The following is a 141647-nucleotide window of genomic DNA, read 5'->3' on the forward strand; positions in this document are numbered from 1 at the left end:
TCCACCAGAGGTGAAAGAATGTCCCTTCAGCCTCCTTACATTTCCAACATTTATTATCAGACAAATGGTATATTTTAGCAAGCTTGACTGGGGTCATGTACCACCTGTATATCATTTTCATATTATTTTCTTTCAAGGCACTACATGCCGTGAATTTCATACCAGTGGTCCATAACCTTTCCCAGTCTTCAAACATAATGTTGTACCCAATGTCTTGAGCCCATTTTATCATGGCTGATTTAACAGTCTCATCCTGAGTGTTCCATTTAAGCAGCAAGTTATACATTCTCGAAAGTACCTTGGTCTTTGGTTCTAACAGTTCTGTCTCTAGTTTTGATTTTTCCACCTGGAATCCTGGTTTTTTATCCAACTTAAAAACCTCATGAATTTGAGCATAATGAAACCAGTCTTGCATCTTATACTTTAATTTTTCATAGCTCTGTAACCTCCAATTGTCTCCACTTTTTTCTATTATTTCCCAATATTTCGGCCAACCGGCCTCCATATTGGGTTTTTTTCGGGCCTTGGCCCTTGATAACCACCTCGGGGTCTTAGCTTCTAATAAGTCTTTGTATTTTGTCCAGACCATAAATATTGCTTTTCTGACAATATGGTTTTTGAACATTTTATGAGTCTTTACCTTGTCGTACCACAAATATGCATGCCATCCTAAAGAATTATTAAACCCTTCCAGATCCAGGACATCGGTGTTCTCTAAAAGTAACCAATCTTTCATCCAGCAGAAGGCTGCAGCTTCATAATATAACCTTAAGTCTGGCAGGGCAAACCCCCCTCTTTCTTTTGCATCAGTTAGTATTTTAAGTCTTATTCGGGGCTTTTTGCCCTGCCAAACAAACTTCGAAATGTCCTTCTGCCATTTTCCAAAACATTCCACTCTGTCCACAATCTGTAGGGTTTGAAACAGAAACAACATCTTTGGCAATACATTCATTTTTACCGCTGCAATTCTACCCAACAAGGAAAGTTTCAATCTTGACCAAATTTCTAGATCCTTTTTAATTTCCAACCAACATTTTTCATAATTGTCCTTAAATAAGTTCAAATTTTTGGAGGACAAATTGACCCCCAGGTATTTCACTTTTTTAGCCACAGTTAATTCTGTTTCCCTCTGAAACTCATCTGTTTCTAAAGGTGTCAATTTTTTACCCAAAACCTTGGTTTTTTGCTTGTTCAGCTTGAATCCCGCCACCCGACCAAACTCATGAATCAGCTCTAAAATTCTTTTTGTACTAGATTCTGGCTCCTGTAATGTTAAAACCAAATCAACTGCAAAAGCTTTCAATTTATATTGTTTCACTCCGACCTGTATCCCTTGTACCAACCGGTCCTCCCTAATCATGTTCAAAAGCACCTCCAGGACTGAGATAAATAAAAGAGGGGATAAAGGACACCCCTGTCGTGTTCCTTTTTCAATTTTAAACTCTTCTGTCACCACATTGTTCACTATCAATTTAGCTTTTTGTTCTGAATAGATTGCTTCTATGCCATTTTCGAACCCCCGTCACACTCCCATCCCTTCCAAATTTTTCTTCATAAACTTCCAAGAAATGTTGTCAAAGGCCTTCTCCGCATCAATGAAAATTAACACTGCTTTAGTATTAATGTTGGTTTGCAAAAGTTCCAAAATGTCAATAATGTTCCTAGTGTTGTCAAACAAATGTCTGCCTGGGAGAAAGCCTGCCTGGTCCTTATGAATTACTTCATTTAACACTTTTTTAAGCCTACTTGCCATAATGTCTGCAAATATTTTGTAATCCACATTAAGGAGTGAGATGGGACGGTAGTTCTTTAATTGAGTCTTTTCAGTCTCCAGTTTAGGAATCAATGTGATGAAAGCTTTCCACGTTTCTGGTGCCTTCCTCCCTTCCATGATCTGGTTACAAACCTCCATTAATGGTTGTATCAAGTAGTCTTTTAAAGTCTTATAGTACTTGGAGGTAAGTCCATCTGGGCCTGGAGATTTGCCAAGTTGCATATTCTGAATGGCACTCTGAATTTCCTGTTGTGTTATTCTATAGTTCAAGATTGTTTTCTTTTCTTGAGATAATTTTGGCAGTCCATTAACTTTTAAAAATTGGTCTATTTCAGTCACTTCCTGAGGCCCTTGCATGTAAAGTTTTTTGAAATATTTCTGGAAACACTTTCTTATTTCTTCCGGTTTCTGTATATTTTCCCCTTCAACCTCCAGATTGGTAATAAAGTTCAATTTTTGTCTCTTTTTCAACTGCCATGCTAGCAGTTTCCCACATTTATTCGCCGATTCAAATGATCTTTGTTTTCATTTGTTTATTTTTCCATTCCACTTCTTGATTTATTAATTTCGCATATTGTGCTTGATAAAACTTAATTTCTCTCAGAATCTCTTTGGATTTTTGTTTTAGTCTCAATTTTCTCTCTCCATCTCTTAACTTCTCTAATATCTTATCCTTTTTCCCATTCCAGAGTTTTTTCTTGATCGTGTTCTGTTGTAGCAGAAACCCTCTCATTACTGCTTTACTTGCGTCCCAGATTGTTCTCTTTTCCACCGAAGTGTTCAAATTTATTTCAAAATAGTCTTTTAAGGTTTTTTGGGCCTTTTTCACAATCTCCTGATCTCTTAATAGAGTGTCATTCATTCTCCATCTAAAGGAACCGGCTAGAGTAAGTCTCAATTCCACTTTCAGAGCGTTATGGTCGGAGCAAGTTTTTGGGCAGATTTCCACCTTTGTAGTCTTAGGTGCCAGCCCTCTAGATATCCAAATTTGGTCGATTCTTGTCCATGAAAAGTGAGCCTCAGAAAAGAATGTTCCTTCTTTACCTAAGGGGTTCTTTGTCCTCCAAATGTCAATCAAATCCATACTGTCAGTCAGTTCAAAAAAAGTTTTGGGTAGTCTGCCATCTTTGGTTAAATTTTGGTTTTGTGACTTGTCCATATAAGTAGAGACCACCCCATTCATATCTCCCATGATGATGATGTTGGTATAGTCCAGATAGTCCAGCAATATCTCATGCAGCTTCTTGTAGAATTCCGACTTCCCTTCATTTGGTTCATAAATTCCTACTATCAGAAATTTTTCTCCTTGTGTTTGTATCTCAATTGCCAAAATTCTTCCTTGCTCATCTTTAAACAAAAATTTCGGTGACAGGTTCTCCTTTGCGTAAATCACTACGCCTCTTTTCTTAACTTTATCTGATGAAATAAATTCTTGGCCTAGTCTTTTATTAATTAACACTTTCCTATGGAGCCTGGTCACATGGGTTTCCTGCAAGCAGATAATGTCCAATTTTTCTTTTTTCAATATGTGAAAGATCCTTCTTCTTTTTTCCGGGGAGTTCCCACCATGTATATTCCAACTAAAAAGCCGCAGAGACATCCTGGATCAATCTAAGAGTCCTATAGGGGTGTGTCTTCTTTTTCGTCCAGACCCGGAGGTGGAACAGGTGTTGATTCAGGCAGAGGTGGTGGCCAGGCTCCTGCTACTCCTTTCCGAAGGTCCTCTCCGTGGTCGTTCAAAAATTTTAGTTGGTCTTCTGCTGTTTTGATTTTAACTTTTTTCCCTTTGAAATTAAAAGATAATCCTTGGGGAAACTCCCACCTGTAGGGAATTGTGTTGTTTCTCAGTAGTCCTGCTAAGTCCTTATATATAGTTCTTAAGTCCAAAAGTTGTTTCGGGATATCTCTGTAGATTTCTGCTTTTTTGCCCTGAATCACCAATGCTTTTTTAAAATGTAGGCCTAATATTTTGTCGCTTTCTTGCCTGGATCTCAAAATGATCAGGCAATCTCTAGCTCTGTCCTTCCTCACCACTCTTCCCAATCTAAAAGCGGTGACAATTTTAAAGTCCTTATCTTCTTCTATGGCACAGAACTTTGATAATTCTGATGTTAAAAAACCAATCAAATCGTCTTGTTCAAGTTCTGGTATTGCTCGTAATCTAAGATTATTTTCCCGATTTTTCAATTCCACCATAGACAGATAGGCCTGCTGTTCACTAATTTGCCTGCACAATGGCCTTACTTCCCTTCTCACTTCCTCGGCCTTCTTGTTGGCTTCTTCTGCTTTTTGATTTGCCTCTACAGCCACTTTCCGATTTTCTATAGTTGTTGTTTGAAGGTTCCCAATTACTTGTGTATTTTGGGAGACCTGTTCAGTCAGCTTATTAATGGTAGTTGTGACTTGATCAAACTTTGTATTTAAAGCTGCCAGCTGTTCCAAAATTTGTTTAGAAACTGGGTCAATCCCCCCTGAAGCCATATATTTTAGGGCTGGCTCTTGGGCTGGCTGAACAACTTCTCCTTCTTTCAGTGTTAAAGTAGTAGGAACAGAAGATCTACGTGGCTGTACAGTCAATGTTGTTTGTAGCAGTTGTTGAGCAGATTGCTCTGCTTTCGTTTTGGCTGTCCTTGTTTTCCCTGTACCACTCATTCCACAGCTGTCTATGCATCAAGGTCAAATTGTAAGTCCCATGGGAAAAGTAATCCAGAATATAAACAACCACCCAAAAGATAGTCCAAATAATGTGCAGTTCCCAGAGATTTGTCAGTCCTAAATCCACTAGAGGGAGCTCCCCTGCAATTCAGTGGGAAAAGAGACTTTTTCCGCCATTAAACAGCAGCCCCAAAAGGAAAAAAATTAAAGAAGTACCTTCAATGTCCCTTTAGACTTACAGAGCTTTCCCAAAGTACAACAAAGTTTCAGTAGTGGTGCAAATAACAGTCTCTTATTTGTATCCAATAGCGCTCAACAGTAGCATATCCAAAATTAGTTACAGTTTCTGCAGCTTGACAGCTCTTATTGTCCTGGCAGACCAACGATTTGGTTATTTAGCTTTTGTAATCCACTTAATAAAGGAGAGGAAAAGTTTCAGTTCAAATCAGTTCACTCACCAGCAACTTGATCCTTTTCCCTTTCAAATGAACAAGTCCCGATTTGCACGATTATGACAGTTTCTTTTTAAAATCCTTTTCAAAGCGCTCCCCGCTTGCAAAGGTTTTTGCTTTGATCTTAGCAGAATCAGAAGGCGGACTTCCTGTTTTCACCTCCCGTTTTCAGCCGAATTTTTAAAGAAATTTTGTCTCAAATAAGTTCTTGTAGATCCTTACTCACGAGTGTAGAGTTTTGAAGCCTGATGTTCCAGGAAGAAAGGACAGCGCTCATCAGCAGCAGTCGCGTGACTTCGCTTCCGCAGAAAAAGCGATGAATCCACAGCACCGCTCCCCCTTCCACGTTCCGGAGCCCCTTACGAGGCTCCTTCACCGTTTCTAGGGTCGCTCCTGGTGCCCGCCGGATCCCACGGCCACGGGCTCACTCTGCCCGTGGTTTTTCTGAATGGGTCGTCGCTGTGCCGCAGCGCGCGACCCTTTTCCGCGGAGCCCCTCTTCAGAGACCGAAGAGGACCGCCATTGCCGTTTCGCGCCGCCTCCGGAAGTGACCTTTATTATTCATTTTGGTTTTGGAAATATTAAATCAAGAAATCAGATTGGATCAAGAAATAAATGGAATATCCCTAGGAGAGAAAATATACAAAATAAGGGCATTTGCAGATGATTTAGTTTTAATGGTGGAAAACCCAAAGGAAAGCCTAGCAAAGGCTCTAGAAACAATGGGAAACTTTGGAAGGGTAACAGGTTTTGCCTTGAATAAAGAAAAAACGAAATTAATGGTAAAAAACATGGGAGATCAAGAGAAAAAGGAACTGGTAGAAAAATTTGGATTACAAATTGTAAAAAAAGTGAAATATTTAGGTATACAAATAACAATGAAAAATATAAATTTGTTTGAAGATAATTATAAAAAAATTGGGATGAATATTTTACCAAAATTTCTGTTCCTTTTTCAAATGATTCCCATAATAGGTGTCAGGGAACTGCCATCGGAAGGACAGGTGGTGGAAGGGCTCACGGAGGTTGGGAGAGACTCAGCAGCTGAAGCAGGAACCAGCAGGGGGAGAGGTGGGTCTCTGAGGGAAAGTGAGCAGGAGCCACTTTAATGGGCCACTTTATAGCCTGCTCACATGCAGTCACGGCAGAAGAGACAGCTAAATTGTTTGTAGAACATGTTTTTAGGTTGCATGACGCCCCCTTGAGGGTGGTTTCAGACCGAGGGAAACAATTTACGTCCAGGTTCTGGAGGAAGCTCATGAGCTTACTGCATGTAGAAGTCAATTTTTTGACGGCCCGGCATCCTGAAACCAACGGGCAGGCGGAAAGAGCCAATGGGATCCTCCAGCAATACCTGAGGTGTTATGTCAATGACAGAGAGAATGATTGGGTGGAGAAGCTGGCGGAATTTGCCTACAACAATGCAGAGAACGTGTCCACAGGGATGAGCCCCTTTTTGGCTAATTACGGGTGTCATCCCAGGGCTTTCCCCGGGAGGGGAGGGGAGAGATGGAGCGTCCCGGCGGCCGAACAGTTTGTAGAGGAAATGGAAGCGATCCATCGGCAGCTCCAACTCAACCTAGAAAGGGCCAAGGAGGAGTATAAGAGGCAGGCAGACAAAAACCGAAGGGAAGGTGAAACCATTGGGGTGGGGGATCAGGTGTGGCTGTCAACCCAAGGGTTACCATTCAAGGGGGGTTGTAAGAAGTTAAGACCCAAGAGGTTGGGCCCATTTGAAGTCATGCAACAGGTCAACCCTGTGGCTTTCAGACTCCGGTTACCGAACCACATGAAACTGCACCCAGTTTTCCACAGGTCGTTACTGTCACCGTATAAAGGGGACCGAGAAGGGAGGTTCACACGGGGACCAGCAATGGAGGAAAGGGAACACAGCAGCCATGTGGCAGAGATCATCGACTGCAGGTGGAAGGGAGATCAAGTGGAGTATTTGGTAATGTGGGAAGGGGAACCGGAGTCAGAAAACACCTGGGTCATGGCAGAGGATGTCAATGACGAGGTCTTAATAGAAACTTTCCATCAAAGGTTCCCACGGAAACCTCAGCCTGTAGCGAGGTTCCGGAGGGAATACTTTGGCACCACCGACGAGGAGGAGGAGTTGGAGGGATTCACAGAATCGGAGTTGGAAGGAGGAATAGACTCCGAGGAGGAGGAGGGTTTAGAGACCCGGAACTGCAACCGATGGAGGGAAATGTTCGAGACGTTTGAAGATGAAGGGGATTCTTTTCGGGGTTTTACCTCCTCACCGCCCAAAGGAGAGGGAGCGGGTGGGGGTGAAGGGGGCCCTGGAGGGTAGGTGGATGTCACGGAACTGCCATTGGAAGGACAGGTGGTGGAAGGGCTCACGGAGGTTGGGAGAGACTCAGCAGCTGAAGCAGGAACCAGCAGGGGGAGAGGTGGGTCTCTGAGGGAAAGTGAGCAGGAGGGATGGCTCAGGGACACTTCCAGCGAGAACAGTGGGGAGGTTTCTGGACCTCCCATAGGGACACCCACTCCTCGCCGGAAACTGTCACGCCGTGAGTCCAGAAGACGTGTTTCCGTTAAGGAGCTTTTATGTTGGAAGCGATTCCGAAAGCAGCCACTGTCGGAATCTGCCAGTGACTGAAGGAGCCATGTTTGAGGCGCTCCGTCACAAACAGAGGTTTGTGGCTTTGAGCAAACTCTGAGGGACTACGATTTTACGCACAAGCAGCTCATCATCCCATCACAATAGGTAAAGATGATTGTTTTAAAAAATGGAAAACGGACCTAACAAAGTTTATATGGCAAGGCAAAAAGCCACGGATCAAACATAAATTATTAACCGACATAAAAGAGCGGGGAGGTTTTGGACTCCCAGACCTGAGATTATATTACGATGCAGCATGCTTTGCTTGAATTAAGGATTGGATCAAATTGGATAACAGTGACATTCTGGATTTGGAGGGATGGAACAACAGATATGGTTGGCATGCCTATCTAATTTATAACAAAGTGGCAGTTCATAAAGAATTTCTAAGCCACGTAATTAGAAATGCATTATACAAGGTCTGGGTGAGACATAGAAGGTTGTTAGAACCAAAAACCCCATTGTGGGTCTCACCGCTAGAAGTAATATCGGTTAAAAGGATAAATACTAAAGGAAGAATGGCAACATACCAGCAGCTCCTAAAGGAAGAACAGGGCCAATTAAAACTAAGATTATACGATGAGGTGACCCAATACTGTACCACATGGTTACAATATCACCAAATTGCACAAATATTCAACCAGGATATAGTAATAGGATTTGAAAAAGAAGAATCAAAATTACAAAAAGTATTACTACAAAACAAAAAAAATTATATCCAAAATGTATAATTTACTATTAGAATGGGAATTAAAGGATGAAGAAGTAAAAGAAGTCATGATTAAATGGGCATGTGATATAGGATATGTAATTCGGCTGGACCAATGGGAGAAATTATGGAAATATGATATTAAATTCATGGCATGTTATACAATAAGAGAAAATTTTATGAAAATGGTGTACCAATGGTATTTAACTCCAGTAAAATTGGCAAAAATTTACAAACTAAAATCGAATACCTGTTGGAGATGTAAAAAAGAAATAGGAACAATGTTTCACATGTGGTGGGAATGCCGACCTATTAAACAGTTCTGGAATGAAATCTATGAAGAACTCAAAAAGATGTTTAAAACATCTTTCAGTAAAAAACTGGAGGCATTCCTTTTAGGTTTAATTACAAATGATATCCCCGAAAATCAAAGGAAACTATTCCTTTATGCAACAACAGCTGCCAGGATGCTTATAGCTAAAAACTGGAAAGGCAGAAAAATTCCATCAGTGAAAGATTGGCAAATTAAATTATGTGAATACATAAATCTGGCAAGACTCACAGCTTACATAAGGGGACAATTGGACCAGAAATTATTAAAAGAATGGGGTTGTGCTAAAGAGTATATGAAAAAACATTGTTCTGGAGTTAGTATATTGGTATGTAATGAATGATGCTTTACAGGGTTAAAGAAAAAGAAAAATGGTGTAAAAAAATAAAAAGTACCAAGGTGGAAGTGATCTAATTAGACACAATAATACAGTAAGAGTAAATTTTCTGAGGTCTTAGAACAAAGGAAGGAAGTCAATTTGTGTTTATGTAATGATATGGTTTTTTTCTGTAGATGTGTGCTTTTTCGTTTTTGTTTAGTTTTGTTTTGTTCCCTTTGTTTGTTTGTTTTTTTCCCTTTCCCTTTTCTGTTTTTTTTTTTCCTATATGTTCCGGGGATTTTTGTTTGTATAGTATTATTTTGGATTTAATGTTTGTAATCTTTGTTATGATTCTGCATTGGAAAAAAAAGAGAGAGAATGCCTCCAAGTTCTGATGGATTTATTGCTTGTAAGTAAACGCTGTTAAAGAGAGAACAGATTGTGGACTCTTCCTTACTCTTTCTCACACGGAGGCAACACTGCGACTCTGCATACTGCTTAAGGTAGCTCCTGACTAAAGCCTGTGCTGAGAAACACAGCAGAAGTTTTGCACAGAGGGAGTGTACTGGACACGCAGTTATTCACAGGTTATGGGAAGCAACGTTTCTTTTGCCGGGTGTGAGAAGAGACCACAAGGAAACAGGCCAGCTTTGAACTCCTGCCTGAGAAGGGGGCAGTCCTGAGTTCGCTGGTGAAGCAGGAGCTTGCAGCAGACTGCATCTTCAGGGGACCGGCTGGCAGAAGCGTGAGTAAAGCTTATAAGCCCCTGGGGAAGATGGCGCAGGCTCAAGAGGCTTTTAACGTGCCCTTTAGGAAGCTAACTGGCCCCAACTGGGATGAGTGGTCCGTCAGAATGAAGTACTGGCTGCTGGGAGAACAACTGGGAGAACAACTCTGGTCTTGCATGCATCCCCCACTACCTCAAGCTGCTGAGAAAGCTAGTGAGGCTGTGCTGGTCCCAGAGGGGTTACTGTGTGCCATGGTCCGAGTCCAGTCCTGGGTCGAGGGTCTGGAGGCTGTCTGTCAAGGGTGAAGCGGGGTCCAAGGCAAGGAGCCGGGCATGGTCAGGAACTCTGGAAGAGCAGGTCAGAGTACTGGCAGCAACAGATTTCCAGCGATGTTGCTCCCACAACTTGGGACTGGGCTGACTGGCCTTTATCTCCTCTGGGGCCTAGGGCGGTCCCGGCCCACAGGTGACTCGCCTCTCCTGGCCTTAAGGCGAGCACTCCTCCTGAGAGAACTTAGTTCCCTCCGTCTCTCTGCCCTGAGCCTCTGCAGCTCAGGATAGGCTGGACGGTTACTGGACCCAGAGGCAACCTCACCTTCCCCTGACTGGGCTGGGAGAGGAGCACCTGCAGGCAATGGGTCCTCAATCACCTCCAGAGCCAGAGTGGATTCATCTGGTGTCTGCTTCTGAGGATCCGGCACAGGTGCAGGCGCCTCAGAATCGAGGCCCTGCCCCAGTTCAGCCGGCCCTGGAGACGGGGACTCCTGTGCAGGCTGGGATTCTTCAGGTTCAGCCTCTGAATCAGATTCCCAGGCCATCACAGAGGCAGACGTGGCTGCAGCTCTGGAAAAGGAGCAGTGGGTGCTGGGCATACTAAAAGCAAGCGTGGATGCGCAGCGACGATCCACCAAGAAAAACCACGGGCAGAGTGAGCCCGTGGCCGTGGGACTCGACGGGCACCTGAAGCGACCCCCAAAACGAAGAAGGGACCCCGTAAGGGGCTCCGGAATCGCGGAGGGGAAGCGGTGCTGAGAGTTCATCGCTCTTTCTGCGGGAGCGAAGCCGCGCGGCTGCTGCTGATGAGCCCTGACCTTTCTTCCTTAAATATTGGATTCTAAAGTATCTACTCGTGAGTAAGGATTACTCTATTCTGGATTACAAATTATTGAATTTGGCTGAAAGCGGGAGACGAAAAAGAGGAAGTCCGTCTTCCGGCAATGCTTAAGATCAAAGGCAAAGAAATTGACAAGCTGGAAGCAGCTGAAAAGGGACTGTAAACTAGGAAGTTTTGTGCGTTGGTGGAACTGAAAGGAAAGGCAAGTTTTCTTCTTTTTTATTACTGGGCTGAACTAAGTGGGGATCCCTCCTTTTTTTGTGGACTTTAAAAATTTTAAGAACCCAATCTTGGGCTGACAGAGAAGAAAAGAGCTCTTTGCGGATACAATATATAAAACTGAAATAGTTACATTAGGCTACTGGAGGATACACCTAAGTAACAGTAGCTTGCACCCTTTGTATGAGACTTTGTCACAATTTGGGAAGAGCTCTGCAAGTGGAAAAAGCTTTAAAGACTTTTGTTAATTTAATTAGTGGCTGGGACTTTAATGGTGGATTAACTTTTCTTCTTTCCTGTTGAATTGCAACAATACTCCCTCTAGTGGAACTTGGGACTTACAGGCTCCTGGGAACCAACTTTGTTTTGACTCTCTGCTGCTTTGCTATTTATATTGAGGAACTGTCTTTCCCATGGGACAATAGACAATCTGACCTTGACTCATAGCCAGGTGTGGAATGAGTGGCCCTCCGAAAACAAGATCTGCAAAAGCGAAAGCTGGGAAAGGTCAACTTGTGCAAACAACTTTGACTTCTCAGTCACGCAGATCATCAGTCCCAGCTGTATTAAAGGAAGCTGATCAGCCAACTACAGAGGATATGGCTGCAGGGGGAGCTGATACCCTTCTAAATGAAATGCTACAACAATTTGCAATTTTAAATAAGAAGGTAGATGATCAAACAGCAAAAATTGACTTAGCCACATCCTCTATTACCAAACTATCTGAACAAGTGGCACAACACTCACAAGCAATTGGGAATTTAAAAGACGCCACTTCAGAGAATCGGAAATTGGCTGAGGCTGCAAATTCAAAAGCAGACCAAGTAAACCAGAGAGTAGACGAACTAAAAGGAGAAGTAAGGCCACTACATAAGCACATCAGTGACCAGCAGGTCTACCTGGCTATGGTGGAATTGAGAAACCGGGAAAATAATTTAAGATTACGATCTATCCCAGAGATTGAGAAAGAAGATTTAATTGGATTTTTGACAGCAGAATTTTCCAAATTCTGGGGTATAAAAGAAGATAAAGATTTTAAAATAACAACTGCGTTTAGACTGGGAAGAGCAACAAGGAAGGACAGACCTAGAGACTGTTTGATCATTCTGAGGACCAAACAGGAGAGAGACAAAATACTTGACCTTCATTTTAATAAATCACTTGAGCTCCAGGACAGAAAAGCGGAAATTTACAAAGATATACCAAAACAACTTTTGGACCTCAGATCTAAATATACAGACCTAGCAAGACTCTTGAGAAGCAACGGGATACCCTACAGGTGGGAGTTTCCACAAGGTCTATCATTTAATTACAAAGGAAAGAAGGTTAGAATTAAAACAGAGGAGGACAACCAGAGGTTCCTGCACAACCACGGAGAGGACTTGCAGAAGGGAATAGCAGTCCCTTGGCCTCAGCCACAGCCTGGATTAGAACCATCACCTTCTACCCCGGATTTGGACAAAAAAGAGGACACCCCATAAAGAGTTACAACAGACTGATACAGGATGTCTCTGCAGCTGTATAGTTGGAACATTAATGGAGCAAATTCCCCGGAAAAACGAAAAAAGATCTTTCATATTTTGAAAAAAGAACATTTGGATATAATTTGTTTACAAGAAACACATGTGACTAGGCTCCACAGAAAGGTGTTAATCAACAAAAGACTAGGCCAAGAATTTATCTCATCAGATAGAGTTAAAAAGAGAGGCGTGGTGATCTATGCAAAGGAGAATCTGTCACCGAAATTTCTGTTTAAAGATGAACAAGGAAGAATTTTGGCAATTGAAATACAAACCCAAGGAGAAAAAGTTTTGATATTAGGAATTTATGCACCAAATGAGGGGAAATCAGAATTCTACAAGAAGCTACATGAGACATTACTGGACTATCTGGACTATTCCAACATCATTATGATGGGAGATATGAATGGGGTGGTATCTACTTACATGGATAAGTCACAGAATCAAAATTTAACCAAGGATGGCAGACTGCCAAAAACCTTCTTCGAACTAACTGACAATATGGACATGATTGATATATGGAGGACAAGAAACCCCTTAGGTAAAGAAGGAACTTTCTTCTCAGAGGCCCACCTGTCATCGACAAGAATCGACCAAATCTGGACAACTAGAGGGCTGGCACCTAAGACTATAAGAGTGGAAATCTGCCCTAAGACTTGCTCCGACCATAACGCCTTGAAAATGGAAGTAAGATTTACTCCAGCCGGTTCCTTTAGATGGAAAATGAATGACAACCTGTTAAGAGATCAAGAGATTGTAAAGAAGGCCCAAAAAGCTTTAAAGGACTACTTTGAAATCAACCTGAACACTTCGGTGGAAAAAAGAACAATCTGGGACGCAAGTAAAGCTGTAATGAGAGGGTTCCTGATACAACAGAATACGATCAAGAAAAAACTCTGGAATGGAAAAAAGGACAAGATATTAGACAAGATAAGAGATGGAGAGAAAAAGTTGAGATCTAATCCAAAATCAAAAGAGACTTTGAGAGAAATTAAATTCCACAAGTCACAATATATGAAATTGATAAACCAAGAAGTGGAATGGAAGATTAAACAAATGAAACAAAGATCCTTTGAATCGGCAAACAAATGTGGAAAACTGCTAGCATGGCAGTTGAAAAAAAGACAAAAATTGAATTATGTTACTAACCTAGAGGTTGAAGGGAAAAAGATTCAGAAACCAGGCGAAATTAGAAAGTGTTTCCAGAAATATTTTAAAAAATTATATACCCAAGGGCCTGAGGAAATGTCTGAGATGGATCAGTTTTTAAAAGACAATGGCCTACCAGAACTCTCTCAGGAAAAGAGATCAATCTTGGATTACAAAATAACACAACAGGAAATTGAGGATGCCATTCAGAACATGCAGTTGGGCAAATCTCCAGGGCCTGATGGACTTACCTCCAAGTATTATAGGACGCTAAAAGACTATTTGATACAACCATTAATGGAGGTTTGTAACCAGATTATGGGGGGAGGAAGGGCGCCAGAAACGTGGAAAGAAGCATTCATCACATTGATTCCTAAAGTGGAAACTGAAAAGACGCAACTTAAGAACTACCGTCCCATCTCACTCCTGAATGTGGATTACAAAATATTTGCAGACATTTTGGCAAGTAGATTTAAAAAGGTATTAAATGAAGTAATTCATAAGGACCAAGCTGGCTTTCTCCCGGGTAGGCACTTGTTTGACAATACTAGGAACATTATTGATATCCTGGAACTTTTGCAAACAAATATTAACACTAAAGCGGTGTTAATTTTTATTGATGCTGAGAAGGCCTTTGACAATATTTCTTGGAAGTTTATGAAGAAAAACTTGAAAGGGATGGGAGTGGGACGGGGGTTTGAAAATGGTATAGAAGCAATTTATTCAGAACAAAAAGCTAAGTTGATAGTGAACAATGTGGTGACAGAAGAGTTTTGTATTGAAAAAGGAACACGACAAGGGTGCCCCCTTTCCCCTTTATTATTTATCTCAGTCCTGGAGGTGTTGCTGAATATGATTAGGAAGGACCGGCAGGTACAAGGAATACGGGTCGGAGCGAAACAATATAAACTGAAGGCTTTTGCAGATGACTTGGTTTTAACATTACAGGAGCCAGAATCTAGTACAAAAAGAGTTTTAGAACTGATTCAAGAATTTGGTCGGGTGGCGGGATTCAAGTTGAATAAACAAAAAACCAAGGTATTGGGAAAGAACCTGACATCTTTAGAAACAGATGGGTTTCAGAGGGAAACAGAATTAAATGTGGTTAAAAAAGTGAAATACCTGGGGATTAACTTGTCTTCCAAAAATCTGAATTTATTTAAAGATAACTATGAAAAATGTTGGTCAGAAGTTAAAAAAGATCTAGAAATTTGGTCAAGACTAAAACTTTCCTTGTTAGGCCGAATTGCAGCTATAAAAATGAACGTTTTGCCAAAGATGTTGTTTTTGTTTCAAGCCTTGCAGATCGTGGACAGAGTGGAATGTTCTGGAAAGTGGCAGAAGGATATTTCAAAGTTTGTTTGGCAGGGCAAAAAACCCCGAATAAAGTTTAAAATACTAACTGATGCAAAAGAAAGAGGGGGGTTTGCCCTGCCGGACTTAAGGTTATATTATGAAGCTGCAGCCTTCTGCTGGATCAAAGATTGGATTTTGCTTGAGAACACTGATGTCCTAGATCTGGAAGGTTTTAATAATTCGCTAGGATGGCATGCGTTTTTGTGGTATGACAAGGTAAAGACTCACAAAATGTTTAAAAATCATATTGTCAGAAAAGCATTATTTATGGTCTGGACAAAGTACAAAGACTTACTCGAAAGTAAGACTCCGAGGTGGCTATCACCAGTGGAAGCCAAGGCTCGAAAAAAACCCAATATGGAGGTCAACTGGCCGAAATATTGGGAAATAATAGAAAACATTGGAGACAATTGGAGGTTGCAGAGCTATGAAAAATTAAAGGATAAGGTGCAAGATTGGTTTCACTATGCCCAAATTAATGAGGTTTTTAAGCTGGATAAAAAAACAAGGATTCCAGGTGGAAAAATCGAAACTTGAGACAGAATTGTTAGAACCAAAGACTAAGTTATTATCTAGAATGTATAACTTGCTGCTTAAATGGAACACTCAGGAGGAGACAGTCAAATCAGCCATGATAAAATGGGCTCAAGACATTGGGTACAATATTATGTTTGAAGACTGGGAAAGGTTATGGACCACCGGTATGAAATTTACGGCATGCAATGCCTTGAAAGAAAACATTATGAAAATGATATACAGGTGGTACATGACCCCAGTCAAGCTTGCTAAGATATACCATTTGTCAAATAACAAATGCTGGAAGTGCAAAGAGGCTGAAGGGACATTCTTTCACCTCTGGTGGACATGTCCAAGAGTGAAGGCCTTCTGGGAAATGATCTACAATGAGTTAAAAAAGGTGTTTAAGTACACCTTTCCTAAGAAACCGGAGGCCTTCCTCTTGGGCATTGTCGGCCAAAAGGTGTTAAAGGATAGAACGTTTTTTATGTATGCAACTACAGCAGCAAGGATTCTTATTGCTAAATATTGGAAGACTCAAGATTTGCCCACACTGGAAGAGTGGCAAACGCAATTGATGGCCTACATGGAATTGGCCGAGATGACTGCCAGAATCCGAGACTTGGGGGAAGAAACAATCGAGGAGGACTGGAAAAGATTTAAGGACTATTTGCAAAAATTCTATAGACTATATGAACTATAAAACTCGCATGATTTGGTATGGTTAGCTCCAGCAATGAGAGCGCATGATACATGAAATTAGGTAATATTAATGAAAGGATTAAAGGTTAAAATGATATTATATTGGCTTTTAAAGTAAAAGGATAACAAGTAATTTAAACTAAAAATGCAATGATTTGAAAGTATAAATGAAACATATGAAACAAGGTTATAATTTGCTGATAACTTTATTGTCAAGAATGCATTGTGGGGAGGATGTGGGGAAGTCCGATGGAATATTGAAATAAGCTTGGAAATGGTTTTTTCTCTTTTCTTTTTTCTTCTTTCCTTTCTTCTCTTCTTCCTTTTTCTCTTTTTTCTTTCTCTCTCGTTGTTCTTGTTTCTTTGTGTATGTGATTGGTTATCTGTATTTGGAAAAAATGCAATAAAAAATTATTTAAAAAAAATAAAAGCAAGCGTGGATGCTTGGCTTTTGCCTCATGTAGAGGGCATTAAGGAGTCCCGAGTCGCTTGGTAGGCGCTGGAGAAGGTGTTTGTAGCCACAGTGGGAGCCAAAGACCGAGAGGGGACTGTGAGCCCAGTGAGGGCTGAAGGCAACGTTCCTGGAAGCTCTTCCTATGCTTCAACACATCTGTGCGATGAACAGGGAGAGAGGCAGAGAGCTGGGAGGAAAGCAGTGGCAAGCTGTTCCTCAGGAAGCTGGGCACCCAGGAGTGGGGGTGCAGACAGAAGCTGTAAGAGCTCTGTGAAAGCCAAAGTCTCCAAGAGTTGTTTTCGCCGTGAGAGCTGTTCTGCAGGGGCTCAGGAATGCAAGGTCAGCCGGCAGAGAAAGCAAATAAGCGAAGGTTCTCAGACAGCGAAGCATGAGAACACTGGCAGAGGCCCTAGTGGGGGCGGAAGTGTTTCCATGGCAATGTTGGAATGTCAACAATCAGCCACTCTCTCTTTTATCGTGGACAATGGAGTGACTCACACTCTAGTGCCATCTGGTGGGCTTCTTTGAAATTGCAAGTCTGAAAAGTGGACGATATGTGTCATTGGCTGATGGATCGAAGAGACAGTTAACTGAGACTGGCATGTTGTATTGTTCTTTTCTAGATCATGAAGTCCAAGCTTTTGTGGTTCCTGAGATCGCCAACTGTCTTTTAAGTGTGTCCGCTCTTGTAGCTGATGGCTTCAGTGTAAAGTTTGCAAATAACGTGTTCTTTTTTCAGGGATGGGAAGAAGCTATACAGTACTGAGTGCAAAGATAGGCTGTTCATGATGGAGATGCCTATTGCTAATGTTGCTGTTGTGAACCCCCTGAAGAGGCACAAGTGCAATGCGCAAACGTGCCACCACACAATGGTTGTGTACATCTTTGGCACAGGAGATTTTCCCACACAGGGTGGTCCTACGTTAACAAGGCCCCAAAGAATACTGAGGGGTGTAAGTTTAAGGGATGTGACAAGTTCTTAGATTGCAGAGCCTGTAAACAATCTAAGGTAACCACATGCACATATCCTAGATCCACTAGAAAGACCAGCAGGCCCTTTGAGCTAGTCCATGCAGATTTGTGTGGCCCCATGCAGGTAGTGTCTTTGGGTGGATCCAAACACGTTCTGTTGCTGATCGATGATTTTTCGAAAAACTCATGGATTTTTACGATCTGACACAAGAGTGAGGCTGCTGCATTGATTAAAGATTGGATCACAGCAGTAGAGATAAGATTTTCCACGAGATTGGTGTCCTTTCAAAGTGATAGAGGCTCCTCTTATACATGGGTAGTGCTGAGGGGGGACGGGCGGTTGGTTGTAGCCACCAGGAGGAGATTTCCAGCAGTGATTTCTTTGCTGTGGAAAGGGCTGTTGTTGATTGGCTGCTGCTGTGGCAATCGGGCAGACGATAGGTGACTTGGCTGATGCGTGCAATTTGATTAATGGCTACCCCCCCAAAAAAAAAGCTCAACTCTGGGCAATCCCCTCCTAAAAAAGCTTAACAAGTCTTGGCAATCTCTCCCCATTTTCTAAATACACGGGGACATGTTATACACGGAAAAATGCGGTACCTTTTCCTCTCGTCCGCCTCATTTACTCCTCTCTCTTTCTCAAGAGCTCTCAGATGAAAACTTCGGGGAATTGTTGACAGGTAAGAAGATGCTGGGAGGAAGAACATTCAGAGAAACTTTGGAGATGATGGATGAGAGGGAAATTTTAGACACCATCCTCCAACACCCCCATCCACTTCACTTCTCCAGGTGTGTGTGATGCAGGTTGGTTGATTGAACTCATGAGCTTTCATGATTTCTATGGTGTAGACAGTGTATACAAAAGGATTTAGGCAGATTCCTGTTTTTCCCATGTTTATTGATGGCTATGTATTGCTTGTTTTTCTGATTTCTCAGGAAGACTTTGAGTGATGCCTGGAGCAGATCCATAAGAGAGGAAACGAAGACAAGATTTTGGGTGTTTTCCGGTACTTTGCATATATAAGTGTGATTGTATAGCCTTGTTTTGAATAAAGTCATTCAACTTGTGAATTGGTCTGTGTGTGTACTATAGACTTCGTAGATGGCACTGTGTAGCCACGGACAACTATGACATTTCTTATTAGTATCAAAGTTTTGCAGATACATTGGTACAAATAAAGAAATACACAATTTTTTGTCAGCATTGAAAAGTAAAGATACAGAAGGTAACAGATACAAAATACAGATACAGTAATACAGATACGTGAAATTTCAGTAAAAACTTAGTGACACAGTACAAGTGTATAGATGCAACAAATGTAATGTCAGCAGACGAACCTTGAGGGAATTTTTTGAGGGACTTTATAACTCACTTTATGATCGTTTATTATTCTTATAACAGAACCATAGAATAATCTACCAACTAAACCTGGGGTCGGCAAACTTTTCCGCCGGCGGGCCAGAACGCCCACATGAGCACGCACACTTGTGCACATGCGCCCGCCGCTCTTTCCCCGCTGGCTTTCGGAGCCACAGCGGGGGGGGGGGAGTTTGCAGCTTCCTATTGGCTGCAGGAGCTTCCTGCAGCCAATAGGAAGCTGTGGCTGCGTCCTGGAAGTCAGTCACCATGCGGAGGAACTGGAGCAGCATGGCGGTTTAGCTCCGTGTGGTGACTGACCGAGCGGGCGGCAATGGCTTCCTATCCTGCAGTCAATAGGAAGCCATTGCTGCCCGCTCAGTCAGTCCCCGTGCCGAGCTAAACCGGACCTACAACCAATTTTCAAACAGGCACGTGCCTACATACGCCGCCCTGACACCAAGGAAAGAGCAATTGGGATGGCTTGCTTCACGAAGGTGAGAGTCGGAAACGGGGAATGCATGCAGGCGCTCCTGCTTTGAAACAACTGCACCCAGGCAGGCAAGGAAAGCAGAGGGTGTAAGAAGGTCTCCTGCGCCACCATTGATGGCTGGCAGGCCTGCACTCTGCCTAGGGCAGCAATTTCTACAGGCCTTAGATAAGAACTGAGGGCAGTGTGCATTAACTAACTCCTTGCGCTTTGCTCCCCCTTTCTTCCCGCCTGGTGGGCCCTGCCCTCTGCCTGCCCCTCAGAGCCAGCATGGCACACAGGGCTGGGCTTTAGTGGCCGCAGCCTCTTCTCATCCTCACCTGCTTTCCAGCAGCCTCTACCACAGCCTTTCTCAACCTGTGGGTCCCCAGATGTCGCTGGACTACAACTCCCATCACCTCTAGCTAGCAAGGCCAGAGCTCAGGGATGATGGGAGTTGTAGTCCAACAAAATCTGGGGATCCACAGGTTGAGAACCGCTGCTCTACCAGCTGCCCAAGGGAGGAGGCCAGCAGCAGTGACCACGGAGATGCCATGGAGAGGCAACGAGAGGCCCCCTTACAGCCGCCACTGTCATTGGGGACAAGCACTCATCCTCCTCCCCAAGCTCGGTGGCGGTAGCTCTGGCAGGGAAAACAGGGACATTCCGGAATTAAATCAGAAGCTGGTTGGCTTTCATAATACCGGGGCTGTCCCTGGAAAATCAGGACAAACTTGGAGGGTATGGGGTAGTGAACTTTGATTTTCATGGCACTTTCTTTGGCCTTGCACCCCATCAAGTGTTTTCTTTCTCAGTTCCTTTTTCACCGGGAGATTGGCTGCCTCTGCAGCAGAGAGAACATTGTGGACACTCTCCAAGAGTGGCTGGTGGCACCCAACCCCCTGATGCAGATGGGCGGCCTGCGAGGACTAAGCCATATTCTACAGGAACCGCTGGCGGTAAGAAATTGGTGGCAAGGGGCACATTATGCAGCGGTGTACAAATTAACCTAACAACGCCTTGCCTTTCAATGAGCCAGTTGAAAGGAGATTCCCTTATTCTGCTGCAGCCTTATTCTCAGGTGCAGACCAGCATAGGCAGGAAGCTGCCTTAAAGAGAGTCAGGCCAATGGTCTGGCTATCTCAGGGTTGCCTACACTGGTCAGCAGCAGAAAGGCTAATCTGGCACCTTGGTTGCCTTTCTGTCCACTCCCATCCCCAGGTGTCAAGATACAACCAGAAACTGCCAGCCACCTTAAGGGATCTCACAGAGTTGCTGAGGAGCACCAGGCCCGAACATCGGGAGACAGCAGCCGTATTGATAGGTAATTGAAAACAAGGCTCTTAAGATGAAGGGGGGTTTTAGGGCAGAAGTGGGATTTCAGCTAAAAAAACCTGGAGGCTGAGAGGCAGGGATGCAACTCCTGACTCTGTCCAAAGAAGAGCGCTAAAGGGAGGCTGCACCCAGAAAGTAGCTTTACTCTGCCTCTCTCCATCAGGCTTGGGGGCGCCTGACAGACCCTAGAAAGGACTGCTGCTGCTGCCACTGTCACCCAGGACTGCGTGCCAGGAGCCTGAGGGCCCTGCCCTGCCTCTCTCCACCTGGCTTGGGGGGACCTCACAGGCCCTAGAAAGGACTGCTGCTGCTGCCACCCAGGACTGCCTGCCAGGAGCCTGAGGGTCCTGCTCTGCCCTGCCTCTCTCCACCTGGCTGGGGGACGTGGCGCTGACAGGCTTCACAAGGACTGCGGCTGCTACTCGGCAGAGAGGGCTCCTCTTTTTTAATAGTTTTAAATTATATTTTATCTGTGGCCTTTTAAATTGTGCTTTTTTGGTATGTTCTTTTGTTTGTGTGTTTCTTTCTCTGTTGGGGGTGGGTGGGTATTGGGTTGTGGATAGGTATAGTTTTGATCTTAAGGCGAGAGGGTCAGGGCTGCTTGGGAGTGGGCCCCAGCCAACAGAATGGCTGGGCATGTTCCACAGGGGGTGGGGTGACCTGGAACATCCGATCTCAGTTATCACGGGCAGCAGGAGGAGTTACGCTAAGTCCAGACCATATCATTACTGAGGAGGCAGGTTTAGTTGTTGTTTGAAGACTATCCCTGCCTCCGGGTCTGGTCTTGACCAGAAGGATACTGGAATCAGCAAGGGAGACCCACATGACTTTAAGGTGCTGCTGTGCAATCTCAGGAAGATCTTGTTTGGGTCCAGCCTGCTCACGAAGGAATCGGCCTCCTCAGCTGCTCCGTGTTGACAGTGGATGGGCTTGTACGTGTTGAACCTTGCCGGAAAAGGAGAAGGTAAAGTGAGGAGCAGGAAACGGCACTTTCTGCCACCCAGAACTGCCTGCCAGGAGCCTGAGGGCCCTCGTCTTGAAAAGGATGTTGGAAAAAGTTCAGAAAAGGGCAACCAAAATTATCAAGGGGGTGGAGTAAATCCCCTATGAAGGAAGGTGGCCAAGGCTAGGACTTTTTGGTTAGGAGAAAAGGCAAGTAAGAGGCAGCACGATAGAAGTTTATGAGGTTTGGCATGGCACAGAGGAAGTGAAGGGAGTATCTCATTGGGAGATGCAGGACAGGCAAAAGAAAGGTAAATCAGAGAACTCAAAGGATCCCAAACAAGCATGGCTCTGGAACGCAAAGGCCATCCTGACGCAGAGGACTTTAGGCTCCTAGCCCTGTCTGTCAAATTGTCCGTCTGGTAACTATAAAAATTGGCGATAAAAAAAATGCTGCACACGGCAGGGAAGGAAGGTGAGCGATGGAAGGGTGGAGGTGTCTCCAGGCCTGACTCCTGGCTTGTTATCTGCCGGCCGTGGGACCGGAGGCCTCCGTCAGGAATCCCGCTAGATGGGTTCAGGGACAGAAGGGGGTCTGCTTGGGATGGAGCAGATCCCTAATTCAATCCCTGGATGACCTGCTAAATTATTATTATTATTACCCTTTGCAAGGCTTTCTTGGCATAGAGCTGCAGAAGAGATATCACACCACAGCATGATAATATCCTAAACTCATGTTGCATGGTGTATCTGAGGGAAGAATCATGCTTCAGTGTCTGAGTGTGTGTGTTGGATGCAGAGTTCACTCCCTGGGGATCTCCAAGTGGGGCTGAGAACAGCTGCTGCCCTCCAAATCCTGGAGAGTCAGTGTCTAAATGCCTCTCTGGGAAAGTGGGAGTGATGCAGAACAGAGCAAAGGAATGGAAGGATTCGTTCAGAGGGGAGGGCATTTATGTCACATGCAAATCCCCACTGGTATCTTCAAGGAGGGCTGGGAGAGACCCCCCGCTATGCCACCTGAAGCTCTGGAGAGCAGCAGCCAGTCAGTGTAGAGGTTGTGTGGCATAGTGGTAAGAGCAGTGTTTCTCAAACATGGGTCCAGACAACAGCTGGGGACCCAAGTTTGAGACACACTGGATTAGAATGTCGGTCTGGGGCCTGGGACACCTGGGTTCAAATTCCCGTTTGGCCATGAAGCTCACTGGGTGACCCTGGGCCAATCACTCACTCTCAGCCTGACCTCCTTTGCAGGGCTTTTGTGAAGGCAGAATGGGCAGGAGCGGCAGACCCTAGAAAAAGGGACGGGCCATTTGTCGTTCTCTCACCTTAGCCTGGGGGCTGATGCCGTAGCTAGTGAAGGCATACTGCCAATGCGGCAGTCCCAGGTGGTGATTAGGCACCAGGTGAAAACGTTCCTCTTCAACCAAGCCTTTGGCTGATTGATCGCCAGTACCTTTCTAAATGTGCTGGGTGAGGGGGATGTTTGCTTTTCTTCTTGTTTTTATTATGCATATACAGATACAGTCATTTTATGTAGTGAACCGCCCTGAGATCTGTGGATGAAGAGCGGTATACAAATTTTAATAATAATATTAACAACAACAAAGCATAGCTTGCTCTTCAGGAAAACTTCATCACAGGCCATCATAGATGACAGCCTTTGTCCACCTGGTGCCCTCCAGATGTTCTGGACTACAAAGCTCATCACTCTCAGCCAGCACAACGGTCTGGTGCTAGGAACAGTAGTCCAAAACATCTCCCACAAAGACAAAAGCTAACTGGGGTTTGCAGATGGGGCTGATTTGTGCAGGCAGCTCTTGGGCTTCTGGTATCACACAACATACCCTGCTTGGTGTTCTTGTACACAAGGCAGACCTTCCCATTCCCTCCGCATGGGTCCAGCTCAAACACCAGGCTCCGCAAGTCCAAGTGAGGTTTCTCCAGCTGAGCCCCCTTACCTTTGGGGAGAAAGAAAAGGCTGAGCGAGGCAGGCAGGCATTCTCATCGGGTGCAGGGCAAGGAATACTCAAACCAGGCAGAGCTTGAGAAGCTGGGCGTCAGTGGGGCTTGTGTATAAGGTCACGGATACTTTTGGTGGGGTAGCAGGGGAGGTGGAGAGGAGAACCGAGGTCTCCCATGGACAAAGGGGTGAGGTGGGGCCGTACCTTCTTCATCATTGCTGTCCTCCAAGTCAGCCAGCGTGGGGGCATTGGGCAAGGCATAGATGGGTGATGCTCTGACTTGGTTTAAGTAGGAGATGCTGTTGATGGTCATGCAGCCAAGGGGCATCAGGTTGTCTGGAAGAAAGGCAGCCATTACTAGGTTGCTGGCATGGATGCCACAATTCTGTAGGTGCACAGAAGGCTCACAGAACATGGTCCCTTTGGCTCACAGAACATGGTCCCTTTGGCTCACAGAACATGGTGCCCTTTAAAGAATCTCAGCTTGCTTTTTACTCACATTCCTCATGAACTAAAATCCATTCACTTATCTTCTGCCAATACGTTTAAAATTAAACTTTTGAAATACATTTTAGCTTCTTGCGCCCACATACTCTCATCTACCAGGTTCAGATTAGAGATCTCACTTTTGGAGCCTTAAAGATGTTAGAATCATAGAACTGCAGAGATGGAAGGAATCCTAAGGGTCATCTAGCCCAGCCCCCTGAAATGCAGGAAAATGAAGGTGGCCCTTATAAGGATCAAACCTGCAACCCTGGCATTATCAGCACCATGCTCTAACCAACCATGGTAACTAGTGCAGGATGGCCGCCTTTTGTAGAACTGCGATACGAGGTCTCCAAGATCCAACTCACTTTGCCTCTGGGAGCCTGAAGGTCTGAGCCTCCATTTCTAGCTTGATACAGAAGTAGGACAATTTCCTGCTGTGAGTGGGACGCCTAATTCTGGTGCCAAGGATGGAAAGGACGCTAGGAGGGAGTGGCGAACAGGCTATGGGTCTGTTTTGCAGGGTCACGAGACATGGGGTCCCTTGGTGAAGGGGAGAGGCTATGGAGACAGACGATATCATAAACAGGACACGTCCCCCAAGACATACAGAAATCTCAAGGGCCCTGTCTTCCCCATGCATAAACAGGACACCTCAAGGGCCATGCAATATATGTCTCCCACCCACCACCAGCCCCGTCTTCCCCATGCCGCCAGCCACCAAAGTTTCCAAAACTTCCACCAAAGGGAACCACAAAGAAAAGCTGAAATCAGCTGCAGCAGCTCAGAGTTGACGGGGGAAGCCGGGAAGCCCCGAGTTCAAGTCTCCCTTCAGCGGGACTATTCGGGTTGCTACGCTGTGAGACTTCGAGGGAGCTATGGGGGAATTTAACATACTAGCATTTGTACTGGAACACGAAGCCGCCCTGTTCAGCCCTCTCTCTCTCCCTCCAGCGACGCTCCCCGGCCCCTCACAACAGCCCTGCAGAGTAGGGCGAGGGGCGAGAGAGAGCGAGGCTGGCAGGCCCAGGTCCCCCCGCCCTGGGAGTGGGGGCTTCCCCGTGACCCCCGGGCCTGGCTCCGCACTCGGCGGGGCTCGTTTCCTGAGGCAACGGAGGCGGCTCTCTGCACAGGCTCAGGAACCACGGCAGCCTTTGCCACCGTTCATCATCGGCCCGCCTTCAAATTAGCCCCCCCCCCCCGCGAGCCCCTCCTGAGGTAAAAAGACGGTCGTTACTCCAACGAGCAGCCACGTCCGCCGCCTTGAAGCAACCGCCAACCCCAACGTCTCTCCGCCCAGCCACGCCCCCGCGCCCGACTCTCGGCTCCCATTGGCTGACAGGGACCGGGGTTTGCCCAGATACGGAGTCGGAGGAGCCGGCCAATGGGGAGGACTCAGAACGGGCGGGGGGGGAGAAAGGGAGGAGGGGCCGACTCTCCCATTGCCTTCTGGGACTCGTAGTGCCTGCTCTCCATTCCTCCCCCCCCCTACAGAACGGCCATCGAAAGGAACTGAATGAAACGGAGGACTGCGATTCCCGAAAGCCACCGCGGCGGGGCTTCTGAGCTACGGATCGTGAGAGGAGTCAAAAAACGGCCACCTGCTGCTGTCCCTGCGCGTACAGGTGTGCAGGTGGTCAGGGGCTGATGCGGGAGGGAGGAGGAAGAGGATGGAGGAGAAGGCCCTGCGCAGCGGGAGCAGCTCCAGCAGCACCAAGCCCCACCTGGAGAAGCTCACCCTGGGGGTGACCCGCATCCTAGGTAAGGTGGAGGTGGCATGCCTGGTTGCCATGGAAACGGCCGAGGGATGGAGCCACAAAGAGTCTTCTTCCCTCTCTTGCTCATTGCATGGCGCTTCCTCCCCCCTCAGAACAGCCCTGTGAGGGAGGCCGGGCTGAGAGGGGGGACTGCCTGCCCAGCACCCCAAATTTCTAAATTCCTTTTTATCTCTTTCCAGGTTTCCTCATAATTACCTTTAAATATATTAACATTATTAGTTGTCAACCTATTCCCAAATATTTAACCTTTTTATGCATATTTATCTGTTTCATCTGTTCTAACTCCTTTTTATCCTGCTCCATAACAGTTTTCACTAACGGCTGGGTCTTGTTTTTATTCAGTTTAAAACCCGATACCTGTCCAAATTCCTGTTTTTCCCCTAATACTTTCGGTAATGATTTTTTACAATCTTCAACCATTATTGCAAGGTCGTCTGCAAATGCTTTCAATTTATATGCTTTATTTCCTACTTTTATTCCTCTTGTGGTTTCTTTTGCTCTTATATTCCTCATCGGGACCTCTAGCACTAAAATAAACAATAATGGTGACAAAGGGCAACCTTATCTTGTTCTTTTCAAGATCTTACATTTCTCAGTAATAACATAGTCCACAATTAATCTTGCTTGTTGTTCTGAATAGATAGCATTTATTCCTCTTCTAAATGTCTCCCCAAACTTCATCTTTCTAGTACAGTGGTGTCCCGCAAGACAAATGCCTCGCAAGACGGAAAACCCGCTAGACGAAAGGGTTTTCTGTTTTGGAGGTGCTTCGCAAAACGAATTTCCTATGGGCTTGCTTCGCAAGACGAAAATGTCTTGCAAGTTCCTGCAGGGTTTTTTTCCTCCCCCCCCCCTTTTTCCCAAGCCGCTAAGCCGCTTATCAGCTGATCCTAAGCCGCTTAACAGCTGATCCGCTAAGCCGCTTATCAGCTGATCCGCTAAGCCGCTTATCAGCTGATCCACTAAGCCGCTAATAGCACTAAGCCGCTAATGGGCTTGCTTCGCAAGACAAAAAAACCGCAAGACAAAGAGACTCGCGGAACGGATTCTTTTCGTCTTGCGAGGTACCACTGTATCTTATTCATAAATGCCTAAGAGATATTATCAAATGCCTTTCAGTGTCAATGAACATCAAGGACTCTTGTTTTTCATTTCTCACTTCCAGGTACTCTATAACATCAATTATATTCCTTATGTTGTCCTTCATCTGAAGTCCTGGAAGAAATCCTGCTTGATCATGATGTACTATTTCTAATAAATTCATTCTCTTTGCAAATATTTTGTAATCGTTGTTTAATAACAAGATCTGCCTGTAGTTCCTAATCAATAATAAATCTGCCTCTTGCTTTGGGATTAATGTAATAAAAGCCTCTTTTAATGTCTCTGGTACCTTACCTACGTTTGGAATTTCATTCATTACATTTTGCTATGGTTGCACCAGAGAATTCTGTGGGGGTATTTTTGTAATATTTTACTGTCAGGCTATCAGGTCCTGGTGATTTCCTTGCTTTTGCTTGATTACGTGATTGCGTCCAAAATCTCCGACCAGCTCCTCCTCCTATGTTCCTAACCATTCAGACAATGTGTTAATTAAATACTCTTTTACATTCTCCTCCTCTTGCTCTGGGACTCCTCTAAAAACTAAAATCATCTCCCACTGCTTCATTTCCTAAGCCGCTATTGCATCCCAGCTTGTTTCCTGAGTGGCACAGACAGGTATGGGGTTAAGATTAAAACTGGCCAGGAAAACGCAAGGTGTTTCAAAGAGGAACTGTTTCAATCAATCAGTCAATCAATCAATCAATCAATCAATCAAGAGGTCTTAGAGTCCTGAATATTCTGAACCTTAATTTGCAGCAGACTGACAATGCAAAGTCAAATTGACAGATATTACTGAAAATGACTGAAACATGTAGCTGTCTCAAGACTTCTGGAATGTGTCAGACCCCTTCCCAGCCCCCAGTGTTTTCCCTTCCCTTTTTTTTCTTGGAGGAATTTAGGTAAACTCTGTGTATGCAGGCATGTGTAAGGGATGCTACCCTTCTGAGTGTGATCAGCTCTCCATTGGATGGAGAGGACAGGGGAGAGAAAATCATCATATAAGAACAATGGCATTTGGAAAGGGAAAAGTTGAAGCGAAAAGGTTGATTCCTAGAGAGAAAGGCAGACCACACAGAAAGCAATGTCTAGAATCTTCATTAAGTTCTCTACAAGTGCTCTCAATTCAAATGGAAGCCCAGCTGCCTGGAAAGCTGCTCTTTGTGGCACCAGGAAAGCAAGAAGCACTGCTCCTGCTTGCCTGCCTTTTCTGAAGATCTTCTGGGCAGGCCAGTGATCGGTCTCACTGCCTTGCCGTGTTGTTTTTTAGCATGGACAGGAGATGTTGGCTGGGTACAATCTTTGGATTGATCCGACCGCCGCAGCGTCTAAAAAGCTCCTCGCTGGCCGCCACCGCAGCGTTTGACACAGCCACATCCAAGTCACGCTGAAGGTCCAGGAGAGCTGCAATGGAAGGAGGAACATGAGAACCACAGCAGAGTCCTCCTGGATCAGGCCAATGTCCTGCGTCCTGTTCTCACAATGGACAACCAGATGCGCCAACAGGAAACGCATATGTGGGACCCAAGCGCAAGAGCCCGGTTCCCTCCTGTGGTTTCCCGCAAATGGTGCCCAGAAGCATTTCTGCCTCCAACTGTGGAGGCAGAGCAGAGCCATTGTGGCTAGGAGCCATTGACAGCCTCTCCTCCAATCCTCTCTCAAAGCCATCCAAGTTGGTGGCCATCGCTCCTTCCTCTTGCAAGTTGCCCTAAGAACATGGTTATAAACTGCACATAGATATTTAAAGAGATAAATTCAAAGGAGGGGCAGGGATAGGTCTGTCAGAAGCAAATGCCCCTCATGATAAGGACAGAAGGAGCTGCCTGGATCAGAGTTAGGCCCATTGAGTTGCCGAGCTCAGTATTGTTTACGTGGAAGAGGTTTCCAGGACTGGCCGTTTTTTGATGTGGAGATGAGGAGAATTGACACACACAGACACACACACCCCTACCATTGGGTCTGCTGGCTTTGGCTGATGAGAGTTGTAGTCCCAACAACATATGGAGGGGGCTGATGTACAGGACAAGAGAATGGCAAAACAATGGGGTTGCAATGGCAAAGAAAAACAGCCGGGGAAGTGAGCTGGGCTCCCTGGGTAGCGCATGGCATTTTATGGGGTGAAATATGTTTAAAATATGTCTTTGGGTGTGAGGAATTAAAATCTGCGATTATTTTTGTGACTGAACAACATTTAGCATGGTAAGTCTATGTCTGATGAAGAAGCAGAAAAAACAGCTTTCGGAAAAACCAAAGAATTTTAACTTCTGAAGATGTTAATATTGAAATAAAAATAACTAAGTTCCTAGCAATCGTTTATAATGATTTCTATGCAATTTTACACTCATTTCACTGACCAAGCAAAAGCAAATCATATGCATTTCACCCAAACAACATCTGAATTCCCAAGTCACGTTACAACGTTTTAGCACCCCTCACTTTCTGAATTTGAAAGCTGAAAAATTCAGCACACCCTACTGTGACAATTCATTTTGTCTTGGATTTGCTAGGTAAATTAATGCCAGTTGTTAGAGAGAGAAAGAAACACTGTTTCTGTTCAAGTCCAAGTATACAGAAACAAAACTTTTGTTGTTAGGTCTAATCCAACTAGGGGACGCAGGTGGCGCTGTGGGTAAAAGCCTCAGCGCCTAGGGCTTGCCGATCGAAAGGTCGGCGGTTCGAATCCCTGCGGCGGGGTGCGCTCCCGTCGTTCGGTCCCAGCGCCTGCCAACCTAGCAGTTCGAAAGCACCTCCGGGTGCAAGTAGATAAATAGGGACCGCTTACCAGCGGGAAGGTAAACGGCGTTTCCGTGTGCGGCTCTGGCTCGCCAGAGCAGTGATGTCACGCTGGCCACATGACCCGGAAGTGTCTTCGGACAGCGCTGGCCCACGGCCTCTTGAGTGAGATGGGCGCACAACCCTAGAGTCTGGCAAGACTGGCCCGTACGGGCAGGGGTACCTTTACCTTTACCTTTACTAATCCAACTATATTATATTTTCCCAATGCAGTTTTTTGCCCAGCACAAACTCGTCAGATTTTCCGTCATGTCAGTGGCTAGAAGAACTTGGGAATCACAATCCAGAAGGGAAAAGAGACTGCAGGGGCTGATAGTAACTAAATTGAGATAATCGGGGATTAATGAGATTGGAAAAAGCAGTCCTGTGATGAAAATATCCCTGCAAGGAAAAGAGCCGGTTTGATCCTTACTCACCCAGATAAATGTCATCAATTTGTTTGGTGCTCACCAAGTCGGGTTTCATATACTGTGCATTGCACGCTAGACAGATCAATAGAAAACGGTCAGTTCCTACATTTGGTACTTTGTCCAGCTTAAAAACATTCGTCAGACCTGAGACACATAGGCTGTTGGTACTCTATAGAAGGAGCTAACAACTTCTGGATCACTTTAACAATTTGCTGGTTTAATCGTAGGAACCTAGGAAGCTGACTGAAGTTGGGTCAAAGCATTGGTCTGTCCAGATCAGGACTGTCTACACCGACTAACAGGGGCTCCTCAGGATTCTATACAGGGGAAACGGTGTGGCGTAGTGGGGGCTACTGGGGGGATTGCCCCAGGCACAAAAAGGTTGAGGGGCACGTCTCTGTTTTAATACAGGCAATCCTCATTTTGCGTGAGAGCTATGTTCCAGACCCCCACATGCATTGGTGGGGGCCACGTAAAGCATTCCACCCCACCCTTGTTTGCCCTGCCGTACCCCACCCCCATTCGACCCTTGCACTGCCCTTTCAGTGACATCTTAATGATGTTTTGGTGACGTTTTCAGGCCACTTCCAGTGTGCAGGGTGCACCAATTGCAACAAACCAGTCACTGCCTGTATTTAAAAGTGGTAACCCACCCTGGGACCTTGGGGCATGGGCTGGATAAACAACGGAGAAGCTCCTGACTTTCTGGGTGCAGCCTCCCTTTAGCGCTCTCCTTTGGACAGAGTTAGGCAGCGCATGACACCTGGACTTGCATCCCTGCCTCTCAGCCTCCAGGTTTCCCAGCTGAAATCCCACTTCTGGCTCATGCCCTGAAACCCCCTTTCCTCTTAAGAGCTTTGTTTTCAATTACCTATCAATATGGTCGCTGCCTCGCGATGCGCAGGGTTCCTGCTCTTTAGGTATTCCATCATCTGCGTGAGCATGTCCGGCAACCTCTGCCTGTATCTCCACAACTGGGGGGCGGGGGGGTGGACAGGAAGACAACCGAGGTGCCAGATTAGTCTTTTGTAAAACTCCAGCTTCTTAACGCATTTCTATCCCTCGTGGTGGCCAAACAATACTTGAAAAGTATGACCTCATTATTTCCGAATTGGCCACCCACAGTAATACTACTGCCTTTATATAAAGCCATTTCCGGCTTCGAGGAGATGGGGTTGCGGGCTTGCTCCACCCCACTCCCGCGCGGGGGGCTGGCTCTTCCCCCGCGCGAGAACAGGGAATCCCCGGGCGTGTCACTGAACCGGCCAGCCTATTGGCTGGCCGGGGAGGCATGACCTTGCCTATTTAAGGCCAGGCACGCCCGGGGATCGCCCTCTTCCCACCTGGACCCCAGAGAGGTTTTTTCTCCCATCCCACCCACCCGTAGGTTTAGCTAGTCTTGGCCTTGCTATGGACTTCGGTTGGTCGCCGCAAGGGGCCTGGTAGGAATTTTTCCAAGTTGGCCCACTTCGTGCCTTTTGGTTTTTTCGCCTACCTCGTAGCAAACGTCACAACTTCTCCGGTGTTGGCGGTTAGGCATTGGCAGGGGGAATTGATACGCAAATGAGAGGGGGGGAAGGAAGCGCCATCACCTTCCCCCAAATAAAAGGGGTAGTCCGGTAGAGGACTCCGGGGGGCGTTGCCTTGTCCGAAACCTACGGAGGTAAGGGCCGCCGGCACGCCCCCGAGCGGTGACACCCGTGGGATCCTAGTTGGCGTACTCCAACAGGACCCTCCACGGTTTGTGGACAACCCTCCCGGTCACCATGCCGGGTAGTCGATAGGAGCCAATGCCTAAAGCCAATACCTTTCAATTCTGTAATCAATAAAGTTGTGGCCTTTTTATGCCCATTAACCCAAAATACCGTGTCCCGTGTCTTCATTTCACAATGGGGGGGGGGGAGTATTGCCACGCAATGCAGAATCACACTTCATGCCCAAGTATTAAGAGCACAGAAAATTTTAGTTGGTTTAGTTGGCAGAACTACGGGGGCAGAGCAGAGCCACCCTCCATGAATTTGTCCAGTCTTATTTTAAAGCCATCCAAGCTAGTGGCCACCTGTGTGTCTTGTGGCAGTGAGTTCCATAGCATAGCTGTGGATGTGGCAGTGTTGCTGGGCCTCTGTTTGTGGCTGTGCTGCACATAGATAATAGTGACAAAATGTCTTAGAAGGCATCTGTGGTGGTGAAGGCAAGGTGGCTCCGGCTGGCTGATGCTGATGCCACAGATACAGACACAGGGAGATGAGAAGGCAGGTGCTGCAGCCACATACCCTCCAACACTTCTGTGATGAAAACAGGGACGCCCCATACCATAATGATAATTTTACTATTTATACCCCACCCATCTTAGTGGGTTGCCCCAGCCACTTTGGGCAGCATCCAACACACATAAAACCATAATAAAACATTAACAAAATGTTAAAAAACATGCCCATACAGGATTGCCTTCAGATGGCTCAGAGGTCGGATAACTCCATACCCCCCAACATTTCTCCAGTGAATATAGGGACATCCTAAGGAAAAGTGGGACATTCCAGGATCAAACCAGAAACGGATGGCTTCTCTAAAACAAGGACGTCCCTGGAAAATAGGGACACTTTGAGGGTCTGCAGCCACAGCTAATCCAGGGGGGTGCACATCAATACACCACAATGGCATAAAACTGGGGGGGGGGGTTAATTTAGCAGAGGGAGAGAGGGAGGAGCAGCTGTTGCACAGCATCTTTCTAAGAAAAATCAACACACACACACCCCATTTCTCAAGAGTCTATTTTGCAGAATTTCATCTGGATATTCTTCCACTTCCTCACCCAAGCTGTGATCTGGGGCATTGTGGTGGATACAAAATATGATAGTAGCCAGGCAGTAGACTAAAATAAGCCTGCAACTCCCACTGCCCACATCAAACACACACAGTTTGGGAGGAAAGTAAGTGAGTCCCAAACTTAAGAAATGGTGGGAAGATTTCTTCTCCTCTGAAGAAATCTGGTGAAAGAGTCTGGAGGGAACAGTTGACCATGTAAATTTTACTCACAATGTACTTGCAGATAACTGAGAATCTGTAGTAGAGTCTGTCTTGCTGCACAGACTCAAAGATGTCATTGGGCAGCTCCCCCAGTTTCAGGAAGGTGACAATTGTGTTAAGGACAATTCGACACTCCTAGAATTGAAAGGAGGGGTGACATTTTACTTCACATCAAGCCTTAGGCTTGCAACAGCTTTGAAAATATACATACCTGCATTGAGGCCGCAATGCAAATAAAATGCAGACAGTAGCCCAGGTAGGGTTAAAAACACAACTAGCCCACTGGGAATTAAACCCTGAGAGCTCACCTAGGTTTTTAACAAGCACCAATACGCCACTAATGTAGGGGCTCACTTGCGCTCAGAAGGGAAGTGATTCCATAGAGAGGAGCCACCCTGAACAAGGCCCTCCCTCTGGTTACTGGCTGCTACATGAACCTCCACCAGGCCGGCCTAGTCAGCTGATCACAGTGACAGCAGAGGTGTCAAGGCTTAGCTTCCAATCCCAGGAACGCAAGCCTGGGTGTTTCAGGTGGTGTCTAATGACCAGGTTTTGAGACCAACCCTGCAGGGCTTCCACTCCTTTAAGCTAACCAGCCTGGATCAGAAGACTTCCAGAACCGGCATCCTTGGAAGGCGGTGGCCTCTCCTTCACTGGAGGTTTTTAAGCAGAGGTTGGAGGACCATCGGTCAAGGATGCTTGAGCTGAGATTCCTGCACTGCAGGGCTTGGACTAGAGGACCTTGGGGTCCCTTCCAACTCTGATTCTGTGGTTCGATGACTCTGACGGTTCCAACCTTTTGCAGAGCAATCCCAACCACAGTATGGTATCTGCAGAACAAGTGACTTGAGCAAGGGAAAAGGGGTGAAAAAAGACCCCAAGATCTCTAACTTTTCTGACCTGGACAGAAAACTCCCTTTTTGACCTCAGGTGTGGTGGTGACTCAGACCCCAAGCACAATCGAGACCCACCCATTCAAGACCAGTCTACGCATTACTTGATCTGTGGGGCAGCATGGGATGATTCTCCAAGCCCTGCTGCAACACGCAGAGCAACGCTCCTCGTGTGGAAATTCCCAGGAAAGGGGAGAGTTCCTCAGCTGCTACAGATGCTTCGAGGACCACCCAGCATTGGTATCGTAAGGGGCTTCCACAGGCAGAGAAACATTGCTCTGCGTTCCAGCTGCGTGTGACAGTTGCCAGGGAGAAGGAGTTTGCCAAAGGGGCCAGGCGATGCCCAGACTGGCCCTTCCAGCCTCAACTCACCTCTCCGCTCACAGGGTCGGTCAGCTGGATTATCAGGGGGACGAGGCTCCTGATGACAATGTCCTCCACCTTGTTTCTGTGCTCTTCCTTCACGCCCCTCAACAGCGTCCCGAAAAGAGTGATGGAGCAAAGGCTGAGCTCATTGTCCTCCTGAGGAGAGAGAGGAGGAGAACACCAGTCAGTCCCAAGTGCTGTGCAGGGCAAACCCGTCTCACAGGTTTCAGGGAGTTTAGCTGAGCAAACGCTTCTCGTTCACTATGGGTCTGGTTGTTTGAGGGTGCTGGCTGGGCCCACGCAACAGGGGACCAACCCCGGGGGCCTTTGCCCACCACCGTTAAGGAGCTTAACGGACTGAGTTCATCCTGGTGCATCTAAAGTTCTGCCAACATCACCTGCTGGCAGACAGAGTCACCTGAAGAGCTGGTGAAGCAAGAAGTCTCGCAGATTAGGCCAGTGGGATCACTTGTGGGGGGCTGACAGAGGGGGGCTTGAGGTATAAATGCGGTGTGTGTTTGGCACATGACGTGTGTGCATGACATGCGCATGTTGCACAGTGCCAGCCCCCTCAATCGTGGGGACAAGCGGGCACAGCGGGTGTTCTGAATTTCACTGTGTTATTATCTTCTTTATTTTTCCCCATAAGTCTTTATTAAGGCTTTTCCATAATATAAGGAAAGAAACTGATCTAAATAAAAACAGAAAGACAAACAGAAATGCAGAGCCTTCTCTCAAGGGCAGCTCTTAACCCTTGTCTCACCAGGAAAGGGGTCAACCCTCCCAGCCTCTTCCCTTCCCTGTCTCTCACTCAGGGTCCTTCACCAACAAGCCATCACCTTCCTTGGAGCCCAACATGGGCGTAGCCAGGATTTATGTTGGTGAAGCAGTATTAATGTTGGGGGGGGGGTGGCAGAAGAACCAAGCTTGATTGAAGGGGGAGTTGCCCCCCTCCCCCGTTGACCATGCCCAAAGAGCCCAATAATCAATGGCCCTGAGCAGAGGAAAGGAAAAGAGAGAAGAAAGAAGATGGAAGGAAGGAAGGAAGGAAGGAAGGAAGGAAGGAAGGAAGGAAGGAAGGAAGGAAGGAAGGAAGATAAAAAGGAATTTCGATTTTGTGTTATCATCTTCCTTAGTGGATCGTGCAAACCTCTATTCTGAATACAGTCGTAACTTGGTTCTCAAATGCCTTGGTTCCCAAATGCCAAAAACTTGGAAGTATAATTGTCCAGTTTTTGAACGTTTTTCGGAAGCCGAACGTCCGATGCGGCTGTCGGCTATTTTTTTCAGGGCGCTTGCTCCAATCAGAAGCCGCGCCATGGTTTTCGAACATTTCAGAAGTAAAATGGACTTCCAGAATGGATTAAAGTTTGAGAACCAAGGTGCCACTGTATTTGGCGCTTTTGTTTCTACTATTTATTTTGCATTTTTGTTTTTGAGGCTTTTTTGGTTAGTTTTTGTGACTGTTTGGAACCCAGTTTAGCTACTGATAGATTGGTTGTGTGACTGTGGAAATGGATAAAAGTCCCCCATCCAAACAATGACTATCATCAGTGCAGGTAAGAAAAAAAATATTTAAATTTTAATCATCTACAATGCTGTCTTATTTATTTTATAATATGGTACATTGATTATTGCTTTCATTTTATGGATCAGTGGTCTCGTTAGAGAGTAAAATTCATGTTAACTTGCTGTTTTAGGGGTTGTTTTTCAAAGTTTGGAATGGATTAATCCATTTTGCATTACTTTCTCTGGGAAAGCGCACCTTGGTTTTGAAACGCTTTGCTTTTGGAACAGACTTCTGGAACAGATTAAGTTTGGGAACCAAGGTAACACTGTGATTCTCTTCATAGTGTAGGGGGCACTGGGGATGAGGCTATGGAACCAAAGGGGCAGCCCCCCCCAAATGTTTGGGAAGCACCAGGGCATGGATGAAGCCCATTTCGAGTAGGCTTGTTGACTTACATCATTGAAGTGTTTCAAGAGTTGAGGGTAAAGGCTGCAGCAGGCCAAGCTGTATTCCTCCTCCCCCTCCAAGTGGTGGGACATGAGTTGCAGGCACTTGATGGACTCTTTGGCAATACTCTTGTCCGGATTGTAAGCGCAGTTGATCAGGGGCGAAATGAAGATCTCCAAGAGCTCTTCCTGAAGGAAGCAAGGAAGCAGGTGAGGGAACACGGTCACGGCAGAGAAGTCAGCGCACGCAGACGCAGTTTGCACCCAAAAAGCCACAGCGTAAGCATTACACAAAAGTAAACAACCCAAGCGGGTGCTCTCTCCTGAGTCCTTGTGCAGGGTGGGGGCCTCCAATAGGGGAAGGGGCCAGAGCGGGAGCGTCTGCTTGGCATGCAGAAAGTCCTGGGTTCAAGTCCTGGCACCTCCACGCAGGGTTGGGAGGGACTCTAGAAACCTTGGGGAGCTGCTGCCGGTCCGTGTGGGCAACCCTGAGGTATCCAGACCATTGGCCTGACTCTCTTTAAGGCAGCTTCCTTCCTGTGCTGATCTGCACCTGAGAATAAGGCTGCAGCAGAACAAAGGAATCTCATTTTAACAGCCTCCTTGAAAGGCTGATATGGCGTTGTGGGGTTAATTTGTACGCCGCTTCCTAATGTGTCCCCCGCCACCAATCTCTTACCTCCAGCTGGTGCTGCATCATGTAGCCCAGTCCTCGGATGCTGAAGAGCTGCATGAGGGGGCTGGCTTGCCCCATCCACTCCTTCAGGACGTCCATAATGTCTTCCTTCACGAAAAACAAGCCTATCTGTGAGTGGAAAAGGAGCTGAAAAAGAAAACACTTGATGTGTGCAAGGCCAAAGAAAGTAGGCAGGGCAGGAGGAAATCTGTGCCGCGGAAACCGAAGTCCGGTACCCCATACCCTCCAAGTGTCCTGATTTTCCAGGGACAGCCCCAGAATTACGAAAGCCAACCAGCTTCTGATTTGATCCCGGAATGTCCCTGTTTTCCATGCCAGAGCTGCCAGGGGAGGAGGATGAGCCAGAGCTTGTCCCCAATGACAGTGGCGGCTGTAAGGGGGCCTCTCATTGCCCCTCCATGGCATCTCCATGGTCACTGCTGCTGGCCTCCTCCCTTGGGCAGCTGGTAGAGCAGCAGTTCTCAACCTGTGGCTCCCCAGATGTTGTTGGACTACAACTCCCATCATCCCTGAGCTGTGGCCTTGCTAGCTAGGGGTGATGGGAGTTGTAGTCCAGCGACATCTGGGGACCCACAGGTTGAGAAAGGCTTTTGTAGAGGCTACTGGAAAGCAGGTGAGGACGGGAAGAGGCTGCGGCCACTAAAGCCCAGCCCTGTGTGCCATGCTGGCTCTGAGGGGCAGGCAGGGGGCAGGGCCCCCCGGGCGGGAAGAAAGGGGGAGCAAAGCGCAAGGAGTTAGATAAGAGCTGAGGGCAGTGTGCATTAACTAAGGCCTGTAGAAATTGCTGCCTCAGGCAGAGGGCAGGCCTGCCAGCCATCAATGGTGGCTCCGGAGACCTCCTTACCCCCTCTGCTTTCCTGGCCTGCCTGGGAGCGGTTGTTGCGAAGCAGGAGTGCCTGCAGGCATTCCCCGTTTCCGACTCTCACCTCGGTGAAGAAGGCCATCCCGACCGTCCTCTCCTTTACGTCAGGGCGGCGCAAGTAGGCATTGGCCTGTTTGAAAGTCGTTTTGAGGTGCACTTTGGAGAAGGTGAACAAGGTCCTGAAACACAAAATCAGACGCAAAGGATGCACAAGCCTGAAGCTGGCAGGAAGAACCGCTAAGTATTCCTGAATAATAATAATAATAATAATAATAATAATAATAATAATAATAATAATAAATTCATTACTTGATCGGGTTGCCCCAGTCACTACCTTCTGCTCCTCTCCAGTTTCACCCAAGTCGTATCCCAAGTCCTATCTAGCTCTCTCTGTCAAGGAAGGATGCTTGAGAGTGCAGTGCAGTATCTTGCAGATAAATCTCCAAAGCCAGCAGAGTTTTCAGTGGGGAATGGGAAGGTTCATTACTCCATTACCCCATATGCACCCACTCGACCTCTTCGATTGGTGGAATTGGCACTTTCAGGCACCACGGAATGCCTGCTCTGCATTTAGTGTGTCAGCACCTAAACTTCGGAAATCCCTGCCTATTGATATCAAACAGGCGCCTTCACTGTACTCTTTTGGGCACTGCTAAGAACGTTCTTGTTTAGACAAGCCTACCCAGATGTTTAGAAAGCTGGTGCAAATGTTAATCCGGTTTTAGTCTATTGTTATTTTAACTTTTCAAAAGTCTCAAATTACTGTTGTCAGCTTTTCTAATCGATATTTTCTTATCTTTTCTTTTTAACTGCTTTGAAGTTTGTTTGTTTTATTACAATAAAACAGCATATACATTTTCTGAAATAAACAATGTTTATCCCCATTTCCCAGAAAGCAGGCCCTGGTGGGCTGCCTTTCGTGCCTCACCTGCCAGTCCTTTTCACCGTCTTACCTTGTCAGAAGACGAATGCCATCGAAAAAGCTTTCTGGGTTTGACAGCATGTCCCAGCACCTTTGCACCTCCAAAATGTTGTATTCTTTGACATAGCCGGCACATCCAATAAGGTTTTTCAGAGCTTGCACAGTGGTCCTGAATCGAGTGAAAGAATTAAGAATATTACGTTTATTTATCCATTAAAAAAAATTGTACACTGCCCTTCACCCATAGATCTCAGGTCAGTTCACAACACAAAAATACAAGATAAAAAGCACAAAATAAATAATAAAAACAAGAACAAACCAAACCAATAACTCCTTCTTCCTCTCACAAACACAGCTGAAAGGGTGTAGGGTGTTAATCCGCCAATGGCCTGACTGAAGAGGAACATTTTGGCCTGGCATCTAATGGTATATAATGAAGGCACCAGGCAAGCCTCCCTGGGGAGAGGATCCCACTAATGGGGGGCCACCACAGAAAAGGCCCCTTCTTGTCTTGCCACCCTCTGGACTTCTCGTGGAGGAGGCACAGGAAGAGGGGATCACAAGGTCTGGGTAGGTTCATCTGGGGAGTTTTAGGTCCTTGACATCTTGCAGTCTTGAGCTGCTTGGCCTGATGGATCCAGCCACAACCACCAGCCCCCGCAGCCTCTCACATGTTTCCAGCACAAGCTGCAACCTTTCGGCTGCGATGGAGACTTCAGGTTTCATGACACGTGAGTCCCGCCACGCCAAAATCAGCCCATCGTGTGGGAGAGTCTCCAACATCCTTTCCCATCCTAGTGTCCTTTGTACTACAACAACTCCCATCTTCACCAGAGTTGTGCTGGCTGGGGCTGGTGGGAGTTGTGGTCCAAAGCGACTGAAGAGCACAGGGGTTGGGGAAGGCTGGGTCTCTTAGCTATCCAAGCTAAGCAGAACCTCCATGTGATGGCCTGGGAATCCGATTCAGAGGGTGAACCGGAGGAATCCCAGCCTGCACAGGAGTCCCCGCCTCCAGGGCCGGCTGAACTGGGGCAGGGCCTTGATTCTGAAGCGCCTGCACCTGTGCCGGATCCTCAGGAGGAGGCACCAGGTGAATCCACTCTGACTCCAAAGGTGGTTGAGGACTCAGTGCCTACAGGTGAGTCTCCCCCTGGGCCCAGTAACCCTTCAGCCTCTCCTGAACTGCAGAGGCTCAGGGCAGAGAGGCGAAGGGAACTGGTTTCTCCCAGGAGGAGTGCTCGCCTTAAGGCCAGGAGAGGCGGGTCTCCTGGGGGCCGGGACCGCCCCTGGCCTCAGAGAAGATAAAGGCCAGTCAGCCCGGTCCCAGGTTGCGGGAGCAACGTTGTTGTGGAGTACCTGTTCCTGTCCAGACCCAGACCTGACCCTCCAGTGTTCCTGTCCCCGCCCGGCTTCCTGCTTCGGACCTTGCCCTGCTCCTTGTGAACTGTTTCCAGGCTAGTGACCCAGGACCGGACTTTGACTACGCCAACAGTAACCTTCCCCCCGGGACCAGCACACTCCATGTCCAAGTGAAGCCTATCTCTTGGGGGAGGGCTGAGCCATCACTGCTACGGTCAGGCTTGCAAGCGCCCAGAGAGAGAAGGGAGGGCCACCCCAAATGCACGGGCAGGTCCCTTACGCCAGCGGAGGGAGATGCGAAGGGGGCTCCGGCATGAGACTTGTCGCCCTCGAAACTCTTCTGCTCGACCCAAAAAGAAAATAGATCTGAGTGATAAGGGCAAGCAGCAGCTGGGGGAACTTGTTCTGCAGTACATCCGAAGCCTCAGGTAGCGACAGGATCAGACACAAAGCGTTGGTCGCCTGGAGGGACAAGGACAGGAGAACAGCATTCAGCAGAGGACATCGTCAGGTCCAGATCTCCCAACTCTCTATGCAGGACGCGACTCAGACCCCTGGTCCATTTCACTCAGTATTGTCCACACTGACTAGCAGTGGCTGTCCAGGGTTCCAGGCGAGGGACACCCCGACATGGAGATGCTGGGGCCCTTTTGCATACAAAGCAGGTGTTCTGCCCCTGAGCCAGGGCTGGGCTCCAGGAGACCCCCCCCCCCAGTGATGGACCACTAAGATGCCGCTGGGAAGAACCCCAGAGGCCAGTTATTAAGATGCAACCCTCCCCCCCCCAGCCAGAAGCCCCAGCCCCATCCAGCTCCCATTCAAGAACCACCCAGGAGAGAGAAACTGAGTGGTTTCGTACCGCTATTGGCATTTTAGAAGTGCTGCGTCGCCTGTACGTGACTTCTGTGTTGGGGTCTTCATCCTGTAGCCTTTTCAGGAGGGGTCTCAGCAGCTTGATGCTGGAGTACTGATCGGAGACCAAGGCCTTCCAGATCGCTGCAGCACTTCTGCAATTTGCCAAAAGAGAATTTTTCCTTTTTCCCTTTCTTAAAAAAAGTCAGGCCTTCTGTATTTCCTTTATATCGCACGTGCATTAGCAAAGAAAGAAACTACTATTCCCCTTTTTGATATGTAACTCGGGGCACAATTTTTTGCAAGTATGAAACGGAAATATAAATTAAGAAAGCCCACTTAAATTCAGCTCTCCCCATTTCCACTTTGCAGATTTTCATATCCAGTTTTGCCTCTTAAACACCTTTTGCAAATCAATCTCCTCTAATTTTATGTCTTTCTATATGTTATTTCCACCAGTTCATGCATTTGTGTGCCTACGTGTGTGTGTGTGTGTGTGTATGTGCGCTACTTGACTGGAGAACTGCATTGGAAAATTCAGAATAGTGCAAATTTTGAAATACGACAGTTCTCATTTTGGAAACTGCAAATGACGTAAGCTCTCACTTAAAAGTGACCCAAACAGAATTTGTTCCCTGTCCAGAAGGTGGTGGGGGGGGGAAACCTGGCATGCCTTCCACCTGAATCTTGAACAGAGGTTTGATCCACAGTGGGTACTGCTTTTCACAGCGTGGAAGAAAGCCGCATTCCTGCAGAGCAAGCAGTTTCCAGGGGACAAAAAGTTGGCAGCTCTACTTCAAAAACCTGGGAGATGCCCCAGAATTTGGAAATCTCCATCCGTGGCTGATGGGCTGTGGCCTGGCTTGGTGGATCGCAGGTTATGCAGGGCATCTGAGACACCCTGAGATTTGCAGGCAAAATGGATATATCCCCCCCATAACGCACTCATCTCTAAGAGGCCCTTACTCATCACATTCCACTGAGCAGTCCAACAGGCTATCTACGACCGGGTTCAGGCGCTTCGCAGCAAGGTTGACTACAGCTGCGAGTGTCTCATTCTTAGTGTGGGTGTCTGATATTCTGTGGAGATGGTTGTAGATCTCCTTCACAACTATGGGCAGCTGGAAGAAGATAAAAGAAGACCAGGATGAGAAAGTGTGGTGAACCTGAAAGAAAATGAGGGTTTTGGGGGGAATGATATATGACAAGATAAAAAAGATGCTCAAAGTGATTATTACCCCTCCCCCCCAGAAAAACAAACAAAACAAAACTGAGATTAAAAACATGGTGGTTGTTTTTTGGAAGCTGAACTGCAGCAGAATGGAAACAGAGGCGCAATCCACAAACATGGAAATCAATGCCTTCTTACACCTCTAGAAACAAGCTGATTCTACATCCAAAGAGAATGTTTAATTTAGAGGAAACCTGCTTCCCCCTGCCTCCATTTTGAGCCTTACATCTTCCATGTCCACCCCGCATTCCTCAAGGAAGGAACTCAGCAGCTTTCCTGAGGCCTGAGAGACGACTCTGTCTTCCACTGTCAGGTTGTCAATCGCCTTCAACACGACTTCGTTGATCTGGCTGGGCGTGAGGTGCTCCCCAAAAGCCTGGCACAAAGAAGAAAGACGAGGAAGTTTTCTTCTGCTCCGCATCTGACCACTTTTCGGTAGTCCAAGGGACAAACCACGTGAAAGACACATCCACTCTGCCTGAGATGATCCTCAGGGTCCCTTCCAACTCTCCAATCCTGATTCTATTTAAATGTTTATTTAAGTAACTGAAAGATTTCACAACAAACAAAACTAAGAGTCAGGTGACGCCTTCCTATTTTCGATCCCCATCTAAAACTGGTTATGACCTTGGAACATGAAGAGGTACAATCTAAAGTCAGACTAGAAAATAAGACAACTGTTCTTGCAGAAACAGAGAGGGCCAGTAATAGTGGATATCAGTTATATAATCAATCAATGCCAAACGAAGTCAGATTAGGTGGGAACCTGCAGGCTGTGTGTTTATTTCTTAATATACGTCAAAAACATCCACCACAATGTTAGCATAGTCCAGGCTTCCTCAACCTCAGCCCTCCAGATGTTTTGAGACTACAATTCCCAGCATCCCTGACCACTGGTCCTGCTAGCTAGGGATCATGGGAGTTGTAGGCCAAAAACATCTGGAGGGCCGAGGTTGAGGAAGCCTGGCATAGCCCATTAGCTTGGCAGCGCTTCATGAAATGGGCACCAAATGGGTCAACTTTTCATACTCTTTTTCTGCCCAAGGTGGCAATGCACGGTTCTCTCTCCTCCCCATTTCATCCTCATGAGGGAGTTTAGACCGAGAGACTGTGCACAGCTAGGGCTACTCCACAAATCAACTGCAGGATCCATTGGCCTGGCAGCTTGCAGCTTGTAATGCATACGGATCTCTATCCAGGGCTCACAGTTGTGGCAGTGCCTGAGTAGTTTGGGGTTGGGATCTATCTATCTATCTATCTATCTATCTATCTATCTATCTATCTATCGTTTTGTGTAATGTGACCTTTTAGAATGCAGTCATACCTCGGTTTACAACCGCGTCAGGTTGCGTTTTTTCAGGTTGCAGACCACCGAAACCCGGAAGTACCACTTTGTGCATGCGCAGAAGTGCTGAATCGCAACCCGCGCATGCACAAACACGGGTTGCAAATGCTGCGGGTTGCGAACGTGTATCCTGCACGGATCACGTTCGCAACCCAAGATTCCACTGTAAGTAGAATTTGGCATGCAGTTTAGACCAATGGGCGCTTGGCTTCAAAAAATTTATTCTAATACAATGCATTTCCATATGTTATTTACACTAATATATTCATTTTCTGGACACTTTTAGCTTGCACAATCCTTTTTGTAGACACTGTTTGGCCAGGAAATGGCACTGAAAAACTCAAGGATGTATGAATTTCAAAGGCAGCTTATGTTTTCGTTCTCATATTGTTTCAGGAAGCCTGGATTTGATAGCTTTGGCTTTAAATGTGAACTGCTCTGAATCTCTCCCTCATCTCCTAGAAGGCGTGGGCTGCCTGAGGAGGTTGGTGGGGCAGGGCCCCATTTGCCCAAATGGACAGACCTCTGCTAACTGAGAGCTGGCTGCAGTCTTAGCAAGAAACAGTCCAAAAAGCCACACCCACCTTGGCCACGTTGGAGATGTCGGTGTAAAAGATGGCGGGCCCAGGGATGAAGAAGTCTTCTCGGAACCATTTGACCACGTTGCCTTTCCTGTTCTTATGCCTCATCTCCACCTTCTTAGCTAAACGGGGTCAGGGATGGGGATATGCAGGCAAAAGAACACAGCATTAGTGTTCCTTGCACAAACCCCCCAGTTTCCCCACTGCGACCCACAAAAAGATTCTCAATTTCACCTCAAAAATTATAATTCAGAACTGGGAAAAATTCAGAAGGGGGCAACCAAAACTCCGGGACATCCAATGAAACTGAAGTTTCAGGATGGTCGCAGCATTTGGGGGATTTTCTGTTTAGTAAAATGGTGAGGAAGAGGAGACACACTGTATGGCAAGGGGAAAGTGGAGAGAGAGAAAGCTTTCTCTCTCTCCCTCCCTCCTAACACAAGAACTCCGGGACCTCCAATGAAACTGAAGTTTCAGGATGGTCCTTCTTCATGCAGTGCACAGCTCAACTTTGGGACTCCCAGCCACAGGAGGCACTGATGGCCACGGACCAAGATGGCTTTCAAATCCATGGAAGAGAAGGCTACCCATGGCTATTAGCCAGGATGGCTATGCTCGGCCTCCACGGTCAGAGGCAGCAAAGCACAGGAGAAGAAAGAGCTCTTGAGTTCAAATTCTGCTTACTGGTTTCCCAGAGGCAACTGGTCTACCCCTGGGGGAACAGGATGCTGGACTGGGGTGGGCCACTGGTCTGATCCAGGCGGCTTTTCTTGTCTTCTTCAGCAGTGAATCCCTCCCCTCAGACTGACCTCTCGTCTCTGGCCAATGGGGTGTTTGCGTCAGGCCAGTCCTGGCACGAATTCTGACCTCCTGAGCTCCCGTCAACCCCAGCAGCAGCCAGCATGGGCAACACTCAGGGATGATGGGAGTTGGAGCAGCTTCTGGAGGGCTGCAGATCTCCCACCCTGCGGCTTGCAAGAAACACGCCCTTTCCCAGCCTCGCCCTCACCCATTTTGGCTATCATGATGTAATGGAGATGGTACAAGGCCTCCGCTGACAGCAGACCAATCTCCTTCACGTTGTCTGCGAGGTGGAGGGACAACAGCGCCACCAGCTGTCCAAGAAGGGGGAAATCCTGGGATATCTAGGAGGTGGAGAGAGATGCACAGTCAGTCCTCGTCCCACAGAGCCCAGCAAGAGAAAACCGTCTGGCATGCTTTCAGGCGGCAAAGGTGGCAGAGGGGCGCAGGGCAAGAGACCTGGGCTTAGGTGGCCCACCCAAGGCTTGCCCCAGGGCCTTTTTTCTTTTTTTATAAAATTTTTATTGGTTTTACAAAAGTTTTTATAACAAACAAACATAAAGAAAACAGACAAACAAACAAATATAATTTCATAATGTCCTTTCATAAACTTCTTTCCTCGGACTTCCCCATACCTCCCCTTTCTGCATCCTCATGTCCAAATTTTTATAGCAACTTGTAAATGTTTTTTCCCGTCCTAATTCATCATAGTCCTTTCTTAGTCTAATCCCAGGGCCTTTTTTCCAGCCAGAACTCACTGGAACTCAGTTCTGGCACCTCTCAGGTGGGCGCTATTGTCATTATAAGAGAATGAGGGAGGTGAGTTCATGGTGAGTCCTGGCACCTCTTTTTCTAGGAAAATAGCACTGGCTGGCACCTTCCCCTGGGATGGCCATGCCACACCACTTTGGGGAGCAGGGGAAAGTCCATCTAGTTCACACCTGAACTTTCCAAAGCAATAAGCCAACCAAGACACAGGTTTTCCTTCAAAATCCTCGCTTCCACAAATTTGGCAATGCAGTTCTCCAAACCACCACAACAAAACGCAGACATTATGGGAGAAGGTATACAGAAACACAATTCATGAAAGCAACATGCTTGAATCCTGGGTAGACCAAGTCTCTTTTTACCTGTCTAGTTTCTGGCACCCCTGGATACATCTTGGCAGCTAGAGACCCAAATATCTTCTAGGGCTAGGCGTGCCTTTTACCAGCTTTGTCTGGTTTGCAAACTATGGCTCTTCCTAGACAGGGATAGCCTGACCACTGCAGTCCATATTTTGGGAACCTCAAGGCTGGATTACTGCAATGTCTTCTAGGGGGTCTGCCCTTGGATCTGCTTCACAGGCTCCAGCTCATGCAGAATGCTGCGGCCAGATTGCTGGTGGGGGCCTCGGGCTGAGAACATGGGACACCATTCTTAAAACAGCTGCATTGGCGGCCCATCTATTTCCGAGGCAGCTTCAAGGTCTTTCTATTCATTTACAAAGCCCTGACCATCTGAGGTCCAGGCTGCCTCAGGATGTCAGGAACTCATATATCACAGCTTGATCACTGAGAACATCTATGGGAGTATTGTTAAACCAGAGGGAAAGGGGGAGAGATGCTACCTTGCTATGTTATTATATATCTCATGCACAGATGCAGAATCAATTTAACACCCTGGCTGAAATTTCCCAAGAGGCACCCCTCTGTCTGAAGTTGGAAATAGCAAGATGAACCAAATGGGTGTCTTGGCAAACCCAGCAAAGCGATTCTTCTGTTCTTATGATCTACATAGGTCAGGAAGGGAATTTCCACACACATCCCTCATATTTGCTCGAGGGTTAGACCGATTAGCCTGATTCTGCCCTGGATAGGATTCCAGAAGGGTTTTTCCTGTGGGATCGGTGCTGATTAGTACCAGTCATTATTGTATTCGCTAATGAACCACTTCCCTCGAGGCACGTAACATATGCAAGTTTTAATTTTATTATTTATTTATTTTATTGCATTTACCTCTCAGCTTTTTCTGCAGGGAGCTCAAGATAGTCCTCCTCCTCCTCCTCCTCCTCCTCCTCCTCCTTTAATCCCCACAACAATCCTGAGAGGTCGGCTAGGCCAAGAGGCAGTCACAGGCCCCCAAGGTCACCTTCCATGAGAGTCACTGCTGAGCGGGGGAATTTGAACCCGGGTCTCTCCCAGGTCTCAGACCAACACTCTAACTACTACACCACAGTGTCTTACACAGCATAAATGCTAAACGGGTCAGTATAAATGCTAGCCTGTATTCCACCCTGTAACCTACCTCCATTGAATCTAGACTTACCCTTTCCGGAGAAAAACTGACAAGTTAAATACAAGTTAAAGCAAGTTAAAAACGAAAATGAAAAAAGACCCATTCGCGTTATCTAATCGGAATGATCTGTTATTGTATTCCTGTGTATTTATATTGTAAACCACCCTGTGATCCTCAGATGAAGAGCAGTATGGAAATTTAATACATTAAAAAAACCACAAATCTGAAATTGCAGCATTAAGCCTTGGTCACTCACATCAAAGTCCAAATGCTCGGAAACATATTTCATTAGAAAGCTGGTGCTCTTGACAGCTCTTTCGCGCTCATAGATTTTTGTGGAGTCAATCCAGCCATTTGTGTGCTGCGGGAGAGAAATAATCATCATCACATGGAAGGACAACCATTAATCCGGGTCTGCAAATTCACAACGCTTTGGCTACTGGCTGGATCAATCATGCCGGGACCATAGAGGGGACAAATTGCAAAAAGGGGTTGTTTTGTAAAGGAGAAGGTTTGCTGCAATTTGTTCTACTTCTTCATCATCATCATCATCATTTTATACCCCACCTTTTTCCCTGACAGGGACTCGAGGCAGCTTACAAACAAAATAAGAACAACTTGAGATATAGAAAAAAGAAGCCATTAAATGAAACACATTGAACATTAATAGAATTAGAAATTAATTGGCCCTTGGTTTGTTTTTGTTTTACTGTGTATTTTGTGTTCTCTTTTTGTATTTTCATGTTGTGAACCACCCTGCGATCTGTCATTTGTGTGTTTGTGTGTGTGATAATTACAATAATACAACACACACCTCACCACAGCCATAGCCATGGAATGCAGGAAGCATCCTTAGACCAAGCCCAGCCATTGATCTACCAACCTTGGTGTTGGCCACAGGTAATGACGGGCAGTTGCCCTTCGGGGTTTCAGACAGAGAGCCTTTTCCCAGCCCCACCTGGAGATGCTGAGGACTGAACCTGGGACCTTGAGCATGCAAAACAGAAGCTCTGCCCCTGAGCCATGGCCCTTCCCCATATGCCATCAGCAGAGGACATATCTTTGAAAGGAAACGGATGTGTGCCTTGCACAAGCCTTCCTAGCAGAACAGAGGCCCAGTTCACCATCAGCATCCACAACCAGTGAGTTGGCCACAGACGCCCCCCGTGCAATCATTTCAACAGGATCTGCTGCCTCCCCCTGCTCTGACATCTTGGGGGCTCCCTTACCACTAATATATCCTGCAGCGCCTCCAGAGAGGGGGCCTCTGACAGCAAGCTGGTGAGCATGTTGAGGCAGGCGTTGACCGTCTGCTGATAAAAGTCCTGAAAGCAGAGAAGCAAAAGCGGTTAAAAGCTGAAGACCCCCGTGGAAATCCCCTGTGCTCTGGAGCCTTCTAGTCCAGCAGCCCCTTTCCACAGGGGCCAAGCAATGACCCAGTGGGAAACCCACAAGGAAGACGTGGAGGTTTTTAAGCAGAGGTTGGATGACCACCTGTCATGATTCTATGGTTCTGTGCTGACTGGGGCCAATGGCAGCACAGCTGGAGAAGCACACATTCTTCAACTCTATTTCTTTATAAAGAAAGAAAAGTACTTTTGCAGCCCATAGCGAGAATGAGAAAACAGCCACCGGGGGGGGGGGGCTGCTGTGGTAAGACTTTATTTCTATATCATCTGTCCATTGCCCAGGTGAGGGAACACCTTTTGAATGGCACACATAATCAAGAGAACCACAGCAAGCTTCAGTATATTAGGGCTATTGCAATAGGGCAGTCTTGCCCACCAGCTGCTCAGCAAATTCGTAACAAAGCTTATGCAGGGGTTCAAACACAGCGCTCAAAGAGTCATAAACATCAGACGTTCTTTGACATACACCAAGAAAGGTTACAGGTCATGGGATATAAAGATACAGGACTCCACACTGGGCTCAACTTCCTTGGGGTGTCCCAAACCATTTGGCCCTAACTATCGTACTTTAACCTCCATTGCCATAGCAATCAAATCTTCAGAGGGGGCTGTTGTTGTTTATTGAGAAGGCCTTGTGGCAGCTGCCTCACTGCAAGAACAGAGGTTACAGGGAAGCAGGCAGAGGGCCTTCTTGGTGGTGGGCCCACCCTGTGGAACACCCTCCTATCAGATGTCAGAGAGATACATAATTATACTTCCACCTGAAGGCAGCCCTGCATAGGGAAGTTTTAAATATTTGATGTCTTACTGTGTTTTAATTTGTTGGAAGCCGCCCAGAGTGGCTGGAGTAACCCAATCAGGTGGGCGGCGTATAAACAAACAAGCAAACAAAATTAAATGCAGTGTAGGAGGGAGGCATGAGAATCACAAAATGCAGGCATGCAGGAATCATTCGTGGATGCATTCTAGCCAAAGGTTAAATGCAGTTAATATTGAAACATGATTACAATCAAAAATATACACCCAAAGTCTCTGGTTGTTACATCATTGTGATGGGCCAAGTGTCTGTGGCAGCATTATCTGTAGCTTACACGGCCCAGACTCTCTGCCCTCAAATCCTTTAACCTGGCAACTCCATTTTCCTCCATTCATATCCCGAGAAGCAGAAGGTCCAGTCACCTGGCTCTGTGATGATTGCGTGGGACTCCCGGCTTTGAGTTTTGTAAGTTTCAAGGAGGGCAACGAAAACACCTTCTTGGTGCTTTTTTTCACTAGCTCAGACCGAAGCATGGAGTCCATCGGTGGTCTCACGGCACTGAAGAGGAAAGAGAAAGGAGAGGAAATGCTCAGCACCCAGCAGTCCATAAACCTGGTGAGGAAATATGCAGTGTGTCTGGCCAAGTGTATGGCAAGGGAAGGACCAGGAATAGGTGGGGCAGTGAGAAGTACCTCCCTGTACTTACGTCATGCAGGTGACGGTGATGATGGCGTGGTGCAGGACAGAAATAGAGAAAGATCCCAACGGCTCCTCTTCAATGATTTCCTGTTGTGGGGAAGCACACAGCACGTCAGAGACCTGGAGGCACCATCGCTGCCACCACCACTCCAAGCCCTGACTTGTGCTCTCTCTCCAACCCAGCCCTCTGGACAGCACCTTTGCAGCTGGCAACTGGGTCCTCCCAGGGGAGAAGAGTGGGCTTCCTGGATCTGGGAATCAGATCCATCTTTCACCTGGACAGAGCTCTACCTCAGAAGAAGGTAAGATCAGCCTTCTGGGCCAGGCCAATGACCCTTCTAGTCACAGTGGTGAGAAACCAGGGAGCAGACCATGAGCCCAAGAGCCCTCTCCCCGCCTGTGGCTTCCAGCAACTGATGTTCAGAAACATTGCTTCCTTCCTCTGTGGAGGTAGAACATAGCAATCATGGCTAGGAGCCATGGACAGCCCTCTCCTCCTGGGAGAACCCAGCCTCTTTTCCTTAGGCGCTGGTGAGATCCTGCTGAGGTTGCCACAATGGAGGGCTGCCTTGCAAGAGGGTTGGGAAACTTGAGCTGGAGCGGACTTCCGGTGAGCCGCGATCCCAGCGCAAGCAGGGGTTTACACAGCGAGGTGAAACCCGAGCTATTCTGAAGGATAGGGGCGACTCCAGGGCGCGGAGACCCCCCAAACTCCTTGGAAGGGTGTTCAAGGAGTCCAGTCCCCGGCACGACCAGAGAAAGGGTCAAACCGACTACCAGGTAACCTTGAGAGAGGTGAAGAGTGTAGCGGAGAGATTCAACGGGTCCAGGGGAGGCATTTTCTTGCCTTCAGATAGCGAAGCCCTGCGCTTGCAGGAAGAGCGGCTTGCTTTCAAAAAATGAGAGCTCTGTTACTTGTAACTCTGTGGCTAAGAGGAGAAACAAAGAAGTCTCGGGGCAACAGAGAGAGGTAAAGAGAATTCAGCCGATAGCCGAAATCAACCTAGACACGGCGGGAATCCAGTGCAAAAGAAAGTGAGTGACTTGCCCGGGCGGTAACGCGGTTCCCTCTTGGGTTCCCTCCCCACCGAGTGAATAAATGCAAATATAAAGGAAGAAAAGGAAGAAAAATAGCCTCGGAGGGGTGAAGGAACCCTGAAAGGGTCCAGGGGAAAAGGGAGAACTGTTGTCCTTGGCGAACAGGAGGTTGTAAAAAGGAGAGGGGACATTTCTCTTGGTTTGTTTTTTTGCTAACGCTATACGCGCAAGTGAGAAACCCCGGAAGAGAAGCCCCGCCGCCATTTGAAATTGGAGCACAGCGTTTGTAATAGAGGGGAAGAAGAAAGCACGGTGCTATCTGTTTGCGCTTTATAGAGAACTACATATTTTACATTCTATCAAGAGCTGCATATTTTATACTTGGGGAACGACAGTAGGAAACGCGAAAATCCCTTAGAGCTTTAAGGACACTTTAAGGATTTTTTAAAGACACAGAGAGAGCCTGCGCGGACTCGGAGACCCAGCGAGAGCGGGGGTTAATTTGGAGAACTTTTGAGGACAAAATGGAGCCGGTATGAGCTGTGCTTAAACCTTTCTTTTCCCTGCTCCCTTTCCCTCCCTCCCTCCTCGCTATATATCCCCCTTGTCCTTACTTTTCCCTACTTAATCTTCCCCCCCTTATCAAACCTCCTGAAGCTTGCCCAATCTCTGGACTAACCAACAGCTGGACTAGCTGGGTGAGAGAAGGGAAGAAGCTTTTTCCTTTTGGAAACCTCTGTTTGCTTCGGGAAACACCACATATTTAAAGGAACTATCTCTGTATTGTAATTAGACACTGATCCATAAATAATAACATGATCGGGACTGCGAGGATTTAATAAGGACTAATTGTACTGCCTCCGAATGTTGTTTTTGGGTTTACTGACTACTGCCTAGGGAGTCAATGATCTCTGTCTTCAAGGAAGCAAACATGGTACGAAACGCAAATCTTAATAAGGAAAGAAAAAGAACGTGAGGAAACAGTGGGAGGTATTAAGATAGATAACCTTGGGCGGAGAGGAACGGTGGGGGAGAGGGATCAACATAAAGGTACAAGATGTCCCAGACAGGGAAGAAGGGAACGAATGGGGGAACTCCAGGAGAAAGGAGAGGCTCTAAACAGGAGGTAGACTTTGTCAGATATTCTGAAGATGTTTGCAGAGATTAAACAAAGCCAAGCCAAGGTTGAACATAAGTTAGAATCGGTGGATAATAGAATTGGGAAATTGGATAAAAAAATGGAGGAAACTGTGAATGAAATAAAGGGCCAAATAAAAGAAATATTTAGAAGGACGCAGCTCACAGAGGAAGGGTTGAAAAAGACAAAGGTGGAGTTAAGAGATATGAGAAGAGACAAGGAAAAGATTAAATCAGAAGTGATGGAATTAAGCAAGACGCAGGAAGAGATGAAAGATATTATAGCGATGAATGAACTGAGGCAGAGGGAGGTGAATCTGAGGCTGAGAGCTGTCTCAGAGACACAGAATGAGAATATTAAAGAAAAATTGACGAAGGAGTTAGCAGAATGGATGGGCTTGCCAGTGGAGGAAATGGCCAATAGCATACTGAACGCATTTAGAATGCGTGTTAACGCAACAAAAGCAAAGAAATTTTCAGGCGACTGTCTGATTACATTCAAAAATAAAGAAATGAGAGACAGGATCCTCCAAAGGAACAGAGAAAAGAGATTGAACATAGACGGGAATTATATAATTATTTTTAAAGATGTCCCAATAAGATTGCTTAAAAGGAGAGATTCTTATTAACCCTTGGTGCAGACATTGAGGTGGGAATTCCCGGAAGGGATATCATTTACATACAGAGGTAAAAAACACAAGTTGATAAATTATGAAGAAACCGGGAAATTCCTCAGGAAATATAAGGAACTTAAAGCGGAAGTACAGGAAATAGGAAGAGCAGATAGAGCCTCACCGGGAGAACCAAGAGTGTCAGAGGAGGGGGGGGAGGAGGGGAGCAGGTCGGGAGAGGAAGAAGAAGAGGAAGCAGAGGACTCAGAAAACATAGAATAGATAGGAAAACTGTAAAGAAAAATAAAAGGAAAAAAATAAGCGCTATGGGTTTAAAAATCTGGAATTGGAATATTAATGGCATGAACGATAAAAAAAGAGAAATAAAATCGAACAATGTTTGAAAAGGAAAAACCTGGACATTATCTGTCTTCAGGAGACGCATGTGGCCAGAAAGCACAGAAAGGTGTTAATTAATAAACGGTTGGGAAATGAGTTTGAAACCTTGGATAAGGTAAAAAAAAGAGGTGTGGTGTTGTACATCAGTAATAAAATAGAAGCTAAAACAACGTTTAAAGATGAGGAGGGGAGGATGATAGGGGTTAGCATCAACTGGCAAGGGGAAAAGCTGTTGGTAGTGGGGATCTATGCCCCGAATGGCAGTAAAACTGAATTCTTTAAAAGATTAGAAGAAAAACTAATGGACTATGTGGATCAAAAAATAATATTAATGGGGGACATGAACGCAGTTGTTTCGCTCGAGATGGATAGACTCAGAGACGGAGCAAACAAAGATGGGAAGTTACCAAAGTCTTTCTTTTCTATGGTGGAAAACTGCAGTTTAGTGGATATATGGCGCTTGAGACACCCGCTAGAAAAGCAATTCACCTTTTATTCAGAGCCCAACCAATCTTTTTCCCGATTAGATCAGATCTGGATTTGAAAAGAACTTTGTCCAAGAGTTAAAGCTATAGAAATAAAACCAAAAGTAATATCAGATCACAACCCATTAGAGATGGAATTTGAAAGCTTCGAGAAAAGATCCTACAGATGGAGACTAAAAGACTACCTGTTGGATGACCAAAAGGTGGTGGAAATGGCAAGGAAAAAACTGACAGAGTATTTTAAGGATAACTGTGATAAAGGAACAAAAGAGAATATAATTTGGGATGCAAGTAAGGCGGTAATAAGAGGGCACTTCATCCAACAGAATGCAATTAAAAATAGGAATAGAGAAAAAAATAAAGAGGAAATTTTAAGACAAATAATGGCAAATGAACGAAAATTAGTCCAAAAACCCAACTGCCCCAAAATAAAAGAAAGAATAGACTTCCGGAGGCGGCGCGAAGCAAGCAATGGCGGTCCTCTTTGCGCTGCGAAGAGGGGCTCCGCAGAAAAGGGTCGTTCGCTGCGGCAAAGCGACGACCCACTAAGAAAAACCACGAGCAGAGTGAGCTCGTGGCCGTGGGATCCGGCGGGCACCTAGAGCGACCCCCAAAACGAAGAAGGGACCCCGTAAGGGGCTCCGGAAGCGCGGAGGGGAAGCGGTGCTGTGGATTCATCGCTCTTTCTGCGGGAGTGAAGCCGCGCGGCTGTTGCGGATGAGCGCCGACCTTTCTTCCTTTTACATTGGATTACAAACCAACTACTCGTGAGTAAGATTTACTCAAAATTGGATTACAAATTTATGAATTTGGCTGAAAGCGGGAGGCGAGAAAAAGGAAGTCCGTCTCCCGAGGATGCTAGTGATCAAAAGCAAAGATTTGACAAGCTGGAAGCAGTGCGGAGAGATTTTAAAGTGAGACATCATACGTTCGGAAAAGTCGGAAACTGAAGCAGGCAAGTTACTTTTATTTCCTTGCTATTTTCTGTACCTTATTTGGGGACTTTCTCCTCTGCTGGACTTTTCTAAATTCTAAAGACTTTAAAACCCCCAGTCCCGGACTTGCAGTGGGACAAAAGGCTACTTTGCGGATACACTTATAAATTTGAAATGGACACTTAGAGGCATTACTGTTGGATACAATTAAACAACTGTACTTTGCACCCTTTAAGAAACTTATGGCAACACTGTGAGAGCTCTGCTAGAGGGAAAAGGTCTTTTCCAAGGATCATCGTTAATTTACTTAACTTAAGGAACTTTAATGGCGTCTGAAATTTTGTTTCTTCTTCCCTGAATTGCAACATTACTCCCTCTAGTGGAACTTGGGACTTACAATTTCCTGAGAACCAACTTTGCTTTGTCTTTCTGTGGTTAGATTGTTTACGCTTGCGCCTGCCTTTCTCATGAAACTTTTGACAGTCTGACCTTGAATCCAAAGACAGGTGTGGAATGAGCGACAGGGTAAAAACAAGAGCTGCGTCGAAGGCAGGGAAAGGCAAACTGACACAAACAACCCTGTTTTCTCAGGGACGTAGATCTTCAGTCCCTGCTGTTTTACAGACTGCACCCTCGCCAACAACACCAGCTGAAGAAGCTGAACAACCAATAGGTGAGGATATGGCATCTGGAGGATCTAACACTCTTTTAGAGGAAATGTTACAACAATTCGCAATTTTGAACAAAAAAGTGGATGATCAAACTGCAAAAATTGACTTAGCCACATCTTCAATTACCAAACTTTCGGAACAGGTGGCCAAGCATTCACAAGATATTGGAAATTTAAACGACGCAACATCTGAAAATCGAAAATTGGCGGAGGCTGCGATTGGAAAAGCAGAGGCTGCAGCCAAAGGAGTGGAGGAACTGAAAGGAGAGGTAAGACCGCTCCACAAACATATTACAGACCAGCAGGCCTACCTGTCTTTGGTGGAACTGCGAAACAGGGAAAATAACCTGAGATTACGCTCTATCCCAGAGATTGAGAAAGAGGATTTGACCGGCTTTTTAACGGCAGAATTTTCCAAATTCTGGGGTATAAACCAAGACACAGATTTCAAAATAACGACTGCATTTAGATTGGGAAGAGTCGTTGGGAAGGACAGGCCTAGAGACTGTTTGATTATTTTAAGGACTAAACAGGAGAGAGACAAGCTACTTGATTTACACTTCAATAAAGCACTTGTGATCCAGGATAGAAGAGCACAAATTTACAAAGATATCCCTAAACAATTACTGGATCTAAGAGCCAACTACACTGACCTAACTGGACTTTTGAGAGGTAACGGAATACTTTACAGGTGGGAGTTCCCACAAGGTGTCTTATTTAAATACAAAGGAAAGAAGATAAAAATCAAAACGAAAGAGGATTGCCAGAAGTTCCTACACGATCACGGAGAAGACCTACAGAAAGGAGCAGCTATTTGGCCACCACCAGAGTTAGGGAAAGAGTTACCACCTTCGGACTCGGACAAAAAAGAGGACACCCCACAAGAGTAACAACAGATTGATACAAGATGTCTCTGCAGCTGTATAGTTGGAACATTAATGGCGCGAATTCCCCAGAAAAACGCAAACGGATCTTCCATATCCTAAAGAAAGAGAATTTGGATATAATTTGTTTGCAAGAAACCCATGTGACAAGGGTACACAGGAAGGTGTTAATAAATAAAAGATTAGGCCAAGAATTCATCTCATCAGACAGAGTCAAGAAGAGAGGCGTGGTGATTTACGCCAAAGAGACTCTTTCACCGAAATTTTTGTTTAAAGATGAACAAGGAAGAATCCTGGCTATTGAGATTTCGACCCAAGGAGAGAAAATTTTGATATTAGGAATTTATGCACCAAACGAGGGGAAATCAGAATTTTATAAGAAGCTGCATGAGACATTATTGGACTATCTGGACTATTCTAACATCATTATGATGGGAGATATGAATGGGGTTGTCTCTACTTTTATGGATAAGTCACAGAACCAGAATTTGACTAAAGATGGAAGACTACCAAAAACTTTCTTTGAATTAACTGACAATATGGATTTAATTGACTCATGGAGGACGAGAAACCCCCTAGGTAAAGAAGGAACTTTCTTTTCTGAGGCCCACCTGTCATGGACAAGGATCGACCAAATTTGGACAACTAGAGGGCTGGCACCTAAGACCACAAAAATAGAAATCTGCCCAAAGACTTGCTCCGACCATAACGCTCTGAAAATGGAAATGAGATTTACTACTGCCGACTCCTTCAGATGGAAAATGAATGACAACCTGCTAAGAGATCAAGAGATTGTAAAGAAGGCCCAAAAAGCTTTAAAGGACTATTTTGAAATCAACTTGAACACCTCGGTGGAAAAAAGAACAATCTGGGACGCGAGCAAAGCTGTTATGAGAGGGTTTCTGATACAACAGAATACGATTAAGAAAAAACTCTGGAATGGTAAAAAGGACAAGATATTGGAGAAGATAAGAGACGGCGAGAAAAAATTAAGATTAAACCCAAAATCCAAAGAGACTTTAAGAGAAATTAAATTCCACCAGTCACAATATGCGCAACTGATTAACCAAGAAGTGGAATGGAGAATTAAACAAATGAAACAAAGATCATTTGAATCGGCGAATAAATGTGGGAAACTGCTAGCTTGGCAGTTGAAAAAGAGACAAAAATTAAACTATGTTACCAATCTAGAAGTTGAAGGAAAGAACATTCAGAAACCGGGAGAAATTAGAAAGTGTTTCCAGAAATATTTTAAAAAGCTGTATACACAAGGACCCGAGGATGTAACCGAGATAGAACAATTTTTGAAAGAAAATGGTCTTCCAGAAATATCTCAAGAGAAGAGATCAACCTTGAATTGTAAAATAACACAACAAGAAATCGAGGATGCCATTCAGAATATGCAGCTGGGCAAATCTCCAGGACCTGATGGACTCACCTCCAAGTATTATAGGACGTTAAAAGACTATTTGATACAACCACTAGAGGAGGTTTGTAACCAGATTATGGGGGGAGGGAAGGCACCAGATACGTGGAAAGAAGCATTCATCACATTGATACCTAAAGTGGAAACTGAAAAGACTCAACTTAAGAACTACCGTCCCATCTCACTCCTAAATGTGGATTATAAAATATTTGCGGATATTCTGGCCAACAGATTAAAAAAAGTATTAAATGAGATAATCCATAAAGACCAGGCCGGCTTTCTCCCAGGCAGACATTTGTTTGACAATACCAGGAACATTATTGATATCTTGGAACTTTTACAAACAAATATTAACACCAAAGCAGTATTGATCTTTATTGATGCGGAGAAGGCCTTTGATAACATTTCCTGGAAATTTATGAAGAAAAATTTGGAAGGGATGGGAGTGGGAAGGGGGTTTGAGAATGGAATAGAAGCAATCTATTCAGAACAAAAAGCTAAGTTGATAGTGAACAATGTGGTGACAGAAGAACTTCATATTGAAAAAGGAACACGACAGGGATGCCCCCTATCCCCCTTATTGTTTATTTCAGTCCTGGAGGTTTTGCTGAACATGATAAGGGAGGATCGGCAGGTACAAGGAATACGGGTCGGAGCGAAACAATATAAACTGAAAGCATTTGCAGATGACCTGGTTTTAACACTACAGGAGCCAGAACCCAGTACAAAAAGAGTTTTAGAACTGATCCAGAAATTTGGTCGGGTGGCGGGTTTTAAGTTGAACAAGCAAAAAACTAAAGTCTTAGGGAAAAACTTGACGGCCATGGAAACAGAAGGGTTTCAGAAAGAGACAGAACTAAATATTGTTAAGAAAGTGAAATACCTGGGGGTCAATCTGTCTTCCAAGAATTTGAATCTATTTAAAGATAATTATGAGAAATGTTGGTTAGAAGTTAAAAAAGATTTAGAAATTTGGTCAAGACTGAAATTATCCTTGTTAGGCCGAATTGCAGCTATAAAGATGAACGTTTTGCCAAAGATGTTGTTTTTGTTTCAAGCCTTGCAGATTGTGGACAGAGTGGAATGCTTTGGAAAGTGGCAGAAGGACATTTCTAGGTTTGTCTGGCAGGGCAAAAAGCCCCGAATAAAGTTTAAGATATTAACTGATGCAAAAGAGAGAGGGGGGTTTGCCCTGCCGGACTTAAGGCTATACTATGAAGCGGCAGCCTTCTGCTGGATGAAAGATTGGATTCTATTAGAAAACACTGATGTCCTAGATCTGGAAGGCTTCAACAATTCGTTAGGTTGGCATGCGTACTTGTGGTATGACAAGGGTAAATCATATGGAATGTTTAAAAACCATATTGTCAGAAAAGCAATATATATGGTCTGGAAAAAATACAAAGACTTATTGGAAAGCAAAACTCCGAGGTGGATCTCACCAATAGAGGCCAAAGCTCGGAAAACAACCAATATGGAGGCTTATTGGCCGAAATATTGGGAAATAATAGAAAATATTGAAGGTAACTGGAGATTGCAGAGCTTTGAAAAACTAAAGGATAAGGTGCAAAATTGGCTGCATTATGCCCAAATTAATGAGGTTTTTAAGCTAGACAAAAAAACAGGTTTCCAGGTGGAAAAATCGAAACTTGAGATAGAGTTGCTTGAACCAAAGACCAAGTTATTATCGAGAATGTATAACTTGCTGCTTAAATGGAACACTCAAGATGAGACAGTTAAACCAGCAATGATAAAATGGGCTCAGGACATTGGTTATAATATTATGTCTGATGACTGGGAAAGGTTATGGACCACCGGTATGAAGTTTACTGCATGTAATGCTTTGAAAGAAAACATTATGAAAATGGTATACAGGTGGTACATGACCCCGGTTAAGCTAGCTAAGATTTACCATTTGTCCGATAACAAATGTTGGAAATGCAAGGAAGCTGAGGGAACATTCTTTCACCTCTGGTGGACCTGCCCAAGACTGAAGGCCTTCTGGGAAATGATCTATAATGAGTTAAAAAAGGTGTTTAAGTACACTTTTCCCAAGAAACCAGAGGCCTTCCTTCTGGGCATTGTCGGCCAGAAGGTGTCTAAAAAGGATAGAACTTTTTTTATGTACGCTACAACAGCAGCAAGAATTCTTATCGCTAAGCATTGGAAGATCCAAGATTTGCCCACACTGGAGGACTGGCACACGCAACTGATGAACTACATGGAATTAGCCGAGATGACTGCAAGGATTCGAGACTTGGGAGAAGAAGCAATGGAGGAGGACTGGAAAAAATTTAAAGACTATTTGCAAAAGTATTATAAGTTATATGAAACATAAGATGTCGTGTGATTGGGAATCTAGCTCCAGTAACAAAACTTAATTATTTATGAAATTTGACAAGATTTATGAAAGAATCAAGGTTTAAATGGGTAAAAACGATATTATGGTATATTGCTCAGAGTATATATTGATCAAGAGATTTAAATTTAAACTGTAATTGAAAATAGAAAGAAACATACGAAATAAGGATATAATTTGCTGATAAATTTATTGTTAAGAAATGCATTCTGCGAGGGATGGGGGAAGTCCAATGGAAATTTGAAATGAGTTATTGAAATGGTCGTGTTTTTCTTTTTCCTTTTTTTCTGGTCTTTTTTTTTTTTTTCTTACTTTTTGATCTCTTTGTTATTTTTGTAAAAAATGTAATAAAAATTATTATAAAAAAAAAAAACAAAATAAAAGAAAGAATAAAAATCCTACAAACCCAGTTTGCCACAATAATAAACAGAGAGGTAGAGTGGAACATAAAAAGACTTAGACAGAGAAACTTTGAATTTGCCAACAAACCAGGCAAATGGCTTGCCTGGCAAATTAAAAAAAGGAAAGACCAAGGGACAATAAACAAAATAAGGGTAGACGGGGAAGAAAGAACCGACCCTAAAGGAATAAGGAGTGAGTTTACTAATTACTATAGAAATCTGTATAAAGATCAAGAGAAGGTAGGCCAAAGGAAAATAGAAAGATTCTTGAAAGACAAAGGGGGACAAAAAATCTCAATGGAAGGAAAACAAAGATTGAATACCCCAATAGAAAATGAGGAAATAGAGGAGGCAATCAGAGATTTAAAGAGGGGCAAAGCCCCAGGCCCCGACGGATTTACTGCCGGCTATTACAAAGAAATGAAATCTATCCTGGTGGGACCCCTGAAAAAGACTATGAATATAATATTAAAGAAAGGGGAAATCCCAGAAACCTGGAAGGAGGCGTATATTACGTTTCTCCCCAAACAGGATGCGGATCTAACCCAAGTTAAAAACTATAGACCAATCTCATTGCTGAATGTAGATTATAAAATATTTGCAGGAATTCTGGCAAGAAGGTTAAAAAATGTGTTAGCAGATGTTATCCATAAGGACCAGGCAGGATTTCTGCCAGGCCGACAGATGAGAGATAATATAAGATACATTATCGATATGTTAGAATTCTTGTCTATTAGGATTGACAAACAAGTTATAATGATGTTTATTGATGCCGAAAAGGCGTTTGATAATGTGATATGGAACTTTATGCTGAGAAATTTAGAATATATGGATGTAGGCAGTGATTTTTTTAACGCGGTGAGGGCAATATATACGGATCAGAAGGCCAAACTGATTGTAAATGGTACAGTAACGGAAGAGATTAAGATAAAGAAGGGAACAAGGCAAGGATGTCCACTCTCTCCGTTACTATTTATAACAGTGTTAGAAGTCCTCCTAAATTCGATAAGGCAAAATGGAAACATAAAAGGAGTGACTTTAGGACAGAATGTATATAAAACCAAGGCCTTCGCTGATGATTTAGTTGTGATGACGGAAGATCCATCAATATCAATAGGAGAGATAATGAAGGAAATAGAATTATTTGGAGAAGTGGCTGGGTTTAAACTAAATAAGACAAAAACAAAAATGATATATAAAAATGTAGACTTAAGGACAATAGAATCAATTCAACAGCAATCGCAGATAGGGACGGTCAAAAAAGTGAGATACCTTGGCATCTGGCTAACACCTAAAAATATAGATCTATATAAAAATAATTACGAGCCGATGTGGAGGGAAATAAAGAGAGATTTAGAAAAATGGGGACGGTTAAAACTGTCAATGTGGGGAAGAATGAATATGATCAAGATGAATGTTCTATCAAGACTGATGTTCCTATTTCAGTCTATTCCTATAATAAAAGGGAGTAGGACTCTAAAAGAATGGCAGAGGACAGTTTCGAGATTCATATGGCAGGGCAAAAAACCCAGAATCCAATTTAAACTACTAACAGACATAAAAGAAAGGGGGGGGGTTGCCCTGCCAGACTTGAAGCTATACTATGAGGCAGCATGTCTAAGTTGGCTAAAAGATTGGGTCAAACTAGAAAATACGGAGCTACTCGACTTGGAGGGCTTCGATAACCACTTTGGATGGCATGCCTATCTGTGGAAGAACAAAATGAAAGCACATAAGGGATTTGGTAACCATATTTTCAGAGGACCGCTAATTGAAGTGTGGGAAAGATATAAAAATGTATTAGAACCGAAAACACCACACTGGCTATCACCTCTCGAGATAACAAGCAGGAAAACTATTAATATGGGAGGCAACTGGGCAACATACAACCAGTTAGTGATCAAAGTAGATGGGAAATGGAGAACTAAACCCTATGAGCAGATAAAAGAATATGTTTATGATTGGTTTAATCACCAACAGGTTAACCAGATGCTTAGCAAAGACATCAAAGAAAGAGGTTATGCAGATAAAGATTCAAAATTCCAAACGGAAATAATAAACAATAAAGTGAAAAATATATCTAAAATGTATAGGATGCTGTTAGACTGGAATTTAGGTGATGAGGAAGTTAAATCAGTGATGATCCGCTGGGCAAAAGACGTAGGCCACAGTATACAATATGAGGACTAGGAAAGATTATGGAGAGACGGGTTGAACTTTACGGCGTGTACTGTGATAAAAGAAAATGTCATGAAGATGTTTTATAGGTGGCATCTGACATCTATGAAACTTTCAAAAATGTATAAGGTGAATAACAAGTGTTGGAGGTGTAAAGATGCAGAGGGTTCCTTCTACCATATGTGGTGGGAGTGTGGAAGGGTAAAACAGTTCTGGGAGAAGGTATATACAGAATTTAAAAAGATATTAAAGTACACGTTCATAAAGAAACCAGAAATCTTTCTATTAGGGATATTGCAACAAGAGATAAAAAAGGAGGATTGTAGACTGGTATACTATGCGGTTACGGCTGCAAGGATCCTAATAGCTCAGAGGTGGAAACAGCAGGAAACCCCAACAGTGGAGGAGTGGAGATCTAAATTATCGGAATATGCAGAGCTCGATAAATTAACGGGAAAAATTAGATATATAAAAGACCAAGTGTTCATTAAGGATTGGGGAAAATACGTAAATTATCTGGAAGGTATCAGTGAGGGACAAATAACGCTAGAGGGATTCAGAGATGTACTGTGACAGATTATGGTTATTGTGTAAGGAAAATAGAGAACAAAATCGGACACAACGACAATATAAACGATAAAACGTGTAACTTTATTTATTTGCTTCGTATGATTTGCAGCCAAGCTGAAGGAAGTCCTGAAAGAAACAGTTATGTTATGGGAGAACTATGAAAACAAAATTTTGTGTACTTTTTACTTATTTTGTTGGTAAATTTTTCTTTTTTCTTTTTTTTTTCTTTTTTATTATGCTCTGTTTTCTTTATCTGTATGTTAGTCTTTATTTTCTTTATGGAATAAATAATAAAAATAATTTGAAAAAAAAGAAAGAAAGAAACTTGAGCTGGAGCAGAATGTGACCACCCAGAAATTCTTTGGGGTCAGATGGTCAGAACCTGCAACACCGACATTTTACCAGAGCTAGACCTACACAGCTATAAAAAAAAAAAACCGCTCTGGAAAAACCCCATGAGATTCCCCTCTTTTTATCTTTTTTCTTTACTCACAATGATGCAGATGGTGAGCTCCACTTTGTGTGGGAAGATGACATGTCCCACATTCGTTTGCACAAGCGCCTCGGTTGTTAGAATGGCTGCCTTCATAAGGCTCTTTTTCAGAGCCTCGTCCTAAAAGGAGAAGGGATTTTATGAAATTGAGATTGAATCAAAATCACAAGGCAACATAAAGCCACACTGACCCTAACCCTAATTCTAATCCTTACCCTAACACGAACCCAACCCTAAAATTAACCCTAAGCCTAACCCAGAAATGGTCTTGTTAGAGAGTAAAATTCATGTTAAATTGCTGTTTTAGGGGTTGTTTTTAAAAGTCTGGAGCGGATTAATCCATTTTGCATTACTTTCTATGGGAAAACGCTCCTTGGTTTTGGAACGCTTTGTTTTTTAAATGGACTTCCATAACAGATAAGGTTTGAGAACCAAGGTACCACTGTAATACCCCATTTGGTCCTACGTGTGGAGTCAGTATACACCCCAGTCTACAACCCTTCCGTGGATGAAGCCAGAGACCCTGCCCTAGGGCCCAGTCTGAAGGCATGTGGTGCAAGGACCTTGACGGAGTTCAGGAGGTCTGCTCAGTGCCGAGAGAACAAACAACAGAAGTCCGTGGGAAAATGAGAGCCATACCTTCCTGGTGTTCTGGAATTGGAAGAGGAGCTCTGCCACGATGAGCTCAATGAAGCGCAGGAGGTCTTCAGGCCGCGCCCCAAGAGCCATCTGCCCGTAGCAAAGTATGATGGTGATACTGGCATTCCTCTCCCCTGTATTCTGGAGGGAAAGGGTGGGGGAAGTGAGTTTTGGGCAACACACTCCTGGGTTTCATTTTTCTTGCCTCCTTTGAACAAATCACAGTGAATATTATCCATCCTTTGGGGCGTTTGAAGTAACACTTGATGGACGTTAACTGAAAATGGAAGGAAAAGGTTCTGATCTCCTTCCAGCTGGGTTGGAGAAGAAGTGGAGAGTCGGGGGCACATGACCCCAAGGCCCCCTCAGGTTATGGAACTGTTAGATGTGCACGCAGTTACTATGCCTTTGTAACAATTCGCCTCATTTACAAATATATGGAGGTGAACACAGAGAGTGATACTCAACTATGCTTTGCTTCAAGTAGACCGGTTGAAATGAATGGGCCCAACTTAGTCATGTTCATTAAATTCAATGGGTCTACTCTAAAACATAGTGGAATGTGGCCAGCAGGCACTCCCATAAGGCAGATGAACGCTTGCCCGAGAGCACCCCATTTTCAAAAGCTGGTTGCAGCTGAAACCTCTCTCCTCTTTCTCTCTGCCTCTCCCAACCTGCCGACTGCCTTCTCTCTTGGGTTTTGCTCCCTCCCCTCAGTTGGAGAGGTGTCCCCTCTTCCAAACACTAAGAGGTTCTTCATTCAAAACTTTCTGACAGCGGAACACTCTCCCTCAGGAGGTTGTGGACTCTCCTTCATCGAAGGCTGGAGGACCATCTGTCAGGGATGCTTGAGCTGAGATCCCTGCATTGCAGGGGGTTGGACTAGATGACCCTTGGGGTCCCTTCCAACTCTACAACTCTGTGATTCTATCTTCTATGGTAACCAGGAGACAACCCCCCTCCCACCAAAATTAGCTTCCACTATTGAAGAAATGCCAGCCAAGCATCCAACAACCAAGCTAAAAACATGAGTCAGTGCACTTTTGTATTGCTTGTACTTTGGGGATGACCAATGGTTTCTAACGAATCCGTTTGGCTGACTGACTGAGCAAAAGGATCAGATTAGATCTAGGATCTGAAGCCACAGAGACAGGACTGCTGGAGCCCACGTCAGAAGGATGGCTGAGACATACACCCAGAGGAAGTTTCTGGCCTTACATACTGAGAGCATTAGCAGATCTAATTCCTTTATTGGAGTGGTAAGGATCAGAGCATATTTTGAAATGGAGGAGGATTCATTCTCTTCCAACACAGGTCTGTTTTTCTAGATCAGGCATTCCCAAACTAGGCCCTCCAGATGTTTTGGGACTACAACTCCCATCCCTAGCTAACAGGACCAGTGGTCAGGGATGGTGGGAAGTGTAGTCCCAAAACATCTGGAGGGCTGAGTTTGGGGATGCCTGTTCTAGATAATAGGACCCAGAGGCTCTTTCGTATGCTTTGATGTGGATCTAAATAGCAGCTAAGGACCCAATAAATTGAGAGGAAAAGGGAAAAAAGAAATTTTAAAAGAAATAATGGAGAATGAGAAGAGATTGGTTACCAGTCCTGAAGATAAAAAAACTAAAATGAATATTAAAGCGTTACAAGCACAATTTGCAAAGACAATAAACAGAGAAGTAGAATGGAGATAAATAAGAAAGAAAAGAAGTTATTTTTATATGCAGTGACAGCAGCAAGAATACTGATGGCCCAGAAATGGAACAGGAGGAGCTATCTACGATAGAAGAATGGAGAACTAAAAAACTGAGTGATAATCAAATTACGTTTGTAAGTTTTAAGGAAGCTCTGTGAGGGGAAATGGTTAAAATGGCAGAAATGTGTTAAAAGTAATAAAGGGAAGGAATTTCAGACAAATTGAGGGAAGTCAAAAAGAGAATTAAGATTTAATTAAGATGTATGGAGTGTATGAATTTGTTTTTTGTATTTGAAAACCAATAAAAATATAATATATATTAAAAAATAGCAGCTAAGGACCCAATCTGCCAGGATCGTCTCAACCTGGTAGCCTTCAGATATTGTTGTGCTACAACTCCCATCGTGTCTAACCATTGGCCATGCTATCTGGGGCTGATGGGAGTTCCAGTTCCAAACACACGGATGGGGAAGGGGCACCAGGTTGTGGATGGCTGAGCTACACTCTTGCAATGCTCCTTCCTCATTTGACACCCTTACCTCAGACATCTCCATCTTCCTTGCAATGACTGCATGGCCGAAATCACGCAGCGCCATCAGCATCTGAGATAAATGGCAGTATGAAGCCACACCGACAGCCTCAGAAATTCCCTAGGGAGAATGATGCACGTGTTATAAGGAAAAAACTGCTCCTTTTCCCTTATGGGGTACCCAAGAGCCCATAGAGTCCTTTTGCAGGTTCTCTATCGGTAGGAGAAAATAACAGAGGCCAACCAGAGAATCTTGAGAAGCAAAGCAGCTAGTAAGCCTGATTTTTATGAACTGTTGCAACAGGGTGCTCACAACCACACGCAGGAAGCAGGAGGGACCCCATACAATGACACGCAAGACATTTTGAATTTGTCCACCCTGGAGCCCAAGACCTGCCCCCCCAATACATCATACATACATCAGAGAAGGGGCGATCTACAACAGAATCCTGTCTGACACAAAACCTGTTGGTGGGGTTACCTGGCTGCTAATGGGTTTACCTGGACAGCCTGGCTATTCTTTCGTGATAATAACTACTTAATTCCTGCTTCCAGGTCACAGGCTCGCCCTAATCATATCTTAAATGTGCCCTTATGGCAGGATTTGTGAGCAAAGAGACAATGGGGAGGTTTTTCTCATTTCCTCCCTCCTTGCAGAGAAACATTTGAGGTCAGTTTGGGAGAGACAAAATGGTTTCAGGACTTTTCCCTGTACTGTTTCAGACATGCGGTTTATATATTTATTTATGTATGTGTTTGCTTTGTACACTTATTTTATATCTTGGACCTTATAATTCTCATAACACACGTCAATCTGCACTTTCAGAAACAATGTTTGAAACAAAACATTGCTATCTTTCAAAATTTGCACAGGTAATTTTGTGATGCAGTCATCCAACCAATGTTTGAATAAATGTGTTGTATTAGTGGGATCTGCTGGCAAAAACATGTACATTTGTCAAAACCGTGTAGCACTGCCTAGGACTTTATGGGAACACAGGAATTCACTCACCTCTCTGACTGTTTCTTCTTCAAGAGGCAACTTTAGAAGTAAGTGCAAGTATTGGTGGACTGTATCTTTGTTCCTGGAATCCCGTAGTTTGAGTCCGTAGTATCTATAGAGGACAGTCTAAGGGGTGGGGAAGGTTTGGGTGAGTCACAGTGAGGAGACCCCACCAGTTACATAAACTGCTTTTCGAAAACCAAAGAATTTCAATTTTACCTTCTGAAAATGTCAGGTAATGCTTAATAATAATAATAATAATAATAATAATAATAATAATAATAATAGAAATAATAGAAATAATAATAGATTGCAAGTACTAGACAATTGTTTTAATGATTTGTATGCAATTTGACACACAGTTTACTTACCACACAAAACTAAATTATATTAATTTAACCACAGTATCTTCTGAAATCCCAAGTAACGCTACAACTCTTTAGTACCCCTCATTTGAGGAATTTGAAAGCTGAAAAGTTCAGCATGTCCTAATTGCTCTGCCTCCACAGCTGGAGGCACGAATGCTTCTGAATACCAGTTGCTGGAAACCACAGGAGGGGGAAGGCCTCTGTGTTCGAATTTTGCTTTCAAATTTCCCATGGGCATCTGACAGTAAGAGCTGTTTGACAGTGGAATTTGCTGCCAAGGAGTGTGGTGGAGTCTCCTTCTTTGGAGGTCTTTAAGCAGAGGCTTGACAACCATATGTCAGGAGTGCTCTGATGGTGTTTCTGTTCAGTTCTGTTAATTGATTTTGTGGGAACTTGCAGATTCTGGCTTCACACAATTAACTCAAGGCAGTGTCAATTTACTCTTGGCAGAAAGCCAAGGTCTGCTTGACCTAGAAACTACTTACTCTGATTGGTTAACGACCAGCACTCAACTCTGTTATCTAGGAATGCTAGCACAGTTTGGTGTGAGGTGTGTTAGGAGAAGTGCTGTGTATGGTTATGAGAGAGAGAGAGAGAAAGAAAGGATTTATTTTGCTTTGCTTTGTATGCAGAAACTCTGCTGGTTTTATTTTTCCTTTTAATAAATCCTGTAAATAGTTATTCTGAGGCTAGCTGACTAGTCATTTCCACCTCAACTAGCTTCTTCGCTGTGCAGGAAAACTCTACTACGTTTGGGCTAAAGCCAATAGGGCTATGCCTGACACTTCAAAGTTCCATGAGGTTATGGGCATTGTGCTGCCAGCCTGAGTTGTGGTGGTGTCAGCATCAACGGTGTTGGTTCCAGTAGTCCCAGAAGTTGTTGTTCCTGTTGGTGCACCAGATGGACACTGGCTGGTTCCTGACTGTTGTGAGCTGGTGACGCAGTGGACACAAGGACAACAGTTGCAGCGTGTGAGTGCTGGGTGCTGTGGTTCCTGTTTTCTCTCTCGGTGGTCGTGAGTAGCTGGTTCCGGGTTCCAGGGACATCGCTCTCAAGATGGCCTCACAACCAGTTCAGATGGCTTTTGAGCGTCTGAATGACTCCAATTACTTGCTGTGGTCGGAACGCATGCAGGCAGTGCTGCAGAGGGATCGTCTCTGGCAAGTGGTGAGTAAGTTTCCTACGAAGCCTGATGATGAAGACCTTGATAAAGACCAAAGAGCAAGGGCCACAATTGTCTTGGGGCTGGAAGATTCCCAGTTGCCGTATGTGAGGGGAATCAAGACAGCTAGAGGTGTGTGGCAAGCACTTAAAGAACTCCATGTGCGTGAGACAGCGGTTTCCAAGCTGTTCATTCGCAAGGCATTGTACAAGGCAATGTTACAGCCTGGGGTTACAATGCAGGAACACCTACACAGTTTACAGTTAAAGTTTGCTGCGCTACAGGAAAGAGACTGTGCGTTAGACCAGCAGGAGAAGGTGGCTATTATTTTGAGTTCTCTCCCGGAAAGCTGGGACAATTTAGTTTTGTCTCTAGAAGGCATACAGGAGCATGATTTATCAGTCAGTTACGTTACTGGGCGTTTGATTGAAGAATGGCAGAAGAGGCAAGAAAGGTCATTGGCTGCAGAGGCTTCTACTGGCGGGCGGTTTGGAAGGAGTTCTCAGGCCGTGCCAGAGGTGAAGCAAAAGCAGCGTACTGGTGAGGAGTCAGCGTTTGCTGTTAGGCGTTGTTTCCGATGTGGGTCTTCAACGCATCTAAAACGACAATGTCCGGAGATGGTCAAGTCTCAGTTGCCGGTGCAGGAGCAGAGATGAGATCAGCAGCAGCGTAAAAAGAAATTCTTCAAACAAAAACAGTCGGCTCAGCTGGTGACCGCCAAGATCAAGATTGCTGATGAGAAACAAACTGTCTGGGTGGTCGATTCGGGAGCGTCTCGCCACATCGTAAATTCAGATGAATTGTTTGTTTCCAAGAACTCAGCACAGCGCAGCCAGGTGGCTCTAGCAGACGGAAGTACTTCCGAAGTGATTTCGGGGGGTGCAGTTTTTGTTCCTTGTCTTCGTGAATGCCTGCAAAATGTACTTTGTGTGCCTTCATTAAGGAGAAATCTGATGTCTGTAGATTATTTGCTAAAAGCTGGGTTTAAAGTGTATTTTGAAGGAGACAGTTGCATTATTAAGAAGGCTGGTGAGATTTTAGGCACTGCTAAGTCAGAGGGAGGCTTGTTTTGGCTTAAAGCAGGATCTCAAGTTGCAGCAGTAGTCAGTAAATCTCAGCCTGCAGTGAATAACAAAGCTATACATGACAACTGTGTGCACTTATTGCATAGGAAAATGGGGCATGCTTGCTGGAAAAGTGTACTAAAAATGTCTGAATTGGCTGATGGGGGTAATTTAAAGAGTTGTAACAAGCACCTTGATTGTAATGTTTGTAAAAAGGTTAAAACCCACAGAGTCTCTTACCCCAGAAGTGACAGAGTTAGTGAGTCACCGCTACAGCTGGTTCACATGGACGTAATTGGTCCATTTGCTGTAAGCAGGGGTGGAGCGCGTTTTTCACTAACAATTGTGGATGACCCCACGCGTTACTCTTGGGTTTTTCCCATGAAGAATAAGGGTGACGTGTTCACTAAGTTTAAAGGCTGGGTGGCATCTGTGGAAAGATTTCTGTCCATTAAGCTCAAAAGGATACAGACGGACAGAGGTGGCGAATTTATGTCAAATGCCTTTAGAGATTGGTTACAAAAGCGTGGCATTGGGCATAGAAAAACGAACGTTTTTCCCCCAGAGGAGAATGGCGTTGCAGAGCGAAAAAACAGATCTTTACAAGATATGATGTTTGCCATGCTTGATGATGCTGATTTGCCCATGTCTTATTGGGGGGAGAGCATGCTCACCGCGTGTTATCTCCAAAATAGGCTCTTTCATCAAACAATAGGTACAACTCCGTACTTTAAATTGTTTCAGAAAAAACCTAAAATTGACCATTTGCATGTGTTTGGATCAAAAGCTTGGGTATTAATTCCAAAACAAATGAGGAAAAAGGGAGACCCTAAGACCAAACAGTTAGTGTTTGTGGGTTACCAGGAGCTGGGAAAAGGTTTCCATTTTGCTGAAGGGACAAATGGCATTGTGATCTCCAGGAATGCCAGTTTTTGTGAACATAGTGGCTGGGAGAGACTACATGCCAATACTGAGGTTTGGTTTGAACCTTCCCACGAGCTTCATGACTCTGAAGGTAAACATAGAGAATCAGAGTATGAGGGGGAGGAAAGTTCAGATAAGAGCTCTCAAGAAAGTGGAATTAGCCAGAGACCAGTTGCTAAGCAACAAAAGAGAGGTCGTAGTTCTGAGGAGGAAAGTGGGTCAGAAGAAAAATTTTCTCCCAGAAGATCTAAAAGACAAAACAAAGGAGTGCCTCCGGTGCGTTTTTCTCCAGATACTGCAAATGTGTTTAGTGTAATTGCAGAACCCAAGAGTTTTCAGGAAGTGTTAAAGTTACCAAAAGAGGAGGCAGAGCTCTGGAAACAGGCAATGGAGGAAGAGATGTCCTCTCTGAATGAGCACAAGGTCTTTACACCAGTAGCAGCGCCTGAGGGGGCAAAGATTGTAGGCTGCAGGTGGGTGTACAAACTTAAACCTCTGGTGACAGGAAAGTACAAATACAAAGCTCGTTTAGTGGCTCAAGGGTATTCTCAGAGGCCTGGAAAAGATTATGACGAATTTTTTCCCCCTACTGCTAAGGGGGACAGTGTAAGGCTGATTTTAACGCTTGGAGCAAAGAGAAAACTCCTGTTAAACCATTTTGATATCCAGACTGCATATTTACATGCATCAATATCAGAAGACCTGTATCTAGCTGAACCGCCTGGTTATGAGACAGGTTCCAATAGAGTGTTGAAATTAAACAAAGCTCTATATGGTCTGAAACAGGCTGCAAGATCTTGGAACAAGTGTTTCCATGAGGCCTTAGTGTCATTTGGTTTCAAGCAGAGTACAGCTGACAATTGTGTTTATGTACGTGGTACAGGCAGTGATCAAGAGTTTTGTCTGATTTATGTAGATGATGTATTGTATGCCTGTAAAACAGATAAACAAACTAAAAGGTTTGCCAAGCAATTGTCCAGTAAGTTCAAAATGAAAGACTTAGGCCCGGTTAGGACGTATCTAGGGTTGGAAGTGTGCTGGGCCCAAGATGGCAGCTGCCTAATTAGTCAGCAGAACAAAGTTAAACAACTACTGACTACATACAGGATGCAGGATTGCAAAGGGGCAGCGGTGCCTATGGATCCAGGTTTCATAAAAACACTTCACCTAGATGAGAGTCCTGAATTTGAACATCCTGATGTATATCACTCTGTAATTGGAAGTTTATTGTATCTAGCACAGTGGTCCAGACCTGATATTAGCTACGCAGTAGGCATATTAAGTAGATTGGTCTCAAAACCCACACTAAATGCCTGGAAAGGGGTAAAACAAGTTCTGAGATACCTCAAACAGACAATTGGCTATACGTTACAATTAAATTCTTCCGAGGATGAAACGTTGAGTTGCTACTGTGATAGTGACTGGGGAAATTTGCCAGATAGAAAATCTGTCACAGGACTAGTCATAATGGTCGGTGGAGCTTTAATCAGCTGGCGGTCACGCAAGCAAGACGTTGTAAGTGTGTCATCAACGGAATCCGAATACCCCGCATTGAGTGAATTGTGCAACGAGGTGATTTATTTCAAGCATTTGTTAACAGATTTAAATGTAAATTGTGGAGAACCAGTACAAGTTTACATTGATAATCAAGCTTGTATAACCTTAAGTAAAACAGAGGGTTTCAAATCGCGTTCCAAACATATCTCTGTAAAATACCAAAATGTACGTTGCTGTGTACAAGACAATATAATCACCTGTACTTATGTATCAAGTGAAGAAAATGTAGCAGATGTATTAACTAAACCATTGGCAAAGATAAAGAACAAGCAAATGTGCAAGGGTTTAGGTTTGCTGGAAAAATAATCTCCTACATAGGTGTTATTTGATGTTAATTGTCCAGCAGAATCTGTGAGGGGGTGTTCAGTTCTGTTAATTGATTTCGTGGGAACTTGCAGATTCTGGCTTCACACAATTAACTCAAGGCAGTGTCAATTTACTCTTGGCAGAAAGCCAAGGTCTGCTTGACCTAGAAACTACTTACTCTGATTGGTTAACGACCAGCACTCAACTTGTTATCTAGGAATGCTAGCACAGTTTGGTGTTAGGTGTGTTAGGAGAAGTGCTGTGTATGGTTATGAGAGAGCGAGAGAAAGAAAGGATTTATTTTGCTTTGCTTTGTATGCAGAAACTCTGCTGGTTTTATTTTTCCTTTTAATAAATCCTGTAAATATTCTGAGGCTAGCTGACTAGTCATTTCCACCTCAACTAGCTTCTTCGCTGTGCAGGAAAACTCTACTACATTTGGGCTAAAGCCAATAGGGCTATGCCTGACACTTCAAAGTTCCATGAGTTTCCTGCTTGGCAGGGGGTTGGACTCGATGGCCCTTGTGGTCTCTTCCAACTCTATGATTCTATGATTCTATGATTCTATCTGGTTGGCCACTGTGAGATAAGGATCCTGGACTGTGCAGGCTGCTGCTCTTACCCAGCAGGCTCCTCTTTCGTTCTTACGACACACTTTTGTCCTAGATAAACTGACCCTAGGTTCTTCCCGCTTTTTAAGAAAACTAGTACCTGCACCCGCAGCCTCTTATGGGTCTCCCCACCCACCCTGCGTGACTGAAATTGGGAGAGGGTGTTCTCTTTTCTGGCACCCCACCTACGCCACAGTGGGGCTACCTTTGAAGGTGACCCGGAAACTACAACTAATCCAGAACGCGGCAGCTAGACTGGTGACTGGGAGCGGCCGCAGAGACCACATAACACTGGTCTTGAAAGACCTACATTGGCTCCCAGTACATTTCCGAGCACAATTCAAAGTGTTGGTACTGACCTTTAAAGCCCTAAACGGCCTCGGTCCAGTATACCTGAAGGAGCGTCTCCACCCCCATCGTTCTGCCCGGACACTGAGGTCCAGCTCCGAGGGCCTTCAGGCGGTTCCCTCCCTGCGAGAAGCCAAGTTACAGGGAACCAGGCAGAGGGCCTTCTCAGTAGTGGCGCCCGCCCTGTGGAACGCCCTCCCACCAGATGTCAAAGAGAACAACTACCAGGTTTTTAGAAGACATCTGAAGGCAGCCCTGTTTCAGGAAGCTTTTAATGTTTGATGTATTATAGTATTTTAATATTCTTTTGGAAGCCGCCCAGAGTGGCTGGGGAAAACCTGAGCAGCAGGTTGCGTTCAGATGATCTCCTTGTATTCCCTGCGGGGACAGCCAGAATCATAGAATCATAGAATCATAGAATCATAGAATCATAGAATCATAGAGTTGGAAGAGACCACAAGGGCCATCGAGTCCAACCCCCTGCCAAGCAGGAAACACCATCAGAGCACTCCTGACATATGGTTGTCAAGCCTCTGCTTAAAGACCTCCAAAGTTGAGACTCCACCACACTCCTTGGCAGCAAATTCCACTGTCGAACAGCTCTTACTGTCAGGAAGTTCTTCCTAATGTTTAGGTGGAATCTTCTTTCTTGTAGTTTGGATCCATTGCTCCGTGTCCGCTTCTCCGGAGCAGCAGAAAACAACCTTTCTCCCTCCTCTATGTGACATCCTTTTATATATTTGAACAGGGCTATCATATCACCCCTTAACCTCCTCTTCTCCAGGCTAAACATGCCCAGCTCCCTTAGCCGTTCCTCATAAGGCATCGTTTCCAGGCCTTTGACCATTTTGGTTGCCCTCCTCTGGACACGTTCCAGTTTGTCAGTGTCCTTCTTGAATTGTGGTGCCCAGAACTGGACACAGTACCCCAGGTGTGGTCTGACCAGAGCAGAATACAGTGGCACTATTACTTCCCTTGATCTAGATGCTATACTCCTATTGATGCAGCCCAGAATTGCATTGGCTTTTTTAGCTGCCGCGTCACACTGTTGGCTCATGTCAAGTTTGTGGTCAACCAAGACTCCTAGATCCTTTTCACATGTACTGCTCTCAAGCCAGGTGTCACCCATCTTGTATTTGTGCCTCTCATTTTTTTTGCCCAAGTGCAATACTTTACATTTCTCCCTGTTAAAATTCATCTTGTTTATTTTTGCCCAGTTCTCTAATCTGTCAAGGTCGTTTTGAAGTGTGATCCTGTCCTCTGGGGTGTTAGCCACCCCTCCCAGTTTGGTGTCATCTGCAAATTTGATCAGGATGCCCTTGAGTCCATCATCCAAGTCGTTGATAAAGATGTTGAATAAGACCGGGCCCAAGACAGAACCCTGTGGCACCCCACTAGTCACTCTTCTCCAGGATGAAGAGGAACCATTGATGAGCACCCTTTGGGTTCGGTCAGTCAGCCAGTTACAAATCCACTGAGTGGTAGCATAGTCAAGACCGCATTTTACCAGCTTCTTTACAAGAATATCATGGGGCACCTTGTCAAATGCCTTGCTGAAATCAAGGTAGGCTACATCCACTGCGTTCCCTTCATCTACCAGGCTTGTAATTCTGTCAAAAAACGAGATCAGGTTAGTCTGACATGACTTATTTTTCAGAAATCCATGCTGACTATTGGTGATCACAGCATTCCTTTCTAGGTGCTCACAGACTGTTTGCCTAATGATCTGCTCCAGAATCTTCCCTGCTATTGATGTCAGACTGACTGGGCGGTAATTATTTGGGTCCTCTCTTTTCCCCTTTTTGAAAATAGGGACAACATTTGCCCTCCTCCAGTCTGCCGGGACTTCGCCTGTTCTCCAGGAATTCTCAAAGATGACTGCCAGTGGTTCTGAGATCACATCTGCCAGTTCTTTTAATACTCTTGGATGCAGTTCATCTGGCCCTGGAGACTTGAATACATCTAAACTAGCCAAATATTCTTGTACTATCTCCTTAGTTATTCTGGGCTGTGTTTCCTTTGCTGAATCATTTGCTCCAAATTCTTCAGGTCGGGCATTGTTTTCTTTATCGGAGAAGACTGAGGCAAAGAAGGCATTGAGTAGTTCAGCCCTTTCTGTGTCCCCTGTTTGCATTTCACCATCTTCTCCTCTGGGTGACCCCACAGTTTCTTTGTTCTTCCTTTTGCTACGAACATACCCATAAAAGCCTTTTTTGTTGCTTTTAACCTCTCTAGCAAGCCTGAGTTCATTCTGTGCTTTAGCTTTTCTGACTTTGTGTCTACATGTGCTGGCTTTTTGTTTGAATTCCTCTTTGGTGGTTTCCCCCCTTTTCCATTTTTTGTACACATCCTTTTTTAATCTTAATTCAGTTAAAAGTTCTTTAGATAGCCACCCTGGCTTCTTTAGGCACCTTCCATGTTTCCGTCTCATTGGTATTGCCTGACGTTGTGCTTTTAGTATCTCCCTCTTAACAAACTCCCAGCCATCATGAACTCCCTTTCCTTTTAGTATTGTTGTCCATGGGATCTCACCCAGCACTTCCCTAAGTTTTATGAAGTTTTATGAAGCCGGCTTTCTTAAAGTCAAGAAATTGAGGCAGAGTTGGTCAACTTGCTCAATGAGGGAGACTGCCAAACGCTCTGCCCCCTCTCTTTTCCCAAAGGGGGAAAGGGGGAGCCAACTGCTGTGGACCCTCGGGCTCAGAAGAAACCAGAGTTCTGTCTGCACCAGACATTAGAAGCCCCATGAATGATCTTGCTTCCCCCACAGAACCCTTGTTCAAAGCTCCTTAAAATATTAGTGTTAGATCAGGGTTTCCCAAACTTGGGTTTCCAGCTGTTTTTGGACTACAACGCCCATCACTCCTAGCTAGCAGGACCAGTGGTCAGGGACGATGGGAATTGTAGTTCAAAAACAGCTGGAGACCAGATTTTTACGGCCCTCTCTAGCTTGTCCCTCAGGGCCTGAGTGTGCTAAGCAGGAGTGGGGGGACGACCTCCCACGCTCCTTGAAGAAAATGTTTTGCTGGAAGTTCACCCTTCCCACAGGAGGTCATTCCAGGTGAATTGTGTTCATGTTCAAGCCAAGTAACCAAAAAAGGGAAAGGTAGAGGTTTTGCTTGCTGACGCTTACTGAGGAAGCCTGCACTCTGATTGGCTTGGTAGTTGTGAGGGAGCTTTGCCTCTGAATGTTTTGTTCAGTGTCTCCCTGCTATGTACAAGGCCTGTGCTAAGAAAGAAAGTCAAACTTCTCTCTTCTTCTTTCCTCAGATTGTATGCTGCCCACCCCACCCCACCCGGTGTCATCTACGATACTCAGAACTTACCTTCTCATGTCCTGACTTAGAGGTCTTCTGCTGGCCAGGGACTGCTGCTCTCAGGTTTGAGGCAGCTGAATCCTGGGACAAGATAGTCGATTTTCTGTGGACACTGGAGGTCTGCTTTTAAAGTCGGAAAGAAAAGGGAATAAAATTAAGAAAAGTGTCGGTTTTTTTGTCTAGAGAACAGTTGCCATTTATTTGCCACTTGTCTTCTCTTTAAAAAATATGCATGCCTAGAAATAGACTAGACTAGAAATATCATAATTATCTGTCTATGCATTTCTAACAGTATAACCAAATCAGTAGTTTTTGATATAACTGCAAAAAACAACTCTGAACATTTATTATTCCCAAAATCTTACTGGCTAGTGATTTGAGTCATGATTTTAAATTGATTTGATTTAAATCATCTCTCCCCTGCATCATAAAGGATGCGGGTGGCGCTGTGGGTAAAACCTCAGCGCCTAGGGCTTGCTGATCGCATGGTCGGTGGTTCGAATCCCCGTGGCGGGGTGAGCTCCCGTCGTTCGGTCCCAGCGCCTGCCCACCTACAGTTCAAAAGCACCCCTAAGTGCAAGTAGATAAATAGGGACCGCTTTATAGTGGGAAGGTAACGGCGTTTCCGTGTGCTGCGCTGGTGCTGGCTCGCCAGAGAAGCTTCGTCACGCTGGCCACGTGACCCGGAAGTGTCTCCGGACAGCGCTGGCTCCCGGCCTCTTAAGTGAGATGGGCGCGCAACCCTAGAGTCGGACACGACTGGCCCGTATGGGCAGGGGTACCTTTACCTTTACCCTGCATCACACGCACCTGGGGAGCTGGCTGGAGGTGTTTGAGGATGGTGTCCAAAATTTCTCGCTCATCCATCATCTCCAAATTTTCTATGAGCGATCTTCCTCTCAGCAGCTTCTTACTCGCCCACAAGTATCTAAATTTCTCATCTGAGAGTTCTTGAGAATGAGAAAGAGAAAGAGAAAGAGAAAGAGAAAGAGAGAGGTGAGTAAGTGAGGCACACGAGAGGAAAGGTCAGTTCTTTGTCAGGGGGCTTCCAGTTGCTCCTTCCAGATGGGATTCAATGGCACGTCGGCAGAGTCAAGTTGCTCGGTTGAAGCGATTTGCACAATGAACCTACTTCCCGCTCCCCAACAGACTCCAAATCGGACATTTTTCGTGGTGGGAAAAGTGACAGGGAAACTAGAATGGAAAGTGGGAGCTAGCGACATTGTCTCATCTCCCTGCGAATGAATTGGGATGAGCGCTCACTCGCTGACCTCATTCAACATCCCCACAAACTTTGGCAAACGGATCCGGACAAAGGTTCAGGAAGCAGGTCGTGGGGAAGGGGCCACAGAACTGCCACATCAGCTCAGCTCCTCGGACCGGCAATGGCAGCCCCAAAGGGTGGCCGCACCATGTCATCTCTGCACGCTTCAAATGGCACCACCTGGTGTCTATCATACTGGGGTAAACTTTCAGGGGAGGGGTCTTTCTGGGGTGGCTGAGGGTCATTTCCAGCCTTCATCAGGGACCTCTTAATGAAAGAGCTCCCCACGGCTCCTAGTACTACTTTGTCGTTGCTCTTCACTGTAAACTCCTGCATATCCAGAATTACAAGACACTTCCAGAGGAGGGCAACCAAAATGGTCAAAGGCCTGGAAACGATGCCTTATGAGGAACGGCTAAGGGAGCTGGGCATGTTTAGCCTGGAGAAGAGGAGGTTAAGGGGTGATATGATAGCCATGTTCAAATATATAAAAGGATGTCACATAGAGGAGGGAGAAAGGTTGTTTTCTGCTGCTCCAGAGAAGCGGACACGGAGCAATGGATCCAAGCTACAAGAAAGAAGATTCCACCTAAACATTCGGAAGAACTTCCTGACAGTAAGAGCTGTTCGACAGTGGAATTTGCTGCCAAGGAGTGTGGTGGAGTCTCCTACTTTGGAGGTCTTTAAGCAGAGGCTTGACAACCATATGTCAGGAGTGCTCTGATGGTGTTTCCTGCTTGGCAGGGGGTTGGACTCGATGGCCCTTGTGGTCTCTTCCAACTCTATGATTCTATGATTCTATGATTCCCACATGTGTGTACGTTCCATGCACCCTGGACTTCTGCTAGCACAATTGGGCTTCCCCCACCCTCTCTTCTCCCCATATGCCCCCCAAGCACCCCCTAATTGGCTCAGGGGTAGGCAGGCAAACCCCCAGAACAAAACATGCAAGGGGGAAGGAGCGGGTAGGTTGTCCCACCAGGAAAGCAGAAATGTCTGAGCAAATGTGGCAATCTGCTTAGCGCTGTGTTGAATTTGTCCCCTTTCACCAAACTGGGAAAAATGGTTTCTGGAAAGTGCAGATAGCAGATGCATGGCATAACTGAGAAGGGATCATAGAACTGTAGTGTTTGAAGGGACCTGCGGGGTCACCTAGTCCAACCCCCAGCAATGCAGAACAGAACAGGGGCAGCCACCTGGAAGTCCCTGCTCCATGTTACACGCCTCTTAAAAAGGAGGGGTGGGGTGGGTGGGACTTGCGCCCAGAGATCAAGGAAACCAAGAGAGACCCCGGCCTCGGATGACGCAGGCCTTGCCAAGGGGAACCCAAAGGGGATCTGGGTCTGCCTACTCACCTGGGAACACTGGCCCAGAATCCTCAGGGCTCTTCTTTTTCCCCAGGGACAAGTGCCGCTGCTGCCTGGAGTCCTGTCTGCTGCTGACTGGCTGAACAGTGCTGGTCTGACGCTTGACCAGGTCTGGGAAGACTACCGGAGGGGCCTGAGATTTCCTCCTGGCCTCCGCAGGTGACTGGGAAGGTTTCACCAGCATGGGCAAGAGCTGGGAGGTTCTCTTGCCAGCCGGGTCGTGGGTGGCACTTTGTTGCAGACTAGATGACGGGGCCTCCACCTTGTCCCGCTGCCCCTGGTTGCTCTCCTGGATGTTTTCATTACTTTCCTGGTCCTTCTTTTTCAGGCCCCGGAACCTCTTCAGGAAGGAGGCCATCCTGCAAGAGAGGAAATGGCCCCCTGGTTGGTTTGCTCATTGGGAACCCCTTTGGACTCCCCTTCCTTTCACCACTTGAGAGGCAGCAAGCAATCCCTCCCTATTGCTGCACGCCAACCCAATCTCCGTGGTGCGAGAGTCCACGGGTTCCAGGCATTCACCCAGGGTTTGTGTTTACTTTTGGGATTGAGGGGCAGCGGAGACGGTGATCTCTTGAGGATCTATGGTTTATTTACACATCTATGCAACCTGAGCCTATGATGGAGGGGTTCACACCATCAACACCCCAAGAGGGTCTTGCGTCTCCCATAGTTACAGAGTGTCAGGCTGGAGCAGCAAGAAGAAGGTGATTGGGTTGGTGTGCAACAAGGGGTAGGAATTGCTTGCTGCAACTCAAGTGGTGAAAGGAAAGGCACTTTGCATATGTTCAGAGGCCTCCTTGCCTTCATTAGTTCTCCTGTCCTAAGACTGAGATTCTTTAGGGATGAAAACACGTTCTGGGGCTAAGCGACGGCAACTCCTGGAGCAAATTGAATCCAAACTTTATGGAATCATTAGATCCTTTAGATCTATCCAATTACCACCCGGTTTCGAATCTTCCATTTCTGGGTAAGGTGATTGAGAGAGCGGTTGCTGAACAGCTTGGTAGGTTTCTGGATGAAACATCTGCTCTCGATCCATTCCAGTCCAGCTTCCGCGCTGGTCATGGGACCGAGACGGCTCTGGTCGCCCTAACAGATGATCTCCGCAGACAGCTGGATCGAGGCGGGTCAGGGCTGCTGATTCTTCTAGACCTGTCAGCAGCCTTCGACATGGTCGATCACGAACTCCTGGACCGCCGCCTTGCCGACGTGGGGATCCAGGGCACAGTCCTTCAATGGCTGCGCTCGTTTCTCTCCGGTCGGGGACAGAGGGTGGTGCTTGGGGGGGAATTGTCATCGCGCCACTCCTTGGTGTGTGGAGTACCTCAGGGTGCGATTCTCTCCCCGATGCTTTTTAACATCTTTATGCGCCCCCTCGCCCAGCTTGTCCGGAGTTTTGGGCTGGGTTGCCATCAGTATGCCGATGACACCCAACTCTATCTGTTGATGGATGGCCATCCTGACTCGGCCCCAGATACACTGACCAGATGTCTGGAAGCTGTGGCTGGATGGTTACGTGGGAGCCGGTTGAAGTTAAATCCTTCGAAGACAGAGGTCCTCTGGCTGGGACGGAGCGATATGGGATTGAGGGGGCAACTCCCGTCTCTTGCGGGGGTGCAATTAGTGCCAGCATCATCTGTGAAGAGTTTGGGTGTAATCTTCGATACCTCCCTCTCTATGGAGGCGCAGATTACAGCTATAACAAAGGCGGCATTTTTTCATCTCCGCCAAGCTAAGCAGTTGGCTCCTTATCTCTCTCGCCCTGACCTAGCCACTGTGATCCATGCGACGGTCACCTCCAGACTGGATTATTGTAACTCGCTCTACGTGGGGCTGCCCTTGAGACTGACCCAGAAACTCCAGCGGGTGCAGAATGCCGCGGCGAGACTCCTTACGGGGTCTTCGCTGCGAGATCATATCCATCCGGTGCTGTACCAGCTGCACTGGCTCCCGGTGGAGTACAGGATCAGGTTTAAGGTGCTGGTTTTAACCTTTAAAGCCCTATACGGCCTAGGACCCTCGTACCTACGAGACCGCCTCTCCTGGTATGTCCCGCAGAGAAATTTACGGTCTGCAAATAAAAACACCCTAAAGATCCCAGGCCTCAGAGAGGTTAGGCTGGCCTCAACTAGAGCCAGGGCCTTCTCGGCCGCGGCTCCAATCTGGTGGAACGCTCTGTCACAAGAGACTAGGACCCTGCAGGACCTGACATCCTTTCCGCAGGGCCTGCAAGACAGAGCTGTTCCACCAGGCCTTTTGTCAGGGCGCAGCCTGACCCCCTCCTCTGGCAATCTGCACAAAATTTTGCTTGATGGTTGCCATTAATTTGATTTTAATTTGATTTAATTAATTTTATAATGAATGGTTTAGGCTGTTGAACTATTTTGATTGTTGTTAGCCGCCCTGAGCCCAGCTTCGGCTGGGGTGGGCGGGATATAAATAAAATTATTATTATTATTATTATTATTATTATTATTATTATTATTATTATTATTATTATTTATTATCATCATCATGATGGGCTGTTATTTGGCCAACCCCACAATTTATTTTATTCTTTTAGGGAATAAAATACACCACCCTTCGTCAAAAAAAGGAAAGTATCCAGGGCAGTTCAATAACAATCTGTCAGAATGAAGGTTAGCAACCAGAGGCAGCCAGTTTGAATGCGCAGGAGTTATTTTACCTGATATTCTCCTTCGCCTCTTTGTGATCTGTAATCTTCAGGGGGCAAAAGGAAATAAAAACTCTCTGATAATGTGGCTCCTCCTCACCACCGTTGCTAGGGGCCCCCAAGCCCCTGGAGACATGAGGTCACAGCGTTATTTATGGCAACATCAGGAGTGCAATGATGTCAGTGGAAAGGAGACCTCTTGCTCACCTGGCCTGGGACAATGGGCCAGGTGTGTGCAGGTGTGGCCTTGCAGTTTCACTGCGGTCCCCCTGGGTTTTGCTGGATCCAAAAGCCATGTGAGATTTTTTGGCCAAGCAGGTCAAGGCAATATCATTATTATATTTATTAAAGTAAAATAAATTCATCAAATTTCTATGACACCCTTCATCCGAGGATCATATGCTTGTTTCACCTCCTCACTCTAAGTTATGGGTGGCCTTCCTCTTTTGCCAGCATTGTATATAGGGATGAAAAATGCCTGGCTTGAATTTATTATTAGAATGATCACATATTTATTTTCCTGACGGGGACTCAAGGCAGCTCACGGATGAAGATAAGGCAAGCTAAAAATATTGGGGCCAGGTGGGAAAATCAACAATTAAAAAGCAATTAAACACTGGTTGAATTACAGCTGTGTGTTGTTGTTGTTGTTTACTGGTTTAGTCATGTCTTACTCTTCATGACCCCTATGCACCAGAGCACGCCAGGCACTCCTGTCTTCCACTGCCTCCCGCAGTTTGGTCAAACTCATGCTGGGAGCTTCGAGAACACTGTCCAACCATCTCATCCTCTCTTGTCCCCTTCTCCTTGTGCCCTCCATCTTTCCCAACATCAGGGTCTTTTCCAGGGAGTCTTCTCTTCTCATGAGGTGGCCAAAGTCTTGGAGCCTCAGCTTCAGGATCTGTCCTTCCAGTGAGCACTCAGGGCTGATTTCCTTCAGAATGGAGAGGTTGGATCTTCTTGCAGTCCATGGGACTCTCAAGAATCTCTCTCCTCCAACACCAGAATTCAAAAGCATCAATTCTTCGGCGATCAGCCTTCTTTATGGTCCAGCTCTCACTTCCATACATCACTACTGGAAAAACCATAGCTTTAACTATACAGTGGTACCTCGGGTTAAGTACTTAATTCATTCTGGAGGTCCGTTCTTAACCTGAAACTGTTCTTAACCTGAAGCACCACTTTAGCTAATGGAGGTCAGAGTCAGGCGTGCGGGGCGTGGCAGGTCGGATGCTGGGAGTGGCGGTTGTTTCAAGATGGCGGTTGTGGCTGCTCATTGGGCTGTGTCTTTACCTCAGGAGGGACTCGAGGTCGCGGGGTGGCGAGAGGAGAAGGGATAGCAGGGGGCGGAAATGATCTCTTTCAGCTTCTGCCTTCTGGAAGAAGGTCCAGGGTTATAAAGACCAGGACTAGCCGCCTGAGAAACAGTTTCTAGCCAAATGCGATTTTGGTTTTAAATGCAGTGTAAGGAGTTTCTGTGGGAGTATACTGTATTTAATTATGGGGTATCAGAGTTTTTAGGGGGCTAACCAGGCTGCGATAGCTGGGATAACAGGCTTGTTGGTTTCTGAATGTCTGGTGTAGATTTCTTCAATTTCGTTGTTCTGTATGGGACAATGACAATAAAGATTATCGTATCATATTGTATCGTAATTTGACGGCGGGCCGGTGATAAACGATGGCAAAGGCTGCCGTGTTTCCTGAGCATGTGCAGAGAGCCGCCTCCGTTGCCTCAGGAAAGACGCCCCGCCGAGTGCGGAGCCAGGCCCGGGGGTTACGGGGAAGCCCCCACTCCCAGGGCGGGGGGACCTGGGCCTGCCAGCCTCGCTCTCTCTCTCGCCCCTCGCCCTACTCTGCAGGGCTGTTGTGAGGGGCCGGGGAGCGTCGCTTGAGATGAGTGAATGGATTTTAGTTCATGAACGATGTGAGCGTAAAGATATCAAAGGGAGAACAACAGCATATTGTATATACTGTTACGATATGAGAGCAGCGCAGCTGCAAACTGCAAACTGGTAGCTTGTTTACATCACATGATGTGACTAGCTGTGGGAAAGAATTTCCCCGGAGGTTCACAGGCTTGAAAACATATGGTAGCAGACGGAGGTCGATGGATCGTAAACATATACATGAATCACGAGGAAGGGAGTAGTGTACTGTGTAAGGAACAGTATATGAAAGCAATTGCATAAACATGTGCTGTTTTGTTTTCCATGTAATCATTATCTGCATATGCTGTTCCTTACTGTCATCCTCATATACCGTACTTTCTTCTTTCCCAAGATTCATGTATATATACAGTGGTGCCTCGCAAGACGAAATTAATTCGTTCCGCAAGTTTTATCTTCTTGCGAGTTTTTCGTCTTGCGATGCACGGTTTCCAATAGGAATGCATTGAAAATCAATTAATGCGTTCCTATGGAAACCACCTTCAGACCAGGTCTGGGGACAGTCTGTCCCCCGACCTCTTCTGAAGGCTGGGGGGGGGGGACGACAAGGGCTTTTCTTCCCACCCCCAGCATTTTAAAAAACCCCGGGACAGCGGAGGACTTCTCCACTGTCCAGGACGATCTTAAAATGCTGGCGGGCGGCATTTTAAAATCGCCCGGGACAGCGGAGGACCTACCCTGGGAGTAGAATAAACAGTGAATAATTTCATTGTGCACACTGACGAATTAGATCCGGGCTTTTGAGTTTCATTTGCCTGTCTAGCCAACTCCCAATTGACCCTTCCTTACTCAGAGGTATCAGAGAATAGAAGGCAGAGTATGTTGTCCTACTTTGACCTGCTTTTATATTCTGTTTTTCCTTAAAAAAAATATTGTCATGGATAATTTTAACAAGATAACACAGCTGACAGCAAGTCCAACGTGCTCTCTGCTCCCATTATATATATACTTTGTTTACATTATATTTGCTGATTTATGATCCGGCAAACCTTCACTGAAGATGAACCAAGAAACTGTTAATGGATTGAATTTACTATTGGATTACAATTGTAAATGGAATGTAACAGGGACTTTACAAGAACTTTAGAATCTACCTATGGAGTTCTTCAAACGAAAGACTGTAAAATACTGTGAGGTTTTGTGGCACTGTCTCCTACAGGTGTTAAATCCCTCTTGCAAGTTAACGGAGAAGGATTTTTTGAATACGAGTGAAATCATTACACCAGTGGCTGCAAAAACAGAAGAAGAAGAAGAGTTTGGATTTGATATCCCGCCTTCCACTCCCTTTAAGGAGTCTCAAAGCGGCTAACATTCTCCTTTCCCTTCCTCCCCCACAACAAACACTCTGTGAGGTGAGTGGGGCTGAGAGACTTCAGAAAAGTATTACTAGCCCAAGGTCACCCAGCAGCTGGATGTGGAGGAGCGGAGACGCGAACCCGGTTCCCCAAATTACGAGACTACTGCTCTTAACCACTACACCACACTGGCTGAGAAGAAAGGATCAAGATCGGAATTGGTGTATTTGGATTATATATGAGATTCTGTGCAGGATTTAGGAATAATGATCTCCGGATGATCAGAACATGGGAAGTCACCCAATTTGTTTAATTTGGAATGTATAATTGGCTTTATAAATTGTATTATGATTTGGCATGATTTGATATTGTAATAATGTGGCTCATAGGTAAAAGGTAAAGGTACCCCTGCCCGTACGGGCCAGTCGTGTCCGACTCTAGGGTTGTGCGCCCATCTCACTTAAGAGGCCGGGGGCCAGCGCTGTCCGGAGACACTTCCGGGTCACGTGGCCAGTGTGACGAAGCTACTCTGGCGAGCCAGCACCAGCGGAGCACACGGAAAAGCCGTTTACCTTCCCGCTATAAAGTGGTACCCATTTATCTACTTGCACTTAGGGGTGCTTTCGAACTGCTAGGTGGGCAGGAGCTGGACCGAAAGACGGGAGCTCACCCCGCCGCGGGGATTCGAACCGCCGACCATACGATCGGCAAGTCCTAGGCACTGAGGTTTTACCCACAGCTCCACCCACATCCCCTGTGGCTCATATTGGTTATTAATGAAAAATTAATTAAAATATATATTTAAAATAAAATAAAATGTTCTATTTGGAGCTGTATAGCTGAGTCCAGGGTGTCGTACATTGTTCTGGGAAAGGTGGTTGGGATTCCAGGGTAAATATTAGGCTCAACATCATTTTCTGGCACTGCAAGTTTTTGCACGCAGTGATCTCTAGGATAAGCCAGTCATGTGTTGCACTGGTACCTATAGCACTGTGTTTAGGGGTAAACTACAGTTCCCATGATTTATTTGGGGGGGAGAGTCATGTGCTGTAATGTTACAGCATGTCCACAGCCATTGACAAGAACCAAAATGAATAGTTTCTGGTGAATTTTCCTTAAATCGTCTTGTCTCAATTTTTTTTTTAGGGTTTATCATTGCAATGGTGAGCTAGATACTGCAGTTTTTGATTGTGGTGACCTGCTATTAATTATAATTAGTTAAAGTTGTTTCTATATGTAACAACAGCAGCTAAGATTCTGTATGCGCAGAAATGGAAGGAAAAAGAAGTTCCAAAGAATGACTAAGTAAGATAATGGACTATGCAGAACTGGCAAAATTATCAGAAAAATTAAGAGAATCTAATGATGAGTGTTTTGTGGCCTTTTTCACATTATAGTACGTTGAACTCGTGAGCAGGATTTTAGCTATGAGCAGCAGAAGTAATTAGATTACAGTGGTACCCCGCAAGACGAACGCCTCGCGAGACGAAAAACTCGCAAAACGAAAGGTTTTTTCGTTTTCGAGTTGCCTCGCAAGACGAATTTCCCTATGGGCTTGCTTCGCAAAACGAAGCTTGCCCCGGGGACAGCGGGTCTTCTCTTTTGAAGCAAGTGTGGTGTAATGGTTAAGAGCGGTAGTCACGTAATCTGGGGAACCGGGTTCGCGTCTCCGCTCCTCCACATGCAGCTGCTGGGTGACCTTGGGCCAGTCACACTTCTTTGAAGTCTCTCAGCCCCACTCACCTCACAGAGTGTTTGTTGTGGGGGAGGAAGGGAAAGGAGAATGTTAGCCGCTTTGAGACTCCTTAAAGGGAGTGAAAGGCGGGATATCAAATCCAAACTCTTCTCTTCTTCTTCTATACAACTATGTAACATGCAGAAAACAGCATTTTTAGAGAAATCAAAGACTGGAACTGAGGGAAGTCGGGGGTGGGTTCTGTGGGGGGGGGGAGGAAAAATGGGGGGAAATAAGGATGATATGTTTCTGGATAATATGTTTTGTTTTAATTTTGAATAAAAAACGAAGCTTGCCCCGGGGACAGCGGGTCTTCTCTTTTGAAGCAAGGGGCGGCGGGGAGAAGCGATCTTCTCCCCGCAGCCCCAGGTCCGGGGACAGCGGGAAGCGCTTCCCGCTGCCCCCGGACCTCTTTTGAAGCAAGGGGCTGCGGGGAGATCGCTTCTCCCCACCGCCCCTTGCTTCAAAAGAGGTCCGGGGACAGCGGGAAGCGCAGCGATTCTCCCGGTGCTCCGAAGCCGGGCGGGGGGCAGGGGATACCTCCCGCCGCCGCCCGGAAGCCGGGCGGGGGGCAGGGGACACCTTCTGAAGTCTTTGCTCCCCCCTGCCTGCCTGTCCCGGAGGGCTTTTGAAGGCAGGCGGAGGGAGCAAAGACTTTCGCCCCCCGCCCGCCTTCAGAAGAGGTCCAGGACCTCTTCTGAAGGCTGGCGGGGGGCAAAAGTCTTTGTCACCCCTGCCTGCCTCCCCAGGGGCTTTTAAATCGCCCCGGACAGCGGAGAAGTCCTCCGCTGTCCCGGGGCGATTTTAAAATGCCGCCCGCCAGCATTTTAAGATCGCCCGGACAGCGGAGAAGTCCTCCGCTGTCCCAGGGTTTTTTAAAATGCTGGGGGTGGGAAGAAAAGCCCTTGTCCCCCCCCAGCCTTCAGAAGAGGTCCAGGGACAGACTGTCCCCGGACCTGGTCTGAAGGCGGTTTCCCTAGGAACGCATTAATTGATTTTCAATGCATTCCTATGGGAAACCGTGCATCGCAAGACGAAAAACTCGCAAGACGAAGAGACTTGCGGAACGAATTAATTTCGTCTTGCGAGGCACCACTGTATAATATTGTTATTATGGTTTGACAGATAGAAGAAGGGGTTGAGCAGGAGAGAAACAACTCCATGGAAAACAGGGTAGGAAGTCGACAAAAAATAAGAGAAACGACTACATTGTCTTTTGGCTATACAGTGGACGCTCGGGTTGCGAACGTGATCCGTGCGAGATGCACGTTCGCAACCTGCAGCGTTCGCAACCCACGGCTGCGTGGCTTGCAATTCGCCACTTCTGTGCATACGCAAAGTGTGATTTAGCGCTTCCGATTTTCGGCGGTCCGTAACCTGCGAAAACGCAACCTGAAGCATCTGTAACCCGAGGTATGACTGTATATGTTTAAAATATTGAAACAATAAAATATAATTTTAAAAATAGTTATAACCGCTCAAGCTACTGGGCAGGTAACCTCAATGACTTCAGAGCCAGCCCATAATAGACCTTCCAGCAGATGGAACCTGGGCTCTGTTCCGGCACCTCAGACGTCGAAGAGGTCAGCTCAAGCCCTGCTGTTTCAGAGGACTGGCAACTGGACGGCGTCTCTTCTCCCTAGTGAACTTTGAAGCACGAGAAGTCATTTTCTCCCCACCCCAGGTGAATGCAACCAGAAAAGCTGTCCAGAGTGATTTGTTGGAGGGAGGAAATGCATTGCAGGTGGGGCTGGAGTAGATGGCCTTTGGGTCCCTTCCAGCCCCACGGGAGTCAAAGTGGTGCTGGGACTTGGGGAGGAGGAAGCTGAGAGGGAAGGAGCAAGGAGGAGATGTTATGCACTGAAGTTCTCACCCTGGGCCAGCAGGGGGATACTGTAGATAGTTATGCAAATAAGGGATCGAAAGTGGCTTTCAGTGATTGGATAGTTTTAGAAAATTGTTATAGTTACGTTGTACTGGAGCTCTATATAAGCAGGATGACTGAACCCTTCAGCCCAGTTCTGTTTTGGCCTGTGAATAAACAAGAGCTGTTTGAAGAATCGCTGCGTCGTCTGATATGTTCACCCACAACTTAATAGGAGACATCTGGGTTGAGCTGGCCTGGCAGCACCATGATAAAGAGGAACGGATTTAGATGGGGGAGATTCAGTTCCATCTCTGGCCAAAATGCTCGCCTTGTGTGTCACCTGGGTAAGTTACTCATTCTCTGCCCAGCCTCCCTCCTAGGGAGAAGAGTTCAGGGTAGCTCAGATGAGGCCTTGACCGACGGAAGGCTGTAGGGACGGCTGGCAGGGACAGATAGGAGTTGTTATCTGTGGGGTAGTGTCAGAGGAAAGTTCTTCTCCTTCGCTCACAGAATCAGGGAATTTTGAGTCGGAAGGGACCTTGAGGGTCATCTAGTCCAATCCCCAGCAATGCAGGAAGCTCAGCTAAAGCATCCATGACAGATGGCCACCCTGTCATGGTTCACGGGCGATCGAAGTCCCGGCTGGGGACATCGGGACCGGGGGCAAGATGGGGTGGGAGCAGGAACAGGAGTCCAGAAGTCAGGAGTTGGGAAGCCAAGAGTCTGAGGGTCAGAGAGCCAGGAGTCAAGAAGCCAAGGGTCTGAGGATCAGGAAGCGCGGAGTCACGAAGGCAGGGGTCTGAGGAGCAAGGAGTCAAGGAACCAAATGCAGCAAGGCAGGGAGCGTGTTGCTGTGGCCAAGAGCCGAAGGGAAAATGCTGACCTTATAACCCTTCCCGGCTCTTGCCACCAGGTGCTGTGAGTTACCAATCGGCCTCACCTGTGCGGCCGCGTCTTGCCTCTTCAGAACAAATTTAGGAAGGCCCCAGTTCTGGTCACAGTGCCTGGCTCCTGCACGCACACCTGACGCATCCAACCTCTGCTTAAAAACCCACAAGGAAGAACTAACTTCAGAACACACAGCTGGCCAATGAAACTGAATGTTGGATGGTTCAGGGATGATAAATGGGCATATGTCTTCATGCAGCCCACAGCTGTTTATCATTGAAATATACTCAGAGTCGCAAAGTGATTTCATGCTCTTTATTCAGCTCATAGTGGTGAGGAGGAATGAATGAGTGTCCCCTCACAGTATCTGCTTTATATACATTATTTACACAATGGGCTGCACATGATTGGCTAATTCCGGAATTCTACTGTAAGCCAATCAGGTTGTGGATTCACTTCTATCTGGAGCAGGATTGGGTGGTTCCTGCCAACCAATCATGCTGCTGCATTGTTCTAGGACCAATCAGACTGCTGCATTCTGAATCCTATTGTTCTAGGACCAATCAGACTGCTGCATTCTGAATTTTATTGTTCTAGGACTAATCAGACTGCTGCAATTTGGATCCTATTGTTCTCAGTACATAACACCCCTCCCCTCTAAGTTCCAGTCCTGCCCGGGAGGTCGCATTCATAGTCCTCAAGGTACGCCGGCAGCCTACGTGTGCGTTGCGGCCTGGGGTGTTCCCTGGTCCGGGCTCCAGGTTCTGGCTCGTGTTCCAAGGATGCTGGCTGTGATGGGCCTGTTTGGTCTGGCGCAACCGGCTCGCTCAGTCGTGGTTCTGGTTCTGGTGTCCTTTCGGCCTCACAGGTCCTCTCTGTATTTACTGATTCTGCCTCTCCTGCTGGCCCCTCCTGGTCTATGGGCCTCACTGCCCCTCTGTTCCCTTGGGACTCCTCTGACCTTTCCTCCTCCTGGTTTTCTGCTGGGAGGGGACATTCATTCATCCCATCCTCGTCGCCAGTGAAATATACTCAGAGTCGCAAAGTGATTTCATGCTCTTTATTCAGCTCATAGTGGTGAGGAGGAATGAATGAATGTCCCCTCACAGTATCTGCTTTATATACATTATTTACACAATGGGCTGCACATGATTGGCTAATTCCGGAATTCTACTGTAAGCCAATCAGATTGTGGATTCACTTCTATCTGGAGCAGGATTGGGTGGTTCCTGCCATCCAATCATGCTGCTGCATTGTTCTAGGACCAATCAGACTGCTGCATTTTGGATCCTATTGTTCTATTTTTTTTTTAAATAAATTTTTATTAAAGTTTTAACAAATCACCACAATACCATAACAACACCATAACAATAACATACTAACAAACACACACACAAAAAACACACACGTATAACTCCAGTTTTTACTTTCTTTTAGCTTACTTTCACGACTTCCTCATACCTTCCCTTTCTGTATTCCAATTTCAAATTCAATTGTCAGCAAATCCTTACCCTACTTTTAACTTATTTTTTTTAAAAAAATATTTTCTTCTAATAATCCCTTACCGCTTTTAACCCCTTAATACCCAATCCAGCATTTTTCTAACCTTCATTAATTTTACAATATTTCTTTAAATACTCTTTAAATTTCTTCCAATCTTCCTGCGCCGTATCTCTTCCCTGGTCACGAATTCTGCTCGTCATTTCCGCCAGTCCCATATAGTCTATCACCTTCAGTTGCCATTCTTCCACGGTGGGTAATTCTTGCGTCTTCCAGTACTTTGCGATGAGTATTCTTGCTGCTGTTGTAGCATACATAAAAAATGTTCTGTCCTTCTTTAACACCAATTGGCCGACAATGCCTAGGAGGAAGGCCTCTGGTTTCTTAGGGAAAGTGTACCTAAGTACCTTTTTCAATTCATTATAGATCGTTTCCCAGAAAGCCTTGATCTTTGGGCACGTCCACCAAAGGTGAAAGAATGTTCCTTCAATTTCTTTACATTTCCAACATTTATTGTCGGGCAAGTGATAGATTTTTATTTTATTGTCGGGCAAGTGATAGATTTTATTTTATTGTCGGGCAAGTGATAGATTTATTGTTGGGCAAGTGATAGATTTTTGCGAGCTTGACTGGGGTCATGTACCACCTGTATATCATTTTCATAATATTCTCTCTTAAGGCATTACACGCCGTAAATTTCATACCTGTGGTCCACAACCTTTCCCAGTCAGCAAACAAAATGTTATGACCAATATCCTGTGCCCACTTAATCATTGCAGACTTAACCACTTCATCTTGTGTATTCCATTCCAACAGCAAGCTATACATTCTTGACAAATTCTTAGTGCTGGATTCTAACAAATCAGTCTCTAATTTTGATTTTTCCACCTGGAAGCCAATTTTTCTATCTGTTTTAAACACTTCCATTATTTGACAATAATGAAACCAGTCTCTCACTTTCCCTTTTAGTTTTTCAAAACTTTGCAGTTTCCATCTATCCCCTTCTTGTTCCAAAATTTCTCCATATCTTGGCCATTTGGCCTCCATATTAAGTTTTTTAATGGCCTTTGCCTCCACCGGTGACAGCCACCTTGGAGTTTTACTTTCTTGGATCCTATTGTTCTAGGACCAATCAGACTGCTGCAGTTTGGATCCTACTCAACTCATTACATAACAATCATAAAGTCACTTTTTGTCATGACTTATTTGCTTTGGGTCAGATTATACCACCTGTTGCCCATCGAGCACAGTACTGTCCACACTGACCTGCAGTAGCTCTCCAGGGTTTTTCCAACAAAGAGCCTGAAATATACTCGGAGTGGATTTCATGCTCTTTATCCAACTCATAGTTCCCCCAGGATGTCTGCTTTATATACATTATTTACACAATGGGCCCCACGTGATTGGCTAATTCTGGGATTCTCCTGTAGGCCAATCAGGTTGCGGATTCACTTCCACCTGGAGCTGGATTGGGTGGCTCCTGTGGACCAATCAGACTGCTGCATTCTGAATCCTATTGTTCTAGGACCAATCAGACTGCTGCATTTTGGATCCTATTCAACTCAATACATAACACCCATTATCTATCATCATCATCATCATCATCATCATCCAGATTTTTCTGCCCTCATCAAAATGCCAGCCCACACTTCCCCACCATTTAATACGGATTTTCCTGTTTTGTGGTTAACCCGATAAATTCAGAATTGGGCAGAACCACATTCTCCATGGACATGCAGCCCATCACCTTCCTACGCCCCTCAGGTGGGGCAGAAAAACCGACTGCCTAACACCCCAGCGCTTCCCTAGAAGAAGCAGGTGCAATGCTGCAGGCAGTCCTGAAGGATTCAGGGCCTTGCAAAGGATCAGGGGGAATTTCTGTTTCAAAGAGGGACCCAGCTCCACAGATTCTGCGTCCTCTTCCAGCTGGACAGCACAGAGACTCAGCTGGGCCAGGAAGGTGGAGGAGTCTCTCTGGGCAATTTCTAGCACCTTTCTCCCCAAATGTCAGCAGCCTGCGATGTGTGTTAGTGTGGAACAGCCCTGTTCATCCTCTGAATGGCAGCTGTCAAGGAGATCCATCTTCCCCAAAAATCACATTGAAGGCTGGAGAGGAAGTCTTGGGCATTGGTCATGCTTCTGGAGGCACGGCTGAAAACCTCGAGGGGTCAAAGGTCTGGACTTTTGCTCCCCACTGCCATTGGCTAGCCTTATTACTTTGCTCTGTGCATAGTAAACATTCTTTTTTTCAGCCAGAAAGCAGCATGCAGCTTTTGAAGTGTTTATGTCCATCGTAAATCAGTGATAAAACTTTGAGCAGGGTGGGTGCAGAGGGAATTAAGATGGATACTATTTAATAAGGAGCAAGAACAATCCAGAACTCCAGAATTAGCAATGCAAATACTATGCAAAGAAGGAACAAATCTTCCAAAACTGAATGCCCATGATAGATAAGGTGGTCTTCATCAGATCCAGTGCTTCAGAAAAAGTGCTTGCTGTTTGCTATCGCACTGCCCCCTAGTGGACTTCTGTAAATTTTAATGCTATGTTTTTAAGCAAGATTTGCTGGCTGCAGAAGTGATAGAACTTTATCCCTTATAAAGCACAGACAAGTTCCTGCAAATATACACATACACTAGACACAGAAATGGGGAGGAATTCACATTTAAAGGAAAATCTGCCCAACCCACAGTCTTGGAAACAAAACACAAGGCAGATCATAACCATCCTTCAAAATTCACACTTCTTAGAATTTCATATGGCAATTTTCCAGCCATTTAATGCCTACAAAAATGCACCGGCCAGGGTGAGGTGTGCACAGAAATGCATATATTAGTGAAACTAACATACACAAATTTGTTGTCTTAGGGAAAGATGCTTTGCAAAAGTGTGTGTATTAGGAGAAATTCACACTACAATGCTGATGAACTTTCACGAGGACTTGAAAACACCATGTATCAGAAACTGATGGATTCTAATTACACAAATAGAGATTCCAGCTAAACATTAGGAAGGATTTTCTGACAGAAAAAGATGTTTCGCCGTAGAACGAAGCCACTCCGAAAGCGGTGGACTCTCCTCGGTTGGAGGTTTTTAAACAGAGGCTGGGTGGCTATTTGTCAGGGAATCTTCAGCTGCAATTCCTGAATTGCAGGGGGTGGACTAGATGACCCTTTGAGGCCACATCCAAGAATCTCTAAGAGGTACCTGCTGGCTCCGGCCAATGGCCCATTTTCTTTTTCCAGTGGCCAATCAGATGCCCCTCTGGGGAGCCTGCAGCAGTGGCATAGCGTGGGGGGTGCAGGGGGGGCCGGCCGCACCGGGCACAACATCTGGGGGTTAGGGTGAGGGGGCACAAATCCACAGGTTAGGGGGCGCAAATTACTTGCCTTGCCCCGGGTGCTGACAACCCACGCTACGCCACTGGCCTGCAGGCAAGACATGAGCATAACAGCACTCTGCCCACCTGCACTTTTTAGCAACTGATATTCAGAGGCATATACACCTGTACACCTAGCCAAGCTTGCTATAAGATTTCCACCACGCAGGTGTGATTGGGCTCTACAGGGTCAGGGAAGCCACCTGGGAAGAGTCCTGTTGAAGGATTCGTGCAGAGACCAGAGCATTTATGTTGCATGCAAATCCCCACTGGTATCTCCAAGGAGGGCTGGGAGAGACCCCCACCATGGCCACCTGAAGCCCTGGAGAGCAGCAGCCAGTCAGTGTAGACGTGGTGTGGCATAGGGGTGAGAGCAGTGTTTCTCAAACTTCAGTCCAGACAACAGCTGGGGACCCAAGTTTGAGAAATACTGGTTTAGAATGTCGGTCTGGGAGGCTGGGGCTCAGGTTCCCTTTGGACCATGAATCTCACAGGTGGGGGGTCACGGTGCTCTTCAACTGCTTAGTTTAGTTCCTTTTTTCTTTTCTTTGGGCCTCTTGGGTCTCATCTTGGAGCCTATGCATGCGGGCTTCCCTTAAGGCGGGTTTGTTTTTCTTCCAAGCGCAGCTGATGTTGTCAGGCAGAGATGATAAATTGCTTCTGTGGTTCATGGGGGAATGAGGATACATAGCTGGGACAGCTCAGTCGGCAGAGCCCAAGACTCTTTTTTAAAAAAATAACTTTTTATTCAAAATTAAAACAAAACATATTATCCAGAAACATATCATCCTTATTTCCCCCCATTTTTCCTCCCTCCCCCTCCCTCCCCCCACAGAACCCACCCCCGACTTCCCTCAGTTCCAGTCTTTGATTTCTCTAAAAATGCTGTTTTCTGCATGTTACATAGTTGTATAGATCCTTCTCCCCGCCGCCCCTTGCTTCAAAAGAGAAGCAATGGATCCAAACTACAAGAAAGAAGATTCCACCTAAACATTAGGAAGAACTTCCTGACAGTAAGAGCTGTTCGACAGTGGAATTTGCTGCCAAGGAGTGTGGTGGAGTCTCCTACTTTGGAGGTCTTTAAGCAGAGGCTTGACAACCATATGTCAGGAGTGCTCTGATGGTGTTTCCTGCTTGGCAGGGGGTTGGACTCGATGGCCCTTGTGGTCTCTTCCAACTCTATGATTCTATGATTCTATGACCCACTGTCCCCGGGGCAAGCTTCGTTCACTCATCATTAGATTCTCTTAATTTTTCTGATAATTTTGCCAGTTCTGCATAGTCCATTATCTTACTTAGTCATTCTTTGGAACTTCTTTTTCCTTCCATTTCTGCGCATACAGAATCTTAGCTGCTGTTGTTACATATAGAAACAACTTTAACTAATTATAATTAATAGCAGGTCACCACAATCAAAAACTGCAGTATCTAGCTCACGATTGCAATGATAAACCCTAAAAAAAAAAATTGAGACAAGACGATTTAAGGAAAATTCACCAGAAACTATTCATTTTGGTTGTTGTCAATGGCTGTGGACATGCTGTAACATTACAGCACATGACTCCCCCCAAAAAAATCATGGGAACTGTAGTTTACCCCTAAACACAGTGCTATAAGTACCAGTGCAACACATGACTGGCTTATCCTAGAGATCACTGCGTGCAAAAACTTGCAATGCCAGAAAATGATGTTGAGCCTAATATTTACCCTGGAATCCCAACCACCTTTCCCAGAACAATGTACGACACCCTGGACTCAGCTATACAGCTCCAAATAGAACATTTTATTTTATTTTAAATATATATATTAATTAATTTTTCATTAATAACCAATATGAGCCACAGGGGACGCGGGTGGAGCTGTGGGTAAAACCTCAGTGCCTAGGACTTGCCGATCATATGGTCGGCGGTTCGAATCCCCACGGCGGGGTGAGCTCCCGTCTTTCGGTCCAGCTCCTGCCCACCTAGCAGTTCGAAAGCACCCCTAAGTGCAAGTAGATAAATGGGTACCACTTTATAGCGGGAAGGTAAACGGCTTTTCCGTGTGCTCCGCTGGTGCTGGCTCGCCAGAGCAGTTTCGTCACGCTGGCCACGTGACCCGGAAGTGTCTCCGGACAGCGCTGGCTCCCGGCCTCTTAAGTGAGATGGGCGCACAACCCTAGAGTCGGACACGACTGGCCCGTACGGGCAGGGGTACCTTTACCTTTTACCTATGAGCCACATTATTACAATATCAAATCATGCCAAATCATAATACAATTTATAAAGCCAATTATACATTCCAAATTAAACAAATTGGGTGACTTCCCATGTTCTGATCATCCGGAGATCATTATTCCTAAATCCTGCACAGAATCTCATATATAATCCAAATACACCAATTCCGATCTTGATCCTTTCTTCTCAGCCAGTGTGGTGTAGTGGTTAAGAGCAGTAGTCTCGTAATTTGGGGAACCGGGTTCGCGTCTCCGCTCCTCCACATGCAGCTGCTGGGTGACCTTGGGCTAGTAATACTTTTCTGAAGTCTCTCAGCCCCACTCACCTCACAGAGTGTTTGTTGTGGGAGAGGAAGGGAAAGGAGAATGTTAGCCGCTTTGAGACTCCTTAAAGGGAGTGAAAGGCGGGATATCAAATCCAAACTCTTCTTCTTCTTCTGTTTTTGCAGCCACTGGTGTAATGATTTCACTCGTATTCAAAAAATCCTTCTCCGTTAACTTGCAAGAGGGATTTAACACCTGTAGGAGACAGTGCCACAAAACCTCACAGTATTTTAGTCTTTCGTTTGAAGAACTCCATAGGTAGATTCTAAAGTTCTTGTAAAGTCCCTGTTACATTCCATTTACAATTGTAATCCAATAGTAAATTCAATCCATTAATAGTTTCTTGGTTCATCTTCAGTGAAGGTTTGCCGGATCATAAATCAGCAAATATAATGTAAACAAAGTATATATATAATGGGAGCAGAGAGCACGTTGGACTTGCTGTCAGCTGTGTTATCTTGTTAAAATTATCCATGACAATATTTTTTTTAAGTAAAAACAGAATATAAAAGCAAGTCAAAGTAGGCCAACATACTCTGCCTTCTATTCTCTGATACCTCTGAGTAAGGAAGGGTCAATTGGGACTTGGCTAGACAGGCAAATGAAACTCAAAAGCCCGGATCTAATTCGTCAGTGTGCACAATGAAATTATTCACTGTTTATTCTACTCCCAGGGTAGGGCCAGAAAGAACATGATGCCACCACCTTTTGGAAGCTGAGCAGGTCTAGGTCTGGCTAGTGCTGGTTAGAGACTGCCTGAGAAGCGCATGTGCATGTACGCTACTTTGGGCTCCATGATAGAAGAGAAGGTTAAGTGCAAGTAAATAAACATGTAAGTATGAGCAGCTAGAGATCAAATGTTGCTAAATAACAGCTTTAAACCATTTCTCTAGCTCTAGGAGAAGCACCTAAAGGCTGGCTGTGAACCTGTGAAAATGAGATGGTAGTGCCTAAAAGCACGCCATGATTTTTCCAGCCCCCCTAAAGGACCTGAAACAGTTGTATCCCTAAGTTATCATTTGAATTCTTTTACTTCTAGCCCACTTCCCAAAGTTACAAACACACTCAATCTCATTTTAACCCGTTGCTCCAAAGTCATTCCAAGAAGTTGTTCTCTGCACCCCATCTCTTCTAGATGCTGAAAGGAAGGATCTTACTCTGCTCCCATGGCCAGAGGGGGCCAACCAAACAGAGACTAAAATCTAGTTGGAAAGATTTAGTTTAAATACATCAGCCGAAGACCTATGTATGCAAATTAGTTCAAAAAAGATGTGAGCATATTAGTACCAAACAGAAATCGACAGCAGATTACAGTGGTACCCCGCAAGATGAATGCCTCGCAAGACGGAAAACCAGCAAGACGAAAGGGTTTTCTGTTTTGGAGGCGCTTCGCAAGACAAATTTCCCTATGGGCTTGCTTCGCAAGACGAAAGCCCATAGGGAAATCTCCGGGGACCTCTTTTAAATGCTGGTGGTGGGGAGCAAAGCCTTTCCCCCCCCTCCGGCCTTCAGAAGAGGTCCAGGAAGGCCGGCGGGGGCCGAAAGGCTTTGCTCCCCACCGTCAGCATTTTAAAAGCAGTCCGGGATAGCAGGGAAGCACTTCCCGCTATCGCGGACGGCTTTTGAAGGCAGGCGGGGGGGGAGCAAAGACTTTCGCCCCCCGCCCACCTTCAGAAGAGGTCCAGGACCTCTTCTGAAGGCGGGCGGGGGGCGAAAGTCTTTGCTCCCCCCTGCCTGCCTTCCCGGGAGAGCGGAGAAAGGCAGCACATGTCTCTGCTGTCCCGGACGGCTTTGGAAGGTAGGCGGGTGGGGGGGAAAAGACTTTCGCCCCCCGCCCGCCTTCAGAAGAGGTCCAGGACCTCTTCTGAAGGCGAGCGGGGGGGGGGGGTAAAAGTCTTTGTCCCCCCTGCCTGCCTTCCCAGGGGCTTTTACATCGCCCCGGACAGCAGAGAAGTCCTCTGCTGTCCCGGGTGATTTTAAAATGCCGCCCGCCAGCATTTTAAGATCGCCCCGGACAGCGGAGAAGTTCTCCGCTGTCCCGGGGTTTTTTAAAATGCTGGGGGTGGGAAGAAAAGCCCTTGTCGTCCCCCCCCCCAGCCTTCAGAAGAGGTCGGGGGACAGACTGTCCCTGGACCTGGTCTGAAGGCGGTTTCCATAGGAACGCATTAATTGATTTTCAATGCATTCCTATTGGAAACCGTGCATCGCAAGACGAAAAACTCGCAAGAAGATAAAACTTGCGGAATGAATTAATTTCATCTTGCGAGGCACCACTGTATATATACATGAATCTTGGGAAAGAAGAAAGTACATGAGGATGACAGTAAGGAACAGCATATGCAGATAATGATTACATGGAAAACAAAACAGCACATGTTTATGCAATTGCTTTCATATACTGTTCCTTACACAGTACACTACTCCCTTCCTCGTGATTCATGTATATGTTTACGATCCATCGACCTCCGTCTGCTACCATATGTTTTCAAGCCTGTGAACTTCCGGGAAAATTCTTTCCCACAGCTAGTCACATCATGTGATGTAAACAAGCTACCAGTTTGCAGTTTGCAGCTGCGTTGCTCTCATATCGTAACAGAATATACAATATGCTGTTGTTCTCCCTTTGATATCTTCACGCTCACATCGTTCATGAACTAAAATCCATTCACTCATCTCAAGCGACGCTCCCCGGCCCCTCACAACAGCCCTGCAGAGTAGGGCGAGGGGCGAGAGAGAGAGAGGCTGGCAGGCCCAGGTCCCCCCGCCCTGGGAGTGGGGGCTTCCCCGTAACCCCCGGGCCTGGCTCCGCACTTGGCGGGGCGTCTTTCCTGAGGCAACGGAGGCAGCTCTTTGCACATGCTCAGGAAACACGGCAGCCTTTGCCATCGTTTATCACCGGCCCGCCGTCAAATTACGATACGATATGATACGATAATCTTTATTGTCATTGTCCCATACAGAACAACGAAATTGAAGAAATCTACACCAGACATTCAGAAACCAACAAGCCTGTTATCCCAGCTATCGCAGCCTGGTTAGCCCCCTAAAAACTCTGATACCCCATAATTAAATACAGTATACTCCCACAGAAACTCCTTACACTGCATTTAAAACCAAAATCGCATTTGGCTAGAAACTGTTTCTCAGGCGGCTAGTCCTGGTCTTTATAACCCTGGACCTTCTTCCAGAAGGCAGAAGCTGAAAGAGATCATTTCCGCCCCCTGCTATCCCTTCTCCTCTCGCCACCCCGCGACCTCGAGTCCCTCCTGAGGTAAAGACACAGCCCAATGAGCAGCCACAACCGCCATCTTGAAACAACCGCCACTCCCAGCATCCGACCTGCCACGCCCCGCACGCCTGACTCTGACCTCCGATTGGCTGGTGGGGCCTGGGCTTTGCCCAGATACGGCGCAAGCAAAGTGTTGTCGGAGGAGCCGGCCAATGGGGAGGACTCGGAACGGGCGGGGGGAGAAAGCGAGGAGGAGGAGGTGGAGCCAGCTCTCCCATTGCCTTCTGGGAGCCGTAGTGCCTGCTCTCCATTCCTCCCCCTACAGAAGGGCCTAAATGGAGGCAGTGAGAGATATTATTTTCTTGGGCTCCATGATCATGGCAGATGCTGACAGCAGTCACAAAATTACAAGACGCCTGCTTCTTGGGAGAAAAGCAATGACAAACCTAGACAGCATCTGAAAAAGCAGAGACATCACCTTGCCAACAAAGGTCCATACAGTGGTACCTCAGGTTACAGACGCTTCAGGTTACAGACTCTGCCAACCCAGAAATAGTACCTTGAGTTAATAACTTTGCTTCAGGATGAGAACCGAAATCGTGCTCCAGCAGCGCGGCGGCAGCAGGAGGATCCATTAGCTAAAGTGGTGCTTCAGGTTAAGAACAGTTTCAGGTTAAGAATGGACCTCCAGAACGAATTAAGTACTTAACCCGAGGTACCACTGTATAGTTAAAGCTATGGTTTTTCCAGTAGTGATGTATGGAAGTGAGAACTGGACCATAAAAAAGACTGATCGCCGAAGAATTGATGCTTTTGGATTCTGGTGCTGGAAGAGACTCTTGAGAGTCCCATGGACTGCAAGAAGATCCAACCTCTCCATTCTGAAGGAAATAAGCCCTGAGTGCTCACTGGAAGGACAGATCCTGAAGCTGAGGCTCCAAGACTTTGGCCACCTCATGAGAAGAGAAGACTCCCTGGAAAAGGCCCTGAAACTGGGAAAGATGGAGGGCACAAGGAGAAGGGGACAACAGAGGACGAGATGGTTGGATGGTGTTCTTGAAGCTCCCAGCATGAGTTTGACCAAACTGCGGGAGGCAGTGGAAGACAGGAGGGCCTGGCGTGCTCTGGTGCATAGGGGTCATGAAGAGTAAGACATGACTAAACGACTAAACAACAACACACAGTTGTAATTCAACCAGTGTTTAATTGCTTTTTAATTGTTGATTTTCCCACCTGGCCTCAATATTTTTAGCTTGCCTTATTTTCATCCGTGAGCTGCCTTGAGTCCCCATCAGGAAAATAAATATGTGATCATTCTAATAATAAATTCAAGCCAGGCATTTTTCAACCCTATATACAAAAAAATCTCACAAGGCTTTTGGATCCAGCAAAACCCAGGGGGACCACAGTGAAACTGCAAGGCCACACCTGCACACACCTGGCCCATTGTCCCAGGCCAGGTGAGCAAGAGGTCTCCTTTCCACTGACATCATTGCACTCCTGATGTTGCCATAAATAATGCTGTGACCTCATGTCTCCAGGGGCTTGGGGGCCCCTAGCAACGCTGGTGAAGAGGAGCCACATTATCAGAGAGTTTTTATTTCCTTTTGCCCCCTGAAGATTACAGATCACAAAGAGGCGAAGGAGAATATCAGGTAAAATAACTCCTGCGCATTCAAACTGGCTGCCTCTGGTTGCTAACCTTCATTCTGACAGATTGTTATTGAACTGCCCTGGATACTTTCCTTTTTTTGACGAAGGGTGGTGTATTTTATTCCCTAAAAGAATAAAATAAATTGTGGGGTTGGCCAAATAACAGCCCATCATGATAGTAAGATTCCATAAAGTTTGGATTCAATTTGCTCCAGGAGTTGCCGTCGCTTAGCCCCAGAACGTGTTTTCATCCCTAAAGAATCTCAGTCTTAGGACAGGAGAACTAATGAAGGCAAGGAGGCCTCTGAACATATGCAAAGTGCCTTTCCTTTCACCACTTGAGTTGCAGCAAGCAATTCCTACCCCTTGTTGCACACCTACCCAATCACCTTCTTCTTGCTGCTCCAGCCTGACACTCTGCAACTATGGGAGACGCAAGACCCTCTTGGGGTGTCGATGGTGTGAACCCCTCCATCATAGGCTCAGGTTGCATAGATGTGCAAATAAACCATAGATCCTCAAGAGATCACCATCTCCGCTGCCCCTCAATCCCAAAAGTAAACACAAACCCTGGGTGAATGCCTGGAACCCGTGGACTCTCGCACCACGGAGATTGGGTTGGCGTGCAGCAATAGGGAGGGATTGCTTGCTGCCTCTCAAGTGGTGAAAGGAAGGGGAGTCCAAAGGGGTTCCCAATGAGCAAACCAACCAGGGGGCCATTTCCTCTCTTGCAGGATGGCCTCCTTCCTGAAGAGGTTCCGGGGCCTGAAAAAGAAGGACCAGGAAAGTAATGAAAACATCCAGGAGAGCAACCAGGGGCAGCGGGACAAGGTGGAGGCCCCGTCATCTAGTCTGCAACAAAGTGCCACCCACGACCCGGCTGGCCAGAGAACCTCCCAGCTCTTGCCCATGCTGGTGAAACCTTCCCAGTCACCTGCGGAGGCCAGGAGGAAATCTCAGGCCCCTTCGGTAGTCTTCCCAGACCTGGTCCAGCGTCAGACCAGCACTGTTCAGCCAGTCAGCAGCAGACAGGACTCCAGGCAGCAGCGGCACTTGTCCCTGGGGAAAAAGAAGAGCCCTGAGGATTCTGGGCCAGTGTTCCCAGGTGAGTAGGCAGACCCAGATCCCCTTTGGCTTCCCCTTGGCAAGGCCTGCGTCATCCGAGGCTGGGGTCTCTCTTGGTTTCCTTGATCTCTGGGCGCAAGTCCCACCCACCCCACCCCTCCTTTTTAAGAGGCGTGTAACATGGAGCAGGGACTTCCAGGTGGCTGCCCCTGTTCTGTTCTGCATTGCTGGGGGTTGGACTAGGTGACCCCGCAGGTCCCTTCAAACGCTACAGTTCTATGATCCCTTCTCAGTTATGCCATGCATCTGCTATCTGCACTTTCCAGAAACCATTTTTCCCAGTTTGGTGAAAGGGGACAAATTCAACACAGCGCTAAGCAGATTGCCACATTTGCTCAGACATTTCTGCTTTCCTGGTGGGACAACCTACCCGCTCTTTCCCCCCTGCATGTTTTGTTCTGGGGGTTCGCCTGCCTACCCCTGAGCCAATTAGGGGGTGCTTGGGGGGCATATGGGGAGAAGAGAGGGTGGGGGAAGCCCAATTGTGCTAGCAGAAGTCCAGGGTGCATAGAACGTACACACATGTGGGAAGTGTCTTGTAATTCTGGATATGCAGGAGTTTACAGTGAAGAGCAACGACAAAGTAGTACTAGGAGCCGTGGGGAGCTTTTTCATTAGGAGGTCCCTGATGAAGGCTGGAAATGACCCTCAGCCACCCCAGAAAGACCCCTCCCCTGAAAGTTTACCCCAGTATGATAGACACCAGGTGGTGCCATTTGTTTTGTTTTTTTTAAGTTTTTTTATTAAATTTTACAAAATATAGAAAAGATACAAAGACAAGGACAAGAAGAAACTAAAAACACAAAATACAACAATACACACATTAAGCATAAAAATACAAAATACAAAAATACGTACGTTAGAAACTGATAGTAAAAAGAAAAAGTACATATAAGAAAAACACAAAAATTCCTTCTTTCTTAATTTTAGATCTTAAATTCACATATTCTCCTGACTTCCTCGCGTCCCCCGTTCTTGTATCCCTTTTCAAAGTTGGTTCAGCAAATTCATAGCCCATTAATTTATCTGTTGTTGGTTTAATCTTAGATTTTATCTTGTTACTAGAACCCCCGCAATTCATTTCAATGTCATCAACATTCAGAAATTTTACAATATTTCTGCAAATAGATATTAAATTTCCCCCAATCTTCTTCCACTGACTCTTCTCCCTGCTCTCGGATTCTGCCAGTCATCTCTGCCATCTCCATGTAGTCCAGGTGGTGCCATTTGAAGCGTGCAGAGATGACATGGTGCGGCCACCCTTTGGGGCTGCCATTGCCGGTCCGAGGAACTGAGTTCTGTGGCCCCTTCCCCACGACCTGCTTCCTGAACCTTCGTCCGGATCCGTTTGCCAAAGTTTGTGGGGATGTTGAATGAGGTCAGCGAGTGAGCGCTCATCCCAATTCATTCGCAGGGAGATGAGACAATGTCGCTAGCTCCCACTTTCCATTCTAGTTTCCCTGTCACTTTTCCCACCACGAAAAATGTCCGATTTGGAGTCTGTTGGGGAGCGGGAAGTAGGTTCATTGTGCAAATCGCTTCAACCGAGCAACTTGACTCTGCCGACGTGCCATTGAATCCCATCTGGAAGGAGCAACTGGAAGCCCCCTGACAAAGAACTGACCTTTCCTCTCGTCTGCCTCACTTACTCACCTCTCTCTTTCTCTTTCTCTTTCTCTTTCTCAAGAACTCTCAGATGAGAAATTTGGATACTTGTGGGCGAGTAAGAAGCTGCTGAGAGGAAGATCGCTCAGAGAAACTTTACAGATGATGGATGAGCGGGAAATATTGGACACCATCCTCAAACACCTCCAGCCAGCTCCCCAGGTGCGTGTGATGCAGGCTAAAGGTAAAGGTAAAGGTACCCCTGTCCATACGGGCCAGTCGTGTCCGACTCTAGGGTTGTGCGCTCATCTCACTTAAGAGGCCGGGGGCCAGCGCTGTCCGCAGACACTTCCGGGTCACGTGGCCAGCGTGACGAAGCTGCTCTGGCGAGCCAGCACCAGCGCAGCACACGGGAACGCCGTTTACCTTCCCGCTAGAAAGCGGTCCCTATTTATCTACTTGCACTTAGGGGTGCTTTCGAACTGCTAGGTGGGCAGGAGCTGGGACCGAACGGCGGGAGCTCACCCCGCCACGGGGATTCGAACCGCTGACCATGCGATCGGCAAGCCCTAGGCGCTGAGGTTTTACCCACAGCGCCACCCGCATCCTTTATGATGCAGGGGAGAGTTGATTTAAATCAAATCAATTTAAAATCATGACTCAAATCACTAGCCAGTAAGATTTTGGGAATAATAAATGTTCAGAGTTGTTTTTTGCAGTTATATCAAAAACTACTGATTTGGTTATACTGTTAGAAATGCATAGACAGATAATTATGATATTTCTAGTCTAGTCTATTTCCAGGCATGCATATTTTTTAAAGAGAAGACAAGTGGCAAATAAATGGCAACTGTTCTCTAGACAAAAAAATTGACACTTTTCTTAATTTTATTTCCTTTTCTTTCCGACTTTAAAAGCAGACCTCCAGTGTCCACAGAAAATCGACTATCTTGTCCCAGGATTCAGCTGCCTCAAACCTGAGAGCAGCAGTCCCTGGCCAGCAAAAGACCTCTAAGTCAAGACATGAGATGGTAAGTTCTGAGTATCGTAGATGACACCGGGTGGGGTGGGGTGGGCAGCACACAATCTGAGGAAAGAAGAACAGAGAAGTTTGACTTTCTTTCTTAGCACAGGCGTTGTACATAGCAGGGAGAAACTGAACAAAACATTCAGAGGCAAAGCTCCCTCACAACTACCAAGCCAATCAGAGTGCAGGCTTCCTCAGCAAGCAAAACCTCTACCTTTCCCTCTTTTGGTTATTTGGCTTGAACATGAACACAATTCACCTGGAATGACCTCCTGTGGGAAGGGTGAACTTCCAGCAAAACATTTTCTTCAAGGAGCGTGGGAGGTCGTCCCCCCACTCCTGCTTAGCACACTCAGGCCCTGAGGTACAAGCTAGAGAGGGCCGTAAAAATCTGGTCTCCAGCTGTTTTTGAACTACAATTCCCATCGTCCCTGACCACTGGTCCTGCTAGCTAGGAGTGATGGGCGTTGTAGTCCAAAAACAGCTGGAAACCCAAGTTTGGGAAACCCTGATCTAACGCTAATATTTTAAGGAGCTTTGAACAAGGGTTCTGTGGGGGAAGCAAGATCATTCATGGGGCTTCTAATGTCTGGTGCAGATGGAACTCTGGTTTCTTCTGAGCCCGAGGGTCCACAGCAGTTGGCTCCCCCTTTCCCCCTTTGGGAAAAGAGAGGGGGCAGAGCGTTTGGCAGTCTCCCTCATTGAGCAAGTTGACCAACTCTGCCTCTTCTGGCTGTCCCCGCAGGGAATACAAGGAGATCGTCTGAACGCAACCTGCTGCTCAGGTTTTCTCTCTGTCTTGGCAACCAACAACTGTGGCGTAGGTGGGGTGCCAGAAAAGAGAACACCCTCTCCCAATTTCAGTCACGCAGGGTGGGTGGGGAGACCCATAAGAGGCTGTGGGTGCAGGTACTAGTTTTCTTAAAAAGCAGGAAGAACCTAGGGTCAGTTTATCTAGGACAAAAGTGTGTCGTAAGAACGAAAGAGGAGCCTGCTAGGTAAGAGCAGCAGCCTGCACAGTCCAGGATCCTTATCTCACAGTGGCCAACCAGATACCCATGGGAAATTTGAAAGCAAAATTCGAACACAGAGGCCTTCCTCCTCCTGTGGTTTCCAGCAACTGGTTTTCAGAAGCATTCCTGCCTCCAGCTGTGGAGGCAGAGCAATTAGGACATGCTAAACTCTTCAGCTTTCAAATTCCTCAAATGAGGGGTACTAAAGAGTTGCAGCATTTCAGAAGATACTGTGGTTAAATTAATATAATTTAGTTTTGTGTGGTAAGTAAACTGTGTGTCAAATTGCATACAAATCATTAAAACAATTGTCTAGTACTTGCAATCTATTATTATTATTATTATTATTATTATTATTATTATTATTATTTAGCATTACCTGACATTTTCAGAAGGTAAAATTGAAATTCTTTGGTTTTCGAAAAGCAGTTTATGTAACTGGTGGGGTCTCCTCACTGTGACTCACCCAAACCTTCCCCACCCCTTAGACTGTCCTCTATAGATACTACGGACTCAAACTACGGGATTCCAGGAACAAAGATACAGTCCACCAATACTTGCACTTACTTCTAAAGTTGCCTCTTGAAGAGGAAACAGTCAGAGAGGTGAGTGAATTCCTGTGTTCCCATAAAGTCCTAGGCAGTGCTACACGGTTTTGACAAATGTACACGTTTTTGCCAGCAGATCCCACTAATACAGCACATTTATTCAAACATTGGTTGGATGACTGCATCACAAAATTACCTGTGCAAATTTTGAAAGATAGCAATGTTTTGTTTCAAACATTGTTTCTGAAAGTGCAGATTGACGTGTGTTATGAGAATTATAAGGTCCAAGATATAAAATAAGTGTACCAAGCAAACACACACACACACACACACACTATATATATATATATATATATACCACATGTCTGAAACAGTACAGGGAAAAGTCCTGAAACCATTTTGTCTCTCCCAAACTGACCTCAAATGTTTCTCTGCAAGGAGGGAGGAAATGAGAAAAACCTCCCCATTGTCTCTTTGCTCACAAATCCTGCCATAAGGGCACATTTAAGATATGATTAGGGTGAGCCTGTGACCTGGACTCAGGAATTAAGTACCGTAGTTTTCATCACGAAAGAATAGCCAGGCTGTCCAGGTAAACCCATTAGCAGCCAGGTAACCCCACCAACATTTGTGTGTCAGACAGGATTCTGTTGTAGATCTCCCCTTCTCTGATGTATGTATGATATATGGGGGGGGCGGGTCTTGGGCTCCAGGGGGGGCAAATTCAAAATGTCTTGCGTGTCATGGTTTGGGGTCCCTCCTGCCTCCTGCGTGTGGTTGTGAGCACCCTGTTGCAACAGTTCATAAAGATCAGGCTTACTATCTGCTTTGCTTCTCAAGATTCTCTGGTTGGCCTCTGTTATTTTCTCCTACCGATAGAGAACCTGCAAAAGGACTCTATGGGCTCTTGGGTACCCCATAAGGGAAAAGGAGCAGTTTTTTCCTTATAACATGTGCATCATTCTCCCTAGGGAATTTCTGAGGCTGTCGGTGTGGCTTCATACTGCCATTTATCTCAGATGCTGATGGCACTGCGTGATTTCGGCCATGCAGTCATTGCAAGGAAGATTGAGATGTCTGAGGTAAGGGTGTCAAATGAGGAAGGAGCATTGCAAGAGCGTAGCTCAGCCACCCCCAACCTGGTGCCCCTTCCCCATCTGTGTGTTTGGAACTGGAACTCCCATCAGCCCCAGACAGCATGGCCAATGGTTAGACACGATGGGAGTTGGAGCACAACAATATCTGAAGGGCACCGGGTTGAGAAGATCCTGGCAGATTGGGTCCTTAGCTCCTATTTATATATATATATATTATTTTTATTGGTTTTCAAATACACAAAACAAATTCATACACTCCATACATCTTAATTAAATCTTAATTCTCTTTTTGACTTCCCTCAATTTGTCTGAAATTCCTTCCCTTTATTACTTTTAACACATTTCTGCCATTTTAACCATTTCCCCTCACAGAGCTTCCTTAAAACTTACAAACGTAATTTGATTATCACTCAGTTTTTGCATATATTGGATAAACTTTTCCCAGTCTTCTTTAAATCTTTGGTCTCGTCGATTCCGGATCCTTCCAGTCATTCTATCCAGTTCTGCATAGTCCATCATTTTAGTTCTCCATTCTTCTATCGTAGATAGCTCCTCCTGTTTCCATTTCTGGGCCACCAGTATTCTTGCTGCTGTCACTGCATATAAAAATAACTTCTTTTCTTTCTTATTTATCTCCATTCTACTTCTCTGTTTATTATCATTGCAAATTGTGCTTGTAACACTTTAATATTCATTTTAGTTTTATTATCTTCAGGACTGGTAACCAATCTCTTCTCATTCTCCATTATTTGTTTTAAAATTTCTTTTTTCCCTTTTTCTCTCAATTTATTGGGTCCTTAGCTGCTATTTAGATCCACATCAAAGCATACGAAAGAGCCTCTGGGTTCCTATTATCTAGATCAGGCATCCCCAAACTCGGCCCTCCAGATGTTTTGGGACTACACTTCCCACCATCCCTGACCACTGGTCCTGTTAGCTAGGGATGTGGGAGTTGTAGTCCCAAAACATCTGGAGGGCCTAGTTTGGGAATGCCTGATCTAGAAAAACAGACCTGTGTTGGAAGAGAATGAATCCTCCTCCATTTCAAAATATGCTCTTTTTCAAGGGATGTGATCCTTACCATTCCAATAAAGGAATTAGATCTGCTAATGCTCTCAGTATGTAAGGCCAGAAACTTCCTCTGGGTGTATGTCTCAGCCATCCTTCTGACGTGGGCTCCAGCAGTCCTGTCTCAGTGGCTCCAGATCCTAGATCTAATCTGATCCTTTTGCTCAGTCAGTCAGCCAAACGGATTTGTTAGAAACCATTGGTCATCCCCAAAGTACAAGCAATACAAAAGTGCACTGACTCATGTTTTTAGCTTGGTTGTTGGATGTTTGGCTGGCATTTCTTCAATAGTGGAAGCTAATTTTGGTGGGTGGGGGGTTGTCTCCTGGTTACCATAGAAGATAGAATCACAGAGTTGTAGAGTTGGAAGGGACCCCAAGGGTCATCTAGTCCAACCCCCTGCAATGCAGGGATCTCAGCTCAAGCATCCCTGACAGATGGTACTCCAGCCTTCGATGAAGGAGAGTCCACAACCTCCTGAGGGAGAGTGTTCCGCTGTCAGAAAGTTTTGAATGGAGAACCTCTTAGTGTTTGGAAGAGGGGACACCTCTCCAACTGAGGGGAGGGAGCAAAACCCAAGAGAGAAGGCAGTCGGCAGGTTGGGAGAGGCAGAGAGAAAGAGGAGAGAGGTTTCAGCTGCAACCAGATTTTGAAAATGGGGTGCTCTCGGGCAAGCGTTCATCTGCCTTATGGGATTGCCTGCTGGCCACATTCCACTATGTTTTAGAGTAGACCCACTGAATTTAATGAACATGACTAAGTTGGGCCCATTCATTTCAACCGGTCTACTTGAAGCAAAGCAATATATGGAGGTGTTCACCTCCATATATTTGTAAATGAGGCGAATTGTTACAAAGGCATAGTAACTGCGTGCACATCTAACAGTTCCATAACCTGAGGGGGCCTTGGGGTCGTGTGCCCCCGACTCTCCACTTCTCCTCCAACCCAGCTGGAAGGAGATCAGAACCTTTTCCTTCCATTTTCAGTTAACGTCCATCAAGTGTTACTTCAAACGCCCCAAAGGATGGATAATATTCACTGTGATTTGTTCAAAGGAGGCAAGAAAAATGAAACCCAGGAGTGTGTTGCCCCAAACTCACTTCCCCCACCCTTTCCCTCCAGAATACAGGGGAGAGGAATGCCAGTATCACCATCATACTTTGCTACGGGCAGATGGCTCTTGGGGCGCGGCCTGAAGACCTCCTGCGCTTCATTGAGCTCATCGTGGCAGAGCTCCTCTTCCAATTCCAGAACACCAGGAAGGTATGGCTCTCATTTTCCCACGGACTTCTGTTGCTTGTTCTCTCGGCACTGAGCAGACCTCCTGAGCTCCGTCAAGGTCCTTGCACCACATGCCTTCAGACTGGGCCCTAGGGCAGGGTCTCTGGCTTCATCCACGGAAGAGTTGTAGACTGGGGTGTATACTGACTCCACACTTAGGACCAAATGGGGTATTACAGTGGTACCTTGGTTCTCAAACCTTATCTGTTATGGAAGTCTGTTCTAAAACCAAAGTGTTCCAAAACCAAGGAGCGTTTTCCCATAGAAAGTAATGCAAAATGGATTAATCCGCTCCAGACTTTTAAAAACAACTCCTAAAACAGCAATTTAACATGAATTTTACTCTCTAACAAGACCATTTCTGGGTTAGGCTTAGGGTTAATTTTAGGGTTGGGTTCGTGTTAGGGTAAGGATTAGAATTAGGGTTAGGGTCAGTGTGGCTTTATGTTGCCTTGTGATTTTGATTCAATCTCAATTTCATAAAATCCCTTCTCCTTTTAGGACGAGGCTCTGAAAAAGAGCCTTATGAAGGCAGCCGTTCTAACAACCAAGGCGCTTGTGCAAACGAATGTGGGACATGTCATCTTCCCACACAAAGTGGAGCTCACCATCTGCATCATTGTGAGTAAAGAAAAAAGATAAAAAGAGGGGAATCTCATGGGGTTTTTCCAGAGCGTTGTTTTTTTTTTTTATAGCTGTGTAGGTCTAGCTCTGGTAAAATGTCGGTGTTGCAGGTTCTGAGCATCTGGCCCCAAACAATTTCTGGGTGGTCACGTTCTGCTCCAGCTCAAGTTTCCCAACCCTCTTGCAAGGCAGCCCTCCATTGTGGCAACCTCAGCAGGATCTCACCAGCGCCTAAGGAAAAGAGGCTGGGTTCTCCCAGGAGGAGAGGGCTGTCCATGGCTCCTAGCCATGATTGCTATGTTCTACCTCCACAGAGGAAGGAAGCAATGTTTCTGAACATCAGTTGCTGGAAGCCACAGGCGGGGAGAGAGCTCTTGGGCTCATGGTCTGCTCCCTGGTTTCTCACCGCTGTGAGAACAGGATGCTGGACTAGATGGGCTATTGGCCTGGTCCAGAAGGCTGATCTTACCTTTTTCTGAGGTAGAGCTCTGTCCAGCTGAAAGATGGATCTGATTCCCAGATCCAGGAAGCCCACTCTTCTCCCCTGGGAGCACCCAGTTGCCAGCTGCAAAGGTGCTGTCCAGAGGGCTGGGCTGGAGAGAGAGCACAAGTCAGGGCTTGGAGTGGTGGTGGCAGCGATGGTGCCTCCAGGTCTCTGACGTGCTGTGTGCTTCCCCACAACAGGAAATCATTGAAGAGGAGCCGTTGGGATCTTTCTCTATTTCTGTCCTGTACCATGCCATCATCACCGTCACCTGCATGACGTAAGTACAGGGAGGAACTTCTCACTGCCCCACCTATTCCTGGTCCTTCCCTTGCCATACACTTGGCCAGACACACTGCATATTTCCTCACCAGGTTTATGGACTGCTGGGTGCTGAGCATTTCCTCTCCTTTCTCTTTCCTCTTCAGGGCCGTGAGACCACCGATGGACTCCATGCTTCGGTCTGAGCTAGTGAAAAAAAGCACCAAGAAGGTGTTTTCATTGCCCTCCTTGAAACTTACAAAACTCAAAGCCGGGAGTCCCACACAATCATCACAGAGCCAGGTGACTGGACCTTCTGCTTCTCGGGATATGAATGGAGGAAAATGGAGTTGCCAGGTTAAAGGGTTTGAGGGCAGAGAGTCTGGGCCGTGTAAGCTACAGATAATGCTGCCACAGACACTTGGCCCATCACAATGATGTAACAACCAGAGACTTTGGGTGTATATTTTTGATTGTAATCATGTTTCAATATTAACTGCATTTAACCTTTGGCTAGAATGCATCCACGAATGATTCCTGCATGCCTGCATTTTGTGACTCTCATGCCTCCCTCCTACACTGCATTTAATTTTTTCTTTGTTTGCTCGTTTGTTTATACGCCGCCCACCTGATTGGGTTACTCCAGCCACTCTGGGCGGCTTCCAACAAATTAAAACACAGTAAGACATCAAATATTTAAAACTTCCCTATGCAGGGCTGCCTTCAGGTGGAAGTATAATTATGTATCTCTCTGACATCTGATAGGAGGGTGTTCCACAGGGTGGGCCCACCACCGAGAAGGCCCTCTGCCTGCTTCCCTGTAACCTCAGTTCTTGCAGTGAAATAGAGTTGAAGAATGTGTGCTTCTCCAGCTGTGCTGCCATTGGCCCCAGTCAGCACAGAACCATAGAATCATGACAGGTGGTCATCCAACCTCTGCTTAAAAACCTCCAAGGAAGGAGGGGACTGTTGAGCTCACGTCTTCCTTGTGGGTTTCCCACTGGGTCATTGCTTGGCCCCTGTGGAAAGGGGCTGCTGGACTAGAAGGCTCCAGAGCACAGGGGATTTCCACGGGGGTCTTCAGCTTTTAACCGCTTTTGCTTCTCTGCTTTCAGGACTTTTATCAGCATACGGTCAACGCCTGCTTCAACATGCTCACCAGCTTGCTGTCAGAGGCCCTCTCTCTGGAGGCGCTGCAGGATATATTAGTGGTAAGGGAGCCCCCAAGATGTCAGAGCAGGGGGAGGCAGCAGATCCTGTTGAAATGATTGCACGGGGGGGCGTCTGTGGCCAACTCACTGGTTGTGGATGCTGATGGTGAACTGGGCCTCTGTTCTGCTAGGAAGGCTTGTGCAAGGCACACATCCCTTTCCTTTCAAAGATATGTTCTCTGCTGATGGCATATGGGGAAGGGCCGTGGCTCAGGGGCAGAGCTTCTGTTTTGCATGCTCAAGGTCCCAGGCTCAGCCCTCAGCATCTCCAGGTGGGGCTGGGAAAAGGCTCTCTGTCTGAAACCCCGAAGGGCAACTGCCCGTCATTACCTGTGGCCAACACCAAGGTTGGTAGATCAATGGCTGGGCTTGGTCTAAGGATGCTTCCTGCATTCCATGGCTATGGCTGTGGTGAGGTGTGTGTTGTATTATTGTAATTATCACACACACAAACACACAAATGACAGATCGCAGGGCAGTTCACAACATGAAAATACAAAATGAGAACACAAAATACACAGTAAAACAAAAACAAACCAAGGGCCAATTAATTTCTAATTCTATTAATCTTCAATGTGTTTCATTTAATGGCTTCTTTTTTCTATATCTCAAGTTGTTCTTATTTTGTTTGTAAGCTGCCTCGAGTCCCTGTCAGGGAAAAAGGTGGGGTATAAAATAATGATGATGATGATGATGATGATGATGATGATGAAGTAGAACAAATTGCAGCAAACTTTCTCCTTTACAAAACAACTCCTTTTTGCAATTTGTCCCCTCTATGGTCCCGGCATGATTGATCCAGCCAGTGGCCAAAGCTTTGTGAATTTGCAGACCCGGATTAATGGTTGTCCTTCCATGTGATGATGATTATTTCTCTCCCGCAGCACACAAATGGCTGGATTGACTCCACAAAAATCTATGAGCGCGAAAGAGCTGTCAAGAGCACCAGCTTTCTAATGAAATATGTTTCTGAGCATTTGGACTTTGATGTGAGTGACCAAGGCTTAATGCTGCAATTTCAGATTTGTGGGTTTTTTAATGTATTAAATTTCCATACTGCTCTTCATCTGAGGATCACAGGGTGGTTTACAATATAAATACACAGGAATACAATAACAGATCATTCCGATTAGATAACGCGAATGGGTCTTTTTTCATTTTCGTTTTTAACTTGTATTTAACTTGTCAGTTTTTCTCCGGAAAGGGTAAGTCTAGATTCAATGGAGGTAGGTTACAGGGTGGGATACAGGCTAGCATTTATACTGACCCGTTTAGCATTTATGCTGTGTAAGACACTGTGGTGTAGTAGTTAGAGTGTTGGTCTGAGACCTGGGAGAGACCCGGGTTCAAATTCCCCCGCTCAGCAGTGACTCTCATTGAATGTGACCTTGGGGGCCTGTGACTGCCTCTTGGCCTAGGCTACCTCTCAGGATTGTTGTGGGGATTAAAGGAGGAGGAGGAGGAGGAGGAGGACTATCTTGAGCTCCCTGCAGAAAAAGCCGAGAGGTAAATGCAATAAAATAAATAAATAATAAAATTAAAACTTGCATATGTTGCGTGCCTCGAGGGAAGTGGTTCATTAGCGAATACAATAATAACTGGTACTAATCAGCACCGATCCCACAGGAAAAACCCTTCTGGAATCCTATCCAGGGCAGAATCAGGCTAATCGGTCTAACCCTCGAGCAAATATGAGGGTTGTGTGTGGAGATTCCCTTCCTGACCTATGTAGATCATAAGAACAGAAGAATCGCTTTGCTGGGTTTGCCAAGACACCCATTTGGTTCATCTTGCTATTTCCAACTTCAGACAGAGGGATGCCTCTTGGGAAATTTCAGCCAGGGTGTTGAAATAAATATTTAATTGCCTCCCCAAGGGCCCCCCTCCTCAGGAGAAGGACTAGGGCCCCGGAAGGAGCACAAGTGAAGGCTCTGTACCGGTCGGGAAGAGACAGAGACCACACCAGGATTGGAAAAAGCAAAGCCTGATCTTTATTGAAAGAACAGAAAAAAATAACACAAAAAACTGTTGCAACAGGGTCCCCGCTCACGCAATGACACGGAGTCAGAGACCCTGAACAAAGGGACTGCCTTGATTCTTATACCTTTTGATTTTCATTCAGATCAATAGCAAGGAGGTGGGGGGAAGCGATATGAGGGGTGTGAAGAGTGGATTAACATAAGGTAAACAGGATGTTGAAAGAGTTTTTGGAGGTGTCAATTTGCTGAAGGGCTGAGGTGGTATGTGTCAATCTTCGTGTTATTTAATTTTGGATCTGCTTAAAATGGCTTTTCCTTTATCTACAGGAAAACCTCCGCAACTGCTGATAATCAGCATGCAGGTGTGAGGCTGGATGTTTGAGGATGTTCAGGAAATGACTTAAATGTTAATGTGAAATCCTATTCTGCATTGCTATCAATTCGGGTGATAGCCTGATGTTTGCATACTTTTTGGAAAATAGGATTGCTTTATTTTGAGCTCATATCTGTGTGTATTCATGGTATGGTTTGCAGACCCAGTAGGAGGCAGTGTGGTGGATTGAGTTTTGGCAGCCTTTTGGATACAATATTGAGTCAAGTATATACATTTTGAAATATTTAGATTGTTACATTATTTAAAAACTACATTTTGGATACATTCAGAAAGGTACAGCATACATTATTTAAAAACTACATTTTGGATACATTCAATACAGTAAGATGGCATCTTCCCAACAATGCGTTCTTTAAGGCACAGTTTATTATTATTGTGGGACTTTGGGGTAGGATGATATCATTAGGATCATTTTACCTTTATTCCCCTCTCTGACCCTGATTCTCTTATGACAGTGTTAAATTGATTCTGCATCTGTGCATGAGATATATAATAACATAGCAAGGTAGCATCTCTCCCCCTTTCCCTCTGGTTTAACAATACTCCCATAGATGTTCTCAGTGATCAAGCTGCGATATATGAGTTCCTGACATCCTGAGGCAGCCTGGACCTCAGATGGCCAGGGCTTTGTAAATGAATAGAAAGACCTTGAAGCTGCCTCAGAAATAGATGGGCCGCCAATGCAGCTGTTTTAAGAATGGTGTCCCATGTTCTCAGCCCGAGGCCCCCACCAGCAATCTGGCCGCAGCATTCTGCATGAGCTGGAGCCTGTGAAGCAGATCCAAGGGCAGACCCCCTAGAATACATTGCAGTAATCCAGCCTTGAGGTTCCCAAAATATGGACTGCAGTGGTCAGGCTATCCCTGTCTAGGAAGAGCCATAGTTTGCAAACCAGACAAAGCTGGTAAAAGGCACGCCTAGCCCTAGAAGATATTTGGGTCTCTAGCTGCCAAGATGTATCCAGGGGTACCAGAAACTAGGTCTATCGAGGATTCAAGCATGTTGCTTTTATGAATTGTGTGTTTCTGTATACCTTCTCCCATAATGTCTGCGTTTTGTTGTGGTGGTTTGGAGAACTGCATTGCCAAATTTGTGGAAGCGAGGATTTTGAAGGAAAACCTGTGTCTTGGTTGGTGTATTGCTTTGGAAAGTTCAGGTGTGAACTAGATGGACTTTCCCGTGCTCCCCAAAGCGGTGTGGCATGGCCATCCCAGGGGAAGGTGCCAGCCAGTGCTATTTTCCTAGAAAAAGAGGTGCCAGGACTCACCATGAACTCACCTCCCTCATTCTCTTATAATGACAATAGCGCCCACCTGAGAGGTGCCAGAACTGAGTTCCAGTGAGTTCTGGCTGGAAAAAAGGCCCTGGGGCAAGCCTTGGGTGGGCCACCTAAGCACAGATCTCTTGCCCTGCGCCCCTCTGCCACCTTTGCCGCCTGAAAGCATGCCAGACGGTTTTCTCTTGCTGGGCTCTGTGGGACGAGGACTGACTGTGCATCTCTCTCCACCTCCTAGATATCCCAGGATTTCCCCCTTCTTGGACAGCTGGTGGCGCTGTTGTCCCTCCACCTCGCAGACAACGTGGAGGAGATTGGCCTGCAGTCAGCGGAGGCCTTGTACCATCTCCATCACATCATGATAGCCAAAATGGGTGAGGGCGAGGCTGGGAAAGGGCGTGTTTCTTGCAAGCCGCAGGGTGGGAGATCTGCAGCCCTCCAGAAGCTGCTTCAACTCCCATCATCCCTGAGTGTTGCCCATGCTGGCTGCTGCTGGGGTTGACGGGAGCTCAGGAGGGCCAGAATTCGTGCCAGGACTGGCCTAACACAAACACCCCGTTGGCCAGAGACGAGAGGTCAGTCTGAGGGGAGGGATTCACTGCTGAAGAAGACAAGAAAAGCCGCCTGGATCAGACCAGTGGCCCACCCCAGTCCAGCATCCTGTTCCCCCAGGGGTAGACCAGATGCCTCTGGGAAACCAGTCAGCAGAATTCGAACTCAAGAGCTCTTTCTTCTCCTGTGCTTTGCTGCCTCTGACCGTGGAGGCCGAGCATAGCCATCCTGGCTAATAGCCATGGGTAGCCTTCTCTTCCATGAATTTGAAAGCCATCTTGGTCCGTGGCCATCAGTGCCTCCTGTGGCTGGGAGTCCCAAAGTTGAGCTGTGCACTGCATGAAGAAGGACCATCCTGAAACTTCAGTTTCATTGGAGGTCCCGGAGTTCTTGTGTTAGGAGGGAGGGAGAGAGAGAAAGCTTTCTCTCTCTCCACTTTCCCCTTGCCATACAGTGTGTCTCCTCTTCCTCACCATTTTACTAAACAGAAAATCCCCCAACTGCTGCGACCATCCTGAAACTTCAGTTTCATTGGAGGTCCCGGAGTTTTGGTTGCCCCCTTCTGAACCTTGACCAGTTCTGAATTATAATTTTTGAGGTGAAATTGAGAATCTTTTTGTGGGTCGCAGTGGGGAAACTGGGGGGTTTGTGCCGGGAGCACTAATGCTGTCTTCTTTTGCCTGCATATCCCCATCCCTGACCCCGTTTAGCTAAGAAGGTGGAGATGAGGCATAAGAACAGGAAAGGCAACGTGGTCAAATGGTTCCGAGAAGACTTCTTCATCCCTGGGCCCGCCATCTTTTACACCGACATCTCCAACGTGGCCAAGGTAGGTGTGGCTTTTTGGACTGTTTCTTGCTAAGACTGCAGCCAGCTCTCAGTTAGCAGAGGTCTGTCCATTTGGGCAAATGGGGCCCTGCCCCACCAACCTCCTCAGGCAGCCCACGCCTTCTAGGAGATGAGGGAGAGATTCAGAGCAGTTCACATTTAAAGCCAAAGCTATCAAATCCATTCGCAACCTGTGTCTGCACACGTGTGGGTTGCGATTCAGCACTTCTGTGCATGCACAAAGCGGTACTTCAGGCACTGCCACAACTGTGAACCCTGGATAGAGATCCGTATGCATTACAAGCTGCAAGCTGCCAGGCCAATGGATCCTGCAGGAGAATTGTGGAGTAGCCCTAGCTGTGCATCTGATGGGCCACTGCGGTGAGGAGAGCTGCTTCCCTGCATGTCTGACATTTACTGGATCGAGAAGAGGCAGTGTGGTGCAGTGGCTAGAGAGTCTGACCAGGCGCTGGGAGACCTAGGGCTCAGATCCCCACTCAGCCAGGAAACTCATGGGGTCAGTCACGGTCTCTCGGTGTAAACTCCCTCATGAGGATGAAATGGGGAGGAGAGAGAACCAGGCATTGCCACCTTGGGCAGAAAAAGAGTATGAAAAGTTGACCCATTTGGTGCCCGTTTCATGAAGCACTGCCAAGCCAATGGGCTATGCCAGGCTTCCTCAACCTCGGCCCTCCAGATGTTTTTGGCCTACAACTCCCATGATCCCTAGCTAGCAGGACCAGTGGTAAGGGATGCTGGGAATTGCAGTCTCAAAACATCTGGAGGGCCGAGGTTGAGGAAGCCTGGACTATGCTAACATTGTGGTGGATGTTTTTGACGTATATTAAGAAATAAACACACAGCCTGCAGGTTCCCACCTAATCTGACTTCGTTTGGCATTGATTGATTATATAACTGATATCCACTATTACTGGCCCTCTCTGTTTCTGCAAGAACAGTTGTCTTATTTCCTAGTCTGACTTTAGATTGTACCTCTTCATGTTCCAAGGTCATAACCAGTTTTAGATGGGGATCGAAAATAGGAAGGCGTCACCTGACTCTTAGTTTTGTTTGTTGTGAAATCTTTCAGTTACTTAAATAAACATTTAAATAGAATCAGAATTGGAGAGTTGGAAGGGACCCTGAGGGTCATCTCAGGCAGAGTGGATGTGTCTTTCACTTGGTTTGTCCCTTGGACTACCGAAAAGTGGTCAGATGCGGAGCAGAAGAAAACTCCCTCGTCTTTCTTCTTTGTGCCAGGCTTTTGGGGAGCACCTCACGCCCAGCCAGATCAACGAAGTCGTGTTGAAGGCGATTGACAACCTGACAGTGGAAGACAGAGTCGTCTCTCAGGCCTCAGGAAAGCTGCTGAGTTCCTTCCTTGAGGAATGCGGGATGGACATGGAAAATGTAAGGCTCAAAATGGAGGCAGGGGGAAGCAGGTTTCCTCTAAATTAAACATTCTCTTTGGATGTAGAATCAGCTTGTTTCTAGGGGTGTAAGAAGGCATTGATTTCCACGTTTGTGGATTGCGCCTCTGTTTCCATTCTGCTGCAGTTCAGCTTCTAAAAAACAACCACCATGTTTTTAATCTCAGTTTTGTTTTGTTTGTTTTTCGGGGGGGGGTAATAATCACTTTGAGCATCTTTTTTATCTTGTCATATATCATTCCCCCCAAATCCCTCATTTTCTTTCAGGTTCACCACACTTTCTCATCCTGGTCTTCTTTTATCTTCTTCCAGCTGCCTATAGTTGTGAAGGAGATTTACAACCATCTCCACAGAATATCAGACACCCACACTAAGAATGAGACACTCGCAGCTGTAGTCAACCTTGCTGTGAAGCGCCTGAACGCGGTCGTAGATAGCCTGTTGGACTGCTCAGTGGAATGTGATGAGTAAGGGCCTCTTAGAGATGAGTGCGTTATGGGGGGATATATCCATTTTGCCTGCAAATCTCAGGGCGTCTCAGATAACCTGCATAACCTGCGATCCACCAAGCCAGGCCACAGCCCATCAGCCATGGATGGAGATTTCCCAACTCTGGCGCATCTCCCAGGTTTTTGAAGTAGAGCTGCCAAGTTTTTGTCCCCTGGAAACTGCTTGCTCTGCAGGAATGAGGCTTTCTTCCACGCTGTGAAAAGCAGTACCCACTGTGGATCAAACCTCTGTTCAAGATTCAGGTGGAAGGCATGCCAGGTTCCCCCCCCCCAACCTTCTGGACAGGGAACAAATTCCGTTTGGGTCACTTTTAAGTGAGAGCTTACGTCATTTGCAGTTTCCAAAATGAGAACTGTTGTAGTTCAAAATTCGTACTATTCTGAATTTTTCAATGCAGTTCTCCAGTCAAGTAGCGCACACACACACACACACACACACGTAGGCACACAAATGCATGAACTGGTGGAAATAACATCTAGAAAGACATAAAATTAGAGGAGATTGATTTGCAAAAGGTGTTTAAGAGGCAAAACTGGATATGAAAATCTGCAAAGTGGAAATGGGGAGAGCTGAATTTAAGTGGGCTTTCTTAATTTATATTTCCGTTTCATACTTGCAAAAAATTGTGCCCCGAGTTACATATCAAAAAGGGGAATAGTAGCTTCTTTCTTTGCTAATGCACGTGCGATATAAAGGAAATACAGAAGGCCTGACTTTTTTTTAAGAAAGGGAAAAAGGAAAAATTCTCTTTTGACAAATTGCAGGAGTGCTGCAGCGATCTGGAAGGCGTTGGTCTCCGATCCATACTCCAGCATCAAGCTGCTGAGACCCCTCCTGAAAAGGCTACAGGATGAAGACCCCAACACAGAAGTCACGTACAGGCGACGCAGCACTTCTAAAATGCCAATAGCGGTACGAAACCACTCAGTTTCTCTCTCCTGGGTGGTTCTTGAATGGGAGCTGGATGGGGCTGGGGCTTCTGGCTGGGGGGGGAGGGTTGCATCTTAATAACTGGCCTCTGGGGTTCTTCCCAGCGGCATCTTAGTGGTCCATCACTGGGGGGGGGGGTCTCCTGGAGCCCAGCCCTGGCTCAGGGGCAGAACACCTGCTTTGTATGCAAAAGGGCCCCAGCATCTCCATGTCGGGGTGTCCCTCGCCTGGAACCCTGGACAGCCACTGCTAGTCAGTGTGGACAATACTGAGTGAAATGGACCAGGGGTCTGAGTCGCGTCCTGCATAGAGAGTTGGGAGATCTGGACCTGACGATGTCCTCTGCTGAATGCTGTTCTCCTGTCCTTGTCCCTCCAGGCGACCAACGCTTTGTGTCTGATCCTGTCGCTACCTGAGGCTTCGGATGTACTGCAGAACAAGTTCCCCCAGCTGCTGCTTGCCCTTATCACTCAGATCTATTTTCTTTTTGGGTCGAGCAGAAGAGTTTCGAGGGCGACAAGTCTCATGCCGGAGCCCCCTTCGCATCTCCCTCCGCTGGCGTAAGGGACCTGCCCGTGCATTTGGGGTGGCCCTCCCTTCTCTCTCTGGGCGCTTGCAAGCCTGACCGTAGCAGTGATGGCTCAGCCCTCCCCCAAGAGATAGGCTTCACTTGGACATGGAGTGTGCTGGTCCCGGGGGGAAGGTTACTGTTGGCGTAGTCAAAGTCCGGTCCTGGGTCACTAGCCTGGAAACAGTTCACAAGGAGCAGGGCAAGGTCCGAAGCAGGAAGCCGGGTGGGGACAGGAACACTGGAGGGTCAGGTCTGGGTCTGGACAGGAACAGGTACTCCACAACAACGTTGCTCCCGCAACCTGGGACCGGGCTGACTGGCCTTTATCTTCTCTGAGGCCAGGGGCGGTCCCGGCCCCCAGGAGACCCGCCTCTCCTGGCCTTAAGGCGAGCACTCCTCCTGGGAGAAACCAGTTCCCTTCGCCTCTCTGCCCTGAGCCTCTGCAGTTCAGGAGAGGCTGAAGGGTTACTGGGCCCAGGGGGAGACTCACCTGTAGGCACTGAATCTTCAACCACCTCTGGAGCCAGAGTGGATTCACCTGGTGCCTCCTCCTGAGGATCCAGCACAGGTGCAGGCACTTCAGAATCAAGGCCCTGCCCCAGTTCAGCCGGCCCTGGGGGCGGGGACTCCTGTGCAGGCTGGGATTCCTCCGCTTCACCCTCTGAATCGGATTCCCAGGCCATCACATGGAGGTTCTGCTTAGCTTGGGTAGCTAAGAGACCCAGGCTTCCCCAACCCCTGTGCTCTTCAGTCGCTTTGGACCACAACTCCCACCAGCCCCAGCCAGCACAACTCTGGTGAAGATGGGAGTTGTTGTAGTACAAAGGACACTAGGATGGGAAAGGATGTTGGAGACTCATCTATCTTAAGAAATATTGTAAAATTAATGAATGTTAAAATGTTGAAGTTTTAGACAAAAGGGGATTACAGCTGTAAAAGGTTAAGTAAAGGAAAAAATAAGGGAAAATTCGATAAAAACAAGGGGTAGGATTTGTGGAAATAAATTTGGGAACTGGGATGCAGAAAGGGGAGGTATGGGGAAGTCGGTGAAGTAAGGTTTAAGAAAAAAGGATCTGAAATTATACATGTTTGTTTATGTGTTTGTTTGTTTGTTTTGTATTGTGTTATGTTTGTGTTTATAAAAATTGTGAAAAACTAATAAAAATTATATATATATATATATATAAAATAAGGATGTTGGAGACTCTCCCACACGATGGGCTGATTTTGGCGTGGCGGGACTTCCGTGTCATGAAACCTGAAATCTCCCATCGCAGCCGAAAGGTTGCAGCTTGTGCTGGAAACATGGGAGAGGCTGCGGGGGCTGGTGGTTGTGGCTGGATCCATCAGGCCAAGCAGCTCAAGACTGCAAGATGTCAAGGAGCTAAAACTCCCCAGATGAACCTACCCAGACCTTGTGATCCCCTCTTCCTGTGCCTCCTCCACGAGAAGTCCAGAGGGTGGCAAGACAAGAAGGGGCCTTTTCTGTGGTGGCCCCCCATTAGTGGGATCCTCTCCCCAAGGAGGCTTGCCTGGTGCCTTCATTATATACCATTAGATGCCAGGCCAAAATGTTCCTCTTCAGTCAGGCCATTGGCGGATTAACACCCTACGCCCTTTCAGCTGTGTTTGTGAGAGGAAGAAGGAGTTATTGGTTTGGTTTGTTCTTGTTTTTATTATTTATTTTGTGCTTTTTATCTTGTATTTTTGTGTTGTGAACTGACCTGAGATCTATGGGTGAAGGGCAGTGTACAATTTTTTTAAATGGATAAATAAATGTAATATTCTTAATTCTTTCACTCGATTCAGGACCACTGTGCAAGCTGTGAAAAACCTTATTGGATGTGGCGGCTACGTCAAAGAATTCAGCATTTTGGAGGTGCAAAGGTGCTGGGACATGCTGTCAAACCCAGAAAGCTTTTTCGATGGCATTCGTCTTCTGACAAGGTAAGACAGTGAAAAGGACTGGCAGGTGAGGCACGAAAGGCAGCCCACCAAGGCCTGCTTTCTGGGAAATGGGGATAAACATTGTTTATTTCAGAAAATGTATATGCTGTTTTATTGTAATAAAACAAACAAACTTCAAAGCAGTTAAAAAGAAAAGATGAGGAAATATCGATTAGAAAAGCTGACAACAGTAATTTGAGACTTTTGAAAAGTTAAAATAACAATAGACTAAAACCGGATTAACATTTGCACCAGCTTTCTAAACATCTGGGTAGGCTTGTCTAAACAAGAACGCTCTTAGCAGTGCCCAAAAGAGTACAGTGAAGGCGCCTGTTTGATATCAATAGGCAGGGATTTCCAAAGTTTAGGTGCTGACACACTAAATGCAGAGCAGGCATTCCGTGGTGCCTGAAAGTGCCAATTCCACCAATCGAAGAGGTCGAGTGGGTGCATATGGGGTAATGGAGTAATGAACCTTCCCATTCCCCACTGAAAACTCTGCTGGCTTTGGAGATTTATCTGCAAGATACTGCACTGCACTCTCAAGCATCCTTCCTTGACAGAGAGAGCTAGATAGGACTTGGGATACGACTTGGGTGAAACTGGAGAGGAGCAGAAGGTAGTGACTGGGGCAACCCGATCAAGTATTGAATTTTTTATTATTATTATTATTATTATTATTATTATTATTATTATTATTATTATTCATGAATACTTAGCGGTTCTTCCTGCCAGCTTCAGGCTTGTGCATCCTTTGCGTCTGATTTTGTGTTTCAGGACCTTGTTCACCTTCTCCAAAGTGCACCTCAAAACAACTTTCAAACAGGCCAATGCCTACTTGCGCCGCCCTGACGTAAAGGAGAGGACGGTCGGGATGGCCTTCTTCACTGAGGTGAGAGTCGGAAACGGGGAATGCCTGCAGGCGCTCCTGCTTCGCAACAACCGCTCCCAGGCAGGCCAGGAAAGCAGAGGGGGTAAGGAGGTCTCCGGAGCCACCATTGATGGCTGGCAGGCCTGCCCTCTGCCTAGGGCAGCAATTTCTACAGGCCTTAGTTAATGCACACTGCCCTCAGCTCTTATCTAACTCCTTGCGCTTTGCTCCCCCTTTCTTCCCGCCCGGGGGGCCCTGCCCTCTGCCTGCCCCTCAGAGCCAGCATGGCACACAGGGCTGGGCTTTAGTGGCCGCAGCCTCTTCCCGTCCTCACCTGCTTTCCAGCAGCCTCTACCACAGCCTTTCTCAACCTGTGGGTCCCCAGATGTCGCTGGACTACAACTCCCATCACCCCTAGCTAGCAAGGCCAGAGCTCAGGGATGATGGGAGTTGTAGTCCAACAACATCTGGGGACCCATGGGTTGAGAATCGCTGCTCTACCAGCTGCCCAAGGGAGGAGGCCAGCAGCAGTGACCACGGAGATGCCATGGAGGGGCAACGAGAGGCAGTGGCGTAGCGTGGGTTGTCAGCACCCGGGGCAAGGCAAGTAATTTGCGCCCCCTAACCCGTGGATTTGTGCCCCCTAACCCTAACCCCCAGATGTTGCGCCCGGTGCGGCCGGCCCCCCCTGCACACCCCACGCTACGCCACTGACGAGAGGCCCCCTTACAGCCGCCACTGTCATTGGGCACAAGCTCTGGCTCATTCCCCTCCCCGAGCTCGGTGGCGGCAGCTCTGGCATGGAAAACAGGGACATTCCGGGATCAAATCGGAAGCCGGTTGGCTTTCGTAATTCCGAGGCTGTCCCTGGAAAATCAGGACACTTGGAGGGTATGGGGTACCGGACTTCGGTTTCCGCGGCACAGATTTCCTCCTGCCCTGCCTACTTTCTTTGGCCTTGCACACATCAAGTGTTTTCTTTTTCAGCTCCTTTTCCACTCACAGATAGGCTTGTTTTTCGTGAAGGAAGACATTATGGACGTCCTGAAGGAGTGGATGGGGCAAGCCAGCCCCCTCATGCAGCTCTTCAGCATCCGAGGACTGGGCTACATGATGCAGCACCAGCTGGAGGTAAGAGATTGGTGGCGGGGGACACATTAGGAAGCGGCGTACAGATTAACCCCACAACGCCATATCAGCCTTTCAAGGAGGCTGTTAAAATGATATTCCTTTGTTCTGCTGCAGCCTTATTCTCAGGTGCAGATCAGCACAGGAAGGAAGCTGCCTTAAAGAGAGTCAGGCCAATGGTCTGGCTTCCTCAGGGTTGCCCACACGGACCGGCAGCAGCTCCCCAAGGTTTCTAGAGTCCCTCCCAACCCTGCGTGGAGGTGCCAGGACTTGAACCCAGGACTTTCTGCATGCAAAGCAGACGCTCCCGCTCTGGCCCCTTCCCCTACTGGAGGCCCCCACCCTGCACAAGGACTCAGGAGAGAGCAACCGCTTGGGTTGTTTACTTTTGTGTAATGCTTACGCTGTGCCTTTTTGGGTGCAAACTGCGTCTGCGTGCGCTGACTTCTCTGCCGTGACCGTGTTCCCTCACCTGCTTCCTTGCTTCCTTCAGGAAGAGCTCTTGGAGCTCTTCATCTCGCCCCTGATCAACTGCGCTTACAATCCGGACAAGAGTGTTGCCAAAGAGTCCATCAAGTGCCTGCAACTCATGTCCCACCACTTGGAGGGGGAGGAATACAGCTTGGCCGGCTGCAGCCTTTACCCTCAACTCTTGAAACACTTCAATGATGTAAGTCAACAAGCCTACTCGAAATGGGCTTCATCCATGCCCTGGTGCTTCCCAAACATTTTTTGGGGGGGCTGCCCCTTTGGTTCCATAGCCTCATCCCCAGTGCCCCCTACACTATGAAGAGAATCCTCCCAATCTGAGCTAGAACTTAACCCTTGCCTTTCCTGGGAACAGCCGGTCCCTCCCTGTTGTTCCTCTTGCTCCCTTCTATTAGATTCACTGCTCTCCCTCCCCCCTTGGAGAATGCTTTCTCCCTCTGATAAACTGGAAACTTCAAACTCTTCCCTGACACAAGGCATTTGAGTACCAAGGCATTTGAGAACCAAGTTACGACTGTATTCAGAATAGAGGTTTGCACGATCCACTAAGGAAGATGATAACACAAAATCGAAATTCCTTTTTATCTTCCTTCCTTCCTTCCTTCCTTCCTTCCTTCCTTCCTTCCATCCATCCATCTTCTTTCTTCTCTCTTTTCCTTTCCTCTGCTCAGGGCCATTGATTATTGGGCTCTTTGGGCATGGTCAACGGGGGAGGGGGGCAACTCCCCCTTCAATCAAGCTTGGTTCTTCTGCCACCCCCCCCCCAACATTAATACTGCTTCACCAACATAAATCCTGGCTACACCCATGTTGGGCTCCAAGGAAGGTGATGGCTTGTTGGTGAAGGACCCTGAGTGAGAGACAGGGAAGGGAAGAGGCTGGGAGGGTTGACCCCTTTCCTGGTGAGACAAGGGTTAAGAGCTGCCCTTGAGAGAAGGCTCTGCATTTCTGTTTGTCTTTCTGTTTTTATTTAGATCAGTTTCTTTCCTTATATTATGGAAAAGCCTTAATAAAGACTTATGGGGAAAAATAAAGAAGATAATAACACAGTGAAATTCAGAACACCCGCTGTGCCCGCTTGGCCCCACGATTGAGGGGGCTGGCACTGTGCAACATGCGCATGTCATGCACACACGCCATGTGCCACACACACACCGCATTTATACCTCAAGCCCCCCTCTGTCAGCCCCCCACAAGTGATCCCACTGGCCTAATCTGCAAGACTTCTTGCTTCACCTGCACTTCAGGTGACTCTGTCTGCCAGCAGGTGATGCTGGCAGAACTTTAGATGCACCAGGATGAACTCAGTCCGTTAAGCTCCTTAACGGTGGTGGGCAAAGGCCCCCGGGGGTGGTCCCCTGTTGCGTGGGCCCAGCCAACACCCTCAAACAACCAGACCCATAGTGAACGAGAAGCGTTTGCTCAGCTAAACTCCCTGAAACCTGTGAGACGGGTTTGCCCTGCACAGCACTTGGGACTGACTGGTGTTCTCCTCCTCTCTCTCCTCAGGAGGACAATGAGCTCAGCCTTTGCTCCATCACTCTTTTCGGGACGCTGTTGAGGCGTGTGCAGGAAGAGCACAGAAACAGGGTGGAGGACATTGTCATCAGGAGCCTCGTCCCCCTGATAATCCAGCTGACCGACCCTGTGAGCGGAGAGGTAGGTTGAGGCTGGAAGGGCCAGTCTGGGCATCGCCTGGCCCCTTTGGCAAACTCCTTCTCCCTGGCAACTGTCACACGCAGCTGGAACGCAGAGCAATGTTTCTCTGCCTGTGGAAGCCCCTTACGATACCAATGCTGGGTGGTCCTCGAAGCATCTGTAGCAGCTGAGGAACTCTCCCCTTTCCTGGGAATTTCCACACGAGGAGCGTTGCTCTGCGTGTTGCAGCAGGGCTTGGAGAATCATCCCATGCTGCCCCACAGATCAAGTAATGCGTAGACTGGTCTTGAATGGGTGGGTCTCGATTGTGCTTGGGGTCTGAGTCACCACCACACCTGAGGTCAAAAAGGGAGTTTTCTGTCCAGGTCAGAAAAGTTAGAGATCTTGGGGTCTTTTTTCACCCCTTTTCCCTTGCTCAAGTCACTTGTTCTGCAGATACCATGCTGTGGTTGGGATTGCTCTGCAAAAGGTTGGAACCGTCAGAGTCATCGAACCACAGAATCAGAGTTGGAAGGGACCCCAAGGTCCTCTAGTCCAAGCCCTGCAGTGCAGGAATCTCAGCTCAAGCATCCTTGACCGATGGTCCTCCAACCTCTGCTTAAAAACCTCCAGGGAAGGAGAGGCCACCGCCTTCCAAGGATGCCGGTTCTGGAAGTCTTCTGATCCAGGCTGGTTAGCTTAAAGGAGTGGAAGCCCTGCAGGGTTGGTCTCAAAACCTGGTCATTAGACACCACCTGAAACACCCAGGCTTGCGTTCCTGGGATTGGAAGCTAAGCCTTGACACCTCTGCTGTCACTGTGATCAGCTGACTAGGCCGGCCTGGTGGAGGTTCATGTAGCAGCCAGTAACCAGAGGGAGGGTCTTGTTCAGGGTGGCTCCTCTCTATGGAATCACTTCCCTTCTGAGCGCAAGTGAGCCCCTACATTAGTGGCGTTTTGGTGCTTGTTAAAAACCTAGGTGAGCTCTCAGGGTTTAATTCCCAGTGGGCTAGTTGTGTTTTTAACCCTACCTGGGCTACTGTCTGCATTTTATTTGCATTGCGGCCTCAATGCAGGTATGTATATTTTCAAAGCTGTTGCAAGCCTAAGGCTTGATGTGAAGTAAAATGTCACCCCTCCTTTCAATTCTAGGAGTGTCGAATTGTCCTTAACACAATTGTCACCTTCCTGAAACTGGGGGAGCTGCCCAATGACATCTTTGAGTCTGTGCAGCAAGACAGACTCTACTACAGATTCTCAGTTATCTGCAAGTACATTGTGAGTAAAATTTACATGGTCAACTGTTCCCTCCAGACTCTTTCGCCAGATTTCTTCAGAGGAGAAGAAATTTCCCCACCATTTCCTAAGTTTGGGACTCACTTACTTTCCTCCCAAACTGTGTGTGTTTGATGTGGGCAGTGGGAGTTGCAGGCTTATTTTAGTCTACTGCCTGGCTACTATCATATTTTGTATCCACCACAATGCCCCAGATCACAGCTTGGGTGAGGAAGTGGAAGAATATCTAGATGAAATTCTGCAAAATAGACTCTTGAGAAATGGTGTGTGTGTGTGTGTGTGTTGATTTTTCTTAGAAAGATGCTGTGCAACAGCTGCTCCTCCCTCTCTCCTTCTGCTAAATTAACCCCCCCCCCAGTTTTATGCCATTTTGGTGTATTGATGTGCACCCCCCTGGATTAGCTGTGGCTGCAGACCCTCAAAGTGTCCCTATTTTCCAGGGACGTCCTTGTTTTAGAGAAGCCATCCGTTTCTGGTTTGATCCTGGAATGTCCCACTTTTCCTTAGGATGTCCCTATTTTCACTGGAGAAATGTTGGGGGGTATGGAGTTATCCGACCTCTGAGCCATCTGAAGGCAATCCTGTATGGGCATGTTTTTTAACATTTTGTTAATGTTTTATTATGTTTTAATGTGTGTTGGATGCTGCCCAAAGTGGCTGGGGCAACCCACTAAGATGGGTGGGGTATAAATAGTAAAATTCTCATTATGGAATGGGGCGTCCCTGTTTTCATCACAGAAGTGTTGGAGGGGCTGCAGCACCTGCCTTCTCATCTCCCTGTGTCTGTATCTGTGGCATCAGCATCAGCCAGCCGGAGCCACCAGCTTGCCCTTGCCTTCACCACCACAGATGCCTTCTAAGACATTTTGTCACTATTATCTATGTGCAGCACAGCCACAAACAGAGGCCCAGCAACACTGCCACATCCACAGCTATGCTATGGAACTCACTGCCACAAGACACACAGCTGGCCACTAGCTTGGATGGCTTTAAAATAAGACTGGACAAATTCATGGAGGGTGGCTCTGCTCTGCCCCCGTAGTTCTGCCAACTAAACCAACTAAAATTGTCTGTGCTCTTAATACTTGGGCATGAAGTGTGATTCTACCTTATATAAAGGCAGTAGTATTACTGTGGGTGGCCAATTCGGAAATAATGAGGTCATACTTTTCAAGTATTGTTTGGCCACCACGAGGGATAGAAATGCGTTAAGAAGCTGGAGTTTTACAAAAGACTAATCTGGCACCTCGGTTGTCTTCCTGTCCACCCCCCCGCCCCCCCCCAGTTGTGGAGATACAGGCAGAGGTTGCCGGACATGCTCACGCAGATGATGGAATACCTAAAGAGCAGGAACCCTGCGCATCGCGAGGCAGCGACCATATTGATAGGTAATTGAAAACAAGGCTCTTGAGAGGAAGGGGGGTTTCAGGGCATGAGCCAGAAGTGGGATTTCAGCTGGGAAACCTGGAGGCTGAGAGGCAGGGATGCAAGTCCAGGTGTCATGCGCTGCCTAACTCTGTCCAAAGGAGAGCGCTAAAGGGAGGCTGCACCCAGAAAGTCAGGCGCTTCTCCGTTGTTTATCCAACCCATGCCCCAAGGTCCCAGGGTGGGTTACCACTTTTAAATACAGGCAGTGACTGGTTTGTTGTGATTGGTGCACCATGTGCACTGGAAGTGGCCTGAAAATGTCACCAAAACATCATTAAGATGTCACTAAAAGGGCAGAGCAAGGGTCGAATGGGGGTGGGGTACGGCAGGGCAAACAAGGGTGGGGTGGAATGCTTTACGTGGCCCCCACCAACGCATGTGGGGGTCTGGAACATAGCTCCCACGCAAAATGAGGATTGCCTGTATTAAAACAGAGATGCGCCCCTCAACCTTTTTGTGCCTGGGGCAATACCCCCAGTAGCCCCCACTACGCCACACCATTTCCCCTGTATAGAATCCTGAGGAGCCCCTGTTATTCGGTGTAGACAGCCCTGATCTGGACAGACCAATGCTTTGACCCAGCCTCAGTCAGCTTCCTAGGTTCCTACGATTAAACCAGCAAATTGTTAAAGTGATCCAGAAGTTGTTAGCCCCTTCTATAGAGTACCAACAGCCTCTGTGCCTCAGGTCTGATGAATGTTTTTAAGTGGGACCAAGTATCAAATGCAGGAACTGATCGTTTTCTATTGATCTGTCTAGCGTGCAATGCACAGTATATGAAACCCGACTTGGTGAGCACCAAACAAATTGACGACATTTATCTGGGTAAGGATCAAACCGGCTCTTTTCCTTGCAGGGATATTTTCATCACAGGACTGCTTTTTCCAATCTCATTAATCCCCGATTATCTCAATTTAGTTACTATCAGACCCTGCAGTCTCCTTTCCCTTCTGGATTGTGATTCCCAAGTTCTTCTAGCCACTGACATGACGGGAAATCTGACGAGTTTGTGCTGGGCAAGAAATTGCATTGGGAAAATATAATATAGTTGGATTAGACCTAACAACAAAAGTTTTGTTTCTGTTCACTTGGACTTGAACAGAAACAGTGTTTGTTTCTCTCTCTAACACCTGGCATTAATTGACCTAGCAATGCCAAGGCGAAATGAATTGTCACAGTAGGGCGTGCTGAATTTTTCAGCTTTCAAATTCAGAAAGTGAGGGTTGCTAAAACGTTGTAATGTGACTTGGGAATTCAGATGTTGTTTGGGTGAAATGCATATGATTTGCTTTTGCTTGGTCAGTGAAATGAGTGTAAAATTGCATAGAAATCATTATAAACGATTGCTAGGAACTTAGTTATTTTTATTTCAATATTAACATCTTCAGAAGTTAAAATTCTTTGGTTTTTCCGAAAGCTGTTTTTTCTGCTTCTTCATCAGACATAGACTTACCATGCTAAATGTTGTTCAGTCACAAAAATAATCGCATATTTTAATTCCTCACACCCCAAAACATATTTTAAACATATTTCACCCCATAAAATGGCATGCGCTACCCAGGGAGCCCAGCTCACTTCCCCGGCTGCTTTTCTTTGCCATTGCAACCCCATTGCTTTGCCATTCTCTTGTCCTGTACATCAGCCCCCTCCATATGTTGTTGGGACTACAACTCCCATCAGCCAAAGCCAGCAGAGCCAATGGTAGGGGTGTGTGTGTGTGTGTGTGTGTGTGTGTGAATTCTTCTCATCTCCACATCAAAAAACGGCCAGTCCTGGAAACCTCTTCCACGTAAACAATACTGAGCTCGGCAACTCAATGGGCCTAACTCTGTTCCAGGCAGCTCCTTCTGTCCTTATCATGAGGGGCATTTGCTTCTGACAGACCTATCCCTGCCCCTCCTTTGAATTTATCTCTTTAAATATCTATATGTGATTCATAATTGTCTTCTTAGGGCAGCTTACAAGAGGAAGGAGCGATAGCCACCAACTTGGATGGCTTTGAGAGGCAGAAATGCTTCTGAGCACCATTTGCGGGAAGCCACAGGAGGGAACCGGGCTCTTGCACTTGGGTCCCACATATGCGTTTCCTGTTGGCGCATCTGGTTGTCCATTGTGAGAACAGGACGCAGGACATTGGCCTGATCCAGGAGGACTCTGCTGTGGTTCTCATGTTCCTTCTTCCATTGCAGCTCTCCTGGACCTTCAGCGTGACTTGGATGTGGCTGTCTCAAACGCTGCGGTGGCGGCCAGCGAGGAGCTATTTAGACGCTGCGGCGGTCGGATCAATCCAAAGATTGTACCCAGCCAACATCTCCTGTCCATGCTAAAAAACAACACGGCAAGGCAGTGAGACCGATCATTGGCATGCCCAGAAGGAGGTCTTCAGAAAAGGCAGGCAAGCAGGAGCAGTGCTTCTTGCTTTCCTGGTCCCACAAAGAGCAGCTTTCCAGGCAGCTGGGCTTCCAGTTGAATTGAGAGCACTTGTAGAGAACTTAATGAAGATTCTAGACATTGCTTTCTGTGTGGTCTGCCTTTCTCTCTAGGAATCAACCTTTACACTTCAACTTTTCCCTTTCCAAATGCCATTGTTTTTATATGATGATTTTCTCTCCCCTGTCCCCTCCATCCAATGGAGAGCTGATCACACTCAGAAGGGTAGCATCCCTTCCACATGCCTGCATACACAGAGTATACCTAAATTCCTCCAAGAAAAAAAAGGGAAGGGAAAACACTGGGGGCTGGGAAGGGGTCTGACACATTCCAGAAGTCTTGAGACAGCTACATGTTTCAGTCATTTTCAGTAATATCTGTCAATTTGACTATGCATTGTCAGTCTGCTGCAAATTAAGGTTCAGAATATTCAGGACTCTAAGACCTCTTGATTGATTGACTGATTGATTGAAACAGTTCCTCTTTGAAACACCTTGCGTTTTCCTGGCCAGTTTTAATCTTAACCCCATACCTGTCTGTGCCACTCAGGAAACAAGCTGGGATGCAATAGCGGCTTAGGAAATGAAGCAGTGGGAGATGATTTTAGTTTTTAGAGGAGTCCCAGAGCAAGAGGAGGGGAATGTAAAAGAGTATTTAATTAAAACATTGTCTGAATGGTTAGGAACATAGGAGGAGGAGCTGGTCGGAGATTTTGGACGCAATCACGTAATCAAGCAAAAGCAAGGAAATCACCAGGACCTGATAGCCTGACAGTAAAATATTACAAAAATACCCCCACAGAATTCTCTGGTGCAACCATAGCAAAATGTAATGAATGAAATTCCAAACGTAGGTAAGGTACCAGAGACATTAAAAGAGGCTTTTATTACATTAATCCCGAAGCAAGAGGCAGATTTATTATTGATTAGGAACTGCAGGCAGATCTTGTTATTAAACGATTACAAAATATTTGCAAAGAGAATGAATTTATTAGAAATAGTACATCATGATCAAGCAGGATTTCTTCCAGGACTTCAGATGAAGGACAACATAAGGAATATAATTGATGTTATAGAGTACCTGGAAGTGAGAAATGAAAAACAAGAGTCCTTGATGTTCATTGACACTGAAAGGCATTTGATAATATCTCTTAGGCATTTATGAATAAGATACAGTGGTGCCTCGCAAGACGAAAAGAATCCGTTCCGCGAGTCTCTTTGTCTTGCGGTTTTTTTGTCTTGCGAAGCAAGCCCATTAGCGGCTTAGTGCTATTAGCGGCTTAGTGGATCAGCTGATAAGCGGCTTAGTGGATCAGCTGATAAGCGGCTTAGCGGATCAGCTGTTAAGCGGCTTAGTGGCTTGGGAAAAAGGGGGGGGGGAAACCCTGCAGGAACTTGCAAGACATTTTCATCTTGCGAAGCAAGCCCATAGGAAATTCGTTTTGCGAAGCACCTCCAAAACAGAAAACCCTTTCGTCTAGCGGGTTTTCCGTCTTGCGAGGCACATGTCTTGCGGGACACCACTGTACTAGAAAGATGAAGTTTGGGGAGACATTTAGAAGAGGAATAAATGCTATCTATTCAGAACAACAAGCAAGATTAATTGTGGACTATGTTATTACTGAGAAATGTAAGATCTTGAAAAGAACAAGATAAGGTTGCCCTTTGTCACCATTATTGTTCATTTTAGTGCTAGAGGTCCCGATGAGGAATATAAGAGCAAAAGAAACCACAAGAGGAATAAAAGTAGGAAATAAAGCATATAAATTGAAAGCATTTGCAGACGACCTTGCAATAATGGTTGAAGATTGTAAAAAATCATCACCGAAAGTATTAGGGGAAAAACAGGAATTTGGACAGGTATCGGGTTTTAAACTGAATAAAAACAAGACCCAGCCGTTAGTGAAAACTGTTATGGAGCAGGATAAAAAGGAGTTAGAACAGATGAAACAGATAAATATACATAAAAAGGTTAAATATTTGGGAATAGGTTGACAACTAATAATGTTAATATATTTAAATATATTTATGGGGAAACCTGGAAAGAGATAAAAAGGAATTTAGAAATTTGGGGTGCTGGGCAGGCAGTCCCCCCTCTCAGCCTGGCCTCCCTCACAGGGCTGTTCTGAGGGGGGAGGAAGCGCCATGCAATGAACAAGAGAGGGAAGAAGACTCTTTGTGGCTCCATCCCTCGGCCGTTTCCATGGCAACCAGGCATGCCACCTCCACCTTACCTAGGATGCGGGTCACCCCCAGGGTGAGCTTCTCCAGGTAGGGCTTGGTGCTGCTGGAGCTGCTCCCGCTGCGCAGGGCCTTCTCCTCCATCCTCTTCCTCCTCCCTCCCGCATCAGCCCCTGACCACCTGCACACCTGTACGCGTAGGGACAGCAGCAGGTGGGCGTTTTTTGACTCCTCTCACGACCCGTAGCTCAGAAGCCCCGCCGCGGTGGCTTTCGGGAATCGCAGTCCTCCGTTTCATTCAGTTCCTTTCTATGGCCGTTCTGTAGGGGGGGGAGGAATGGAGAGCAGGCACTACGAGTCCCAGAAGGCAATGGGAGAGTCGGCCCCTCCTCCCTTTCTCCCACCGCCCGTTCCGAGCCCCTCCCATTGGCCGGCTCCTCCGACTCCGTATCTGGGCAAACCCCGGTCCCTGTCAGCCAATGGGAGCCGAGAGTCGGGCGCGGGGGCGTGGCTGGGCGGAGAGACGTTGGGGTTGGCGGTTGCTTCAAGGCGGCGGACGTGGCTGCTCGTTGGAGTAACGACCGTCTCTTTACCTCAGGAGGGGCTCGCGGGGGGGGGGGCTAATTTGAGGGCGGGCCGATGATGAACGGTGGCAAAGGCTGCCGTGGTTCCTGAGCCTGTGCAGAGAGCCGCCTCCGTTGCCTCAGGAAAGGAGCCCCGCCGAGTGCGGAGCCAGGCCCGGGGGTCACGGGGAAGCCCCCACTCCCAGGGCGGGGGGACCTTGGCCTGCCAGCCTCGCTCTCTCTCTCGCCCCTCGCCCTACTCTGCAGGGCTGTTGTGAGGGGCCGGGGAGCGTCGCTGGAGGGAGAGAGAGAGGGCTGAACAGGGCGGCTTCGTGTTCCAGTACAAATGCTAGTATGTTAAATTCCCCCATGGCTCCCTCGAAGTCTCACAGCGTAGCAACCCGAATAGTCCCGCTGAAGGGAGACTTGAACTCGGGGCTTCCCGGCTTCCCCCGTCAACTCTGAGCTGCTGCAGCTGATTTCAGCTTTTCTTTGTGGTTCCCTTTGGTGGAAGTTTTGGTAACTTTGGTGGCTGGCGGCATGGGGAAGACGGGGCTGGTGGTGGGTGGGAGACGTATATTGCATGGCCCTTGAGGTGTCCTGTTTATGCATGGGGAAGACAGGGCCCTTGAGGTGCCTGTATGTCTTGGGGGACGGGTCCTGTTTATGATATCGTCTGCCTCCATAGCCTCTCCCCTTCACCAAGTGACCCCATGTCTCGTGACCCTGCAAAACAGACCCATAGCCTGTTCGTCACTCCCTCCCAGCGTCCTTTCCATCCTTGGCACCAGAATTAAGCGTCCCACTAGCAGCAGGAAATTGTCCTACTTCTGTATCAAGCTAGAAATGGAGGCTCAGACCTCCAGGCTCCCAGAGGCAAAGTGAGTTGGATCCTGGAGACCTCGTATCGCAGTTCTACAAAAGGCAGCCATCCTGCACTAGTTACCATGGTTGGTTAGAGCGTGGTGCTGATAATGCCAAGGTTACAGGTTTGATCCTCATAAGGGCCACCTTCATTTTCCTGCATTTCAGGGGGCTGGGCTAGATGACCCTTAGGATTCCTTCCATCTCTGCAGTTCTATGATTCTAACATCTTTAAGGCTCCAAAAGTGAGATCTCTAATCTGAACCTGGTAGATGAGAGAGTATGTGGGCGCAAGAAGCTAAAATGTATTTCAAAAGTTTAATTTTAAATGTATTGGCAGAAGATAAGTGAATGGATTTTAGTTCATGAAGAATGTGAGTAAAAAGCAAGCTGAGATTCTTTAAAGGGCACCATGTTCTGTGAGCCTTCTGTGCACCTACAGAATTGTGGCATCCATGCCAGCAACTTAGTAATGGCTGCCTTTCTTCCAGACAACCTGATGCCCCTTGGCTGCATGACCATCAACAGCATCTCCTAGTTAAACCAAGTCAGAGCATCACCCATCTATGCCTTGCCCAATGCCCCCACGCTGGCTGACTTGGAGGACAGCAATGATGAAGAAGGTACGGCCCCACCTCACCCCTTTGTCCATGGGAGACCTCAGTTCTCCTCTCCACCTCCCCTGCTACCCCACCAAAAGTATCCGTGACCTTATACACAAGCCCCACTGACGCCCAGGCCTCGCTCAGCCTTTTCTTTCTCCCCAAAGGTAAGGGAGGTCAGCTGGAGAAACCTCACTTGGACTTGCGGAGCCTGGTGTTTGAGCTGGACCCATGCGGAGGGAATGGGAAGGTCTGCCTTGTGTACAAGAACACCAAGCAGGGTATGTTGTGTGATACCAGAAGCCCAAGAGCTGCCTGCACAAATCAGCCCCATCTGCAAACCCCAGTTAGCTTTTGTCTTTGTGGGAGATGTTTTGGACTACTGTTCCTAGCACCAGACCGTTGTGCTGGCTGAGAGTGATGAGCTTTGTAGTCCAGAACATCTGGAGGGCACCAGGTTGACAAAGGCTGTCATCTATGATGGCCTGTGATGAGGTTTTCCTGAAGAGCAAGCTATGCTTTGTTGCTGTTGTTGTTAATATTATTATTAAAATTTGTATACCGCCCTTCATCCACAGATCTCAGGGCGGTTCACTACATAAAATGACTGTATCTGTATATGCATAATAAAAACAAGAAGAAAAGCAAACATCCCCCTCACCCAGAAAGGTATTGGCGATCAATCAGCCAAAGGCTTGGTTGAGGAGGAACGTTTTCACCTGGTGCCTGATCACCACCTGGGACTGCCCCATTGGCAGTATGCCTTCACTAGCTACGGCATCAGCCCCCAGGCTAAGGTGAGAGAACGACAAATGGCCCGTCCCTTTTTCTAGGGTCTGCCGCTCCTGCCCATTCTGCCTTCACAAAAGCACTGCAAAGGAGGTCAGGCTGAGAGTGAGTGATTGGCCCAGGGTCACCCAGTGAGCTTCATGGCCAAACAGGAATTTGAACCCAGGTGTCCCAGGCCCCAGACCGACATTCTAATCCAGTGTGTCTCAAACTTGGGTCCCCAGCTGTTGTCTGGACCCATGTTTGAGAAACACTGCTCTTACCACTATGCCACACAACCTCTACACTGACTGGCTGCTGCTCTCCAGAGCTTCAGGTGGCATAGCGGGGGGTCTCTCCCAGCCCTCCTTGGAGATACCAGTGGGGATTTGCATTTTTTTTTTAATCATATTTTTTATTTGCTTTTTTCCAAGTACCAAATTCAAATACATCATCATCCATAGCACAACAAAAGCATTTTTACAGAAAGAAAAGAAAAGAATTAGAAAAAAAAATATTCATCTTTCCAGAACATTTTTTCATGATCTACTGGACTTCCCCACATCTTCCACACCCTGCATTCTTTACAATAAAATAACAGCAAATTATAACCTTGTTTCATGCGTTTTTTATACTTTCATTTAATTATAATTTAGGTTTAGAATATTTATTGTTAAATCACCTTTTATTTTTCCATCGATCCTAAAAAAGTTTTACTATAAACTTTGGTCTTTTCATAGTTATAACTTAATTTCCACCATTTTCGAATTTTATTTGCTAAAGCTAATTCTTCGAAAACTTAGCAAATTCTCAGCATTCATACAACTTATAGTGTTTTTGTAAATAGTCCTTAAATTTCTTCCAGTCCTCTTCTATTGTTTCTTCACCCAGATCTCGGATTCTGCCAGTCATTTCAGCCAATTCCATATAGTCCATCAGTTGCGTATGCCACTCTTCCAGCGTGGGTAACTCCTGTGACTTCCAATGTTTGGCAATGAGAATTCTTGCTGCTGTAGTTGCATATAAGAAAAAGGTTCTATCCTTCTTTATCACTCTCTGGCCAACTATGCCCAGGAGGAAGGCCTCTGGTTTCTTGTGAAAGGTATACTTAAATACCTTTTTTAATTCATTATAAATCATTTCCCAGAAGGCCTTCACCCTCGGGCATGTCCACCAGAGGTGGAAGAACGTTCCTTCAGCCTCCTTACATTTCCAACATTTATTGTCAGACAAGTGATATATCTTTGCAAGCTTGACTGGGGTCATGTACCACCTGTATATCATTTTCATAATGTTTTCTTTCAAGGCATTACATGCCGTGAATTTTATGCCGGTGGTCCATAACCTTTCCCAGTCTTCAAACATAATGTTGTACCCAATGTCTTGAGCCCATTTTATCATGGCTGATTTAACTGTCTCATCCTGTGTGTTCCATTTAAGCAGCAAGTTATACATTCTAGAAAGCACTTTAGTCTTTGGTTCAAGTAATTCTGTCTCTAGTTTCGTTTTCTCCACCTGGAAACCAACTTTTTTGTCCTTTTTAAAAATCTCTTGAATTTGGGCATAATGTAACCAGTCTCGCACCTTGTTTTTAAGTTTGTCCAAATTCTGCAACCTCCAATTATCTCCGATTTTTTCTATTATCTCGCAGTATTTTGCCCAACCAACCTCCATATTAAGTCTTTTTGTGGCCTTTGCCTCTATTGGTGAGAGCCACCTCGGTGTTTTATTTTCGAACAAGTCCTTATATTTAGTCCAGACAATGAATAAAGCTCTCCTGACAATATGGTTTTTAAACAATTTGTGAACCTTTACCTTGTCGTACCACAGATATGCATGCCATCCAAAAGCATTGTTAAACCCTTCCAGATCTAGGACATCAGTGTTTTCTAGTAAAAACCAATCTTTCATCCAGCAGAAAGATGCAGCTTCATAATATAACCTTAAGTCCGGCAGGGCAAATCCCCCTCTTTCTTTTGCATCTGTTAGTATTTTAAATTTTATCCTGGGCTTTTTGCCCTGCCAGACAAACTTCGAAATATCTTTCTGCCACTTTCCAAAACATTCCACTCTGTCCACAATCTGTAGGGTTTGAAACAGAAACAACATCCTTGGCAATACATTCATCTTTACGGCTGCTATTCTTCCCAACAAGGAAAGTTTTAGTCTTGACCAAATTTCTAAATCTTTTTTGATTTCTGACCAACATTTCTCATAATTGTCTTTAAATAAGTTCAAGTTTTTACCAGACAAATTGACCCCCAGGTATTTCACCTTTTTAACCACATTTAGCTCCGTTTCTTTCTGAAACCCCTCTATTTCTGAAGGTGTCAAGTTTTTCCCCAAAACCTTAGTTTTTTGTTTATTCAGCTTAAATCCCGCCACCCGACCAAACTCATTAATTAGTTCTAAAGCTCTTTTTGTACTAGATTCTGGCTCCTGTAATGTTAAAACCAAATCATCCGCAAAAGCTTTCAATTTATATTGTTTCGCTCCGACCTGTATTCCTTCCACCAACTGGTCCTTCCTAATCAAATTGAGCAGCACCTCCAGGACTGAAATAAATAAAAGAGGGGATAAGGGGCACCCCTGTCATGTCCCTTTTTCAATCTTAAACTCTTCTGTCACCACATTGTTCACTATAAGTTTAGCCTTTTGCTCTGAGTAGATTGCTTCTATACCATTTTGGAACGCCCGTCCCACTCCCATCCCTTCCAAATTTTTCTTCATAAATTTCCAAGAGATGTTGTCAAAGGCCTTCTCTGCGTCTATAAAAATTAACACTGCTTTCGTGGTCATATTTGTCTGCAACAGTTCCAAAATATCAATAATATTCCTGGTGTTATCAGACATATGTCTACCAGGGAGAAAGCCTGCCTGATCTTTATGAATTACCTCATTTAAAACCTTTTTAAATCTGCTTGC

The 141647-nt window shown here is 46.3% G+C and overlaps 4 protein-coding genes and 4 long non-coding RNA genes across 8 annotated transcripts; 5 read left to right on the forward strand and 3 right to left on the reverse strand.

Annotated features, from left to right (window-relative positions):
• Positions 1-9286: 9286 nt before the first annotated feature.
• On the forward strand, positions 9287-21108 carry LOC309543086 (uncharacterized protein). Its single transcript, XM_082242328.1, has 6 exons — positions 9287-9611; positions 18240-18384; positions 18532-18602; positions 20237-20380; positions 20643-20745; positions 20920-21108. Exons 2-6 carry the CDS (start codon positions 18284-18286, stop codon positions 20933-20935), a joined length of 435 nt encoding a protein of 144 aa, XP_082098454.1. The 5' UTR covers positions 9287-9611; positions 18240-18283; the 3' UTR covers positions 20936-21108.
• A 151-nt stretch (positions 21109-21259) lies between these two features.
• LOC309514233 (tubulin polyglutamylase complex subunit 2-like) lies at positions 21260-25457 on the reverse strand. Its single transcript, XM_082191307.1, has 4 exons — positions 25383-25457; positions 23864-23995; positions 23543-23656; positions 21260-21701 (listed from the first exon to the last, which is right to left on the reverse strand). Exons 2-4 carry the CDS (start codon positions 23985-23987, stop codon positions 21637-21639), a joined length of 303 nt encoding a protein of 100 aa, XP_082047433.1. The 5' UTR covers positions 23988-23995; positions 25383-25457; the 3' UTR covers positions 21260-21636.
• Positions 25458-25562: 105 nt separating this feature from the next.
• LOC309514259 lies at positions 25563-27199 on the forward strand. The gene is made up of 2 exons (XR_014211841.1): positions 25563-25906; positions 27089-27199. It is a non-coding gene; the product is annotated as an uncharacterized lncRNA (long non-coding RNA).
• Positions 27200-28264: 1065 nt separating this feature from the next.
• Positions 28265-83640, reverse strand: LOC309542636 (maestro heat-like repeat family member 5; the record flags this gene model as incomplete). Its single annotated transcript, XM_082241449.1, has 27 exons — positions 83349-83640; positions 79989-80359; positions 78180-78319; positions 77379-77489; positions 67721-67837; positions 66719-66829; positions 64484-64624; positions 63845-63964; positions 50266-50345; positions 49982-50117; positions 48623-48718; positions 47650-47754; positions 45325-45460; positions 44319-44437; positions 42616-42765; positions 42125-42279; positions 41166-41313; positions 40587-40768; positions 38979-39116; positions 38090-38204; positions 37146-37289; positions 36476-36655; positions 34517-34666; positions 33261-33386; positions 31096-31198; positions 30231-30296; positions 28265-28425 (listed from the first exon to the last, which is right to left on the reverse strand). The coding sequence occupies exons 1-27, from the start codon at positions 83537-83539 to the stop codon at positions 28265-28267; spliced, it is 3792 nt and encodes a 1263-aa protein (XP_082097575.1). The 5' UTR covers positions 83540-83640.
• LOC309514325 lies at positions 71354-72202 on the forward strand. The gene is made up of 2 exons (XR_014211926.1): positions 71354-71772; positions 72038-72202. It is a non-coding gene; the product is annotated as an uncharacterized lncRNA (long non-coding RNA).
• An 18800-nt stretch (positions 83641-102440) lies between the features above and the next one.
• Positions 102441-134009, forward strand: LOC309542637 (maestro heat-like repeat family member 5). The gene is made up of 27 exons (XM_082241450.1): positions 102441-102707; positions 103440-103810; positions 105518-105657; positions 106353-106466; positions 107964-108080; positions 108995-109105; positions 111311-111451; positions 111971-112090; positions 112778-112857; positions 113006-113141; positions 113954-114049; positions 114934-115038; positions 117937-118197; positions 118957-119079; positions 120339-120488; positions 120821-120975; positions 121744-121930; positions 122327-122508; positions 124329-124466; positions 125244-125358; positions 126325-126468; positions 126959-127135; positions 128464-128613; positions 129744-129869; positions 131173-131275; positions 132075-132140; positions 133505-134009. Exons 2-27 carry the CDS (start codon positions 103441-103443, stop codon positions 133663-133665), a joined length of 3768 nt encoding a protein of 1255 aa, XP_082097576.1. The 5' UTR covers positions 102441-102707; position 103440; the 3' UTR covers positions 133666-134009.
• Positions 134010-134714: 705 nt separating this feature from the next.
• LOC309514278 lies at positions 134715-136245 on the reverse strand. Its single transcript, XR_014211872.1, has 2 exons — positions 135979-136245; positions 134715-134825 (listed from the first exon to the last, which is right to left on the reverse strand). It is a non-coding gene; the product is annotated as an uncharacterized lncRNA (long non-coding RNA).
• A 149-nt stretch (positions 136246-136394) lies between these two features.
• On the forward strand, positions 136395-138569 carry LOC309514249. Its single transcript, XR_014211828.1, has 3 exons — positions 136395-136499; positions 137844-137975; positions 138122-138569. It is a non-coding gene; the product is annotated as an uncharacterized lncRNA (long non-coding RNA).
• The last annotated feature ends 3078 nt before the right edge of the window (positions 138570-141647 follow it).

Source organism: Podarcis vaucheri, assembly GCF_965113315.1.
Source record: "Podarcis vaucheri genome assembly, chromosome: 11".
NCBI classification, from domain to species: Eukaryota; Metazoa; Chordata; class Lepidosauria; order Squamata; family Lacertidae; genus Podarcis; species Podarcis vaucheri.

Excerpts from the sequence above, each read along its gene's own strand:
- LOC309543086 (XM_082242328.1), top strand. The coding sequence starts at position 18,284 with ATGCTGGGAGGAAGAACATTCAGAGAAACTTTGGAGATGATGGATGAG. Across the intron at positions 18,603-20,236 it reads AAGATTTTGGGTGTTTTCCG|TTCCTTTTTCACCGGGAGAT; the intron begins GTACTTTGCATA and ends TTTCTTTCTCAG. Across the intron at positions 20,381-20,642 it reads TTCTACAGGAACCGCTGGCG|GTGTCAAGATACAACCAGAA; the intron begins GTAAGAAATTGG and ends TCCCATCCCCAG.
- LOC309514233 (XM_082191307.1), bottom strand. The coding sequence starts at position 23,987 with ATGCCCCTTGGCTGCATGACCATCAACAGCATCTCCTACTTAAACCAA. Across the intron at positions 23,657-23,863 it reads GGACAGCAATGATGAAGAAG|GTAAGGGGGCTCAGCTGGAG; the intron begins GTACGGCCCCAC and ends TTCTCCCCAAAG. Across the intron at positions 21,702-23,542 it reads GTACAAGAACACCAAGCAGG|GTTCAACACGTACAAGCCCA; the intron begins GTATGTTGTGTG and ends TTTTCCGGCAAG.
- LOC309542637 (XM_082241450.1), top strand. The coding sequence starts at position 103,441 with ATGGCCTCCTTCCTGAAGAGGTTCCGGGGCCTGAAAAAGAAGGACCAG. Across the intron at positions 103,811-105,517 it reads TTCTGGGCCAGTGTTCCCAG|AACTCTCAGATGAGAAATTT; the intron begins GTGAGTAGGCAG and ends CTCTTTCTCAAG. Across the intron at positions 120,489-120,820 it reads GCGGGATGGACATGGAAAAT|CTGCCTATAGTTGTGAAGGA; the intron begins GTAAGGCTCAAA and ends ATCTTCTTCCAG.